This window comes from Coturnix japonica, chromosome 2, assembly GCF_054131305.1.
Source record: "Coturnix japonica strain WE chromosome 2, WE-NBRP24, whole genome shotgun sequence".
NCBI lineage: Eukaryota > Metazoa > Chordata > Aves > Galliformes > Phasianidae > Coturnix > Coturnix japonica.
Window position 1 is genome coordinate 51,968,997 of NC_140664.1, and position 144,179 is coordinate 52,113,175.

Below are 144,179 nucleotides of genomic sequence, written 5' to 3' on the forward strand. Positions count from 1 at the left end.
TTCTCTGACAGATATACATTTCCAGCAATTCTCAAATACATACAATGCTCTCCCACAAGAAAGGTATATATGACAGCTTCACACAACAGATTCTGACAGCCCAAACTGTGCGAGATTGAGCTCCCAAACTGGGAAGATATTTCTGCACAACTTCACGCCCAGCTAAACAAACAAAAGAGATCAGTTTGGTCATGCAAAGATAGATGGATTCTTCAATGATTCAATCCAGACACAGCAATCTATGGATTATTATTATTGTTATTATTATTTATTTTTGGGGGGGCAGAATAGAGCGACCTTTGGCTATGTCACGGTTTAATAATTTTGTAATTTTGCTATCAGTATTCAACATCATAACATCATATAAAGCATGAATAATTTTACTGAATCTACAACTTACAGAAGAAGACTACATCTCCCAGAGAACAACACGGTCAGAGATGGGTCACGGAACCTGGACACTATATTATCTCTCTGGCAGGCAGGACTGACATCTTTCGAGTTCTGGCGTTCAGGGGAGTTTGCCTAGATTCACAGTAGGCCTCTAGGTTTCGGGACTCATTCTCTCTCCTGTTGTGCTTGATTCGTTAGCTTAATTTTAATTATATTATATTATATTGTGTTATCCTGTATTTCGATATAGTATTTAGTAAATAAGTGTGCCTCCTTAGATTGTTGCCGCTGTTTTCTTTTCCTAATTAACTTTTCCTTTTGGCCTAGGCCCCCACAGCCCCCCTGTCACGGACGCAGGTAGATTTTCGTTTAAACCGTGACAGAAACTACCTTTTGAATCATAAGTTCTTTTTTTTGAAAGAGATCATCATCATCACAGTATCACAGTCTCGTGCAGGTTGGAAGGGACCTTAGAGATCATCGAGTCCAACCCCCGGGATTCAAGCCCCCTGAGTAGCAGAGCGGCACATCTATCACTTGCGCCACAGGGGGGATTCGAACCCGGGCTCCGGTGTTGCAAAGTGGCATTCCTACCACTGCGCCACCGGGGCACACACAGAGATAAGCATTTCTGTAACTATACAAAGTGATGCGTAGGCAACTACAGTCCCAAGATAACTTCTTTTGAATTTCACATATGGAACAAATAGAATGAGAGCTGCAAAACTGTAGTTATAAAAGAGAGGCTGAAACAGTTGAAAGAAAATCATACAGCCATAAGAATATAATCTCAGATAAAATCCCCAGTTTTTAGCCCCGATACCTACTATGCGCACATGAAGGGCCCGAGCACTAAGTATTTGATATGAGACACAAAAACAGTCACACCAGTTGACAGCAGCAGAAGTGTGATACCAAAAGATGGGCAAAGCTACCACTTGAGAAGAGTCAGTGGCTCAGAGGAGACACTGCTGCCAGAAGGGAGACTCAAGTACTCATACTGCTTTATCAACAGAGCTGTTTCAGAAGCTATCAAATATTCTTAACATTGCGTACAATTCTGCAATATAAATCACAGCACAGAAATAGCTCCTTGGAGATTTTCTACACATAGTCCCTTTAGGAGGAAAACTCAAGACAGATAATCAAAGCCAGACAAATGATTTTACATAGCTGAACAGTTCAACCATGCACAGTAGTCCATGGAAACTGTTGGCCAGTGTGTGGTCTATCCATACCAGTGTGTATGGTTTATCAAGTTTGCTTTCCTTAAAGAAAGTTGAACTATTTTACTTTTGCCCTGAGCTAAGATGCATATTTACTGTGGGTCAGCTGACCCAAGCAACCTTTTTAACCTCTGATGAATTGTTTATATGCCTCTGCCCCTAGACTAACCCAGCAGAACTTCCTGAGAAAGGAGCACAGTCCGCCTCTAGCCCCCAGCATCTCACTTCACCAACTGCAGAGGCCTGTTGCTAATAATGGAAATGTCAAAGCTACTCAAGAGGAACAGAAACATCTTTCAGAGAAGAAAATGTTAGTCAAGTGAAATATGAGGGTTCCTATGCTGAGGCTTAAAAAAATGGAAGAAGGGTGCAGGAGACTATTACAAGAAGATAGAAACCTATGTGTCCTGGTTGCTGTATTTCACTGCTACCAATTATCAGTTTTCATGAGTCTCACATCATTACTTGGTTTTCTTTCTTTGTTTTATATAATCTTAAAGGTCTTTTCCAACATGAAGAATTCTATAACAAAAGTTCACTGTTCCTAGAACAATATATATGGCTTGAGAACATTCAGAAGAGAAGTATAAAAAATTAAAGAGCAAAACAACAAAACAACTCTCCTCCCAAATGGTTAAAATCAAATATTTTTTTTTCTGTCATTCTTGGAAGGAAAGGCTAATTTGAATTATGAGTTATAAAAGCTATTTTGAGGAGTTTTAGGTTTATGTGTATTTTAATCAGCACATCTTTCACATAAATCAGGCAGTCCCTCTGCTTCATTCTCTAGCTGTAATCAATCATATTTCCTCTCTGAGTGGGGAAAAAAATAAAATATGTGAAACTCAGCTATCTGTGGCAATTGCTACTCAAAACTCTCACATTTGTCTGAATGACTCGCTAATAATGGGAAATATCCCAATATTTTTCTGAGTAAAAAGTAATGACAAAATTTTAAATATTGGGATATGTCAATGAGATATGACTTTAAAAAGAAAACAAACAACATTTGCTTATCTTAAACACAATAATCATACCCAATTTTGCTGTCAAAGAGAGATAAATGCATAAGGCTATGAGGAACAAATGTCTTTCAAATATACATGGTATTTTCTTTGTATTATTTGTATAAAAACATACTAGCCAAATCATGGTAATGACTGGAAATAAAAGGAATTTTTTTTTACTACATAATATTCTACCTGAAAATCTGCTCAGAAAACATTTTAGTGAGCCATTTGTATTTCAGCTAGTACCTTAGGGATCTCAATAACAACAAAAACTAGCATATTATCCTTAAAAAGAAAAAAAAGGAAAAAAAAAATGAAAAAGAAAAAAAATGAAAAAAAAAGTCTTGAGGCACTGAAGGAGTACAACTCACTAGTAAGTTAAAAGTGGAAGCAAAAGCTTTTTTCTTCAATGTTATTTTTAAATAAGGACACCAAGTGGGCAGCAGGAAAGGATCCTGCAATATCATTAAAAGGACAGAGCTACAAAAACTTCATGACTCACAGCTCACCAAATTACAGTATAGAAAAAAAAAGTAACCTTATGATTCAGACCGTAATTAACAGCTTAGAAAATGCAGAAGAGAAAATTAGTCCAATACCATAGCCACTCAGGGCCCTGGAAATAAGGACAAGAACTTCACAATCAATGCACACAATTTACAGAAAGCCTGCAATGAAGACATTTTGAGAAGGAGACATTTATAGAAAAGAAATCAGGCATCAATTAGAGATGATAGATTTCTACATTGCAAAAAAATACAAGCAGAAACTTCAGAAAATAAAGTGATCCTCTTGCTGATCAAGAATTTCAATTTGATTACAGTCAGACAATACAATCAGTTATCAATTTTATATTTTTTTTTCCAGAACATATGAATGCAAATTAGTACCTTTATGATGTGCTGAAAGTACAATGCAAGTGTATCGTATTTTTGAACAAAAACAAGTAACTGTTTAATAAAGGACCATACCTGCCATTACAATTCTGTCTCAGTGTGTTGAGTTAGCCGTGGCTTGGAGCTAGGCGCTCACCCAGTGACTCACTCCCTCTGCCTCTTCAATAGGGCAGATAGGACAACAAATCTCATTGGTTAAATCACTAAATCACAGGACTGTAGGGGCTGGAAAAGACATCTGGAGATTATCTAGTCCAATACCCTGCTAAAGTAGGTTCTCTAAAGTGTGTTGCAGAGGAAAGTATTCAGGTGGGTTTTGAATATCTCCAGAAGAGAGTCTGCAACCTTCCTCTCCAGTGCTCTGTAATCCTCACAGTAAATACGTTTTTCCTCATGTTCTGATGAAACTTCCTGTCTTCCAGTTTCTGCTTGTTTCCCATTATTCTGTTGTGGGGCACCACAGAAAAGAGCCTGGCTCCATCCACTTGATAGCTGCCTTTTAAGATATGTCTAAGTGTTGTTAAGTTCCCCTCTCAGTCTTCTCCAGGAAATAACAGGGAGATCACTCACCAATTATTGTCAAGACCAAAACAGATTCAACTTAGGGAAGAAAAAATTAATTTACCAATTAAATCCATTTTTAGGATATTGAGATCAACAATAAACAACCACAACCAAATAACCTTTCCCATCACCCCTTTATTTGCTGGTTCAACCTCTCTCTTTCATTCTTTACTCATCTATCTCCTCCTCCTCCAAGTGGCACGGGGGAAGGAAAATGGGGCTCACAGTCCCAACCATTGGATACAGTTCTTTATGAACTGCTCCGGCATTTCTTGTTTCCAAAAGCTACATTTCACCAGGAACAGACCTCATGGGACATACAATTCATGACAGAAAACCTACCCCTCTGTGGGTTCTTCATGAACTGCACTTTCCTTAAGGACACAACACCTGCTCCTTCAGGTGCTTCTCCATCCATGAGATGTCAAGGGACATTCTGCTTTACCATGGTCTTCTTCAGAGGAATCAGTTCTCCAGTCCTCTTCCCAGTTCTTGCTTCACTGACCTATTGTCTGCAGGACTCTTTCTATCACATTTTTTCACTCTTCTCTCACAAAGCTACACAGCACATTTTACCTTTTCTTAAACCTGTTCTCACAGAGATACCACTGGCATTGCATATTGCCTCAGCTCTGGCCAGCAGCAGGCCCCTTTTGTAAATAGTTGCAGCTTGCTCTGCCTGATATGGATGCAGCTTATGGTGTCTTTTCATATAGCCCAACCCTAAAGCCAATTTAGTAGTAAAGTCTTTCATCATAGAACCAATACACTCAGCAGTATAATAAGGAATGAACAGGAAAGCAGAGTATTGAATTTTGAAATTCTAGATACCTGACAGCTTAGCTGTCACATTAAGTCCCTTTGAATGCTGGTTTAAAATCCTCAGCTGTGGGAGGAGAGAGGAAACCAGAGCCCAATCTAGATGTCTGCCTCACTTAAGAGTATTTAAACAAATGCTCTCTTATAGTAGGGTAGCAGCTTCCTCAAGGCAGCTTCTTCATTACAGCCTTTTGTGAATTCAAACACAGCCTGTGCAAGAATATCCTTGCAGACAGGAAGAAGTTGCCAGTAAGCAAGCTAATAAAAATGCAAGCTACATCCCATTGATTTCTAGGGCAAATCTGGATCCTTCTATATAACTAATCAAAACAACATACCTTTATTCCTGCAAAACTTTGTCCTGTACTTTATCAGTCCCTGAGGTAGAGCTCTCACAGTTTTACTAGCAAAAAAACAAAGTAGTTGTTTCTAGCAAGAGTGAAAAGTAACAACCTCATCCAGTAAAAGTGTGATGATATTAGATATCACATGCACTTACAAACTTATATGGTGTTTTTCAGGAATATATAAATCTTTATAGGACAGGACAACTAATTCTTACTCAGTTGTGACATTTCTACACTTGTTGATGCGTGTTCTTCTCTGTGTTAAGCATCATCTTTGGTAGTAAAATACGCACATATGCAGTAGGAGACTATAGGGTTGTCTATAGGTTGTCTATAGGGTGTTCATTCTCTGCAACCAAAAAGAACCACTAGTGAAGACAAAAATAAGCAGCCAACACAATGCACCTTCTCCTTTAGTGAATATCTTTCAAAATATTGTCTCATATACCCTCAATTGTTAATAGCTGCCAACACTCTTGTGGTTTACAGTGACAGAATAATGCTTTCCTGAGAGTAGGTATTTCTCCAAAATCTTAAATTTTTGTGAGGTTTTTTTTTTTTTTTGGTTGGTTGAATTTTGTTTTCCCCTGAGCTGACCAGAAGAACTTATCATAGTACCACTATAAGAAAAAAAATTGAAATATAGGAGTTTTTTGTTTTGTTTTGTTTTTTACAATGTTAGACCTAAAAATACTGCATGAAAAGGGTGCTCAAATATACATGAAGTGCTCACATTTTCAGAACGGATTTAGAAAGAGAATATAATACAAGATAAATCTAATTAGCTTCATAGAAATGACAATGAGAGATCAGAGGACAGAGTAGAATGGTTAATCCATACAGACTTCAAAAGCTTTTCAGCAGGGAAACGGGAAAAAACTAATGAAGAAAATTAGCAATTGTAGTATACATAGCAAAATTCAAATTGGATTCAAGAATGGCATTCTTTGATTAATGGTTTTGTTGGTTAATACATACAGGAAACTACTTATTTGTTTTTTAATATGAAAGGCCTAACATTTAGTTAATAGCTGTTGTCATTAGATGATATGTATACCAAGTATTACTTCATGCTCCACTTTAATGGAGAGTGTGAATTCATTTGATTCTGGTTCACGTACATGCTTTTCAGCTGTATTCTAGTAATTGTTGAATCAAAATTAAAGCTTGGCATTCAATAAACTTACAAAATCCTGAGGAACTTGAAGAACTCTGAGTTCTTATAGAAGTATGACAGTAAATCTTCAGATCCACGAGGGATTAATGGTTATGAACCAGAGAGCAGTGGAAAGAAGCTGAAAAATAGTTAATCACTGGAGGAGCCTATAGAAAAGAGCACAAAATAAAGTGAAACTAAAATGATACAGCCACATCTTCTGCAAATAAATAACTAAATAACTAAATAAATTTTATTAAAGTTAATTTCAGACTACTAAAAAACAAATTTATGCAAAAAGAAGATGTCATAACGTGGGCAAAAAAAAAAAAAAATTGATATATTTCTCTACATCCATTACTTTGCAATATGCATCCATTACTGCAGGTCATGCAATAAAACCATGAATCCATGGCAATACACCAAAATATCAATATGATTACTCTCATATCGAAAAGAAAGACTGAATTTTCTTTTATATTTCTAACACAGATGATTTTCATGTCTTGATAATGTAGTTCAAGTAGTATCTAGAGAATATAATTCAGTCACTTCTATCCAAATTTTCCACACAATATCACATAATTTCATTACATTAATTACTATTAATTTTTTAATGGTGTACAAAGAGTATTACGTGCATTCTTCATGTTCTGTGCAAATCACATATAAAACCTTTCAGGAAGCATGTCATATGGAGACAGAGCAAGACAAGTATTAAAAGCACAGTTAGGTGCTAAGAAAATAGAAATAATAAGTAATTTTTTTTTTTATTATTATTTTTTTGTATCAAAAAACAGTTCAAAATATTTAATACACCAAGCTAAAAGGCTGCCTGAAAAAGAACTTATTCAGGATTTTCTTTCACATCAAATTCAGACATAATGAGACTCTCGGAATGGAAATTTCCACTCTTCACCATAGACATAGAGCAGCATACTATAACAGCTTATCCTTAAGAGCATCTCATTTTAGTAGCACAAAACAGAAAGTAGTTCAACAGAGCTACACAGGAGGATGCATATAACACAGTCTAAAGGTTTTGAAATCTCCAAAGAAGAAATATAAAACTGAGCAAAGATTATTTGTTACTGTTCCAGAAGAGTAATGTGGGAACAACAAAACAATTAACACCTTCTTTCAGAGGGAGACTAGTTAATCCTTAATATACATATATATTTTTCCCCTCTGCAAAAATAGTTTTCTATAATAAAGAAAGGAAGAGTCAAAGCTTCAAATGTATTCTCTGTTTTGGTAATACAGTATTAAAAATCAGTTGCAGAGAATATTGATTTGGTGTATGAACCATGAAACCTTCCATAAAACAGTGGCAGAATTGCATGGGATTTCTGTAGAGATGTCAATCAGCTGAATCTTGTGGAAGTTAACAGGAAAAGTTTCTCAGATGTTTATTAGAAGCCTTCAAGCATTAAAAAACTTCTAAGCCCCTCAACCAAAAACCTGCTGTGCTTGAATAATGACAACAAGCACAGTAATATATATGTAGTCTCTGAGGCTGTTTGGCAGAGTACAAGATAGTTCAGTATTATTGTAACTGAATGATAAATCTCACATATTGCACTGTAGGCTAGTTACAGTACACACAAAACTGCAATTTAAGGGTCTGTGTTTTCCACGCAAATTCATTAGCAAAGAACAGATGTGGAAAGAGGTGACAGACTCTCCAGCTGGGGAAACTGTAGTCATCTGGGGAGAAGAAATAGTATTGAACATTAAGATACATACAGCTCTTAATAGAGCCATTTTGCATTTTTAGAACACCTCATACCAAGAATTAGTTAATCTTCACAATAACGTTCTCAAACAGTGTGGAGGATTTTGTCACTACATCATAAGCTCAGATTAGAGATATAATGTAGCAGTGCTGGGAATAGATCTCAAAATTTTCAAGACATCACAGAGGGCCCAGAGATAAATGTCACAGCAAGTCAGTCCCTTTGATAGCTATTTCACTACACTGTGGATTGTCTTGCTCATCGATACTCCATGTCTTTTTGGAACACTCAAACGATTATGATAAAAGCCAATCACTTTACACTTGTGACCGTATAGTATATTTCATTTTCAGATACTACATTATTTATAATGCTGATCTTAATAAATAATGTCTGCCACTAAATGCAATGCAGTTGAACATCTCTATCTTATATCTTATCATTGCTAATGAATTAAGATGTTACTAAAATCTGCCTCCCATGAAAAATAATGACTAACATCTGTTCATAACTAATAAACAGTGGTTGTATACATAACTGAAGAGCGCTACATAAAGGTATAAAGTCAACCTGTATCCTCTCACCACTATGTCAATTGCTCTCCAGACACAGAAGTAAAGCACAGTGGTTTGTACAAGAGAATCCCAAGGAACGTGCGTACAGCATCTGTCTGCACAGTTTTCAGAAGTTGGTTGTGTATTTATACATATGGTATCATGACTAAAGCTACACCGCTGTCCTTTACAGATATTTCCAGTAGCAAGAAACATTAGTGCAACTATTTTCTTTCCCAGACTATCAGTGCACAGTGAGAGTAATGTAAGAAAAAAGTACAGTAAACAAACATAGAATTCAGAAAAGAAGTTTGCATCTCTCCCATCATTAATATAATTTGTTTTATAGAGAAGAAGGAGAACTTTTCCAGCATGAAATTTCCTCGTTGGCAACAAGAGTTTTGTAGTCTGGAATTGTGGATATAGATTAATTACATTTTTCAGAGAAGCCATCTGCAGACGCATAACCTTCCAATAATAAACACCTCATTGTTCAAACAAAATGTCATTAGTCAATTTTATACTTTAAGATCTGAATTTAACTAATTCCAGTTCTTTACTTTTTTTTTTTTTTTTTCGTTTTTCATCTCTGTCAAACCATGGGTTACACCTAATAAGTATCTAATTGGAAATAATCACAGGCTGGATTATGAGTAGGCTGCAAAATATTCCAGTTTCCAGCTAAATTGGATTAAAGTGTTTTCACATCTACAATACAGAACAATAGAACAGAATTGATCAAGGTAAATGATAGCAGATTTATATATATATATACATATACACTATACATATATTTATATACACTAGAGTAACTTATGCTATGGTGATTAGATTCTTATATTTAAAATGTTTCTTTTTATATTAGTATTGAAATAGTTATGTTATATGAAAAAATTTGGATGTTAGGCTATTGTCACAGGGAACTGCTAGAGTAGCCCCAGATATAAAACACTGCTCAAATTAATATATCCATTTTATAAGTCTGACAGAAGAAAAGAAGCTAGTGGCTCATGGTTACTACAGCATTTAATGGGAGTGTAAGAAACTCATCCCATTCCATTACTTCATTCAGATAGTATAGGGATAGGATCTCCTGTGTCCTATAAAGATGTTGAGATTACTTTATTTCACCTCAGTATGATTAATTGAAAGCATTCCTACTTAGCTCTATTTGTAGAACAAAATCCCCCAAGATGTAAATTAATGTTTTAGTGATCTTAATTATTATTCCCAAGCAAACAGTTAGGACTAATTTGGTTCATTAAATATATCAATTTCAGATTAGTTTAAACACAGCATAATAAAGAATTCAATCCACTGGAACAGCTACCACAGAAAACTCTAGCACTGTGATACTATAGACTCCATCCAGCATCTTAGTCTTCCATAGCATACGTTCAAAGTAGTATTACTGAACTTCTATTGTCTTGAATGATTTTCAGGCTACCAACCACAATATTATTGAGTTTCATAGCCACATTAATATTGTATCTAATTCTGTGTTCCTGAGAGAACTGTCATCAGTTAAATATTTCAGCTAATGCACATGAATAAGTTTTTAAAATTTTGAAAAATAACACTCAATAAAGCCATTTCCCTTGGTAAAACATCCTACACAATTATTGCATCTTTAATTTAGAACATGAGATGCCCTCATTTCCACTTACTTCTAGCAACACAACATTACTAACATGTGACAACTAGCAGACAAGAAAAGAGCAATGAGCCCTGAAATACAGTTTGTGGGGTTTTAGTAAGAGTTTCCAAAATGAAGTTTCCAAATGACATTAAAACTCAGGTCTCCTAGGAAGTCTTGCAAATCTAAATCTCATACTTTTCAATAACATTCCAACAGCACTTTCTACAAGATGCCATCATTCCGCAGACCTTTTGTACACAGAAAAGCTAGGGATGCATGCCAGAAATGAACTGTATTTTAGACTGATAAGGAGTTTTATGAGTAAGGAAAATCTGGCATGAAATTTCCTATTATAAATATATTATATAATTACCTCTCTGATAATCACATTTTATTTCTGTTTCTTCACATCTGTGAGATGTTAATAATAGGTAGTTAATAGATAGCTGATTTCAAAAGAATTTTGAGGAAAAGACCAATAGTTACATCAAATGCAGCCTGTAGGAATTTCTACACACATGCAGAACATCCATGCTTTTCTTCTCAGAATGTATTTAATCATGTATTAGGAAAAAATAGTCTAAAATAAACACAGAGGGCATAAAATCAAATTTTGGTTTTACTGCAAAATTTCTGTTTGTGTCATATTCTCACTTTGAATATTAAAAACACATCTATACTGGCATAATTTGCTTTGCTGTTTACTGCTCTTTCCCTCAAAATAATTAAAATCATTTTCACAAAGCATTGTATTTTCTTTCTATTTTACTTCTTTTATTGTTCAAAAACATTATACAGAATTCACATCATCATTTTTCTTGTACTTTTAAAACCATCCATGGATACTTTTATTCATTTTTAAAATAATTCCTTTATGTATTAAAATTTATTCTTTTTAATACACCCACAAGAACCAGGACTGAGCCATTTGCACATAAAATTTCTCATACATTTCAAAGTAGAAAACTTAACGGTTCGTGTTTATCATGGCCTTCCAGCATCTCTCAGAGGAGATCACAGAATTGCACGACAGCTATGAAACGATGCTGTATCGTTAACGAATAACTTACCATAAAAGTCAAAATCACTCAGTCTCTAAAGACTGCTTTAGAAATTATGTTGTACATAATCTTAAAACATAATCTTAAAATGTCAGGGTGATATTCTGCTCTTACTTTTTTCTTTCCTAAACCTTATTTTGGTGGAATATTTCCTACTTAGCAGCAATTTATTATGAAAGAGACTACTGAGCTTTAAAATTGTTAATGCAAATCAAGTTATCTGATAGCTTCAGAGTGAACACACACTATTTTTTTTCTTATTACCTAATCCATTCTCTTGAATAACTTGCAAACATTTAATACGCACTTCTATCGTTTGCATAATATAACCATAATGTTTCCATTCAATTACAATTTATTTGAATGACTAATCACCAGTTTCTCATTTGAAAATAATGAGAACATTTTACAAACTGCAATGTACTATCTGACTATCAATTCATTAGTATAAATAGAAGTTGCAAGACACAGAGCTAATACTTTTAATGGTTAATATTCTTTCAGAAAAATTTCCTGCCCCTTTTGCAACTGAAAGATAGTGCTGGATATATATGAATAGAATTTGCTGGATACATACAAATGAAAGAGAACTGTATCCAAAGAATGATTTATCCAAACTATTTTTTTTTCCTTCCATTATATGCCACTAATAACTTCAGTTACTGGCATTAATCCAGTAAAAATGAGTCATCTTATTTCTTAAGGATATCAACTGTATTTTTATAGGCATGTTAAAGATAAAGTGCTTTACAGTCCTTCAAATAAAGGATTATTTCAAGTAATTATTTCAGATTTTCATTAAACAATTAAAGCAGAACATAGAAAAACATATAGGAGAAATCAAGGAGAAATATTATCAACCTTTCAGTAGTTTTCATTCAATATGTCAGACCACTCTCTCCTCTGATGTATGTATCTGTGCTCAATATTTTTCAATAAAACAGTATTTAGTCACATGCTCCCTATTCTCATGTTTCCACATGCAAGTAAGAAAGCATACAGCGTCACAGCTTGGTACTTTTTTCCCTAAATGACCTTTCTGTCAGCTCCTGCACTCTTCCATACACGCATACTCATATTTCTCCATCTATATTTGTGCTTTTAAAATTATTATTTACTTACCTAATATAATTAAAGCCTACCTGCCACAACGCCATGCTTTCAATCTCAGGAAATGTTTAAAAGCAGTATTAGCATTATTGAATGCATCCAACCACATTAGTCCACTTGGCCAAACCAATGCATCCAAAATGTGATTTGATACCTTAGTCACCTGGCAACACAGCGCAGGCCAGGCTGCCAAACTGCATTCCCACAGTGCACAGTAGCTTGGTGGAAGTGAGTTCATCACCACTTCTGTGATGGAACAGGTATCAAGGAACTGTCAGCAAGTAATACTACTTGTAGCCTTGCTTTAAAAATGAGACTCATAGCAACATTTTATGGTTGTGACTAAGGAAAAATTTACTTACTTATCCAAAGATGGACATCTTCAAGAGGGAATGAGTTAGCATAATATCATAAGGTGGTGACTTAACTCTCAGCAATAGACTCGTGCCCAAACCTAAAATCAGCACTCAAGGTATTTGCTAAAAGTGACTATCCCTGAACAGAATACAAGACATTCTGGTAGTTATTCAAGCAGCTTTTGAAACCTAAAATAAAACAAAAACATGTTTTAAAAATTATTTTTAAGAAAAAAATAAATAAATAAATCTTGGTAACAAAAAATCTCCATGCTTATAAATATGACTTTAATGTTTTTGTGTGTGCCCTGGTGGCGCAGTGGTAGGAATGCTGCCTTGCAACACTGGGGCCCGGGGTTTGAATCCTCCCTGTGGCACAAGTGGTAAAAGTGCCGCTCTGCTACACAGAGGCTCGAATCCCGGGGGTTGGACTCGATGATCTCTAAGGTCCCTTCCAACCCGCACGAGACTATGATACTATGATGATACTATGATAATGTTCACACTTACTTATTCAAGAATAACTTCCCTACTAAAAATGAGCATTAAATTGCTACTGGGTAAAAAGATGGAAAAGTAAAGCAAATTGAATATTTGAAATACTTAGGCTATTAATCACTTTGTTGTTCTATTGTGAATTTGATTGTTCCCAAAACATAACTGTAGCATCACAAAAACTTTTCTTTGTACACTCTTTGCTAATGATCCAGAATATGTCCAAGCTGCAGCCATCAGTACCAGCTCTTGTAATAAATCTGCTTGTTCCATATGGTTTCTGTATCAGAATAACTCTATCTGCTTTAAAAGCATTAAAAAATAAATAAAAATTGACCAGCTTCAGTAAATTACCATAAATTTATTTATTTATTTCTTGTAGTAAGATTTTTCCCAGTTTCTTTTAATCTGGACAAGATGATTCTTCAGGCAATTTCTTTTCTAGTATAACCTTATTTATTGTGCCTACATGACACAAAAGGATAAATGGTTCCTCTATTTTGCTGTTGATCTTTGTTCTGGTTTGTCAGATAATTTGGTACCTTTTTTGCATGCAGATTCATATCTGAAGAAAAGTTGGTCTTTCTCCTTCTCTCTCTTTTTCTTTCTCTCTCCTTCTAAATACAAGTTACTAATGGATCAGTAATATAAAATAATGGAAACTAAATAAACATGTCCTCTAAATGAATTGAATGTAAATACCTGTTAGGATATGATGCCACTTTTTACTCTCAGAGACATAAAATAAGAAAAGAGGAAAAAAGAAAAAAAAAGAAAAAAAAAAAAAGGAAAAAAAAAAAAGCTAAAATGTGGTGATAAATGGACAACAGCTTAGATTTAATGAAAAAATCATGTGATTCTTCCAGGTTCTTCAGGCTATTAGCTTCCTTTTACATAGATTTTGGCAGAGCAAGCTTTCAAATTTTGATCTAATTGCAGCCAACACAACTGTTAGCTTTCTATTTCTTTTTTGTTTTTTAACTAGCCAGACTGAAAACAACAACAACTAAAAAAACACCACTGGATTCATACAATATTTTAGCTGTAACATAAACATTCCATTTTTTACTGAAAGTAAAGCTAAATTCAAAATTGCTTCAGGCTGCTCAAGGCCTTTTTGTGTTAACATTTGAGGCTCTCTAAACATTGTTATCATGCCCTCCCTGAGGAATTTTTTTTTGTGCTTAACCAATCTCGTTGAAAGATAGACCATACACCTAATTGTGGGCATAGTCTCTGAAATCTAATGATAGTGTTCAAAAAGTATCCAGTTCAGCACAGCAATTTTGGTACTAATTATTTTAGTAGGATAAATAAGTCTATAATTAAGTGTGAAGCTTGTAGCAGCTGGAAATAGATTCTGCTGTAGTGAGGAAAATGAAGAGGAAAGAATGCAGAAAAAGAGAGAAAATAGAAGTAAATTGAAAGAAACAGAACAGAAATACCTCTGTTCTGAAAGGATAAACATAAGCTGAACAATATTTTTATTGAGCAATATTGAAATAACTGCTTAAACACAGTTACTACCCAGTAGCAAAATTGTATTTTTTATTATTTTGGAAACTACCAAGAGCTTGATTTTGTATTCAGGATGTTTAAAATATGTTTTCACAGCCTGTTGTAACCCACTGTTTAAGTGTTTCTCTAAACTGTGTGCTCTTACCCAGATCTCTTTTTTCCTTCTGATTTCAGAGACTTCCTCTGATGCATGATGTCTCCTCTGCTACTGATCCAGACACAAAATCCAAACTTGTGACTCATTTTGAATCATATATTTTTATTATTTGATTCTAAAGTTTATCTTCACTCTTCAGGAAGACAGCCTGACACAGATTGCGCTTAAAGCTCTAAGCTTGAAAGTAAATTGCAATTTCTGGCAGTCAAAGTAGCCAAATTCCCCCTCAGTTCCTATCATACCTGTACTAAACAAGTGAGTATCTCTTTTGTCACTTCTGTTAATTCATTGATTTCCACTTTTCTGGTTGATGAGATGGAAAGCCAAATGCTGTTGATCATACTCTGCTGCAGTGCCACCAAATTTAATAGTTTGCATCAATGTTTTTGCCATAGTTGACTTTAAAAGACAATGACTTTATACACACAGAAGCCTGTTACCAACCTGCATTTCCCTTCCATAGAGAACAACTCAAACCATAGACATTAGTAACATAATTTTGAAACACTCTACTTGCAAGGAATGACAAATCTCTTTTCCAGAAGAACTTCCTCCTTTAAGAAAAGCAATCAGGTCCGCTTTTCAGATGAGCATACTGTCTTGTGAGGATTCCTGAAATGACAAAAAAAAAAAAAAAAAAAAGTCTTAAATGAATCTGACAGTGCTTTGCAATAAGTTTTCTGATGACACAAAGCTGAGTGGTGTGATTGAGACAACAGAAGGAAGTGATGCCATCCAGAGATACCTTTAAAAGCTCAAAAAGTGGGCCCTTGTGAACCTAATGAGGTTTAACAATGCAAAGTGCAAGGTTTTGCATTTGTGTTAAGGTAATCCCAGACATGCATACAGACTGGGAGAACTCCTTGAGAGTAACCCTGCTGAGAAAGACTTAGGAGTTCTGGCAGATGAGAAACTTAATGTGAGCCAGCAGTTTGCACTTGCAACCTGAAAGGACAGTGGTATCCTGAGCTCGCTCAGAAGATAGGTGGCCAGTAGGGCAAGGGAGGTGATTGTCCTCTTCTACTCTGTCCTCATGGCACCTAAGTTGGAGTTCTGCCTCTGAGTCTGGGGCTCCCAGCACAGGAAATACACTGAGCTTTAGGAGAGGGTTCATAGGAGGGCCATGAAGATGGTCCAAGTACAGGAGAATCTTCCCTATGAAGAAAGGCTGAAGGAACTGGGCTTGTTTAGCCCGAAAAAGAGAAGGCTGCAGGAAGATTTCATTGCTACCTTCCGATATTCAAAGGGAGTTTAGAAGCAGGAAGGTAATCAACTTTTTATACAGTCGGAGTGATTGGACAAGGGAGAATGGTTTTAAACTAAAGGAAGGAAGATTTAGATTGGATGTCACTTTTTACTGAAGATAGCAGTGACATGCTGGAACAGACTGTCCAAACAGGTTGTGGATGAGCAGTCCCTGCAGGTGTTAAAGGCAGACTGAATGGAGCCCTGGGCAATCTGATCTAGAACTTGATATAGCTGCTGGCAACCCTACCTGTGACAAGAGTGTTAAAATTTCAATGCAAGTCTTTCTACAACTATGTGATTAATTAGCACAGACTTCCAGATTTTAGTCCTTCCAATTTATTGTAGAATTTGTCTTTCAGATAGTCTCTGTGCTCACTGTTTCTCCACTGCTACCTCTGCAACATGTAGTTCTGGATTGAATAAGGAGCAATTTACACACACTTTTTTTCTCCTCCTAACTTAAATTCCAGTCTCAATGACGTATACTAAGATTAGGGCAAAAGTAATGAACATTATGGGTATTTGGACTCAGAAGGAAAGGATTAAACAGATTTGTGAGTAACAATGTTACTTCCATTTTTTCGTTGTTTTTCCTTTCTACCTTTGTTTCCTAGTCATCAATCCTCATTTCTAATTTGCAGTGAGCCCTGATTACAACAAAAATATTTTGCTGGATTTGCTAAACTATTCTGGTTATAAGAGCAAATCACCAGTTTGTTATTGATGGCATTTGAGATGAAATCTCACTTCTAAGAATAGAAAATATCTGCCATAAGCTATTAGATGCAAGCCAAAGTGTAAAGGCTTACATTATATCTGTTCCAATCAAATCACTTAGTTAATTTGGAAAGGAAAATGGGAGGGATGAAGGAAGAAGGAATATAAAGGAGAAAATAAAAGAAGTTGCTACAGCTCTGCTCTCCTAAAAATAACTCAGCATTGCTTCAACATCACGTAATGGAGTCCTAGAATACAGAGAGATAAGTTCTCTAGCCATTACCAAAAGGGTTGTGTTTCTGTTACTTAATTCCATAAAATTAAAATTTTCAAAGAGAGAAAAAGAATGCTCTGAATTCTCAATTTTTGTCAAATTGCATAGGCAGGAGGGAAGAGAAAATTGATCCTAAGATTCATTCAAAGAAACTGTCTGTAAGCTTTATAGCCTAGCAACCTGCCCTTGAAGACAGCAGTAGTTCCTGTGTTCAGCACAGGAACAATGAAAAGCTTGCAGAAGTTGACTCACAAGAAATCCAGCCAAAATAAAAAGAATTTGTTAATGTTCTATGACAATCAACAGACTGTTTTCTTGGAAAAACTGAACATGGTGTGTTGCTCCTTTAAGAAACTTATTTTGTAGCACAGTCTGTGTCACCTAAATGAAGCCTGCTTTCACACACTGCTGTTGCTTTAACAATGTCAAGAACAAACACATAGAGCTCACCTGCTTTTGAAATTACTGCCAAAGCAAAGCAACAGCAGCACTTCCCTCTTACTGCCAATGACCAATTCAAGGGCCCTACTGTAAGATGATTACACTTCATGTGCCTTGATACAGAATGACAGTTCTTGCAGAATTCTATTGCACATTGTGCTAGGTTTCGCAAACTGCTGCATTTTTGCTGGTACTTCAGTTGAAGTAGCATTAGATCAACATGAAGGGCTTTTGAAAATCTCATCAAAAGCACACCTCGATACCTCATAGTTTAACTCACACTCTGCTCTCAGTAATGTTCATATTCCTGCATGATTTTATTGGTTTTCCTTGTCAACCTTCTGTCCCTTCCATGTTTATTCTTCATTTTTGCCAACAGTGCATATCTGCTCTGAAATCAGAGTTATAATTACCTAACTGCTCAAGTTGACTCTTTTCATGTGATTTCAACAAGCATAAGAGGGCAACAAAAAATAAAACTAGTGGGATACTTGACTTGTGTTTTGTGAAACTAATGCAGTAGTGTCTAGTTTGATATAAGTGCAATTCCAGGCAAGTTCTCATGAGATTTTTGATCTAATTTTACCCTTCCTGTACTTCATTCTTGAAAACAGTTGTTCACAAATGTATGCCCTGCCAAAAGAGTGATGACATGAATAAGGCATGACTGCAAAGCAAGGGACATTATTCTTTGGTAAGAAAAGTCTTATAAAAGTCTAGTAGAGACACCATCAAATTTTTCTTTGTGTTGAATATCTGATCGCAACTGTATTTGTAATGTGCCAAGATGTGGACACCATAGATGTTGTGGTCTCTTTCAGCCCACATGTAATAATGTTTTGACATTCCCACACTGTACTCCCTGGGTTTCTTCTGTTACTAGCAGGTGGTACCCTATTAATCTACATTCAGAAATCTTGTAGATCAGTTATTTTTTTGGCAGTTTTATATTTGTTCCCCCTTACATGACCACAAAGCCAGGTTTATATAAGAACATTTTGAAATTATTCCTCGTTTTGACATGTATTAATTCTAATATTTTGAAATGAATATATTGTTTTTTATCTTGTACTTTTCTGGTTTTTCTTTTACCATAAAACATTTAAATTATTATGTTCCTGTCAGGAAATGAAAAATATGTCCTCTGAATACATATAAAATTTGGCATATCTATAACTTCTGAGAAAAACTGAATAAATGCACCTGTAATGTGCATAATTAATTAATAATTAAATAATAAAACTTGTATGTGTCTGCTTAATAACAAAAGACTAATGTCTTCCCAGGCATGCACATACGTAGGTAAGTTGAATATTACTATTGGCAATCACCGCATTTTTCTTGCTAAGTGGCATAAGCACATGTAATGTGTAATACATATGGGTTTTGATTTAACCAAGTGTGCGTTGCAGTCACAAGATGCAGATTTCACGCTGCACTGCACCCTCCCCTCCACAGCACTCTGTTTTTGCCTATGCAGTTCACACTTAAGCTACATGCAATCAACTCATAAGAAATACTGCTAAAATTCACATAATAATGTTAAAAGTTTGTGATCTTGTGGCCTGAAGACCACAAGCTGTCCATGCCTGAGGTAGCAGAACTGAAGCTTTGCAAATAGAGACTATGCTGCATCTTATTTCTCCCACCCTGTGGAATAACTAATCACACAGAATCACAGAGTGGCCTGGGTTGGAAGGGATCTCAAGGATCATGAAGCTCCTACCACAGGCAGGGCCACCACCACCACCAACCTCCACATTAACTACTAGACCAGACTGCCCAGGGCTCCATCCAACCTGGCCTTGAACATTTCCAGGGACAGGGCATCCACAACCACTCCAGGCAGCCTGTTCCAGCACCTCACCACTCTCCTAGCAAAGAACCAACCTGAATATTCCCTCCTTTAACTTAAAACTATTTCCCTTCCTCCTGCTGTTATCTACCCTTTCAAAGAGTTGACTCCCCTCCTGTTTTTAGGCTCCGTTTAAGTACTGAAAGTCTGCAATTAGATCACCATGCAGCCTTCTTCTTTCCAGGCTGAACAAGACCAGGCCCTTCAGCCTGTCTTCATGGAGAAAAGGGAGAGTGCTTCAGCCCTCTGATAATCTTTGTGGCCCTAATGCTCAGTAGGAATGTGTCATCTTCCTCTCTTTCAGGCAACTACAACTGCTGTATGTGAGCCTGCTTTTTTTAGCATGCTGATGATGTTTTGTATTCTGCAAACAACTTAAGAGGAGAAATCCACAGTCTCTGACTTCAATTAGATTCAATTAGGCATAAGCCAGAAGCTTAACTATCCATTGCTAAGATTAGAGTTGTTCTTCAAAAGCTTAAAGAAAGACAACTTGGCATATTGGAAACTACCAGCTTCTAGTTTTAAATGCCAACTGAGAAATCTCTTACTGGAATTTGGTTTTGGACATAGATACCTACAACCCATAATAGTTTTGCTTTAGGCATCTATTTCTTCAAGCACGAGTCTGACCTGCAGTACATGAATACTGCATTATATACAAAGCAATGTGTGTGAGAATATAGCTAGCTAGTGGACATGAAAGAAAATCTCTGGAAGGCAGAATGACATGAAACAGGCCTTCTTAACAGCAAAGAATAAGGTCTTAAAGAATAAGCTTTCATCTTCGGGCTGTAGCTCCAAGACAAAGAAAATTGGACCAAAATTGTAAGTACCACTTTGCTAAATAACATGTTCCTCATTCTAGAGTTTTATAACCATCTACTTCATATGATAAGCAAGAATGCATGTTTTACAACTTTTGCTAAAACTTCATTGAAAAGCCAATTTATTTTAAACATACATGATAGTTCAAGCAGTGTGATTAGAATTACGTATACTCATATTATTATTACCATACGCTTAGCAAATATTTGAGCTAGTCAGCTTTTACATGACCACAGATTTGTGAAAATGTCAACTATTTGTTATCAGAGAATCATAGAATCATTAAGGTTGGAAAAGTCCTCGAGAGAATCTAGTTCAACCATCCACCTGTCACCAATATTTCCCCATTAAACCACAACCCTTAGTACAACATCTAAACATTTATTGAACACCTCCAGGAATGGTGACTCAACCACCACGCTGGGAAGCCTTTTCCAGCACCTGACCACTCTTTTGAGCTTTTTCCTAATATCCAATCTGAACCTCCCCAGGAGCAACTTGAGGCTGTTCCCTCTAATCCTGTTGTTATCTGGGAAAAGAGGCTAACCCCCCTTCACCACAGCCTCCTTTGAGATAACTGTAAGGGGCAATCAGGTCTCCTCTAAGCCTCTTCTTCTCCAGACTAAACAATCCCAGTTCCCTCTGCCACTACCCATAAGAGTTGTGCTCCAGACCCTTCACAATTTTGTTAATATTCTCTGGACACACTCCACAGCCTTGATGTCTTTCTTGTAATAAGTTTAGAAACAATTTTCTGGCTCAGTCATGAATTTATTACGTATGTGTATTGAAAAGCAGAAATATTCATGAGACGATGGCTGCAGATAGTCTTAGCTTTTTTTCATTTCTTCAGTTCTTACAATTCGTTTCCCACTCTCATTAAAGTGATTTAAAATAAATAAATAAACAAGTAACATGAGGAATTTGCATTTCTAGGAATGCAAATAAAAAGTGAAGCGTTAGAATAAAATGTGGAAAATTACCTTTAGAGAATGAAATACATCTCTTTATATATGACAACCTCATTTTCAAGGAACCTGCTTCATTTTCATTAAGGAATGACATGCAAGGGACAGGTTCTTGTTTATGAACTTCTTCATAGGTTTCATAATCTATACCTTTAAAAAAATATTCTCTCAGCATGCTATTTTGTGTATTCATTTTTATCCTGCTTCTGTGAGCACATTTATGCTTGCTTTGCTTCAAGCATGTGAGTAATGGAATTTATTTCTACAGTCCTACTTAAATAGCAAAAATATTGAAGATAAAACACTCTTACAAGCCTGTCATGAGAAAACTAATAAAAACAATGTTGTTGAAAAATACAACTACTTAGTATTAACATGGGCAGACATTCAGCTACAGGATTATTTTTAGTATTTCTTAGTCTTAAAGGAAAATAAATATAATATGGTAGCAGAAAGAAAAAACACATGGAAAAAAAACAAACAGTTACATAAATAACCAACAAAATAAGAATACTGTAGAAAAGCATGTGTGCTAGGTCTAGATTTGATCTCTCATCAAACAACTTATTCACCTCTGCCACAACTGAGGTGGAAGATCCAAGGGAATAACACTTCCATGAATCTCAGCTAGAGCTCAATATGTGTAACATTCTAATTATTTTACAGGAATGTGGTAGCTCTTGTACAGTAACACCTATCACTTCAGCTTTTTTGTGCTGATCAGAATTTTTTGTCTGGTCTAGTTCCCTTCCTTCATTAACCTAAAACCAGTGATTTTGCATAAACAGCAATTCTGGCTGTGCAAGTTTCACTTTGCAGATGAACAGTAAGGCCTCAGTTACCAGCAACAGCATAATTCTGCTCCCAGAGTTCTGCCAGTACATTGGTTTTTATGGATCTGTGTCATGTTGTATCTGCAGTATAAACCTCATTCATAGACATCTCTGGGAACAAGTCTTCTAGAGTCTGAATTCAGAAAACCCAATACACATCTATGTACAAAATTTTTAAAAGCATAGATTTTGTGCATAACAAAGCACAAAGATGATCCTAACAGAGCCCAACCTATAAAACTAAATTAGTGTCTCATCTCAAATACACTAGGTCAGAAGGAAAGCTCATCCCAAGTATAAAATGTTTACAGATGTTCATACAACATACCATCTTTCATTTTTTTTATGTGATTCTGAAGTTATATATATTCTCATTTCTACACGGTATAATACCAGTCAAATCACAAGCTTCATGTTATTATTAATGGATTCCAGAGAATCTCTAGTTTTAAAAGAGTTCAACAATTGCTAGTTTGCAAGAACTATATGTACGAGTCTACACTTCGGCTGTGTTTTCTTCATATTTTACATACATGTTAAAAAAAGAACAGAAGAAGAAAGAAATAAAATCTAGATTTTAGTGCTTTGGTAATTTTACTGTACGATCATATCATAAACTGCAGAAGTCCTAGTAAAAGTAAAATAAATTACTTACATCTGGAGAAATCTGCTTTAAATACAATTTTACTTCATGATCTATCATTCAGAAATTAGAACTCATCACCTAGTAAAGCATTCTTGGGATTATTTTTTCACTACTTAAATATCCTTACTGATACAAACTTAATTTTGCACTAGATGTATAAACCTTGATTGAAAAGTTTGGCAAAGACCTCAAACAATCCAATGGTCTGGACTTTGTGTAACATCACATAAAATATTTGGCAGCTTTGCAATTAATCTTGATTCCTCATGTGGAATGAGATATTTATGAAACATGGCATGTGCATTTTGTGTAAGTACTCTAAAATGTAATCTATCTGCTTTGACTTTTAAGTAATTTCAGTATATGTACAATTAAAAGTTGAGAGGATAATCCAAACATACATTTTAACACTTCAGAACTGAAAAGCCAAAAACCAGTGTCACTGTAATAGAAAATAAAAGGAAAAATTGAAATCTCCAGAAGAGATGTTAGGTACTGTACTGTTTAATACAAGATTTTAAATTTGAAGTGAAAAATTATGTTTTAGATAGAGATTTAGCAGCTTAATTTACATGTATAATTGACAGCACAAATGAAAACAAATCCAATAGAAAGAAAATGCCCAGAGATGACAATATATTAACATTGTGCTTTCTGTATGATATTCTGTTCCAGTTAAACCACTGATGTGTTACGTTAAAAATAAAATTATATATATAGAGAGAGAGAGACAATGGCATGTGCACACAGACAAAAATGTCAAGATTTTGAAAGTAATCCATCATTTGCCATTCATTCGTGTCCACATTATTCAAACACAGGAACAACAGAGCTGCCTGAGAGGCAAAAACCACACTGCTAAATGGAATCTTTTCTCTTACTGATAATCCACTCTTTGTCATCAGCAAAATTCCTACTGTCCTCTAGGACAGAAGATGACAGCAGTAACTCAATAAGTAATCAAAAGACTATAAAAGGGCAAGTCATATTTCTTCTTCCATTGCTTTGTAAAGTCTGTAGTCAGTAAGCAAGCTAGTTCATTAAAGGCAACACAACCACCTTAAATCCCTCTAATGGAAATGGTCCAATGGGTGCCAGTGCTGGCTGACTTACATTTCCTTACTTACACACTTGCATGACTGAGGTGTATATGATTTCCTATGGTGCAAGGCAGTAGAGAAACAGGATTTCTAATAACTGAGTAATCACTCCATTAACTGAACATACAACAGAGTTTGTTTAACTGGCAACCCCACATGCAGATTATATTTTTTCTGGAGCAGAGGGAGGATGGACAAAAAGAGACAATTCTGTGAAGTTACAGAAAAGGAAAAGGCTGCTTGTGAGTACATGCAGGTAGAATAGTGTTTGATTGAGCTGCTAAGCTTGAAGCAATATAAAAGGATTCGCTTTGGGTGCGAGTGATGAATCATGCTGAGTCTGGCCTGGGCTTCCAATCCGCGTGCATTGGACAGTGCATATTCCTCTGTTCTGCAGTGCTTTGCTCTTGCTTCAATAGGGATCCTGACTCAGACATGAAGGAAAGACAGAGTTGTGAACTGTGTCAGATCTGTATCTCCAGATTATGCACATCAGACACCAGGTGGTATCTTAAGGTGGTCAGGGCTTGTTACTACACAGGAGGTGTCAGAAGACAGACAGAGAAGCCAGAATGCTCACTTATCTCATGCCCCTGGCTCAAGGAAGTAAGTATCTCATTTCCTATTCTGTACTTATGTATACATCGCATGTAAGCTCTAACATTTGTTCAGTCTGTATTGGTATATAGTATCAGCTGCTACCAGAATTATTATTCCATACAGTTTCCAGAATATATACAACAAAAAATATAGTTCTTGTCCTAGGAAGCCTACAATTTAAAAGTTGCTAACCTGGCAGGTAGCTTCATAGAGATAAATCTTACGAGCAGTAAAAAAGTCCTTTTAGGTCAAGAATGCTCCTTGAATGTGTGGAGTTGCAGCTATATGGAAACTGCTGTGGGTAAGGGGACAGACTGAAAAGACTTCAGAAGTCAGTGAAACATCACAAAATAGATGATATTTAGACATATGACAAGGAATAACAGAGTAGGATTTGAATGAGAGAGAAAAGCAATTAAAGCATTAGATATAGGCAGCCAACAGAATAGGTAAAAAATGGTTGGATGAGCAAGAAGAAACACAAGAAGATGAAAACCCCAGGGCACATGAGATGATCTTGAGAAAGCGAAAATGCAAACCGTAATGCTGTGATACTACAGTGCAATAATGCTGGAAATAGAAAGAGAAATGTGAGGCTCAAATTGACTGGTAAGGCTGTTAAAGACCTGGAGGGGGTCTAAGACAGCAGCAACCAGTTTAGGCAGCAGTAGGAACTGGTGACAGAGGACTTCTGGGCACTATTTGCACCATGATGCTGCTGTGATAGATCTGAGAAAAGGGAAGCCTGCAGGGAAACCCTACAATGCCACATCAGGTTCTGATGTTGCTTTTAATGTTTCATACATTTCTACAGTAAAGTGGCAGCACCAGAACTGCTGAGGAAAAGCACAAAGGACAATAGCTGTTTTAGAGAGAATAGATCATTTTCATCACTAAAAGAAACAACATGAGGAAAGAAAAGATCCTAGAATCATTCAGTGCCCTCCCCCCTCCCAGCATCATTTCTGTTTTATTTGTTAGACAGCATCACTCAACATAGCATTGGATTTTCTTCCAGTAACTGAAATTTCTTCTTTCCCTATTTTATTTTTATTTTTTTAATTCATAGCTTAATTTTTAAAACAACTGAAAGGTGCAAGACACTGGGAAAGTGCAATTAAAAATCACAACAGTAATCAAAAGGCAGATTTGGAAAAGGGGGGGAAAGTCAAACCCCCACACCTTCTTTAATATTCTTCTTGAATCAGAAATTAATGAGCTGGGCTTTTGTACAAAGCAAACATTTTCAAAATAATATTTACTACTGGGTTGATGGTAAAGAATATTTCAAAACTTTAAGAAAGCTAAGGCACAAAGAGCTTCTAATGTTATGACTTTTTCATTTGAAAAAGGACTAAAACAGAAAAAAGTAAAGCATCTTCTTCCTCAAAAGGGACATTATGATTTTTTTGTTACATAAAAGCATTTCTCTGAGAAAATAATGAGTTTCTCCTGTCAACTCTTAAGCAAATTGAAATAAAGTTCCTCCTATAAATGTGGTTATTCACATTAAGTCAAATCATTAAAAAGATGGGTGAAGAATTTTTTCAGCAATGAAAATCATTCACGGTGCATTCTGCCTGACAACTTACATGTGTGATCTGGGCTCAAAACACAGAACACTTCCACAAGTCACCCTAAGCCAGGGGTATTTGTACTGCTATATGGACACTACCACATATAACTACTAATTTTCATTATGCATATCATGAAATTTTACTTCACTACATACCAGTTTAAAACAGAGTTTGTTCATTTTAAGGTCATGTAATAATTAACAGAGTTATAAACTAATTTTCTTAAATAGCAAGCAGTGTTTGATGTCAGGAGACTACCAGATGATCAGAATTTCTTACAGCAGTTCAGGATGTCACAGCTCTTAGCTTTCTGTCCTCACATCTAGTATTTCTATTACTGCAGCTGCTCTGCCTACTCAGACACTCAAAGGCCAAGGCAGCATCTGAGTGACTAACAATCACACTGGAAATTAAAGGCCAGGAGACAGGTTGGACCAAATTTTTTCTGATGGAACTCACTGTGGTAAGATCAATAGTCAGCAGAGAGGCCTGAAGTGCGTATTTGTCAATTTGAACTGCAGCAGATAGTATTAATGCATTTCATACAAGTTGGAAAGCCACTGTAATACTAAGAGGAGAAAATAAGAAATGACTTATTGAATTCCTCAACAGAAGGTTAATCCCACAAAATCATAAGTATTCTGTAACACACCATTCGGATTATACTCATGCTTAGACAGGAAATCCCAGTATCAGCACATCTGAAATAAGCTGAGGGTAGAGGGCTCTTGGGAGATTAAAGCACTTTAGACAACTGCAACTACAGTCCAAAAACATATAATCAGGAAAAAACAAACAAACAAACAAACAAAACAAACAAACAAAAACAAACAAACAAAAAGAAACAACTTCAGTAGTAACAAAAGGAAACAGGCTGGAAGGAAGAGACCTGGAGAAATGTGTACTGTCACAAAAAGGAGTCCAAGGCTGGTACTGTGTAGCCTTTAGATTTTAAGAGAATATCCTCAATATTTGAGCTTCCACACTTATTTAATGAGAGAATAAACATCCATTTATTTCTACCTACTCTACATAAACAAAGGTTAGATTAGATGCAAATTAGTTACTTCGCCAAGTTTAATGTGTTCTCATTGGTTAGTTCATTTTAGAACAAAGGTCTACTGTGGACTTCTGCTTAATTAGCTCAGGAATCTTTTCCAAGAAAATACTAATTGCCACATCTTCTGAAAGAAAAAAAACATCTCTGGAAATTTTATGTTCCTTTAGTGCTGTCATTCATGCAATAAACAGAAGTTTGTTTTAAAGGTTAGCTGACGAATCACTCTGTCATCTTAATTTCAGTAAGATTTATTAAACCAGATCTCTTCCTGAACAGTTCACCCCTCCATCTGTTAAACACTGTCAGTTCACTCAGATGTCTTATAAAGCTGTACATTAAAATGAGCCTTCCTTTGACTTATTGGTGCATACACTGAACTGTTATACCTCCACCTTCATTACCTCTGTTCAATATATATGTGATCTATCTCCACCCAGCTGTTTCCACCCTTTACCTCTATGACAGTTTTTTTCATGGTTGCCAATGAAAACACTGAGATTACAAGAAGTACACAGTTATTTGATAGGGATGGATAGGGCCAAAAATGCTTTGTATGAGTTCTTCTGCTTGGGAACTCTGGAGTTTTGTTTTTTTTTTTCTTTTTCTATTCTTTACCTGCTTCTGCTACAGATTCTGCTTTCTGTTTTCATGTCTTTGTTCTGTCCTAAATGAGATAGCTCTATGTTTATTATGTACCATGCTATTTCAGTCTCCTTACCAAATGTTCTTTATAGTGAATACGTATTTTTATCAGAAAAGTTCCTGAAAATAACTTACATAGTTTTTTCAGGAAATTTCAATTATTAAAGTGCTTGTGATTCACTTCTCAATTGTAATGTTTCCGTTAGCTTATTCTAGCCATCGATACAATCTGATTAAGTTTTGTTTGGTTTAAGGAATGCTGTTTACACTGAAACTTCTGTTTATTATATTGAGGATTCTTCCTAAAAAGGATCACAGAAGGATATCACAGCAGTAAAACATATTGGACTGCATCTCCCACTAGACATGCTGTTCGTTTTACAATGCAGTTGAGTATGCCATATTTTCTGGCTTTGCCTCCTTAAGGTCACAAGAATTTGTTAGAGAAACTTCAGGGAAGAGATCCCTGCAAAAATGTGCTATTTTTATTTATTCTCTATGAAAACACATCACAGTGCAATGTGGCCACATCCTCACAAATACCGAATTAAAACTACTTCTGCCAAATTTCTAAGTAATCAAATCCAGCTTAAAGCTCTTATTTTCCAACACACCAAGAAAATAATGCATCAGAAATTTGACTATCAGTCTTCATTAAGGCATAAAAGCAGTGTCCATTGACAGAGGGATATGACTCCCTATGATTTCCTATTATTTTCAGGCTAAGAAGCAGGAATACCATAATAGCAATAGGGTGTGTTGCATGACCTCTAATTGTCATCTAAAAGTCAATATTTTTATAAAGTCCTCGAGGTGCTTCCCTGCTCTCTGCCACTCTGTCAGCAGGTGGTCCTCTGTGAGAGCAGAGCACAAGCTGAGCTAAAAAAGGAAGAATCAGGAGTGCTCCTGCTATACAAAGTAAATTGAGTCAAGAAGATATTGGTGAAATTACTAATTTATTTAACACATACATTGAATTCAGAATGGGAATAAAATCTGATCTGTCACCATTCGTCAGCTACACATTGCCGACAGCCACAAGGCTGCTGCTAGCCTGTTTGTCATTCTCCTTGTCTTTGCCCAATTTAATTTTGTTTTGCTGTCTTGTCCTGTGCTTCATTTGTGACTGAACAATTTAAAACATAAATGCTGTGGTTTGTGGCAGTCTACTTGCTGCTACCTCACACCTTTAAAATGACAGGCAGAAAATTTTATACAGTAGAATCAAGTTCACTACTCTTAGCTCTAAAATCTCTCAATACCAAGAAAAATGTAGTTCTGAAAACTGTGACAAAAAAATAAAATCACACTAGCAGTTACTCTTCTTCTGTACCTAGATTACCCTTTAAGAAGGAGAGGAGAGATGCATATGAATATACTGAGATACAACAGAATAGTTACTCCTCATCATAACATTTTGTTTCATCATGTGTGCTTGAAATATATCTGAAGATAACTATACCAAGAAGGGCAAAGCAACACCCTTAATTCCTATATATTTTATATATTTTTTCATACTCGGAGTTCTGCAAAGTAAAGCACTATTTGAATTTGTAAAGTAGTCTTCAGTTATAAGATCTAAGAAACAAGTTAAGTGTTTACCTCAAGGACTATTGTAGCAATACACAAAAGCTGTTTAATATGGGAGTCTTGGAGAATAGCCATTACACAGATGAAGCAGCAAAAAATGCATAGAGGACTGGCATTTTCTGGAGCAGTGAGAGGTGCCAGCTCAGACTCACCCCTTCTCTCAGAATAGATATTACTTTACAATGCACTTTCGCCATCCCAAATGGGATCACACTTCTGAACAGAAGTGTCTGTATTGCCCTAACCCATTGGCACTGCTCTCATAAATCATACTGCAGAAGAAAACAGATACCTATCCAATCAGAACAACACACAGTTTTCAGCTAGACTGAAAAAGGAAATCAAACCACGGAGAAGAAAGGAAATGTATAAAATGATTGATAATAAATAAGTAAATAAAGTGTTAGGAGACAAAACAAAACAAAACAACAACAACAACAACAACAACAAAGGCACAGAGAAATAAATAATAAGTATTTGAATAGGCTCATGATAAAAGCAGCAAAGGCACACAACCATATACCTACACCACTGGAGCTGAGAAGGGAAGACCTGAGCAGCCTGGTCCTTCTCCAATTACATGCATGCTTTCTCAGCCATGAGCTAAAAATGCTCTCTCTAATGTTACTGCTACTAGAAAAGACTTCAGCAAATCAATATCAATGTAGTACTACTATTTGTATGGAAAAAACAAACAAACAAACAAAAAACATCAACCCCCACAAAACAGTGTTTTCTGCATTTTTCTCATCTTCAGCCACTGCAATTTTCAATTTCTCTCAAAACAGACATTTTCTGACCAACTTTCTAATGGTTTCTTTTCCAGTGTTCCTTTTCTGCCTGCTTCCTCTCAACCCTGTTTCAGATTAGTACTAATGAAACTTATCTCGAAACACATACACACTTGTGATGGCAGCAAGGACCAACCAGCTTTCTGTTTGACTCTAGGGAGAACTAACTAAATGCAGCATTAGCTTTAAAAGCAGATCAGACCACAGGCTTACCGCCAATTCACTGAGGAGTTTTCCACTTAAAAGATAGTGAAGATAATGAAATTAACTTTAGCAGAAAGCATGTTGAAAACATAAACCAAATACCTGTGTTCTGATTATTGCTTTTGATTCTAACTTGTGAATTTTTCTGCTCAACCAGGATGACAACGGCTAATAAAATATCTGTATGATTCAGTATTGGAAAAATAGGTTTTTCAATTAGGAGCAAGACATGCAGTCCAGTTATGCATCCAGTTTCACCAGAGTGCTCTATTTTTAGCCCTTAGCCCTGGGTCTAAAATAACACCATTTTTGCAAACCAGTTACTCTATCTGCTGAACCTGCAAAGAAATGGAGATAGAGAACGCATCCCTGTTGTCCCTCATTAACTGTGGAGAGCCTAGTAAATGTTAGGCAGGGAAAATATAGATGTCAACAGTTGGATTACATGTATGTCCACCCTTTCCACCTATTGAATCAGATCACTGAAATGTCTTTTGCCCATCTCCTGGATTTATGCCAGCAGTACTCTGGAATAATAAATGTGTTACTATGAAAGTCTCCAATCATGAAAGCAGATATATGTTTAACCTTACAGCTGAAATAACTGATTAGCAGTAAAACTTCTCCGGACAGGAATGCTCAATGCCTAACATAGAGAATTTCTAACTGTGTTGATTCCTTCAGTGCTTTATTTCTACTAACACAAGCAGTTACCAAAGTTTAACTTGGGCTTTTTGTCACAATATCTGCACACAACCTTGAGCAGCTATTGCAATATTATCATTTTGGCATTCAGCCATTCTAGAATTGTTATATGAATTTATTCACTCGATGATATTTTACTCTTCCCTTTGTGATTTCAGCTAAGAAATTGCGCAGTATCTGAATACAGTAAACGATTAAAATTCAATCCTTCTCCTTCCTCCCAAGATATGAAATGTTATTTTACATTTGACAAGACCTCAGGCTAGTTCAGTGATTGCCTTTGTACCTGCCCACATCAGGGAGAACAGAAGTTTTTCCTGATTGTTTTGTCTCCCAGTGGTTACACCAGTGAGGCAGGACCAGGTCCAGGTTAGCAGTGAGACAGCAGACAAGCATCTGTACAGAGTCCCAGAACAGCTGTGCTGTTGAATGTAAACTGATATAAATAAATAAATATGTAAACCATCAGATTAGTAACTCTTCCACCTGTCAAGGCTTTGATGTATAAGTGGAATGTGTAATGGGATGCACCAGTATAATTAATCATCATTTTAAAAGAACACTGTCTTAGTATCTCCTTTTTGTTTTTAAACCAATTTTTCCTAGTAAATTGACATCTCCAGCTGACTTCTTCACTCCCATTGGTAATAAGCAGGTTATTTAGGCTCTCAAACTTTAAAATCTTAAAGCAAAAGGAATTATTCCCATAACCCCAAAAGTTCTCTTTTCTTCACTAAGAGCATGATAAGTAGGAATTAAAAAAGAGTAAATAAATTGAAACAAACAAACAAACAAACAAATAAATAAAGTATCTTTGCTTTTCACTGCAAGGAATAAAGGAAAAAGCCTAGTAACATATGCAGACAGCTAATTCAACTGGATCTCATGCATACATTCCCCCTAGATAGATTTCCCTCATTAACTTAATAACAGCAGATGTAAATCTTGACATAATCTTCTCCCTGAACTTTACTGTCTGTGAAGCACATGGACTCTTCTTTGCCAGAGAAAATCTGTCATTTTGACTCTCTTGGTGTGGAGCCAGGGGATTATATCAGTCTGGTTAGCGGGGTGAATCAGCAAAATAACAACCTCTCTTTTTTTATTAAAAATTATCAGATTACCAAGTTGTTAGCATCTACAGAAAATGTTCACGAACTAGGCATTACACTTATAATGATAGATACTTATAATGATGAATCTATGATTTTATTACAAGCAAACTCTTAGTCATCATCAGTGCCAAAACTCATATTTGGTTACAAAAGTGAAACCGATGTGATGAACATCATCAAGATCTAATGGTTTCCTTCTTTCCCTTTATACACCTGGATCAAGAGTTTGTAGAAAATGTGACAGAATTTTGCTTTCCATGTGTGCTCTGCAGTTGGTTGCCAAGTGAGAAGGAACTGCATAAGAAAGGCCAGTCTAATTGTAATAATTGAGAAAAGTTGTAACATTTGTTTTAGTAATGAGTTCTTTGCACTGAAGGGAGTTTAGTTACAATTCAAGGAGGAAAAACATGTAGGAAGGGTGGGAAAATGCTAAAAAGGAAAAGAATTCCAGGGGAAAAAAATAAAATAAAATTGTGTGGCTTAGAGATCCTGCTTGATGGAGGTTGGGGAAATACACAAAGCAGTGGAGCTTTGTAATTTTGAACTCCCTGCAGCATAACAAACTTGCCTTAGTAGAACAAAAGAGTGCCAGTCAATAGCCTGACAGTTAAGACACTGCTCAGTGAGATTCACGAAGTAGGTACCCAAACATCCCCCAAAGCTGGAGGAAGATATGAAGTCTGGGTGGTCACTCTCTGGGCAAAAAACCTAACCTTCATTAGGTAAAAGACAGCTGGTATCAACAGTCACAAACAAATAGATGGAGATTCATCTCTTTATATGTTTCAAGCTGGAGAAATCAACAGTGTTTTTTCTTTAAGGATACAGTTTCAAGAGAAGCTATATTATATGAACATTTAAAAATAAAAGACTTAAATAGACGGCATGTGTGTGCATATAAAATGTCAAAAGGATTACATTCAGGGTACAATTTTCAAGATATAATTTTACACTGCTTTATATTTGTCAAATTACTGATCTCTCACTATGCTAAATGTTCTGCTTTCATTTTGAGAATAAAGGGACAAGGAAACAAAAATTTCAAGATGACAATAATTTGAAATTATTTTCTTTCTTACATTTTGTCCATAAAGATGATAAAAGCTTAAGAAGAAAAATAATAATAACAATAAATGTACCATGAGACTAGCTAACCAAAATACTTCTAACCTGTCAAGTAAAATCCAGTCCAACAGCATTGATTGTATGCATTTCAGTAGACAGCCATTTCCCACAACTAGTTTATAGATAAGGCAATGCTCTCTAAAGTGAAACAATTGGACTGAACTTCAAGTCAGGGACACATTAATGCTAAGAACAGTGATGGAAAAAATACAGTTAGGCTCCCGCTGAAAAGGCTTTCAACATTATTTGCCTTGACCATAACTGCCTGTTATTTTGCCATAGAATTTGGAAACAGGAAAAGAATAGTTTCAGTAGAAAACTTTAGCTTTGGTCTAACTATCAACTGATAGGATTTTAGACAAATTCTGCTGACCTGGGCTTAAAAAATGTTCTTTCTTTTCAGAATTCTCAAGGTATTTGACCCTTTGCCCAGATGTACTGACACGCAACTGTCAATACTACATTTGTACATCTAGTATGTCTCAAATTTTGCCTATTCAATTCCTTCATCAAAGCAGCATTTTTTTCAAGTGCCATATGTACATACATATTGTAATTTACATTTTCTCATAAATACTCCCCTTCAAATGACAGGAATTTTTCAACATCACTTTCTCCACATTTACAGATTAAACCCTTCTTACTTTTAGTCAGCCACTGAATTTTTGCAATTATATATAATATATAAAATTATATATAAATATAAATAAAATTGAAAGAAACTATAAATCAAGCTATTAGCTAAATTTCTGTAGAAGGCCAGCATTTGATTTTGTCTTTTAATGCTGCAAAGTTAGCTCGATAAACTTTAAAGTAAGAATTTCTGAATTAAATATTAAAATGCACACTAGTCCAAACTGTATGCAGCAGTTTCAATCATTTTAATTCAGAACCAAAACAATGTTGCTGATTTACTTCATTCTGACCCAAGAATTTCAGCTCACTGCGACACTGAGTTTGGAATAGACTTCATTCCACTTGTAGCACTCTTCTAAGAAGAAAGTGGCAGTACTAGGTGAAATATTGAATTTGTGAAGTAAGAAGGGGATTTATCAGGGATATTGCATTATTGGGTCAGAGAAGGACTGCCTGGATGGATATCTCTGCTGTTGCCTTGGCTATTACCTAAACTTCTGTAGCTGAGACCAATGAAATATTTTCTGTGGCAGTTCTGCTCTGAACTATTCATTGTTGCTTATCTTGATTCTACTATCTGTAGGAGACAGGGTAAATGACCCATAGTAACTCACAGTATTGCCAGGATTTTGAAAAGATCAGACACTTACTTTCTGTCATCAATGAGAGTGATGTTCAGCTGGAAATAGCAACAGTTGTTCACACCACACATAATGGAAGAGCAGTGACACTGTAAGCTACTCCAGACTAATTATTTACCCTTCCCTTTACACTTCTTAAATTTACTGCAAAGTCCTTCACAGGTGGAAAACTTTAGAATCTTAACACAGGAAGATGCAAACTGTTGTGAGCCAGTGTATAGGAGATATGTATTCTTGGGTTGTTACTTACACTAAGTACTCAGCCTCCCCAGGTATCTGAACCTCTGTAATCTCCTCTTTCCTCACTTTATTTTCTTCCTGTTCCCTTCCTTCTTACACTCTGAAACTCTGCAGAAAGGCAATCTCTAAGTCTTCTTGCTCATATTTACATTAGATTGGATGAGGCAGCCTTTGCCTCATCTCTCACCAGATGCATCTTGCAGCACTGCACAGACATGCAATGAAGCAGCCAGCTGCAGACACCTCTGCACCATGCCACACTTTTATTATATACCCCTGGCATGCTACCTGTCTTTTCTCCATTTATATGTTCTTTTATGACTTGTCCCCAAGATCTGCCGTCTTTTATGTCGGTGCCTACGTTCTATTGGAACTTAGCAGTTCTATTTGTCTTTCAGTCTTTTTTAAAAATATTATTATTTTTTACCATCTTCTACCTTATCTATACTTTGGCCTTTCAGAGGGGGAAAGCAAACATCTGAATGCGATCCACAAAAGCAACAGTGATTATCACGATGAAGTCAGCACTTCAGCTTTATAGTGTCACAGAACACTTCAATACAGATTCATTGAAAACCACACATTTCTTATTGTATTTTTATGGAGCTCACTTCCTTGTGCATCTTTCCTAGAAAGTAAGTCCTAAGGGAAGAGTAGTAAAGAGAAAGTCCTAACACCAGTCCTGATGCCTTCCAGCATTTGAAGTATTTCTGAACTGAGAAGACAAAGATTTCTATTCCCTGGTTTGTCACCCTATCTTGCTTTTGCAGGGAGAAAAACAAGGCTGCTGGCAGCTACTTCTCGCCTTTGCACCAGCTCTTGGCAGTTCCCTCCTCCTGCGGGGTGTTAGTTACACGTATCACTCTCCACATGCTCCCTTGTGCTGGAAGAACACAGTCAAAAGCACAGCAAAGAAAGCTGTCTCTTAGGGCCCTGTGAATCTAAAAGCTACAGGATCATCTGTGACTCCTTTTGCAGCTGTTGAAATAAGAAATTCAGAAAACACTGATCTATCCTTGCAATTTCCATTTTACTTTTGCTAAGCTACTAGTATCATGTTTTCACTGCACTGTACATCAGCCACACATGGGAAAAATTTCTTCCAATTCTGCATGGAGATTTGTAATAGAAATGTTAAGGTTGCTATGAATAGAGAGTGCAGGGGTATAGAAGCACCGGAAGGAGCAAGAAGAGAAGGGAGAATGGGCAGAAGGTTTTTGTCAGACTTAGCTGTCATGAAAGTCCCAGCAAATCTACATATGGTTCTTAGTAACATCCTGTAAATAGAAAAACAACAAATCATCTAAAAAAAACTGAAACCACTTAGGGAAGATGGCAGGAAGGTTAAGAACTGATGTGAAGCCCTCAGTCACAAATGTACACAGAGAAAACAGAGCAAGCCATAGCACTACCTAAGGACTTTCAAGGGGGTACAGGAAGAAGGCCAAAGATGGCAACCACCATGAGCTTACAGTGTACACACAGAAATGCACATGGATGCAGCCCAAGAGTTTCTTCTTCTTTTTCCTGTTCACACAAAAGGAGGACAGTCATCCTCTCTAGAGACTGCCTGTCCAAAGTGTTCAACTATCATAACCATGTTGAAAAGGTTCTATGTATTTTAAGGAAAATCATCTATCAAGGCATAAATCTAGAGGCAGAAATTTAAATCTAAAGTCCTTCACATAACTGCCACCTCCCAAAGCTTACTCTCACTGGACCAAACATGAAAAGTAGAATGTCACTATATGAAGAGAACCTAAATGAAACTGTTTATGAACACGTTTGTAGCATTAAATTGAACAGTACAGTAAGAAATAAAGCCCAACTCTGGTTGTAGATAAAAGAAACAATCTGAAATAGGAAAATATAGAGAAGAGTTCTACACAGCATGTACAGTGTTTGTGTAAAAGTCAACATTTGCAGCAGTAATCCATGGTATTAGTAAAAATGAGTATGATTGGCCAGCATTACCTGGAAACATTTACCTTGAAATGAAAACCTTTCTTAAAAGGTTTGCTTGGTAGATAGCATTCCTCTGTGCCAAGATTTTACCATTTTTTTCTGTGTTTCTTTTTTTTTTTTTTTTTTTGGGGGGGGGGGGGGGGGGTGTTGTTGTTGTTGTTTGTTTGTTTGTTTTCCTACAAGCTCCCTTGGCTGATTTTAATAGTATCTATCACACCAAAAGACAGATTCAAAGGAACTTCAGCAAAAGTCTGAATGCAGTGTTTCTAATAGCTTTACAGCAAGTGGTCAAAACTAGTAGCCATCTTGGTTAATAGCAACGACATTCAGTAATTAACTCTGCTGCTTTTCAGATCAGGACAAAAGCAAGATTGCTTTGCAGCAGTCCTCGGTTTTAAGTCAACTTCCCTGGAATGTTATTGCAAATGAAACTCATCTTTCCATGGAGATGTGAGGAGAGAGTTACTTTTTTAAAAAAAATCTACATTTATGCAAATATCCAAGTTGCTACATAATTACCATTACAGTGCAAGCTGTTGACAGGTCTAAAAGAAACTTGTATCACAGAGTACTTTAAGAATGTCTGGGAACCACAATAATCTGAAAAATTACACATATTCCCCAAAAGCCTGGTTATTCTGTAACAGAGTGAAAAACTATTCTCTTATATATGTTGGATGAGACATCAATTGTTTTCGGGGTTGGAATCAATACCCTAAATTAGCATCAGAAGCCCGGAACCAATCAGAAATCGAAGAAATACTAAAATACAAAGATGGTATCTCAGGGAAAGGCAAAGAACAGCAACAAATGAAGAGCTGAGTATTTATCAAACCTCTAGAGATGTGGTGAAGTGAAGGAGAATTTCAGAATACTCAGATACTAGAAATGGTTCTGGAAAACCATAATTCAACATTCTCTAAGACTGAAAAAAATATTAAAAAAAATAAATAAAAATAAGAACGAAGAGATAAAACACACCAGTAGTCAAATACTGCACTTAAATAAAGTAACAGTGCAAGATACACTGCTAACAGAAAGACTGAGAAGGTGGTGCATCTTACCTCTCTCTAGGTTACATTCCTTTTGCTTTTTCTAAAGTTTTCAGAGCCATTTAACCAAAATCAAAAAACAACCCTCTCTATCAAAAACTAAATTTTCAATTTAATTATTTCTGATACAAACAATCCATAAAAAAACAAAACAAAACAAAAACCCCTCCTTTCATAAGTATTCAAATATTTGAGGGCAATAGCTCGCTTACTCTATACACTTTTGAAATCACTTTCACAAACATTTGGGGCATTAAGAATGGAAAGCTGCATATGCAGCACACAAATATTATCTAAATGGAATCCACTCCTTCACACACATTCACTGCTAGTAAGTTTTACATTCCATTATATTCTCTCCTTTTCCTATAATAATGATGACCTTGCCACTTCTTAAGAAAACATTTAAAACACAACTGAAAAATGAATTCCATCAGATATATTACATAGGGTTATGATGTAGTTACTTTATTAAATTGATCACACCAACCTACTTGGTGAACAAGCTACAGCCATGAGCCTGCATTCATCAGTGCTTCAGACCTTTTCTAAACTGAAATACAAATTCTGACTCACTAGGCATACAGTTTAAAAGAAGAAAATGTCCTTAATCTCATTTGCAAAAATTGTTCCCAAAAGGTACATTATCATTGAAATGCCAATTGACTGACAGTCCAAATATTAGGCTTCTAGGATAATTTGGACATAGTAGCGTTTCTGAAGATTGCAAAAGAATGTTTTTGTTTTGTTGTTGTTTTCTTTTTCCTCCTAAAGCTGATGACTTAAAGGGAAGAAGATAAATGAACTGGACTGAGTTCTTATTGATTTATACATCAGAACTTCCCCTAAAATGTGGATATCTCCAGATGGATTTGGCAGCCTCGGGGTGAAGTGGTATGAACTGACTGAATTCATTTGGAGAGAGCATTGTAAAAAATACTACTTAACAAGAAATCACCATCAAAGGGAGTTTTCTTATTCTTTCTCTCTGTGGAGACATAGACATTATTTACAAGTCCAAATAGCAAAGTAATATAATATCCAAATATGCAAGCAGTCACAGACACTAATATGTAAAGATTTTCTTGCAGAATAAATACTTTATACAAATATTGACATTGCATTATCTTCTGTATAAGGCCTTTAGATTGACAGAAAATACAGTTCCTTGACTCATTTCAGGAATTGTAGATATGTGTTTGAAATTTTAACTTATACTTTCAGAACTCCATCAGAACCTGCAAAAAGGCAATTTTGGCAACCAACTTTTCTGACTGATTGGTTGAAGTCAGCAAACTCCAAATCAGTTGGGATATCAGGGAAAAAGAATGTTGAATAGACGTAGTCCAATGCGCTAATGATATATTTCCAGCTGGTTACTGCAATATATTAATATATTCCCAAAACTTTCCTTTTTTTGTTTAGGTCTGCCATAGCAAACATTTAAAACTTAACAAATCATGCACAACATAGTAACAAAACTGTTCGGTAATTCTACACTTTAATCCTTTCTGTACACTATCCAACCCCGAATTCAGGTGGAAATTGTATCAGCAAGATATAAATTTTATGAGATTTTCATGCTACTCCTTTGCATGACAGTGACAACAGAGGGAAATGTTAAATCTAAACCAAATAATTTTTTTTTTCTATTATCTATTCCACTGATAAAATTAAATAGTTAGTCATTAACTTCTTACCAAATCTCCATGGAGTCTTTCATAAGTTACTTTTCTACATAAATGCTGACTGCACTGGCTACATACCTGTAGTCATCCCACACAAGTCATTCTGTGTTCCAAGTTATTGAACATACTGTTCTCATTACAAAAGATCTGACAGTAGTTTTAACTAAGCAGAGCTTATACTGGAAATGAAGAAGCATATTTAGAACTGTGAATAATAAAAATCATAGTATAGTAGGGATAGAAGAGGTCTAGAGATCCACAAGTCTGCATTCTAGCAGGAAAAGAAAGTAGGTCATCTCTAAACAATAACCTAACTGTTGACTCAGTCCAGCATGAACTAAAGGAGGTTTCAAACACCTTCTTAAGCTATTCTAGTACCTCACAATTTAATAACACTTTCCTCATCTGTCAACATCTACAAATTATTTTTATAATCTCTCAGTATTATTGGTACACAATGAAGTTTGTTGTGGTTTTGTTTTTGTTTTTTTTAATTAAAGATCACACTTTCATATTTCTAACTATATCATATTTTCCATCTGTTTTCATAATTTCAAAGACTATTTGAGCTGAGATCTTCACTTATGTCAAAGAATAATAATAAAAAACTCAAACATTTTACAAGCAAAAGTCTTGCTGATTCAGTTCAGCATAAGATCTGTGGTTTTCCTTGTACACTAAGAAGAAAAGTTTAACTTTATTTCTGGTTCTAGCTAGCCATCTGTTACATGCCCTAGGATTCTCTGCTGCAGTAGCATTGATTAGCCAGCTCATCATTTCTCCTTTTCTTAATCATTTCATTTTTTCTTCCTAAATTTGAAAACTGTAGATGATATCTTCATTTCAAAAATAGCTTGTTCTGGTATTTTTTCTGTAATATTTGAAATAATCCTAATATAATGAACTCCAGAGATGTTCTGTCAGCAAAAAATGAACTTGAAAATCTTGAATAGATATGCACAAGTGAAATTTTGTATGTTTTTACTGAGCTCTTCTATTTGTGAAGAAAACACAAGAGTGATTTGGGGTTGCAAGAGACCAGCCTGCTGCACATACCCTATATAGCCATTTCACCAGCTGAGTATTTCACTAGTTTGCTAGCGTTCATCAAAATCCTTACAGAGGGTAAAGTATCCTAGTCTGTTTTCCTTTTCTTTTCTATGAACTAGACGGTGATCCTCCACCGAAGAAAGCAAGCATATTATTTTGGTGCAATTTCTTCTTGTAAGATTCATTGGGCTGCTTTTTTCTTATTTAATTATCTTCTATGTCTTACAAATTGATTCATAATTCATTTAGTTTTCTTCTTCCCCCAGTACTGCCTATGGTGCTCATTTCTTCCTCACTTTGAAACTACTTTTGCTGCACATGGTTTGTTATTCTTTAGTTCCCTAGGAACATTTACACGATGATTATTTTTTATTTTTCTTTTTAAATAATGATTCAAAAAAGTAACTTCCATTTCTTTAAGCTCTTGTGGAAAAAAAAATAAAATAATAATAATAATTGTGAAGAAACTTTAGAGTTTGTCAGTTAAAAAACATCCTAGTTAATGTAAGGCTCTTAAATACATTCCTTATTCTGGTATGTATCTTTATTAAAAATAAATGTCTTATATATCTCTTTACGATGTAGCTGTTCTGAAAGCCAAAATAAAGGCTTTAGTGCTACCATTTGCTCTTCCAGTCCAAAGAATAATATTATATTCTTTTATTTCTCACCATTTTTCGCAACTTCATTATAACTTTTCCATCTCTCTTGTCAGTTACACATTTCAAATGCTAGCTTGCTTTTCTATATTATCTGTTTGCTCATACCCACTGTTTATTGTTGTCTTTTGCCATTCTTCTACCTCTCTTTCAAATACAATTTTGATGTAAAAGAATTACCTGTAAGCACATGAGAACTAACAGAAATACCTTCTCAGACTTTGGAGATTAGATTAGAGAAACAGTGGAGAAAAAGTCAACTCAGAGCAGACAAAATATGTAACTGAGAAAAAAGGACCGTATACTGCTCTGGGGACATGCTAAATAAACCCTCTGTGTATGTTTCATATCCCTTCTTCTGCACTTTTCTACTTTTTTTTTTTTTTTTCAAAAAAAACCAAAAAAAAAACCATAATACATTTTCTCATAACTTATTTATCGAAAGTTTGAAAAGAAAGATTTATTACTTTGATGATTTTTCCTAAGAGATCTGGGCCACCATTTCCCAAAGAGTGATTTCTCCTAAGTTTTTAAATTTTATTCTGCTAATCTATTTCTTTCTGTAGGGTTGTAAGCATTATCATTTCATAAACACTTCCAATGAATTAATAGGCCACTTCAAATTCTCCAAGAATTCTCTCTGTGCAGTAAAATTGTCAACTAAAATAGTCACATTTTTGTAACCTCCTCTATGTTCTCAAAGTAATTTAAACTGTCAGTGTGGCTTTGACTTCTTGTGACCTGTCCTATCGTTTCCACAAAAAATAAAGTCTGTAATTATCAGGATCTTCTGTCTTTAGATATCTATTGAAATTTATCAAAAAAAGGTGTGTTGTAATTTAAATTGTAAAATAGTGAATTTTTACAATGTAAAATGTAAAATAGTGCATTTCTCATCCTTAATCAGTGTTATTGCATATTTGAATAAGTTTGAGAAATAGGGAAAAATATTCATCAGATATTTGAAATATCAAGTGGAGAAATTTGTAGTACCAAAATAGCCAGATTTTTCTGTCTTTACCCAAGTCAATAGTACCTTGTTCCATAAATAACTGCACTGATTTAGTTAGGCAAGGGGGGAAATCAGTGGCATAGCACTTGACTTTATATTTCTCAACAGTTCTCTTTCCAGTTTCTGTTGCATGATTCACAGTAAAAGACAGGAAAAACCTGTTACTGATTTTTTCAAGTCCAATGAGGAATATAAATTGATTTTATTAAACACTTTTAATAATAATACAAACTAGGATGCAAAAATGCAGACAAGGCAAACTCAGTTGGATAACTACTGCTATTTAAATTTATTTATGCTATTAAAATATGCAACAACACTGTTAGTAAATATATGTAACGTAGCATTTAATTAACAAATTTAATTGGGGAACATTAACATATATGAGAGAATTCAAGTATAGGTTTCTATTCAGTGTGATTTGACTCATAAAAATAACAAGTAATAGAACAGAGAATAGATAGGGACAAGAATTAAATACTGTCAGTTATATTGGAGACATTTATGCCCTTCACTACTCAATTTCTATTAGATATTTTATACCAAATAGAAAAGAAATACAACATTCTTAAGAATATTTATCTAAAATATATCATCATTTCAACTGTTAATGAATTATTTCACCTGCAGACATGATTTAAAACAATAACTGATTAAGTAGAAGCCCATGGAATCCTAACATATTAGGAAGTCCCAGAGGGCACATCCAAATCCCAGGATCACAGAATTGAAGAGCTGGAAGGGAAGTCTGGAAATCACCTAGTCTAATCCTCTACTAAAGCAGTCTCCCTCAACCATGTTACACACCTAGGTGTCCATGCAGGTCTTGAATATCTCCAGAGGAGACTCTACAACCTCCCGGGGCAGACTGTTCCAGTGCTCTAACAGTGTCACAGTAAAGAATTTCTTCCTTGTGTTTGTATGGAAGTTCTTATGTCCCAGTTTTTGCCTGTTGCCCTTATCCCCTAAAGAAATAATAAGCTGAGCAGCACATGTCAGTAAAGGTAGCTGACTGAGAAAGAGAAGAGAGGAAAAAATGTTGACCACCTTATGATTCATGCAGAGGACTTTGTATGAAGCTATTTGTACCAATCAAGTCTAAGTAGGACAGTCTGCAGTTTACTGTGTATTTACTCTTCCAAAGACACTGGGCCACCCCTTGGAGTATGAAGATAATTCACCTACACCTTGTGTCTTACATGCTAGCATACATATTAAACCATGACACACCATAATCACCCTAGATCATTTTCAGTATCTCCCATCTAACAGAGGTGTCAAGAATTCTGTTCAGGTAGCTTAACTGTTAGCATGTATCACCAATCTCCCTGCTACAGCACTTACAAAGCCCAAGTTTCTGCCATAGCAAGGCATAAAACTGCATAAAACAGGATAAATCGATCTGTATGCAGAGTAAATTCAGTACATTCTCTACATATACAGTGCCAAATGACCTACGTGTGCCTCTGAAGCTTTTGTTCAGACATCAAACAGTAGGTCTTCTCTGCTGCCAGGACATTTAACAGAATTCAGTAGCTAATTTCCAGTAGTTCTCTTGCCTGAGGACCCAAATGACACGGGGAAAGGATAGGATGTATCCTGTTGAAAAGCAGTAAAAACCCAGACTCATATGGCACTATCAGCAAGGGCTGATAAATACATCAAGAGGAACCACAGGTATCCTGGGAATGTTGGAAGCTACCTTCGAAGCCTGTTCACAAAAAGATCAAGCTGTGTGAAACATTTGGGGCTAGAAACAGCCCATAGACAGACAGCTGGTCATCCCAGTTCTCTAAATGGAGTAACATATTAAAGAAATTTAATGAGCTATCTCTTCCAGGTAATCCCTGACATAATAGCAAACACCCTTTACAAGATGTTAATTGGATTGCAGAGGTTAGTAGGGTCAAACCTATATGAAAAAAAGGATTAAACAGAGATGAAAGTGGGGAGAAATTCTCTATACATGAACAGATCAGAGAACAAAAACCTTGCTATTATATTTCAAACATATTATCTTGGAAATTTTCCTATTTCTAGTTTTATTAGTGTTTTAAGCAAGAACAACACTGGAATGGTTTTATTGCAAATCTAATTAATCAGCAACATCAAGTACATTTTCAACTTTTTTCATCATTTTGCTTATTTGTAGGTATTTTTTTCATTAAGCACTACAACAGAGAACTTAAAAATATATAATAATGACAATAATAAAAACCTTCTCATATGCAGATAAAAGCTTAAGAGAAATTAACCTCAGTTTGATATTTCACCTTCCTGAAATTATAATTACATAACAATTCATAAGGGCACATTTCCAGGAGTCTGTATAAATGGTAACGGAAAGACTGCTATCTGGTCTCTAAGGAGTTCTATTTTTTTCTTTTTTAAATGTTTCGTAACCATAGCTAAGCTATGAGGAATAAAAATTGATGTTTTACTAAAAGAAAAAGCTAAAAGAAAAAGACTGACAACACTGAACACATGATTCTCTGCAGTCATTTAAAAAGTCATCTCATGTCAAGTCGTGTCATATATGCCTCTTTTTTTTTTTTTTTTTCAACCAATGATACCTTTTTCCATCTAACTTGCTAGTTTTATATCTGCACCTTCATTTTCACAGCCTTTAAATTTGTTCTCAAAACTATTTAAAGAAATACATAGATTTCAAAGCCAGCCTACCATGATTTACTGACTGATCAACCAGTAGATACTTTCAATGGATTTTCTACTTTCTTGTCAGTCTGGACACAAAAATTGGTTAATTCAGACAAAAAATGACTGTACCAATAGATTTAGTAGATCATAACCTGAATCTGAGATTCATTATACATACCACATGAACAAAATGAAAAAGCTATGCTTATGTAAGTAACAGAAGTCTAACATGACAGACTTGACACTTCCCAAACTATTGTAAGAAATGAAAGCAGTGACAAAGTCTATGAAGACTAAAGTCAAAATATATGCACAGTGTGCATGAGCAAGGGTGAGGGGAGGAGTTCATTGCAATGTTATATCCTCTGGCCTGTTCCAATACCATATGGCATTACACTCAACAATAAAAGCTGGAGTAAAGAAGGTGAGGAACATTCAGGGTGGTGTCACTTGTCTTTTCAAGAAGCCTATATGGTTGATGAGCCCTGCTTTCCTGGAAGTGGCTGAATGTCTGCCAGCCAATGGGAAATTGTGAATTAAGCCTCGATTTTGCTTTATGTGTGCATGTGCAGCTTTTGTTTTACTATTAAACTGTCTTATCTTAATCCTAGAGTTCTCCCACATTGCACCTGACAAGAGTGAAAAAAATGGCTGAGCTTCCTGCTGGGTTAAGCCGCAGTATATACAAGAAAATACACCAACACCTCAGAGATTCATGTCTGAAGAAAATCGCTCAGGCCAATATAGCACTTGGTATGTGAAAATAAAAAAGCCACAAATGTGAAAGACACAAGAACAGCAAAGATCACCTTTATTTAAAGTTAGGGTTCATGGGATGACAACAACAATAAAACAGAGAGCTCAGTAAGGTCAAACAGGATAATATTCATGATTATATTTACCACTCCCTTAGAGAAATCTTCAGCAGTGTTGAGCAAATCTTGTCTAGGAAACAGTCTATCAGAAGTACTAAAGTTTTTTCTTTATATCAGTACTAGGAAGCAGAACTTAGAGATGACATTCAGAGCATAAACTAGTGAGCTAATTATCATTAAGGGGAATTATGAGGGGCAAATGAGGGGCAAGGGAGCAAAGCAATTGCCTGAGAATTTATAAACATGTTCCATAGGTTAATGAAGCAATTGAAACTTGTTGTATATGTCAAAAACAAAGGCCAAGTTAAATCTTTTTTTTTTTTCTTTTTTCTTCCATTTTTTTAAGGTCCTAGAAGCAAGGAACATTATTATTCAGAGTCACTTGAGGAATGGATCTGTTTAAGTAAATGTTTCCCTTAGATTCATACACACAGACTTTGAGTTGTGAAATGGTTCAAATGACACAATCATAAACTAAGAAAATTACAGAAATCTCTGAATTAACAGAGTCAAGAGCATTGTGTTTTTAAAGATTCAGAGACATTTGTAAGAACTTATATTTAAGCTAAGTATTACTTTAAAAGGCATTTGCATATATGATGCATTAGTTACCTTGTTTTGTACTTCTATTACCTGTTCTGTAGTAAACCTGGAATCAAATCCTCAACATGTGACAACGACAATTTAAACAGGCAGGAGTAAATGATCCATGGAAAATAAGAAAAGTGAACACCTTTTACCTACTACTTTATGCTGAACTCAAAGTATACTTCAAATGCAAATTGCTTTTTGAGCCTTAAATTCCACTTTTTAATAAGTGGAATTTGTATTGTTTCAATAAAACATCACATTTTAGATAAATTTAAATAGCCTAAATTTAGAGTTCTATAAATTCCAGCTACTGACAGATCAGTCAGAGTAAGAAGAGAAAAAATTCAAAACAAGACCACATAATGATAATTAGCAGAGTAGTCTTGCACACACACCTAGCATTCACAAACCACACACTTTCAGTTTTACTAATAAGAAAAGTCTGACATTAATTAACATCTTGACTATTGAAATTCACTCAAGTCTTGAATTCTGAAAACTGCCTGCCATGGCCCTTCTCTCACGAGCTCTTACACTTCTCCGACGCAAATTAATCTAACATGAGTTGGTGGATTTTACATTTTGTCTACCCTCCTCCGTTTCTTCTGCTTCTATGGTTAGAGGTGTGGGCAATTATTGTCTGCTTTATTCTAAAAATAGCAATTTCTAGCTTCTTCCAAGGGCTCCTAGTTGCCAAAGACTAAACGCATAGACCAAAAGCTACTGTTTCCTGTTTTTCTATTCTCCTTTCCCCTATATCTGCAGGAAATTGCCAGCAGGGCAGATCATCCATAAACACAGTTATCCATCCAGTTGGAATTAGGTTTCAGCCATAAAGCTCGGTTAGAATGCAATTAATCAAATTACCATCAAAATAGATTAATGTTAGCAGGAGAATACGTCATAAAAACTGTTGAATTTCAAGTAGTCGACTTGGTTTGTTTTAGTCCCCAAAAGGACTTTGCTAAGGAAAGTCTGTATTTTCCATACAGAAGCAGAACAGAACCTTTTCCTTACTAAATACTGCAATATTTCATGCTCCTAAGAATTCATCCTGGTTATTTGTCTCATTTCACCAGATGCAACACTGAGTTCAGAACTCAGCTTGAATAGCTTGGCTTTCAAACCCACTCACAATAGCACTGTGAATGTGTTTTCATTCTGTCACTTCCTAGTACGACTGAATGGGCACACAAAAGTACTGGCATTGTTACCAGCCACTGCATCATCAACTACTAACGCTACAGTCATAAAGTAGGTGTTAAGCATTTAAGAGGTGAGAGGATGAAGATTACTATACAACTAAGGATGCTACCTACCAAAGATAAATACAGCGAATCGTAAGGAATTACAGAGGAACAGATGCTTGTTTTCCGTTTTTTGTTGTTGCTGTTGTTTTTCAAAAGGAATGCTACCACTTCTACCCTGAATTTTTTGCATGCCTTGCCTAAATACGCCCCTCACCCAAGAGCAATAAGAAAAATATATGAACTATACGCAACCTCCATGCGTAATCAACGTGAATGCTTTTTGTACTACTGTCAATAAAGTCTCTTCAAACTTTTTAAGTCCTTATAGCAAATACAGGGAAGTTGAAATGTACACTTTGGTACTTCAGTCATTTCACTATCTGAATGAACACAAGCTCCACAACTTTTCAGTTGCCTTTAAAATGTTACTTCAATGCAGAAAATTACGGAAGTATAAATGACTTTGGTAATGGCACATTTGGACTCAATTTCCTACCCTTTTTAAGTTTCACACCAGTGTGAATAGAGCTTCCCAGCCCTTGTGGAGAAAGAGTCTACAAAGACTTGGTGATCCTGAATGCCCATATGCAGATTACTACTATTAAATCAGATTTTGAATGGCAGGCTATAAGTCAGTGCAAAAGTATTGTTTATATGTTTTCCTTATTCATCATATATGAAAACATTTGGTGCTTACATGCCATCCGCCAAAGACATTCAGTGGTTTTGTCTTCTGCTACTGGGGACAGAATTTAACAGGTGTTGACACCCACCTGCTAAATGGCTACCTGCCAAACAGTGTCAGAGCCTGGATCAAAACTCCCATTTCTTTAACAAAACAGACCGTTTTCCAAGGCCTTAGATGCCAGGTAAAAGCCTTACACATTAAGAAATCCACAACAAGCTTTGCAATGTAGCAATATAGTTTACTACCTTTCCTCTTCCAAAACACCACTAGGACAAAACACTTAGGAAAACATTTTCGCTATGCCTCGTGTATCAGTGGCATCCTTACCCTGTGCCTTGATAGTACATGTCATAGTGTATTCACTGACCAAGTAAAAGCATCAGTTAGCAGGATAAAGAAAAGGCCTTCATGTCTTTATCAACTGCACTGTCACATTTCAGTACTTCTCTGTAGCAGATCACTTATCTCACATATTTCTCCCATCCAAAAATACTGCTTCCCCATCAATTCCTTTCTCTTCACAAAATTCCAAAATGTTCCATTTTCCTTACCTTCATCTCTCTCTAGGGAATTACTTATGTTGCTCTCATTTCTCTGTGGAACTGAACATGGTTCTCATTGTTACATCAAGCAATACACACATAAACAATTGAAGCACATAATACACATAAACAACTCAAACTTCATTGCTAGCTCAAAATTTAAATCAAATTTATCCACAGTAGCCAAGGTTAATCTCTTTGCACATTTATGGTATTGAGCGTCAGTGCAAAAGGTATGCAAAGACCCAAGATGGAGCTTGTCTGTAAAAGAAACTTCAGTATGTCCTGAACTGTGTGTTTCCCTCAGTTTTCTAGACAAGGTATGTTTCTTAACCACAATAAAATAATTAAAATAATAATAATAACATAGAAATCCTGACTCCTACTTACAGTGAATCATAAATCATTCTACTGTTGCCATTTCAAGTTGTAAGAAGAGAGCACAAGTCAGCGCACATCAAAAACCTTCCTGTCTCTGGTGCTCAATTTTCTCTATTATTGTAAAGTCAGGGGAAAACTTTCTTGAAACAGAACTTTTTACAGAAAATGTGTTACTGGACATATCCTATTCCACTAGTTTCCACAAAGAATTTGATGGTGATTCAGAGCACTCACAAGAAAATGACAGTGTGACTGTTTTAAAAGGGGATTTTCAACCAAGAAAAAAAGAGGACCAGAGAAAAAGAGGAGCTTTTTAGTACAATGCATACCTGAGCAAACTTTTCAGAAGCATCTTATAAGGAGCTGTTGCATCTGCAAGAATGCCTTATTGCATTTAAATTTCAGCCTCTCTTTGCTTTTTGTGAAACTATTTTCTATTAAATTGACTGGTATATTCCTGGGTTTAAGTGAAGGCTTCTTGTTCAACTCATCTAACAGTCTTAATGATAGCAAAATTAAAAAAATAAAAATCCATATAGCTACATAATTCATTTTTTTTTTATTTCTCATTCATTAATATAATAGATATTTTGCAGAATTTTGATACAAAGAGAATATATGGGTCAAAGTTAACTTGGCTATTTTTATGGTAATAGTACACAAAGACAAAACTAACTTCCATTATCTTTAATTAACACTTAAATCCAGTAGTTGTTGTTATTGCCATTTCTAGGGCCTGGTATAGTACTCAGCTTGATCACCACTGGATCCTGAAGTACAAACCTCCTAGGAGACACACTATTCACAGGTAAGTTAATTCTGTGCCATTTTGTACAGGATACTTGTTACAGAAGTGCAGCAAGAGGAAGAGGGGAAAAGGTCATCTGGGAAGACAGGAGAAATAGCATGGTGGAAGGACATGTAGGAAAAAAAAAAAAAGGAACAAAGCTAACTTTTTAAGAACTTGAAAGAAATGAACAGAAAATTCTTCACATGAAAGCTTTGAAATCAGTTCTCTTTTAGTTCCACCCACTCTGCCATAATATTCTGTCTGACATTATAAAATGCCTGTCACACCTCCACACAGGGACTAGTAAGTCTAAAGCAGAGGAGTTTTTTTTTTGTTTTTTTTTTTTTAATCAAAGTAAAAATTTGTCAGAGCTAGGATATCCTTGGGCAGATCCTAATACAACATTTTTAAAGCTCTGAAAATCTAAAACTAGTAAAAATCCTCCCTGCTTTGATCCAAACAAAACTACCAAGAAAAGAAAGTAACTCAGTGAGATCAAGCTCAATTGTACTGATCACTGGCTAGAATAAAAGTGTATTAATCGTAAACATCTATACATGTATCATTACACTCCATTACATTTGGAAACCTGCATTAACGACCCTTTCAGAGTTATCATGTGAAAATTTCAAAATAACTTTTTCACTGAGAAATCATATAAACTCATGGTCTACTTCAGGTATTGATTTAAATGTAAAGAATTGTGACAGTGCTCTCTCTAAAAATTAACCCCTGTACAAACACAGATGAAGATTAAACCTTATTAAGCTAAGCATTCCTGACATTAAAAAAAGGAAAGGATTAAAAAAAAAAAGTTTTTACCAAATGACACAGTATTTCATTACAAGAAACAGATCACATCTTGCAAGTCTGCTCAAAACTATTTGACATTCATGTTCACATTTTCAGTTTGGAACAAGTATGCTTAAAGTGCCTGAGTTGAAATTAGTGTTCTTTAAGCATGCTGCACTGACCACTGTCTGAAAACCAGATTTATGTTTCAGAAAAATAATCTTTAAAGAAGTATTTCTTCCTCAACAGAAATTATGAGCTGAAAGTGACAGGAGTTTATTTCTGACTGTGCCAAGGAACACTACCTCCTTATTTAGTCCAACTATGGAAGGCAGTAGAACTGGGTATTATGCAGTCCCAAATGCAGTCTTTTCACCCTGAACAAATTTAATAGAATGAAATTCCAAACACTTTTCACATAATTTTTTTAAAAAGTATCTATTAATTTTGTGCCAAGATGTACCTGTATCCAAGAGGAAACTGGTGATGTACACCTGTACAAGCTGCTTAAATTCAAGTTACTATCCTTGTAATAAGGCCTTTTTTTTATATGCAGGATGAACAAACTATTCTTTGAGATTACTATTGACACATCATTCAAAAAGGAAGGCTAATAGATCAGACTTCTATAATTATTAAGATGCATGACTTTAATCAATAACAGGCAAATTTTATCTAGACTAATGCTGAAGTTACTATTCAATCATAAGAGCTGTCATCACACTTGAAAGCAACTATGGATTCCTTGATAAATGAAATTTCATGGGGAAGATCCATTAAACTTGACAAATTCAGCAGGAGTGCCAGGAAAACAGCACAAATCAATATTTGATATTTATCAGCTTGACAAAAAGCATTTGATGGCGTTCAGAAGAGGCACATGAACACTCATGTCTTGCTATGTGAAAAAAAAAAAAAAAAAGAACAAAAAACAATATAGTTGTATAATACAACATCTTCCAAATGTTGTGTAGAAAAAGAATCCTATAGAGGCAAATATAAGTGGCATGGCCTCTTCTCAGCAGTGTCAGGTATGTCTTTGCTATCACTTTGTGTTTAATACCTTTTCAGTTTTGGCAAATAGTGAGGAGATTATACCTCAGTGCATCTGTTGTCTATGATTCAGATGGCAGACTCTATGAACTTTACAAAGGGCAAGTCAAAGCCAAACACTACAGCATCTATTAACAATGTGCTGTTGATGACTGTGGAGTACAAATAGCTTATTCGTAGACAAGGCTGTCCTTAATCATTCCTTTGAAAGCGCAAAGCACTTAGCAATTTATGGGCCAAATCATGACTGGATTGCAAGTAGCATAGGGGCACAAAAGCTTCAAAGGCTAAATAAAACAGCTTTGCTTTCAATTTTGCAATCCTGAATATAGTCAGGAACAGTGAGTAATGTTCAAGGAATAAAAGTGAAAATTGATTTGAACCCTAAGATTTTATGCATATAACCTTATTTTGTATACATTCCCCATTTCTCTTCCTATCAGTATCCAGGTTGCAATAAACCCTTGGATAGCACCTTCAGTGAAAGGAGGATATAGAGACCCCTATCTACCTGAACATAAAGCACAAAAAGTTTAGCCCAGTGGACTGACTATGTGTGCCCCGGTGGCGCAGTGGTAGGAATGCTGCCTTGCAACACTGGGGCCCGGGGTTCAAATCCCCCCTGTGGCGCAAGTGGTAGAAGTGTCGCTCTGCGACACATAGGCTTGAATCCTGGGGGTTGGACTCGATGATCTCTATAAGGTCCTTTCCAACCCGCAAGAGACTATGATACTATGATGACAAGTCCAACACTGGCCCTGATAACTACTTAGACACCTCACACTGTGGGATGCTAGAAATTGACACAATGAATGTGCAGTGCATACAGTCAGCTCTCATTACTCAGCTGCATAGTCAGCAGTCCATAGATGCAGAATGACAGAAGTGTGAAGGACAGTCACTGCTGTTGGCATCATTGGTTTTTTACCATCCACGTCAGGATGTAAAATGACTAAAACCATTTCGTAACTGCATCTAAAAATGTGTTGCATTTGATTTCCCAAAGAAGGGCTTAAGAAAAGGTGTGTGTGTATGCAATATACACACATTGTTGTTTTATGAAGTAGATTACTTTGCTGATGAAGTTTCTCATACTCAGGCCAAGAGATATAGTATTTCAGCACTTCAGTTCAGAAGCTTCATTGCCAAATGCAACTCAGTACCACTACAATCACAACACAAGACTTTAGTATTTAGCCTCAAAGAAGACTATGTAACCCAGCCCTTGAGTGCTGTATATTCTCACAATTAATTTGTATGCTTACTACACAAAATATTTTTTATCAGATCACTTACCAATACAACACTGTAGTGTCTACTAAAAATGATTCCCTGTCTATTCAGAACATGATACAGTCATAGTTTACAAGGTATGTTTCCAACAACTAGGAAGTTCTTATTTCTAATGATTATATCAGAGCACTGGCTGAAGGACTTTGATTGTTAAGAGCTTTACCAGGCCAAATTGATCTCTCAATTCACAACAACAACAAAAAATAAAACAATGCTCATTATAAATGCATACGATCAAACTGCAGTAAGAATTCAGTTTTCCTCTTGCTTGATTCTACATGTAATCAGAAACACAGATAAATGAAAAGAACCTCTTACATCACCAGGTGATGTTTATGCAGTTATTTAACTGTTCTCCAGTACCACGAGGGAGGGCCAAAATTAATGTTTTCTTACATTTGTCAAGTATATTGATGCCCAAATGTTCAATCACGGATTTTCAATGTCAGTTGTCACTATTCAAATTTGAAATGTCTTAAATAGATCTGATTTTCTGAAACTTGCTTTTTCAAAGCACGACACATCAGAAGATGTGAAATTGCTATGTGCTTTGAAGAAACTTTGGGTGCTGCACTTGAAAAAGTTAATTTCCCAAAGTATCTGAAGACTATAGAGAAAACCCACAGACGATATCAGATTAACAACCAAAGACAATTTAGGCAGCAATTAGCAGTACTTTTTCTTCAATGTCAGTCCTCCACAAAATAGCTACTTTAATCTTTACAAGACAATGAAAGCCTATTCAGAATTGGTCTTGCAGAATAGAAAGAAAGAAAAAAGTAAAGCTTGCCTACTGGACAAATTAAACATTTTCAGGCATTCCCATTTTTGTAATGGTTTAAAGAGGATAAAATTAAAGTCAAATTCTTGTAAATAACTGGAATTCCATTTGAGAATCAAATTTCAGTTTCAATACCAACAAGAAGTGTTTTTATCCTAGTTCTGGATATAATATTTTTGTCACAAGTCTTGAGTCTCTTTATAAGACATGCAGCAAGGTATATGTTACTGATGAAATGCAAAATCATTTGCCATTTAAATTCATAGGTCTCACAACAGATAATATTGATAAAAACCAGCCTGCTCCTCTTCTATTCCACCAATAGGAACTTTTTTTTCCCTTTCTACTTTTATAGTACACCTTAAATATCCAGTAAGACACCAGGTCCTATTTCACTAGGCCATCTTACAACTTACTCTGTACTCTCATTTTTTGTTCAACAAGGGCTCCAAAGCATGACACTATTTCTGGCAATTGAATGTATGTACATGCTGCTTTGCCAAGCATGAAAGTCTCAAATGGTTCCACACCACAAGTAGAAGTAAAAATAGAAGTCTTGGTCTTGGATATTCACCAAGAAAAAGGTACAGAGCTTCCCTGAGACAAAGCACAAACTGTATCTCAAAATGTTCAGTGTTTCTGAACTAAACATAGACAGCATTAATCTTAGTACACTGCTACTTAAAAACAGTAAAGTAAATGTCCAAGGGAAGAAAAAATTTCTTTCTTATGGCTCACTCCTTTTAAATTCTCCTCTATTTTTAAACTGTAGTCATTTATTCATTCTAATTTGAAGAAAATCTGAAAGAAAAAAAATAATAAAAATAGAACACTATTTATCTAACACTGAATATCTAAGGGTGGGTGTAAGCCCAAGTTAAAGATACTCAATTTAACAGAAAATATATAGCAAATAATTAAATTTAAAATAGCTTGTTTTTACTTAATGTTTTGCCATTTTACATACTGTGTGCATTCACTACACTGTTGGAAGACTGTCTTTTATTGAAGAGAAGAGCAGACATTTTGTTGTCGTAAAAGACAACAGAAGACCACTGTCAGAGTTCAAATAGACCTGGTGACAACACACCAACAAGCTGTACAGTCTTTTCCAAAAATCACATCACTGGCAGCTCTACTGCATTGCCAACGCATTGCCTTCTGTCAAGAACACATAGTTCCTATAGAACAAGATACTTCCATTTGGCTTTCTTGTAATTTAAGACAGGATATTTGCATATTATGACAACAGTCTTCTGCATATTTACTTTGAAGCTTTCATCTGATGAAAGCATAAATAAAGTAGTCCAAGCTTAGGAACACAATAAATGAAACTAACAGTAGATTTATTACTTGGAACTTCATAGAATCTTTTGTGTAGAAAGTTATTGAGATATTCAGATCACAGGTGAGTGGTTGACTTCTACCTCATCAGAATGTTTCTCTTTACAGCTTCTCATGATTTTCTCAGACAGCTGGGCCGGAAGTTTTTTCTTTTACTAAAATGATATATTACATGTAATTCTAAATATCCAAGTAAGAGCTTCTGTTGGAAGAATTTCCAGCAATGTCCACAGTTCTAAATTCTAAAAGTCATTAATTGACTATGACTTCCCAGTTCTTAAAGTTGCCTAGAAAGTGTAATAGCAGCACAACTTGACCATGAACTTGAACTGCATAGCAAGAAAAGAAGGTAGACAGTTATCAACACTTGAGTTTCTTCAGATTATTAATTAGAAGCCAAGTTTCTCATATTTTCTATTTCTTTTCCTATCCTAATATGATATATATATATATATATGTATATATTTATTGCAATATTTAACAATAGTAAATCCATGAAGTAAAACAGAAAAGTATTCACACTTGCAACCATTGGTCTAGTGTCAATAAGAAATTGTTTTACATGGACTTGGCAATTTGCTTTCCTACAGACAGAAATGAAAAAACAGCTCAGATATCAGAAGTCAACTATCAGACAGAATAAGCGTGTTGTGCCCAACACCCTGATGGGAAGAACAATGTCTTGATAAAGATCATTGTCTACAGCCTTGTATTGGCTCATTCTGTTCAAGAAGGGTAGATTTATATTAGAAAAAAAAACACAAACTGATATCAAAAGAAATCAAAACTAGGCAATATATTCTCTAATTTATGTACTACGAAACTCAAATCAGAAGAGTTCTAACGCCTAATGGGCTGACTTTAAAACACATGTTTTGCCCAGTGATGTCTATCTGAAAATTCTGGAGAGTGTGAGAGGTGGCACTTACTATCATTTCTACCAAGTAACAAGCCCTAAAAGCTTAAAAACATTCAAAGAATACATTAAAGTTTCTTAAACCTTGATACTTTATAGGTGAAAATCTGTTCACATCAGATTTTCCTTATAAATATTCCTTTATGGATAATTTTCTGACTGTGCATATAAACTGCACAACTTAATATTGGTGATACAACATTTAGAAGGATTACATTTTCCAAAAAAACAGTCATGTTGTAATGAGATAATTCAGCTTGTTTATCTCCACCACAGTGTTTAATGAAAGAAAGAAAAAAAAATAAAAAAAATAAATAAATAAAGAGAGAGAAAAAGAGGAAAAGAGGGAAAAAAAAAAAAAACAGAGGAAAAGAGGAAAAAAAAGAGAAAAAGAGGGAAAAAAAAGGAAAAAAAGAGGAAAAGAGGAAAAAAAAGAGGAAAAAAGGAAAAAAAAGAGGAAAAAAAGGAAAAAAAGAGGAAAATAGGAAAAAAAGAGGAAAATAGGGAAAAAAAAGGAAAAGAGGGAAAAAAAGAGGAAAAGAGGAAAAAGAGGAAAAAGAGGAAAAAGAGGAAAAAGAGGAAAAAGAGGAAAAAGAGGAAAAAGAGGAAAAAAAAGAGGAAAAAAAAGAGGAAAAAAAAGAGGAAAAAAAAGAGGAAAAAAAAGAGGAAAAAAAAGAGGAAAAAAAAGAGGAAAAAAAAGAGGAAAAAAAAGAGGAAAAAAAAGAGGAAAAAAAAGAGGAAAAAAAAGAGGAAAAAAAAGAGGAAAAAAAGAGGAAAAAAAAGAGGAAAAAAAAGAGGAAAAAAAAGAGGAAAAAGAGAAACAATGAGAAAAAAAGAGGAAAAAAAGAGAAAAAAAAAGAGAAACAAAGAGAAAAAAAAGAGAAACAAAGAGAAAGAGAAAAAAAAAGAGGAAAAAAAAAAAGAGCATTTGAACACAGTCACCACCCAGACCAATAATATGCCTAATTTAGTGTTGATATGCTTTATTTAATAGTGATGTGCTCTCAGTAATAAAATTCCTCATTTTCACGACAAATACCACTGAATTTTCCACACTCAAGTTCTCATTAACCCTCCTGATAAAAACACACCCACAGAACATGCTTACATGTTCTTTCTTACAAAAGAATCGCAAACACAAGCATCTCATCATGAGGCTGTATTTACAGAAATATTGAATGGGATTTAGAGGTCAATTAATGAATGATGTGAAAGCTTTCACAAATAAGGGACTGTGGTGTATATAAATGCTTATTGCTTCTATGATATCTGAAAAGACATGTGCAGCAAATTTGAAAATGATTTACCAGTTGGCAGACTTGCAGCTTTAATTTTTTTAAATCTTTCAAAATTTGATTTAAACTTAACATAATTTAATACTAACTGTTACTAACTTTTAAGCAAAGATCTACTTGGAGGTGAAACAAATAATGGTGTGTGACTAGAAATACATTAAGATTTGGAAGGTACAAACATAGCAAAAATATTTTCAAGCACAGCAAAAATATCCACATGGCTATAGGAGCACTCCCGCAGGACAAAATACAAAAGGATTTAAGGTATAAACTTTACAAGGAACTTTGTTTGGATAACATATGTGACTAACATATCATGCTCTCTGTAACCCATTAAAAACATACTTTCCATATATCCAAATTTATTTTTATTATTATCATTACTATTTTAAGTTATGTAGACCTCTCTTTGGAAATATCAAGACAATTCTCAACACAAGCACACCATTTACTACCACACAGATAACGAGGTAGATAGGAAGGTAGATATAAAACTAAGAACTTTAGATGTGAAGAAAACCATCCCTGGTCACGTTGTATTCACATGCTAATCAACTGTAAAGTCACATCAATATTATCAAACTCTTTCTGAATTGCATACTTTCTCTGTTCCAAAAATAATCCCAATTCTTACCTTTGCTTATTATTTCCAGAGATCATCTTTCTCTGATTTAACTTTATATGTATTGACAGTTATTTAATCCTCATCTATCAAACCAAAGCAGAACATACAATGGCTAGCCTTTTTGGTTGCATTTACTCAATGGCACTGCTACAGTGTCCCTACGAACTAGGAGTGTATCATTCTCGTTATTCCATAATGTAAAGTCCTTGTGGTTGATGAACTGGAAAATTTCTATCTAGTATAAGCTGGATACAGCTTTACGGGAATTTTACCCAGAAGTCTTCAGAAAAGTAAGCTTATAATTATTAGAAAAGTTAATGAAGTAAAATATGTATAGGAATTTCATCCTGCTAGACAGCAGAGACAATATTGTCACTTTGGGATTAAATTCTAATGAAGTATAAATACACAAAGCACATTAGCCAGGTATCTAATTATCACTAGCTTGAGAAAACTGCCTTTTATAGAACGACAAACATTCAAAAGCTAAATAGAATGGATATTAATTCAGACAAAAGACAAAAAGCAAGTCTGAAAGCTGTATGCTATATGCCTGTTGATGTAGCATTTGTTTAATCTAAGAAAGGATATAGAAAAGGCTGAGATTTTCAATGCCATTTTTACACCTATCTTTAATACTCAGACCAGTTATTCGCGAGGTACTCTACCCTCTGACCTGTAAGTCTGGAAAGGGGAGCAGAATAAACTCCCCACAACTCAGGTGGAAAGAGTTGGAGACCTTCTACTCCACCTAGACTGCCATGAGTCCAGATGAGTTCCATACAAGGATGCTGAGGGAGTAGGACTTGATTGCCATGCCACTTTTTACTATCTACCAGTGCTCCTGGTCAATGAGAGAAGTCCCATAGGATTGGAGGCCTGTAAACGTGACTCCCATCGACAAGGAGGGTCCTAATGAGAATCCAGGGAACTACAGGTCTGTCAGCCTCACCTCAACACCGGATAACGTTACAGAATGGAACATTTTGACAGATACCATACGACATGTGCAGAACCATCAGGGGACTGGTCCAGCCAGCATAGGCTAATTGAATGCAGGTCTTGTTTAACTCACCTCATCTCGTTCTATGATCAAATGACCCTCCTAGTAGATGAGGGAAGGGCTGATGATGTAGTCTACCCAGGCTTCAGCAAATCCTCTGACATTGTCTCCCACAGCATTCTCCTAGAGAAGCTGGCAGCGTGTGGCTTGGACAAGTACACTCTTTGCTGGATAAAGAACTAGCTACAAAGTCAGACCTACAGAGTGGTGGTAAAATACATATATAGAGAGTGGTGGAGTCAAATACATCTCAAGTCCAGTCAAAAATGGTGTTCTCCAGGGATTGGTACTGAGGTATGTCCTGTTCAGTACCTTTATTGATGACCTGGTTGAGAGGTCAGTAAGTTTGCAGATAAGATCAAGCTGGCAGGAACTGTCTATCTGCCTGGGGATAGGAAAGTCCTACAGCAGGATCTGAACAGGCTGGATCGCTGGGCTGAAGCCAGTGGGAGGAGGTTCAATGGGACCAAGTGCCAGGTCCTGCACTTTGGCCACAACAACCCCAGGCAATGCTGCAGGCTTGGGGCAGTGTGGCTAGAAGACTGTGTACAGACCAGAGGGAAGTGGTCAACACTCAGCTGAACATAAGCCAGCAGTATGCCTACGTGACCAAAACAGTAGGACTAGATCATCTTAGAGGTCTTCTCCAAGCTTAATGTTTCTTTGGTTGTATGATGCTACGACAAAAAAAAAGAATAGGAAAAGCAAGAGTGACCAGGTGAGAAAAAAAAAATGTATTCGGTAATGGATAGACCATTTTTAGAGAAAGCTGTTGGACAGTGTGCAAGTGTAGCACATTCACAGCTTAATGTTCATTTTACTCACAATAAAAACCAACAAACAAAACAACAACCAAAACAAACACCACCAAGTATAGCAAATTAACTGGCATGGTTTCAAAGCAAAATGATTAGAGGGAACAGAGAGCAGCTCCCGTGTAAATTTAGAAATTTATCTATGGGAAGTGAGCTACAGGAAGAAAGTCAAGAGGACTGGCACAAAGATTTAGAGAGGACATTTTAGCCAGCTATTAGCCAGCATTCAGGTAATGGATTGCTAAGAAAATATCAAAAGTGCCTAACAGCCTCATATTACTGCTTGCAGCCAAAGTCAGTAAGATATGCTAGATCTTTCCCATTATTAGAACTCACGTATTTTATTTGATCACGATTTCATAGGTGGATTCAGCAGGCTGTTAGACTCATCCAGTCACCTATTGACTGAGATTAAATAATACCAATAAAATAAATAATAATAATAATTTTTTTTTTCTGTCTAATTGCACCTGTGTTAAGACTCTACAAAAAAAAACAGCAGAGGATTTTTCAAGTATATGAAATTTTTCTTCCTCTACTTTCCTCCTTTCTTAGTGGAGGATCCTAGGAATCATTCCTAAAAAGAGGGTAATAGATGGTTTTTACTGGTTTACACTGGGTTTTACTAAACAAAAGTCAGTTGTCTATTCCTCAAACTGAAGCAAAGCATAGAGCTCATAGTATTGATTAAATGATCATTATAATCTCTTCTATACTTAAAGTCTTACAAACTTGCAGCATGGCTAAGAAAAGAAAGCTCATAGTGAAACAAAAAAAAAAGTACTACAAAGCCTTGTTTGTCTGCTGTATTTTTAAATGGGTTTTCTTGTGTTAGAAATTGATGTCTTTCAGAACATAGCCAATTCTGCTGACAAATATTTCAAATCACCATGGCTTTGCCTCTAAAAAGTGCTGAGGGTTAAGCAGATTATGCAGTATTCTTGGTGAAACTCAAAGTTGTAAATAGATACGCTAAGGGAAGAGGTGCCAAAACAATGTAGAAACATATTCACAGCAAGTTAATAGCATTTAAATTTGCATCAAAAACTGATGGGTAGGATGTTACATTGTCTAAGAAGGATTCCACTTAACCACTATTATACCCTCAAATATAACCACTATATACCCACACATAGACTTAAAAAAAAACAAAAAACACCAAGAACAGATGTTGCTGTAGTCTCTATTCAGAAGCTGCACAAGAATTATGTAAATATAAACTGGAGCTCGGGAGTCAATATTCAGGATATTTATGTGTTTAATAGAAAAGAAAATTAAAGGAAGAGCAAGAGAAAAATCTTCAGCATGGACACATAGGCTAGAGCAAGTCCTAGATGAAAAGCAGGAAGGTGTTACTGTTTCAGCTGACTGACAGAACAGGGAAGGAAACACAAAAGAGTAATAACAGTTTGATAACTTTAAGACATGAAGAAGCCTGCAGCCAGGTCTATTATTATAGTTTTAAAGTTCTCAACCTTGGATTTCATTCAGAGATCTCTTCTTAATTTGTATATGTTATAATTCTGTAATTTCAACTGAAGTTAATACCCAAATGAATAAAGTACATCCGTGTTCACACTCTTGCATTTAGTGAAAGTCTGCATATATATATAAAAGTCAATTTAGAGAAGGAAGATGATGTTAATTTAAAAATTACTCTGAACATCTGAATTTATCTTTTTCAGATGTTTAATTTTAATAGTACATTTTAAGTAACAGTGGGTCAGATGTTAGAAAGCCATGCCAAGCTGCAAAAGGAAATTAAAAAAAATAAATAAATCTAAAGCAATTTTAGAGGCTTTGGATTTCAAGATTAGAAGTAAGCTCTGACATATATGGAGAAAAAACACATGGATTATTTCTCAATAAAAATTAATTCCTGGAAAACAACAACAAACAAACAAACAAACACAAACAAACAACCTTAAGGTCAGGTTATTTATAGATTCTTTGTTTAATTTTTACATTTTCTTTTGAATACTTAACCCTTTAATATGGGAACAATCAGAAAGACAAAGGAAACTCTTATTCACATAATTAAAAAAGAAAACAAACAAACAAGATAGATATACAAGCATAGCTACATTAAGGCTCAAATCCTTACATTTACATAGATTCCTAAAAAGAAGAGGTGGATAAAAGATTGAAAGATTTACATAGAGGATAGGTTATGCACACAAATTATGACTTGTGAAACTGATTTTTTCTTTTCAGGATTAAGAGTATCTCAGTTCACAAAAAGAAAATAGAAAACCACCAAAAACACCAAAAATAAAAAACAAAAATCATTTTTAACGAAACATAAATATGGGTAATATCGTTTCCTACATGTATGAGTTGTTTTCAGGACAAGCCTTCTTACCCTCTACCCTCTCTCATTTTCTTCTAGGATATGAAAATTACGTGAATGCATATTTCATAGCCCAGGAACACAGGCAACCTATTCAAGGAACTGGGAGTCTGATGGAAGCCCTATACTTCACCACTCTGTGTTGCCACTGCTAGTCACAGAAGACAGTATGAAATAGTGAGGTGAGTTCTGCAAAAGTGTATTTCTTATCACACATTACTATTCACTCTAATACAAAATATAGGAAAACATCCTGATATATCAAATTTTACAAATACCAAAAGGGAGAGAGGATGACACCAATAGGTAGCCAAGAATAGCAGAACTGTTTGGATCATTGCCTTACCCAGCAGAAACACCTCCATTTTCTCTTCTACCAGGTCACTATCATTCTAGATGACCTGACCAACGCCAGCAACATTAGGCTACCGGGCTTCTTACATACGCAGGCAGCAGTAAGATCCATAAAAACATTGATTTTTATAAAAGCAGCTTTCTCTTGCCTACATATTCATCCAACAAATATCTTGTACTGTGTGTACATTAGATTCCTCTCATGAATGTCCCTCTGTCTTTTTGCATTTTCCTTCCTTTACCTAACACATAATTCACAACACATACTATTCAAATAATTAATCACAGAAACTCAAGACTTCTCACTCCTAAAATTTTTAATTAAAATTGGAAATAAAATGGTGAGTGTATGTGCATATTTGATCAACTGTACTGAAAATTACTAATTAATGCCAGTTATTCAAAATCATTAAGTAAGACTAGCATATGTCTAGCCTGAACTTTTCAACCAATGATAAACACACAGAAGGCTAGGAGATCAGTGGTCAGCTTCACAGTAATTCTTAAAGGAATACCTGTCAAAATCTACTTATTTCACCATTCTGGAAATGTCAGTGAGCCTTCACAAGAACAATGTGATAAAAGAGGGACACAAAGTAAGGACATGAAATTTAACTTGCAAACTGATACTTCTGGATATTTTATACATACTTTACTGGCCAGCCAACAAATTAGGGATATGATCCTCCTTCAGGAGAGAGATGACAGTTTCCTCAAAGGCTTTCTGCATTCTTAATAAAAGGATTATTAATGGAAAAAAAAATAAAATTACAGGTGGAGAAGAGGTGAGTGAAAAAATGTTACCTTCACACTATGTATGGCAGGCTTAGTCATATATATCAACAGGTTTCTGCTCACTACTATGTGTCTCATTACTATCAGCTATGGACTTTCATGAATGCAGAGGCTGCTAGCTGTCTTTCAACAGATGGGAAGGTGTCCCAGACAGAAAAAAATATTGGCCCTTTAAGGCTACAATTATTGGTACGTTTTAACACAAAGAATTCTTGTTGCTAAATAATGCCATATGATCTTTCCCTGATCAGAGAATGAAAGATTTCTCAAATGCACTGCAGTTTCATCTACCATTGGAGGCTGTACCACTGTTAGCCATAATATTTCAAATTATTTTATGATATACCCTCTGCTGCTACAGTAAAAATATTTTTTTATTATTTTTTAAGGGAAAAAGCAAATGAAGGAAAGAAATGAAGTTACACTCCCTACTGAAGCATCATTCCAGAACAAGTAAGAAATTCAAAAGGAAATTAATTTTAAACCTAACAGAGGTCAGAGTGCTGCAAATCACAGAATGTCTTGTGTTAAGATGGGCACAAAGATTATCCACAGTTCCAACCACCTGCTGTGGAAAGGGCTGCCACCCACTAGATCAGGCTGTCAAGTGCCTCATCCATCCTCATCCCTGAAGACCTTCTGGGATAGGGCATCTGCAACTTCTCTGGGCCCCATCCAAATTGTTCCAGTGCCTCACTGCTCTCTAAGAATTTATTCCTAACATCTAACCAAAATCTCCCTTCTTTCAGTTTAAAGCTATTCCTCCTTGTCCTATCACTTCCAGACTATGTAAAAAGTTGTTCTTCCTATTGCTTATAAGCCCTCTTTAGTATTCTGATACTCTTCATTTCCCTCCGGACCTGCTCCAACAGCTTCACATCCTTGTGCTGGGGATACAATACTGAGTGCTCTTACTCAAAACATTTAAGTACAAGTACAGAAAAATATTAGACATACAATAGTATTACAGTGTGTCTATGAATTGAATCTGGAAGAACTAGCCAGATTTCAATTTTTTCATTCTTAGATTCCAGAAATAAAACAAAATTGGAATTGTTTTCATGAAAGAAAATCAGGTTTTGATGTGAAAAATCACTGTTTAACTATTTTACTGCTCATTAAAAAAAAAAAAAAAAATCCAAGCAAATAAATAGATAAGGATTCAAAAAGCCATAACAATAGAAGAATCTATGTACATCCTCAGATTTAGAAGAAAAAAGTCATCTAATGAAAAATTAAAAATTAAATCCAGCTGTAAAAATAAGGGCAACTAGTTCATTAATTTAAGATCTGGGGAAAAAAAAAAAAAAAAAAAGCAACGGGTAGACAGACCTAGAATAGAAGTTCAAATGTATTTCATTCTGAAAGTGTGAGTTAATATAAGTTTTTAATAACGCTCTAGCTTTGGCAGCAGTCAAATACTTCTCAGTATTGGACACATTTATGTCATAAGTAAAATATTTTTTATATTGTTTGATCCATTCTTGTCAAAATCCGACTAGCCTTCAATTTTTCTTCATTCAGTGAACATCATTCCTTAAGCTGTCAAGCAAAGGTACAGCTGGATGGAAAGAATGAGGTTGCTAGAGTACAAGGCAGACCACTTGAAAAAACAAACAAAAAAAAAACAACCAAATAAGTAAGATATATCAACTTTAAAAATCACAAAACACTAATGAGAACTTGATAGGAAGAAATAAGCCATCATCAACAAGAAATTTAGGAACTGTGATTAAAGTCTACTAAAGTCAATGATCAGAAGAACGACTTAGAAAAAAAATGAATCAAAACCAATGTTTTTGGTGTGTGTTTTTTCTGTTGTTGCTGTTTTTTGTTTGTTTGTTTGTTTTCTTTCTAGAACTGGATTAAGTGTAATAAACTGTCTTTAATAAATTCTATCTTCAGCTGACCAAAAGAACTATGTTAGTTAAAAATAAATAAATAAAAATAGCTACCAGTACTAAGACTTAAAAGTTGCCAGAAGATAATACTCTGCTAGAGCCGATTCTGAGAAAGTCTAATCCTAGTAGTAGACATAGCTGGAGTCTCCGATAGGCAAACTATCACTAAAAACGTTTACAAGATGTGTTACTACTCAATATATTATACTGTCCTCTGTATGTTAAGACAGACATACAAATTTAAGAGAATGAGAATCAGCTTCCAAGTACCAACTAACTTGAACAAAAACAAACAAAGAAAAAAAAAGCTTTCCTAGACTTCTTTGTTCATTCAATGAAGGCACTGAATGCAAGAAAGGAAAGATCCCTAAAACAGATAAAGGAGTCTACTTTACTTATATTTAGTTTTTATCTAAACAGCCCTAGGACATTTTTAAGTATCAGCATCCCTCAAATTCATGTTATGAATTGCAAACTATGACTTCAAGTCAAGGAGACAAAGATATTAATATTCTGACATTCAAACAAGTGAATCTAATTAAGCTTAGGGCATAGCCTAGTAGTGTTAATGAATAGGGTCTACATAAAGGATACCACGTGAATAGGTTTTTGCAGATGTTATACTAGATTAGCATGGAATCTGTATGAGTGGTTGGAATGCGAGTTCCATTAATTTTATTTTAAAACTACAATTACATGTTGGGGAAAACAAATATTCTAGGCTGGCTGTCCTATTTTCTCCTATAAGTAAGATCTCTCAGTGAAATGTCTATCAACACACATCATAAAGATCCCTCAGGAAGGATTTGGCACAACGAAAACCTGATCCATGTTGTCTCATAGGAGGCAAAGTTCCATTGAAGTAAGGCTCCTTATCAAGGGAAGCCAAAAGAGTAGTTTGTTATAGATATTAAAAATTGGGATAAATCAAATAAAAAGACAAACTCCCAAGGGGCTATTAAATACACTGAAACAGAACTAAAAAACAAACAAAGAAACAAACAAAAAACCCACAAAACAAAACACCCTTCAAGGCTAAAATACATATGCTGGAAAAGCACTTTTAGATAATTGTTTTACAAAACTCCTTTCTATACATCTACTTCTGGTGCCAGTCCCTGGGCCCTGAACTAAGCCAGACCAATTACATTTACATATAAAACTTAACCAAATCAATATTTGAAAGAATAACTCAAATTTTCACCATAACTCAAGGGAAAAAAAAAATAAAATAAAATAAAATAAAATAAAAATCTTGTATTTATAATATTTGAAAATTTATTATTTCAAATGTTCAGAATATATCCTCTATAAAACCTCAATTCACCTAAGAACTTGTGTCTTACTTAAGGTTCCTAACAAACTGAATAAAGTTTGTTCAATAATCATTAATCTGCAAGCAAGATGCTGCCCTGCCTGTTGATCTTAAATCAAAGTCTTGACAAATCTTGTCTTCAAAACAATAAAACTGGAGTACTCCTACAGACCAATTAGAGCTACCTCAGCTTCTAGCAAAGTTATAGAACAAGTCATCATGGAAGCTATTCAAAGATAAATGGAAGACAAGCAGATGACAGGGAACAGCCAGCACCTATTTACAAAAGCTAAGTTACATCTAACCAAACTGAATGCCTTCTATGATAGGATAACTGGGTCTGTACAACAGTGAATAGCAGTGGGTATCACTTATCCTGATGTCAGCTAGGCTTCTAACATGGATGCCATGGCATCCTGGTACCCAAATCAGGAGAAAAAAAAAATAAAATAAAAAAAATACAATACAATACAATAGACCAAGTAGGGATAATTACATACAGACTAAAAAAATAGGTTTCCTCTTCTCATGAAAAGGTGTGAGAAACTGCTGTAGCCTTCAGCTACCTAATGAATTCTTAGAATCATTTTCTTAAAATTTGTCATCAGATGAATAGAGCAATTGGACAAGAAGTGATGAACACACCAAAGAAAATTTCAACTAGATACAAGTCCAATACATTTTCACAACGTGTGATTAAGTAACAAAATAAATTTATAGAAATAAATTGCCTATATAAAACTAATCCTAGACAATTTTCTGAAGGAGTGGTATGGAGAGAATCTTCCCCCCACCCCTCCATCCCCCCCTTCAAAATGAAAGACATACATTTCTTAATTCTTCAAATAAAAGATAGTTCTACAAGTCCTAATGTTTACAATTTTGTCCAAACTGTCATTGAGATCTTATAAAAAAACCTGATCAACAGGTGATCAAGTGGTGCTATAGGCTTGGGGTGGAGTAGCTGGAGGATTGTGCAGAGGAAACGGGCCTGGGGGTACTGATTGATGCTTGGCTGAACATGAGCCAACAGTGTGCCCGGGTGGCCAAGAAGGCCAACGGCATCCTGGCTTGCATCAAAAACAGTGTTACTAGCAGGAACAGGGAGGTAATTGTCCCCCTGTACTCGGCATTGGTGCAGCTGCACTTTGAGTACTGTGTTCAGTTTTGGGCCCCTCACTGCAAGAAAGACATTGAGGCCCTGGAACGTGTTCAGAGGAGGGCTACAAAGCTGGTGAGCGGTCTGGAGCACAGGCCTTATGAGGAGAGGCTGAGGGAGCTGGGATTGTTCAGCCTGGAGAAGAGGAGGCTTAGGGGAGACCTTATTGCTCTCTATAACTTCCTGAAGGGAGGTTGTAGTGAGCTGAGGGTTGGCCTCTTCTCTCGTGTAATCGATGATAGAACTAGAGGGAATGGTTTTAAGCTGCACCAGGGGAGATTCAGGCTGAACATTAGGAAATATTACTTCTCAGAAAGGGTAGTCAGGTATTAGAATGCACTGCCCAGGGAGGTGGTGGAGTCACCGACCATGGGAGTGTTCAAGAAATGTCTGGATGTTGTGTTGATGAATATGATTTAGCCGGGAAGTATTGGTAATGGTTGGACTAGATGATTTTCTAGGTTTTTTCCAACCTTGATAATTCTGTGATTCTGTGAACATCTGCAGTTTGCACTACACTTATGCAAAAAAGGCAAATAGGAAACACAGCAAACAGTTTAAACGCAGCTTTAACATCACTGCTTGGAATTCAAAAGAAACAAAGAATACTAACATTTCAGTATATATATGTTTTTAGAAGTGTATTGATCTCTAAACAACTGCATAACAATTCTAACTCTTAGTCTTTTTTCAGATGTCATGTAAAAATACATTCCTTTACTTTATCCATATTACAACTGTATGATGAAATTCAAAAGTTTTCCTCATTAAAAAGACATGAGCGGCACTCTTTTCCTGTCTCTTTCAATACTGTCACCTTTCAGCTACAATTGTTGATAGTACTATCATCTATTAAAAAGTATGAGTTTGTTATTCATTTATAATTTATGAATTAATATGCCACAATAGGCTAGATATTTTCATCTTAAACCTTATTATTTTCCTGCCCTTGCTTCAAATCTTTCAAGACTCCATTTAATTCTGATTGGTGTTTATTCTTGCATTCTCTGTTCTGTATAACTGATATTTACTTTTATTCCAACTTCCAAGTTTCATGTAAGAAACTGTTACTTAAACATACTTGGAACATTATTTTAAATAACCTTGCCTATTCTTGCAGATTACTATATGGCGGCATGAGTTGGATTCAAGTACTTTTTCCTGGGCTCTGCATTTAATTCTAGATATTAGAATGTGACAGTGCATACCTAACCTGAGATCATCTTCAGGAGCCCGAATAACTGCTCAATAAAATGCCATTTTAGAAGCCATTTGCCTGGAAGACAACTTAGTATTTTAAATTGAATTCCCTTCACTTTCAGTCAGAATAGTTTCTAGAAACCTCATCCCTGGCTGACCAGATGTTCTAAGGCCCCATCCTCTTTTAAGACCCTGTAACTCTGTAAGAAAAATCAAGCCATCTTAAACAGAGACAAAGGAAATAGAGAAACTTAAAAATTCAAAGCTGTATAATTTTATTTCACCCACCAAATTATCATACATCAGTTACCACAGACTACATGCAACAAGATATGAGTACCGGAAATTGCAACACAATGTGTGTTGCAGCAGACAATCCTGTGTCTGAGGCACATAACGCTGGGGAACTAGCAATCTCCCCTCACTAGGACTATAGAGACACTGATACCAATACGGGGATGCAGCAAAAGGCACTTATTGTAGCACAATTAGCATCTTAAATACACTAATTACTTCATCTATGCCCCTTAAGCATGTCTGAGAAGCATGCATTAAATTTACGGGGAAGGGGATGGAGCAGGGGGGGCCCTGCCACGTCACAGTCGGAATCCCCGCTAATGCCTACAACAAATGTGACATGATGGTAAGACTCATTTTTTTTTCCACAGAAGTAATATTTGAGGAGATGCAAATGGTCTACTAGCTGCAAAGGTGTCAAGTTTCTTACCTATTGCTATTTTCCAAACATGATAAACAGCTCGTTGTGCAGAGGATTGAGATGATTCCACTTGCTTTGCAAAATGCAACTATTCTTATGCTTTTAGCACGTATCTGGCCTCCACGCATTGCTGTTTTTAATATCCACTAAATCATAAGAGGGCTGAGCTAAAAGCATGCTTGGTAAACAAATAGACAATTCTTTCTCAAAGGGGCACTCTAGGAAATTATTGCAAAGCATCTTCAGTTCCAGTGACTTGCTATATTCAGTCATTTAATTCTGTCTCACATCTCTTTACTTTAAATACAACATTAAAATCTCTCACTTGAATCAGCTGAAAATCTTCAACAGAGGTGATCTATTAAATCGGAACAGAGCAGAATCAGAGAATATCCAAAGTTGGAAGAGTGGCAAAGATCACCAAATCTAACTCCTGGTCCCACGCAGGACCATATGTCTGAGAGTACTGTTCAAATGCTTCAGCAGGTTTCATTCTGTGACCAGTTCCCTGGGGAGTCTATACAATCACAGAAAAGACATAGAAAAGAAGGACATCTGTTTTAAGGGAAAGAATCTGTTTTGCTTGTCTCTTTAAAGAAAATGAACCATGCTCAACACAAACTGCTAAAAAAGCAGGGTAGAAATGCATAATTATTCATGAAGATCTTCACCACATGAATATGTCTGAAAACTGTTTGGATGTGGTGTTCAGGGACATTATTTGGCAGACGGCTGGTAGAATTATGGTAGCATGGTTAGGTTGCAGTCAGACTTGATCTTTGAGGTTTTTTCCAACCTGAGCAATTCTATGATTCTAAGATCTTCAATAACTTTACAACCTAATATTGAAAACAAAGTATCTAGTTCTGACAGCATAACTTCATAACAAATGGAAGACAAGCACATTAAATTCTTCTAAACATTATCAAAATCTGCAAAGTTGAATTTGAACTAGATGATCTCTGAGGTCCCTTCCAACCCAAGCCATTCTATGATCTAATTAGTTTGATGCAGTATTAGAAGCAGATGAAGAAGGGTTAAATCTACAATTCCTTCTTTGCTCTTTCTTAGCAGGGACTGATCTCCACCTAGAAATCAATACCATTCTGCAAGAACTACACACCCCAATGTTTGCTTTTGCTCCAGAGCCACTGCCATGAGGAATTCACAATCTGCTCAATAGTGCCACAAAATTATTTGTCTACACACATACTAAGAGAGGACTCCACAGCTCTCTTCCCGGCATTACCAACCACATTTATCTGCAAGACAATGTGAACCCTTTTGCCCAAATGCCCAGACATCTAAGGAGTTGCTCAGAGTGCAGGTTCTGTGCCAATCTTAGCTTTGAAAGAAGAATTTAAGTCAGATCCTTAATTTGCAAGATGAAGCCGTAACAATTAGGCACTTTTCCAAAGCGTTTCCTTTCTCACAGATTTGTTTGCATCTATAACAAAAACCTAACATTTTCTGGCATAGTTGAAGTAACTGGGAAGATAACTAATTTGGATCAAAACTAACAAAACCACCACCCTTTTCTCAAAAAAAAATTAAAATAAAATAAAATAAATAAAATTTAAAAAAAAAAAAAAGCCCAATAACTATCCATGTCAGTAAAAAGCAGGAAAATGTCATATAATAAAAAACATCTTCAGCTACATATGTGCACATACATACATGCATATATCAGCACAACATAAATCATAGGATTACTAGCATGGCCAGTGTGGACTATGCATGAACTCTTTTGGTGTCTCATTAAAAACTATCTTCTAAATAAAATAAATTGTTCAGCAACCAACTAGTGTTGTAGTATTAATCCCAACTTCTCTAATGAAGAAAATTAAAAACAACATTGTAAGAACATACTACAGATGAAAGGCTTCAGATGTTGTTTTTCTTCTTTTTAAAGCTAGAGCACAACACTTGCAGTACACAAGTTTGGAATTTGTACAGTATTCAGAAAAGGCGTATACAAGGGATACCCTAAACTGGGTTTTCATTTTACCTATTTGCTAAGGTATCCTTTCTGAGTACATGTAGTTTATGTGTTACGTGTTTTATAAATCAAACTCTGAAATCACGATCATATCCGAGATCATACTTTGAATCCTGGGAGTTTAGGTATAAACATCTTATAGAGAGACATAAAATACTTTTAATCAATAGCAAAGTGAATCATTCCTGCACAAAGGAAATATATATGTCACCCATTAACATCCATTCCCACAGCATTTTCAAGTATTCTCCCTAAAGTTAGTTTGGCAACATTTTCAGTTGCCTAGTTTGCCAGTGCAAAATATGCAGAAAAAAGAAATTATTTTTAAAGTAAAGCACATTAAAACATAGCTGGGAGAAGAGACAGGAGGGGGTCTATTAAACTATGATAATAACTAGGGATTAAGGACTATTTTTTTCAGGAAGAAAAGCTCTGTGGATTTTTCTGACATCCTCTCAGGGAATACAGTGTTGCTACCTTTAGTGGAAATTGATTTTGCTTATTTCAGAGTCTTCAGTTTGAGTTTACACTGTATGGAATATTTGAGAAAGATCCTTCCCTCTTGCAGTCATGCTATTTTTATACTACTACTAAATTTTGCTCTTGCAGGATCCATGCATTTTAATAGGGTCCCCTAAGAAATTATCTAATGGAAATAAGCAGACTGCTTCTATAAAAATACGCCAGGAGATGTGGGAGTAAGAACCCTTTGCAACACAATCAGGTTGTGTGGGAGGACTACCATTTTTCTCTCCATCTTTTCTTGTTCTGTAGAAACCCACATACCTCTGACAGGCCACCACCTCTTCTCCTACGTCTGGCAGACAGGAAGGATGCAAAGAACAAAATGCCACTGTTGGTGTTATTAACATCACTGCTTCATCAGATAGTGAAGCATGTGCTCACATTACCAAGTTTACCAGCTGTAACATACAGTTGCATGTCCTTGAAACATATTTTCACACTGTATAGTGAATTTGTATTTCCCCTTTGTACTACTGTAATTTAAATAACTTCATATTGGACAAATACCTTCTAAGTATTGTATAAGGCCTACTACACTCCCAGTATCATTTCATTAAATTATTCTTACATAGGTTTTGCTTTCATAGGTAAGCACAAGAAATCTTGCACAATAGTTTCCTTTTCTTTATAAATTGAACTGCACTCAATCTCGTCTTTGTTTTGGATGTGTTTTTCTTTTTTGTTTTGTGTTGCCTTGTGCAAGGTAACCTAAAGAACTACGTCCATCACTGAGAATGTGCATCTGACGGCCCCATGACCAAGTTACACGCTGATCACACCAATATGGTGAGCTGTAAAATGGCGTTTAATGAACCGTGTGAGACCCTTATATAGGGCTCCAATTTCAATCTCATACATATACATTACCGAGCAGGGGAAGGCCTATCGCGTTACATCCCGTGAGTTCGTGTCGCCTAATACATCAGTTTTGTTATTGTTTGTTTTTTTTTTCCTTCTTTTTTTTTTTTTAATTGAATTTCCAAATCTTGTTATAAAATGAATGCTGAAACTGAGCACAGTGCTTTTCTCTGTGCTTTTTCTTGGCAGGGCGCAGATTGTCATGAATTCCAAGGATAAGCCAATTGAAAAGGCTGACTAAAAGAAAAAATAACCATGCAAGTTAACCATGAATACTTTTATGCCAGTTTAAATCCCCAAACTGACTTACTGTGGGATCAAACAAGAATCTGAACTGGCATAAGAAGGACAACAGTTATGAGTGGACCACCTCATTCAAAAGTCTCAAGGGGCATATCTGACTCAGCTGTATCACAAAACCACATCCTCCAGACGTGACTAAGGTGTGAACATAGGGTAGGGAAGATGGGATGGAGCACGAGCTATTTTGGCATATTAACAAAAGAGCAGAGAAGATGGGGCTGGTAAGACTTGCCTTGACAAAGTTGTTTCTGCACCTAAGACCTCAAAAGTGTATAACTTAACCACCCTAAAAAGGGATAACAGCAAAACTGCCTCTCCATCTCTCACAGCAAATCCCAGCCTCGCTTTAGAAACTCCAGTCAGCCTGTAGAATTTGGGATTGCTTATTTACACAAAGACTTACCCTACAGCGGAACAAACTGTAGAAATAGCAACATCTGCATTACCATATAGAATTTTCACCTGTAGACAATATCTTTAGAAGTCTATTCAACATATAATACCTTAATAAATTGGTAAATACATATACAGCATAAACAGTGCAAGTGACTTTCTCAGGATTCCTCAGCAAATCTCTCAGTAGCTTAAATAAGCTTCAGGTGAACATTTACAAAGTCTCAGTCCAGAGCTTATCAAGAAAACACACTTGCTTATTTAAAGATGGAAAATTAAGGCTGACATCAAGAAACACATTCTGTAGAAATATATCACAGGAATATTGGAGGAGTCTAGAGGACTATATTTCTTCCAATTTCTTCTTTCTTCAGCATTACTAACTCTCTTTGTGTTTGATTTATTTTGTCCAGATGAACAGGCAATTTTCTGCATTAAACCTTAGAAGAAGCTTCATTACGGCTCCTGCAGACCTATTAGGGCGCAAAGGCATAAGGAAAAACCAAACAAAAACTTACCTTTTATGACACAAGCAGCTAAGATAATGTAAAAGTATATAATTACAACAAGAATACAGTCCTTTCTTGTGGGGCATGGAGTGAGGGGGAACACAAATCTCTAGGAGCTTACTGAGTTGGTTTTGTGAACACTGATAATTACATCTTCGGCCACTGAAATTCTCCAGGTTACTCAACAGAACTTGTATGTTATTTTCCTTCTCATAAAGCACTGCTTTTTTCCACCACCATCACTCAAATGTTAGCACTGAAGTAAATTTTACTGATGGAATAAGATGACCCTCTTCTTTTTTCTTCTATGAACAAAATCAGAAAATAAATGGTACTTAGTTCTGTTACAGTAAGCATACAGTCCCTTCTACTCTAAGTAGAATCTTTTGTCTTTTTTGCTTCCACAAAGATGACATCTCTTCTTCTGCTTTTCAAGAGTCCTTTTAACTACAAAGACTGAAGGAATAAGTAAGTGCTTCTTAAAGCATCTTCAATTCATTTCATTCAACCAGCATCACACAGCTATCAATAATAACTAAGGCAACATTTATTTATCTAAGACTGGGAAAGAAAATTTTAAAGAAAAACAAGATATATTTACAAAAATTCTTAAGAGTAAACAGAAGTTAGTATCCTCATCTCTTCCATTTTTCTTTACTACAAAAACTTTTACTACACATAAACTTTATTGGTACATACTTTCCCATCTGCAATGGAAAAAAATTAGGCAGCATGCAGACAAAAACTTATTACAGAAAAACACTTTGTGTTCACTTTTGCTTTTTTTTTTTTTTTAATTACCAACTTTAATCAAATTATCTATTACAGCTCTTCCCTAAAGTGTCACTCATGAGCAACAGCTTTGATCTCTGAACACAGAATTAACAGTCTATGTACAAGACAGACTTCTTGCTTGATTAGGCCATGCTTCTTACCTGTCTTTCAAAAGGACCTACTGTAAAGCTTTCCCAGTTTAACTGGATTTATTAATTTAGCAAAAAAGAAAAAATAAAATACAATCAAACAAACAAACCACATCACCCAACACATCCTACTCAGCCTGTTTCACCAGCAAATTTAAAGGCAGGTGTAACCTTTCACAAAGACTGATAGGCTAAAAGAGGCAAGTGACAGAGTGCCCTAGAATCAGTAATCAGTGACAGTGCAGTTTTTGCCACTAAAAATTGTATAAATCAAAATATTTTTCTCTGTATTTGACAAATACAGAGACTGTTATATACAATGAGCTACAGATGCACATTCCTAGGGAAAATGTGAAATGTCAAAGCCTTATCACTTCACCAGAGCAGATAATTAAGTAATTAGAACAATTAAATGTTGACAGAGCACAAGTGACCCCCAGGTGAATTACAGTCCTGAATTTTGAAAGCATTAGCAAGGAAACAGTGAAGCCTTTGGCACATATGTAGGACAGAATAAATTGTGGGATTGGTTTTAGAATTTATGCACTTGCACTCCAGATGTGCTCAGCAGTCCACAACTTTTGTTGCCAAACTGCTTATTTAGAAGGCTGGCTCATCCAGGTATATTTTCTCCCTGAAAAGCCACTGAAATAGGCAGCAGGGAGCATATAGTCATCCATCCTCTCACCCTTTTACATTTCAAGAAAGGGACGAAATAGTATAGGAGTGCCTTAAAAGACTTATGTCCATTTAAGCAAAATAAATAAATAAATAAATAAAAATTGAGGCACCAAGGAAAACTGATTTTAAAGAGGCCCTTAGAAAGAAAAATACATATAACATCAACAGATTGGCTATGCCAGAGGCTTTTAACATCCTCATCATCTTATGTCTAGGACTGTCTGCATTTCTGTGCTTTATTTATCAAACAGGATATTTCTGCATAAAGAATATGAGCAGCATACATCAAATAGAGACCAATCTTTTGTTGTTTTTTTTTTTATATCATTAGGGCAGGTTTGTTTGTTTTACTGTGAGTTGTCTGGATGGACTTCAGGGACAGGAGTACTGATGCAGGCTCAGAATTACAGCAGAGATGGGTAACACATGTAATTTCCAGAAATTGTCCACTGAAGTCCTTGACTATAATATTTGATCTAAGCAAGAGCAGGCGAGCATGTTATAGGCTGAGTGGAAAGTTGTTTAAAAATGAAGAGAGAACAGTGAAAACATTATGCAAATAACCTATGAATTCTCACAAAAAAGTCAGTACATAAAAAATATGTACAGGAAATTTCAGACTTGTTTCTTGAAAGCATATCTCATGTTCTGAAATAGATAATAAGACTTCATTTTGTAGCTCTTACAAAATGTTAAGAGAACAGAATATGAAGTAAGTATTGTTTTGACAACTGATTAAACTACATTCATAATAAAAATATAGTATGATAACATTATTTTTAAATATTAAATGTGACATGCTATATAGCTATATAGTTAAATTGGTGATTCAAATCTGTACTTTAAGAATTTTACATTTTTGTTCCAGATCACTGAATATATACATGATTTCACATAAATGGCTTCATTAAAAGAACAAAAAACAAAAACAAAAAAATGAAGTCTTCTAATGAAAACAATAGTTCAAATATGAATCAAATAGTATAGTGTGAGAAATAAAACTTTGGCTATGGTTTCTGTAGATAAAACATGTAGGTGGATAAGTAGCTCTTGCAGTTCAGAGTAGAGAACAGAGAAGCATTTATGTAACTAAGAGAAAAAGCAGGTGGACGGTTCCAGTTCAAATGAGAACACTTCAAATCTCCCACTTTGTCAAGAATGTTGAAAGAGATTCATTCTGTGCTACATCATTTTACACATCATGACCATTCAGTAAGTTTTTTGTCCCACTTATCAAAGCCATGCACGTATTTAGAGGATGCGTAAAGAAAATTTTTATTATGCTCCAGCACCTCCTCTAAATACGTACATGGCTTTGATAAGTGGGACAGAAAGAAAAATAACTACTTTGGAAATTAAGAAAAATAGAAAAACTTTAGCTTGTTAAGACTGCCTTAAAAAAGGTGATACAGAGAGGAAGACAAAAATAAAATATAAAATGTACTATCGAGGGAAGCAGACTTTGGGGGAAATGTAGAAAAAATGCCAAAGGAAATTACACAAAGCAGTACTGCTGGGAACATTTGCCTTCTGCCTTAAGTAATATTTACATTACACAGCTTCATTAATATCCTAGGTGAAAGTTCATCTAAAGGTTTGCACTAGGGAAGAGATATAAATATCCATTCCTTGGGAACAGCTAGAATAGATTAAATAAGGCTACTAGTCTCCCTTACCCTTACACACACAAACAACCTATGCAGCTCCAGCAAAGAGATTTTTCTTCACTATAAAATAGCACTAAATCAATCAATGCCATTACTTCAACTGGTAAAGCAACCTAGAAACAGAAATCTTGAAGTAATCATACTGCTACTTTACAAACAATAAATAACATTAATGATTCCACTCAGATCATTCATTTAGAAGGACATGAAAAATAGATGGAAACCAAAAGCCAGTAATTCACAGCTCTATTAAAGAGACCTTTCCAAACTTGGAAAGACTGCCATTTCTGTCTGAACAGGCCATACTTTGCCTCTTATTAAACCTCTCATTATACTTACTGAAATCAATTTTCACTGAAAAGAAACCCAAATAGACATTTAATTCTCAGCACGTGCTTCACTAAAGGTTACAGAATATAAGTACTAGTACTATGTCATAAAGGAGGCTAAATAGAGTTAAATAGTTTTTTAGATCATTATTTTCCAGTATGCATATCTGACTTAAAAGAGTTTGATTACTACTTTTCTGATCTGCCTTGTAGTATTGAGAATGTTATCTGAAGTTTGTTACACAAGGCTAGTGGTGCTTTCTTTTTGAATAACTGTAACAGCTACTTCTTAGAAAATATTCATGTATATGAATATTTTGTTGGCTTACATACTAAGCAGAAAGAGCAGAATGCACACACCTTTTAATTACTGCCAAGAACTAAAAACATACCTCTTTCTATGACTAGAGATGATGCCTAGAAGTAGTCTGAAATTAAATGGAAATTAGGGATTTAATCCAGCCCGTTCAGCAGACATCGCATAGCGATATGCATTGTCTACAGGCTAGGTGAAGCACACAAACTCTGGTGATTTAATGAGTCACACAAAAAAAAACCTCATAACTTATAGGTAAGCCTTTATACCGTACAGCAATTAAAGAATTGGTATGTTGGTACTTGAATTTGATAGGGGCATGGGCACAAGGGCAGGCAGGCAAAGAAAACAGCATGGTAAGTACAGCATGAAGTTCATTTACAAATACACTGCCAACACTAAAGTTAAAGAGATTCATTTTCCAGTTCAAAATTTACTCAGATACTCTTTCCTGCATTTGCAGCTTTGAGGAACCAAGAGTGGCTAAGTATTAGCAGCAACACTACAGTTCTTTAGCAGAGAGCAAGTACTCTATTCATCACAGCAAGAAAGTTACATCACTACTTCTTAGAACAGTGTTTAGTTATACTGTGTGTTGAGTAATTTACTAAACAAAAATACTAGCAATGCAATAAATGTATGGAAATACATTGTCCCTCTTCATCACAATCCCACTAAACCAAGCAGAAAAAACAACATATGCATCACTTGAATCACCAAATAGACAAAAAAAAGTTTTATCCTCTTTATCCAATATTGTTAATGCATGCGTGTGAGCAACTCCATTGTGCTTTAGAAGTTAAAATGTAGCCTCTCTTTCTGAGCATGTGTATATGTTTGCAGCGTGTCTAATTTTAGCATTTGCATAAAATTAGCATTAGCATAACTCCTCACATCTACAGCAGCCAACTCAATTCAAATAATTGGGCCAAATTTATAGATGGTTCTAAGTATAGGCAGAAATACAAAAATTAATATTTTTAATCCAAATCACACAGTTGCTGCATCATATTTATATGCTACCTTTTCCAACTCTGTCACAGGTCCCATCCCTACAAATATTTTACACAAATCAAATGAACTGATTTAGGTTTAGTTAGTTACTTAACATATAATCATCATAGAATTCTCCCTTATAAGGATTGACTTTCGCAGCCTGAAAGCTTTCTACAAAGGGTCCTGTATTTTTGACTTGCTTTTTTTTTTTTTTTTTTCCAAAACACTGCATTCTACCATTCATGTCTTCTCAGCTTTCTAGAATGTATGTTCTGTACCTAGAATTTTTTATTTCTACCTATTTATTTACTTCTGTAGACAGAAAAAGAAGCCAAGGATTTAAAATACAATCTGATTTCTTTTGTTTTTAAACTATGCACATTCCATCTAATTTGATGCAAAATATACATCCTCCAAGTGAAATGACATTTCCTACTAGGAAGCCAAATCATTTCTGCATAATAGAGCTTCCTTCCACCAAGACAGATTTTAACCTCTGGTACTAAATCTGAAAAGAACGAGAAAAAAAATAAAATAAAAAATCAGCAAACCTCACTATCTTCTAAGCCCAAAGCACTTTCTTTAATGCATCTTCTTTGACAGACACAGCAAGGTACTTGTTTTTCTAAAGGACTTACATCAAAATGAAACCACCTACAACTCTCCTTTGTGAAAATGAGAAGAATGAGCAATATATGACAGATGTGACTTGCATTAGTAATACATTACTTGAAGGCTTTTGCGTATGCTTTAAAGGAATACGCAGGGGTAGATTGGGCTGAGGGCACAGGGTGGCAAAAAACATACACACATGGTGGTTACATGTATGAATTTACACACACAAGACATAAGACATGAATGCCATGCCTAGTTACTCTTTATTCTTTTAGTCAGGGGTAATGATTCTTATCTTGTTAAAATATCAATAGAAAGTTTTGAACTAGCAAACGTGCACATCTGTACATTTTTATACATGCAGTTGAAATATTTTATTTTAGAAGGGCAGCAGAGGACAAGTAAGCATTTTTGTGAAATGAAATGCCAATTGAATAGTCTTGTTCATACCATATGGAAAGAATACAAGTTGTTTCTAATATTAATAGAAACTGAGGGAAAAAAAAAAAGACAGAGGCTCGTTTTTGTTTAGACAGTACATTATAAAGATGCAAGGGAAAATAATAATAATAATAATAATAAAACAATGAAACCTAAATAAAAGAAGATGGATATTATGTCAGATTAGCATACTACTGAAAAAGACACCATTGTCCAGGTTCTCCTTTATCACAGATAACCATTTACAGCATTAAGTTCTCCTCTATAGAAGCAAGTATATCAATAACACAAGATATAAAAAGTAGGCATTTTTAAAAGACTATTAGTAAATACACACCCCAAAGAATATCAGAATATACAAGGAGAATGTAAAATTATTCCATCTGACACAATGATAATCACGTTCAAATTTTTTTGCTCCTTAAAGAAAGACAAAATGAAAAGAAGCAAAAGCACAACACCGAAAAGCTCACAAGTTAAATTCCTTTTGTTTTTCCTTACTCAAGCATTTAATTCATTTCTCTTTCTTCTGCTAAGTCTCTAGGTTAAGGTAGTGGGCAGCTTTTCCCTTGGAAGAACAGGAAACTATCCTCACCAAAACTTGATAAGCCTCGATAAAATCTGAGGCATTATTCCCCCTCATATTAAGCAAAGGTAGCATATATGCTAGCAGGCCTGGAGACACAAAAGACCAGGACAAGGTGTACCTGCAGAGTAGCCCTCAGTAGGAACTTCCCTGACTGTACAGAAGTACACAGAGATCAGTACAAGAAAACTGATCAACCACAAATAGCGGAGGCTTTGGAAAAACTATAAAATAAATAAATCAGTTCTTCTAAAGGAAACAACCAACTTTCCTGCCTCCAATGAGTACTAAATAAATATTTTCATCTTGTTTGCATAATTTTGATAATGAATAATCTACACTGTTCTTACCCTACATGATGTTGTCCTCTTAAAACCTGACCAGTACAACACTTTTTAGTAAAAAGCATGACCAACACCACTGGTTAAAAGGATTCTTCAAGACTACTGAAGATGGATAGACTTAAAATACACACCCTCTTCATTTTTCTGCATCAGCTAGTCAAGCTTTATCTAATAGAGGAAAGTGATTTCTTAGTCATTTCAGGCACACAAGAGGAAACCCTGACAGCATTTCCAAACACTGTGCTGGGAAGCTCACACTAAAAACAGATACAGCAGGAAGAATGTGGGTAGAATCTTCAAGTTTGTGCAAGTGTTGCACCATAGGTTAAAATACATTTGTCTGTTCCATGTTTTCTAAATCTGGCTAGATTCCTCTGGGCTCCTGAGCACCTGAGAAACAGAGGCTGCCAAAAAAAAAATATATATTTACCATTTGTACAAAGATAAAAAGTTCATGTTTTGCATCTGGATACAGCTATCAGCAGCTTTTTTTTTTAAAGCAGTGCAAGCATTTTTACACAAAGCTAAAACTCACAACCACTCAAAAAATAACATATTATTTAAAATATTTTCACTTGCAGCAGATTTTATTCATGTAGGAAATAAATAACCTGACTTTCCCTATATGGAAATTCATTGGATTGCCTAGGATCTTCTCTAAAGAGATTTTCTGTTTGGCTGGCAACTCCCTTAGGAACTATCCTCTTTCACGGTGTTAAACTGAGATGCAATAAACTGAACGCTCAAGATAACATCTACCTACCTCCGAAGAACAGGGACAATAATAAATACACTTTCATTGCAATTGCAAGATATTTTTCTCCAAAGGACCCTCTCTCACTCAGAGCATAAGATAAGTACATAGTAAGTACATTGTGAGAATAAGTAAGGAGCAATAAGTAAGGAGCAGCCTCTGTGTGTAGAGCTTCAGTGCCTTTCCAGAGTTAGAGAGTATAAACGTGAATAAAGAGAACAGGAATAATTAAAGTACAGTTCCGATAGCTTGGTCCCCTCTGAAAGAAAGTACCAAGAACTGGCGCTGTTTAGTCTGGGGAAAAGGAGGCTGAGGGGGGACCATATTGCTCTCTCCCGATATCTGAAAGGTGCTTACAGCAAGAACAGGGTTGGTCTCTTCTCACCATTGACAGGATGAGGGGAAATGACATCAAGTTGTGCCAGGGTATGTTGTTTAGTTTGGATATGTGGAAAAACTTCTTTACAGAAAGCATTGTTAAGCACTGGAATAGGCACCCCAGAGGGTTGAGTCACTGTCCCTGGATGTGTTTAAAAACCATTTGGATGTGGTGCTCAGGGACATGATTTAGCAGAGGGTTGTTAGGGTAGCATGGTTAGGCTGTGGTTGGACTCAGTGATCTTGAAGGTCTTTTCCAACCGGAGCAATTCTATGATTCAATGGAAAAACGCAGTCATCCTAGTATTTACTGAAGAGATTGAGGGTGGTATGAACAAAGTTAATTTCAACTTTCATTGGTGGCAATTCTACTATTCACTACTGGCAATTTATTGTATGCTCTTCACACAAATGCAGTATTCACGTGTGACTTATCTCAAATAAGTCATTCATTATATAGACTGATTTTGTGATCTGACAATGAAAAGCTGGTACATCTGTAAGACAAAAGATCAAGCTACTCCAGCTGCCACTTCCAACAGCACAGCATGGTCCCTTAGGGGGTTCAGAAAACAGTTAACCATGTTAGCATCTCACACAGAAGACAACTGAACTTGTTCTCTCAGCTGGGAACAGAAGCATCCCCCAAATAAATCTTGCTTTCACTTAAGTCTAAACTTCACCTTTTAATCACTAAAGCAGGTGGAGGGGGGAGTTGGGGGGGGGGGGGGGAGTATGAATAAATGCAGAGTATAGAAAGTATAGAAACACTTGAGTCTGTTTTGTGTTTGCCATAGTGCTTTTCCACTGATAAGCATGTTGCGTCTTGACATCACATCAGTACAAACATTGCTTAATAAGTGCCTGTCCTGTATTATAAGCTGCATTTGGGACTTTGCGGTGAGGTAGGTAAAAGTAGATTCCTTAGCTGAGTACTGGGCAACTTTCAAAATGCTGAAAAAAAAATCTTCTTAATCTCAGATATACTCTGAGTTTCCAGTGAAGAGTCCATGTTCTCAGCACATTTACAATGACTTTCTTGGAAAAGAAAAAAAAAAAAAAGAAAAAAAAACTGGAATTCAGAAGTTTAAAATCTGAAAACTTGAAACACAAAGCAGATTGGTACATGATAACCTGCAGGCTACATGAGGATATTTAAAGTACAAAGATGTTTACACAGCACCATATGCTTACAGTGCATTCTTGATTACATAAAAATAGCAAGTTTATGGAAATCACTGCTCAGTGATGATTATAAACATAGCTTCACTGACAATGTGCTTAACCTTGCAATGAAGTCGTAAGAGACAGAAGTAAACAACTCTGACTGCCCATCTTTCTTGACAGGCAGAGCGGCTTCACTCCTACCAGCTCTTCCCTTCCTCAAACCACTCCAATAATTTAAAAAGAGAAAAAGTTTTCAACAAGTTGAATTTAGCCATGAAGAAGTCTAACAAGTAGGAGGGAACAAAAATAAACAAATAAACAAATAAAATCTTAGCTTACTTTCTTGTGAAACTGCCATCTTAGTTTCCTAATATCTATGTTCCTTCTCAATAAAACGGGAATATTCATAACGTTGTATCTCAGAGGAGTTTGTAAAAAATGTGTTCAAGTAAATGCCTCAGAAACACACACACACACAAAAGCATTGTGTTGACTACTGTAATAAGGTCCATGAGGAAATTAATAATTCTGGACTCATTGCACGTTCTTATAATTTGAAATAAAATATTAGGCCAAATACTGAATGAAGAAGATAAAAGTGAGAAATTAAATAACTGGTCATGAATGGTGAACACTATTCATCCTGTATGCAAAACACTACACTGGTCTCATTAAACATAAGAAAACAAACAAACTGAAAAAAAACAACCAGCGAACAGATAACACCATTTAATTAAAACTTATATTAAAGCTAAATTGTATTCAGTGTTATTCAAAAGAAAGTTTGAAAAGGAAACAGTAGATAAATTCTGCAAGTGATGACAAAAATGAAAATGCTAAGAAGGCTACAGTTGGTGGTGCACACACTGTCCAGTCTGGCTACCTTCCAAGACAGAGTCATCAGAACAACGTACATTTTAGAAATCCCAAATTACAAAGCTAGACAAAGAGAAAAATACAACTGTACTGTAACCTGTTTAAGTCTACACTATAAATGTAATACAAAGGAGTGGTAGTGCAATCTCACTGAGCGCAACACAACAGAAACAACAGGAAACAAGTCCCCCACATGATGTTCTAGATAAACGCAAAATCTATCTTTATGGCAAAAACAAGGGGTTTAACACATAGAGGAAGTGATATTGCATAGTATTAACGCATTACTGACCTCACGCTTCTGTCTGTGAAATTCTGCAATGGAGAGTAAATTTCATAGGACCACTTCAACAAGAGATTTTACAAGTTTCTGTGGCTGTGCCCTCTTGCCTTTGTGAAAGAAGCTCACATTTCCAAGTACACAGTTTCCACTTCTCAGCTGTGACTGATATCTAAGAGAGATCTTACATGCAATCATGTTTTTCATTAGTGATGTCTTCTGTGTTTCTGGATGCATATTTCTTAGTATATACTATCTTGGCTTTCTTTCTCTTACTTCCCCCCCCATAAGCTATTTCAATTCATTTTCCTTATTTCATTTGTTTACCAAAGCTTAGGAATAATGTATTTGTGCAAGTATACTGACTTGCATAGAAACAGAGACAACCATTTTCACTTATATTTCAGAGATACAAAAGTAATAGCAATTTCCCAGCTTATAGAAAACTCTACCACAAAGAATTAGAAGCATATTGCATACTTTAGTTTAAAATGTTTCAACCATGACAAATGAATTTGAACTCAGAGGAACCTAAGCTAGATAAATGATTCATTTGAAAATAATAGAAAAGAAATGGAGGGGAAAAAAATGGTCAAATAATTACAAAAAATAACCTCATATCAAACGTAAAAATACTTCACATTGTTCAAGTAGAGAACAGGTTGAGAAGGCATAAAATTTCATTTTTTATTTTTACTATTTATGCAGCTCTTAAGAATGCTGATCTGGAGTGAAATTCTCATTCAGAGACATTGCAGCTATTATCTGCCAGATGAATGAGGGAAAAAAAATGTGCCACATAGGACCCTGTCTTTTAGAAACAGAAGAAACACCTGAGTCTCACTGAACCAACAAAATCAGATTCTGAAACGTATGTTTTCTGGTTGCATGCTGACCTAAACATTGTTTTCCCTTTTTTCAGCTAACTTTCAGACACTTTTATTTGAAGTGTTAAACCTTGATAGAAATTCTAATAGTGATGACTTCACCAGCTTCAAGTCTGGTTCATAGTTTTTGTGGTTTTTTGTGGGTTTTTTTTTTTTCCATAGAAAAACACAACTTAAAAATAAGTTTAATAGATTATTGGAAATCTTGAGGTACTCCGATAAAGTAATATGTTTAACAAAACTAATGTTACGCAAAAAGAATGAGGAGAGATAGTTAACCTAATGTACCTATTGATAAAGCAGTCAGGCTCTAGATACAGAAAAGTATTCCAATAGAATTTACAAGGTAGTCCTAAAAGTCATTCCATCACCAGAAAGTCTTTAGATGCTCTGAAGAAATCAGGCTGAGACAAAGAATACAGGTAAAGCAAATGGTTCATCAAGCTGAAGGAAGACAACGTGCCTGTCAGAACAGTACACAGAGGAATACATTGCACATAGATTGGTACACACTGATGTGGCCAGTACACATCAGCAAACCATAGGTGTATTGTTCTACTTACACTAATATGCTCTCTGGATACAGAGCGAACAGAAGCACACCATTACACTTGTATTTTCACAGCCCAAGTTGGAAACTCTATTGCCATCTCTGTGTAACTGAATGGGCATTACATTATAAATAGGAAATACCTATATATGGAAGTAGTTGTCAACGGTAAAATTAAAACTAACCTTGTAAGTTCCCAGAATGATTCTTGAACACCTTTTTTTTTTATTCTGCTATTCAGGACCCTTTTGAAGGTGGGTAAAATAATTTCAAGGTGCAAATGCAATCATACAAAAAAACATCCAATTTGCAAACAACACAGAGAAACTTGTTTCCTTGAGCATCAAAGGTTCTCAAAAGTAACACTATTTAATAGTTCTAAAGATGTCTTTCAGGCAGCACATCTCCTTGAACTGCCCACAATGGCTCCTTGCTGGTCTGCTGTCTTGTGGGTGGCATTTCTGGCAGTTCCCAGCTCACATAACTACAGACACTCTCAACAGCAGCCACTCAAGCAGTTGGATCCCTGTAGTGTTTGGGGAATCCCATTGGGGAGCAGTGGCAGGGGGCTCCAGTGCAACCTGTGGGGTCTGGAGCTGCAGCAACTGTGAGGCCAGAGTAAGGCTCCTAAGGAGAACCAGCAGGCCTGGCCACAGTGGCCTCGGTGCAGTTAGCAACAGGGTCAGCCTCAGCCCAAGCCAGGATGGCCACTTAATGAGATAAGGCCACTGAAATAAGGTAGGACACAAGGGAAAGCCCCCAGCCAGGTTCCTGATGGTGCATGCTCACACTGAGACACTTGCCTGGCAGAACAACATTCTGAAGAGCTATGTTCAGCATGCCCTGCCTGTATTCCTTCTCTTAGAAGTGAACAGCCAAACTATTGGTTAAGTGATTTAATTTTTCACTTGGAACAGACATTGCATCTAAAATTCTTAAATAGCTGTAAAAGCGGGACTGGAAAACAAGATTCCCCTCCCTTCAAGGTATAGGTCTTAAGTACAGAACCTTTCTTTCTCTCTCCTTTGTTCTTCACTGATTGCAGACTGCTAGGAAAAATGGGTTCCTCAGAGAACTGTTTATTGCCTATGCCATTTTGATAGACAGAAGACATACTCTCTTCTTTCAAAACAAATATCAGTGCGTATCTTTTAATCTCTACACCCTGAAGTTTCTGACATCTTGAGATAAGATTTCAGACACACACTTATACTTTACACTTTCTCTGTCTTTTTACACATTTGTAGCTCTCTACATGCTTTCATGAGCCATTCAAATACCATGCTGTTGTTTGTGAATCTGAGCTCCTCACATTAGTTTCTCTTCTCCCCCAACCATTCAGCAAGAGATATTCAAGTGTGGGCAACATCCAACTTTCTTGCATTTAAATAATTTTTAAAATTCTTTTTCTTAGCAGTGTAAAAATCTTCTGTTGTCAACAAGTCTCTCATTCCTCATTTTGTATTCTCATCAGTTTTAGCAAGGTTTAATACTATCCTCTGTAGATGAAAGTTGTTCACATTTTATGGTGTAATGAAATGTTAGCCTGCCCCCCTGTACAAAGAATTAAAGTGTTCATCAGTAGCAAAATAAAAGTAAAATCAAATAGAACCAGACAACCAAAACACAGCAAATAGTATTCATGATAACTTTTGCACCTTTATGGATTCTGATGTCTTTTTTCAAGTGAGCAAAGTCAAAGATAATTTACTAAAATGTCTGAATAAACTATTTGAAATACATACAGTATTCACCATGCAATATACAGCTAAACAGTTGAAAAACTGTCTCATTGTCTTTAAATCTCAGTCTGTAAACAGCTGATATTACCTGACCAACTCTAACATTGCAAGTATTATCAAGACTATTCTGCCTTATATAGATTTTTCTCCTATCATGTGAAACCAGCTTCCAGTATCAATAAGTTGACCTATAAACTGACCATTGGGAGAATCACATTGATGACTGTTTCCTTAGGATAAGGTAATGTCAAGCACACACTCAGCACGAGAACAGAGAACTACTAATGAGAATTTGCAGCTTTCTCTGATTGCAAAACAGCCATTCATATATTTCTCAGCATTGTCTTCCGCTTTTGCCTTCTCCCTTCTATTTAATTCTAATGCTTTATTTGTAAGATAACTAAAGACATCAAATACATGTTTTTACTTCTATAACAAAACATAACTTCTAGGTGAATAATTAATTTCAATTAGTCTACTGTAGAAATTGAACTACTGTTTTTACAGTTCATTAGACCTTCACCTCTATCCATTCTTTTCTTAAATGTTTATATAATTTGCCAGATTTGCAAATAAATTATAGGTCACATCACACACAGTCCCACCATATTAGCAGAAAGAGAAGCCTTGCCAGCACTGAGGTATACAAACACTGCCAAAAAAAAAAACACGGATTCTACTTTGTGGTGTTACTGTTGCCTGCCTCTGTCATGGGGAGCAATGGTAATGAGTGCTATCTTCTCTGAGGTGCTAAGCATCCCCCAGAATGCATGTGGAACTGAGACAGCTCAGCTGTCTATCTGCAGAAATGCTCCTGAAGGCTTTCACACACCAGGTGTATGGTTATTTTTCAGTCCTCTCTCAGGCCACATAAAAAGCAAACTGACACAGTAAATAGTTCTGACCCATTCTTACAGTATTCTATAAACCCTAGAATTTATCCTAAACCATTACTATTTTTTCAAGTACAAAACTCATAAGATTATAAAAAGAAATAACAGAGGGTTACAAGTCACTTCCTCTTCCTAAAGAGAAATAAAGAAGCAAAAGGTGCTAAGGCAAAAAAAAAAAAAAAGCAAGCATTGATGTTCTTTTCACTTAAAAGAAAAAAAAAAAAAAAAAAAATCAGTTTAACCTAGTTGACATATCAGCCTCAAAAACTGAATGACCACAGTCAAAATACATCAATTTCCAAAATCCATTGAATTTCAAGAAATTTCTTATTTCTGAGCAGAGCTAATTCAATTATCTGACAAGTGCAAAACTACCACCTTAATAGAACACATTTAGTTGGTGCTAAACAGAACACTGATGTAGACAGGAGAATAGAGATATCGATAATAAGGAAACTGGAAAAGCTAGTACTATAGAATGACAGAAATGCAGCAAGGAAAAGGCAAGTTAAATGCCACTTGGAAATGAAAGTCAATGCAAAATTGTTTGCAACGTGAAAGTAGATTAAATATTGGAAAGAACCAGCAATGACAGTAATTTATACAAATTTAGAACTCAACATAATGAGAAAGCTAAAGGAAGGAAATGCAGGTGTAGGTTTATCTGAATGACACTGCAAGTCAGAATCAAAAGGAAGGAAAGCCTTTAAATAGCTAGTGGTAAATAGATGCTGATGGTTTAACAGGCTGGCTTGGCCCGTTTCTGTGGCTAGAAGGTCAAAAGGATCCACAGATCTGCATCTTCAGAAAAGGGAAACAGGGGATCCCAAAATAATTAAAAACAGCAGCAGTAATCTGAGGAGAAACAAAATAATTTATTAAATATGATATTATATCTCCTCTCTGATCGCAAAGTGCCCTGGGGTATGTAGTTATTCTCTTCCAGACAGGTGTCCTAAACTGGAGCATTAACATTTTAACTCCCAGTGCACTACATGATATTATGATGTGGAATACCGATAACAAAAACCATAAAACCATGGCAATACTGCTTAAGAATATGACATAATTAAGCAAGTTTGGAACATGTAATTACTCATAGAGGAAGGTCTCCTCCTACTGTTATTTTATGTTATTTTTGCTTCTTCCCTCGTACAGCAATACCACTGGCACTGTGTTAACTTCCGTACAACACTCCTTAAAACAGAGTTCCAAGGTGGTTGAGATAAAAACTGCTATTTTCATATCTCAATAGGCAGGGAAAACAAGATTGGGCAGTTTTTATTCCAATAGTTAGCATATCCCTTAGATGAGCATTACTGTGAAAAGTGTGAAGGCCATGACCTGCATATAAAACAAACAAACAAAAAAACAACAACAAAAAAAAAAACCAATAAAAAGAATCAAATGAACAGAGAGCATTAACAGAAGTACTGGTTTTTAAGGTGTAATGATCAAGGAGAAAAATCACTGATTACAGGAACTTAAGTTGGAAAACCAAGAAATTTCCTAGATCACAGGTAACTAAAAGTAGCTTGGCTAGAAAAGAAAACGGACACAATATGAGCTTTATATGAGCAGAATATAAATTTCTGAAATATTTATAGTATGTTCCCTGAGTAAACAAAACACTGGAAAATTCAGTCTTGGCCAGATACAACTAAGTCCAAACTGCACTTCTGCATCAACACCATAAGGTTCACAATAATACAAGCACTGTTTAGCAATTTTCTTCTTCTGCTTTTTTTTCAATATATAGGCAGACATTTCTGGTTATCTTTAGAGAGGATAGGAGTACTATGCACAATGAAATAGTCAATGTTCAACTTCTTTAATTAGATCCTTCTCTATTTAATGTGTGGATGAAGAATGGTTCTATGACTTTCTCATTTTGAAGAAAATAAAAGAATCCAATTGCAAAGCTTTTTTTCCTTCTTTTCCTTTTCGGAAAATTATGTTTTGTGTAATTCCTATAGGGATCTTTTTGTGTCACTGACAAAGCTGATACTGACAACAAAGAGGAGAAACACAGGCAGCAGTGTATCTTCCCATCATCTCCTGCTAGTAGTGACAGATTTTGCTGTGATGAAAAATGTAATGGGATATATATGTAATACTGGATTTCTTGTTTTGATTTTACATCCTTTACTTGCTCAGTCAAGTGCACTGAAGCCAAGATGAAACAAAATGACTGACCAAGAGTTCAATTTCCATCTCCCTCCCTCCCCCCAAAAGACTCGATTTCTACCAAATATCTAAGAAGAGTGGAGCAGAAAAGGAAAATAAAACAATATTATTTCTTTGCCATGAGCCAGTCTCTAGATCACAGAAATTATCAAAGAAGGCAATATTTTTATATTTCATATAGGAGTATGATGAGAAAAGCAATTTCTATAAAACCTTCTATGGATTCAAGTTGATTTTTGAAATTCCCACTAATATGAACAGAAGCCATGCCAGTAAACCCCAGTACTGTCCATTGGAAAACAGGACAGAAAAAAAAAATAGAGTTGAACGAGAGTGAAACAAAATTACTGTGAACTCCAGCTCTAGCAAACCAAACTACTGCAGCTTCTGTAACCCAAGGTATACACAAACCACAACCCCTACCAAACCTGCATAGCCAAAGCTCTAAACTACTGTGGAGATTAAAATACAGGGTTGGGTGGTGTTTTTTTTTTCTTGTTGCTTTGTTTTTTAAGAAGGAGGGAGGTAGAAAAGGTGGAGGAGCTTTCCTATCAGTCTGTTAAAACCATTACAGCAAATGAAATGATTTCAACACAAAATACACAAACACACATAGGTTTAAATAGATAAATTTCATTGAAGTAACATCTGTGGATACTAAAAGGCATGCACACGTGGACAAGTAGAGAATGCACTAACTCACTCCGCAGGACAAGTGAGTGGAATCATAAAAGAAAACCACCATAAGAACTACACTGCCATTGCTTCTTTCAAAAGTTGCGCTCCAAATGGCCTATGACAGCTGCAGGAAGGTAATCTAATTGTTCAATGTTAAATAAATTGCTTTTGTTACAGTGAGAAAATCTGCACATGAACTAGTTTTCTGAGCATGACAAATAAAAAGCAGAATAGCCTTGGAAGTTATCAACAGTTATGCACTACCCATCACTATGAGTTAGATGGTCCTGATGGCTTAGACTTTATATCCTACAAGCATTCCTCCTCACACTGCTCTGCTACTGCAGGGTCCAATCAATTTATGGATGAAGAACATCAGCATTGAGTTAGACAAGATGAAAGTTTTGCCAGTACACTGAGAGAAATGGAAGCTAGAATACTTCCAGATCTTGAAGTTTACTGTGGTTGTACCAAACTCCAAATCTAGAAGCACTCCTGGGTTCCTTTCCTAAACTAAGCTAACACATCCCCCAGATGCGCTTTCTGCTATACTTGACTGGATGAAAATTCCATCCCATTCTACTTACCAGTCTTTAAATATGTGAAAACAGGAGTACTTTTCCTGCCTAGTTTTAGAAATTAATCTCTATCACAAGAAGTTGGAGGCTTTCTCCTACAGGACTTAAAAGTTGCATAATGAAAACAGTAAGGAAAGATTTTGCAAGTAAAAGCAGCAAGCCCAGCATGAGACAGCACAGGGAAGGACTGGATTCCATCCTTGAATTTATGACAGAGCAGTCAAGGACATCACTTCTTCCAGATTTTCCCGCATATGGTTAGGAACAGCATATTATTTTGTGTGTACTGCTTACTGCATTAAGAAGCACAAAACTGCTCAACACTCCAAAGTATGAACAGAATATAATCAAGGCAATAAAGCAAATAAGCAACTAAAAAGTCTAACACATCTGACTCAAGCTTCAGGTCCTCCATGCTAAACATAAATGTCATCATGGCAGGTTTGTGTGCATAAGCCTAGAGGAGAGCCTTAGCTTGCCTTCCAGCTCCACTGCTTTAAGAGCTATAAAGCTTGGAAGACAGAGTCTTGATAACATTCAGTTAACAGTCAGAGGAAAGCCATCCCACTGCCCCTATCACTTACATAAAGTGGGATAAGAAAATGTAATTTAGGAAGCTGGTAAATATTGCCAGTGAACTCTTAGTCACTTCTTTTCAGGTCCACTCCTTCCCCATGCTCCACATTTGAATAATAGCAGAATCTGCTTCCAATCATCTATAATGGGTGCCTTTCCACCCCAGACCTCTGTTCCCCAGCACTTCAAAGCTGCACACTGGAATGAAAGATAAGTATCCCAGGATACATAAAATTTTATGTGGCACCAATGCTTTTAAACATTCATAACAGTACTGAAGTCTCATTTCAGCTGCTCATTCCATATTCATGATCATAAAGATGTATCATTGTGGTTTCAGTTGCAACATGTTCATCAAAGATAGAATACTTTTTGTCATAAATCTACTTATGTTATACAGTAGATAATTTACACCATTTATCTTTTTGCAAGGGTAGGTGATACATTACTGTGAAAACAAGCTCACTGAGCAGACTGGTGCACTGGCCTGGTCACAAAGGGTAATTTATATCCTTCCAAAAAGCTTGCAATTTAATGTCAGGAAAAAAAAAAAAACAAAAACAAACATCTGCTGCTGCCATCTTCCAAATAAGCTATTGTTTTGTTGACTTTCAAAGCCATAGTATGTATGATAGGTTAACACAGGCATATCCAACCCTTGGCTTGCAGGCTGCATGTGGCCTTGCATGGCTCCCCTGCCTCACACCATCATGACAGCAGTCAGCATATCCATTGACCAGCAAGAGTCAAACATCAGTGCACTATTAACCCCTAACTGGGCTGAAACCAACACAAGGTGAGCTTTGGAACACAGAGTTACAGTAAGATATTAAAATCAAAAAAGCGTGATCATGTCTCTCTACTGGACTTTCATAAGCCTTATCTTCGCAAAGAGAAATAGCGCTCACTTCACAGTCACACTTTCTTCACATCATTACTTTTTGGTACTATGTACAACTGTTTCCAAGGATGAAGCATGGGAAAAATGAAACTTCATCAAAAATCCAATGAACTCATTAAGAATTGAATCCACAGGCATCAAAACTGACACATTTCACAAAACAAGGTCAAATATTCCACTAGTTTTATGGTTTTGTAGTTCTCCTTTGTTATGTGCTCATAAATATTAAAATGTTTTGTTATTCTCATGTTATTCACAAGGGCAGCTCCAAAAGTAATGCCTATTATGTTGGCCACAACTGCACTGAACAACAGCCAAGCAACAACCATCAATACAAATATTTCAACCTACCTCACATCATCTTGAGAATCTCAAAGAAAAACAGAACCCAAAAATAAAAACCGGGGGTGCAAGAAGAGCATTCAACAAAAAGCTGATGCAATGGCTTCTTTGGTGCCATTTAAAACAAAACAAACAAACAAAAACCAAACACGATTATATCCACTGATTTGCATGAAGCAGTAAAAACTACATTAAAGTGATGTTCCTTAATGCTTGTCAATGTATCTAGTATAGCCACTGATGGCATCCCAGCCACAGTTGGTAAACTAGAGGGACTTATAAAATTAACAGATGATGCAATTGCCACCAGCAACTCATACTTGATGAAATATCACTGCATCATACATCAAGAATATTTATGCATGAAAGCTTTAAAAATAAATTATATTGTTCAAACAGTCAAAGCTTTTAATTGTATAAAGTTAAAGGGATTGAACCATTGCCAACTCTAGGAGTTCCTTAGAAGTATGGATGCTAATTATGGAGACATCATTTACTTTTCTGAAAGAAGGTAAAACAGGGTAAAATGCTAAAAAGATTTTATCGTTTGTGAAATTAAATTGCTTATGGAAAAAGAAAATTTGTGCCAGGACCCTAAGATAAAAAATGACTCATAGATACGGCATTTTTGGTGGATTTGACTGCTAATTTACATGAGTTAAACATGCATCTTCAAGGTGAAAAATCAGCTTATTTGTGCTATGTTTCAAACTCAGAATTCAAAATGAAACTTAAGTTACAACAAGCTTATAGTATGGCAAAGAATTTTATGCATTTTGATAGACTTAAACACATTACTGTGAACAGAGGAAAATATGCAGTCCTGCTTTCCATTTTGATAGAAGAATTTAAGAATAGATTTCAAGATTTCTGCATTTAGCCAGTCATTGTGATGAACAGGACACCCTCCATGTTCCAAATGTTATATTTCTTGCCATTATGGGGGTTGTGTAGCACCTCAGTGCAGGCTACTGAATTGCAGGTGTGGGTGCTCAGATCTGGGTTAGTTATCTTGCAGTTATCTTGCTGTAACCAGAGTTGATGACTTGGCATGACAGCCATTGGCAGTGAGCAGTATGTTCTCACACTTGAGTTCCCAGCACACCAAATTGCAGTCATGCAGACAGTGCATAGCCCCAAAACCTGCACATCGATGTCCCAGGTTTCAGTGACATACAACAGACTGACCAGCTGCTGCATCTGCCACAGCAGGTCAGTGGCTACCACACTTCCATTACAATGTAGATTTTCCTGTTCTCAACTCAATGGTCTCAAAGATGTACACTATATTGGAGGCAATGGATCTCATGCAGGATGGAGAGCTCCCAAAGCAGAAGCTTCTGAAAAAAAAGCTGGGGAGGTCCATCACTGGCACACTACCATGACTACTAATGTAGACCCTGTATTTGGGGAAGGTGGCTACTTTCATCTTGGAGCAGCAGTTCTCCACTAAGACTGGACTCAGCATGAAGCTCTACTTAAAGAGTAGCTTCTTACCTGCACCAGTTTTCAGCATGTCAGGTGATCCACATGGGCTTAATCAACGTGTGCCAGCTGACCTTCACTCTCTCATAACATTCCTGCAGGTGCCTTGTAGGGTTCAAGACTCACCCAGGCATTGTGATGAAGTAGGGTAGTGCCTCAGTGTGATGTCAAGGGGATCCGATGGGTCCCCATTTGTGGTGTTTTAAGCCAGCAGGTAGCTAAGCACCACAAAATCATTTACTCACAACCCTTTTTTTTTTTTTTTTTTTCTTTTTTTTTTGGCATAATGCAGTACCATATAGTATGGAATATAGCTTCAGCCATTTTAGGTCAGCTGTCCTAGTTCTGCCTCCTCTCAGCACCTTGTGCTACCTCAGCCCCTCTCACTGGCAAGATAGCAAGAGAAGCTGAGAAACTGAAGTGTCCTGTTCTCCATACAGCACTGCTCACCAATAACTAAAGCAACCACATGTTATAAACATTGTTTTTCTCTTAAAACAAAAAAACACAGCATCATATCAGATGTTCTGAAGAAAAAATAAAATAAAATAAACTTTGTCCCAGCTGAAACCATGACCACATCTAACCTTACTCCATATAATTTACATCTTAGTCAGATTTTGTACTTTCTTATACATCCACATTAACTACCCTCACATTTCCTTTTTTTATATACATACAGATACCATACCTGTAGCCTATGGACCATTCCTCTAAATTATCCATTTAGTCCAAGCATGTACAGTCCACAGGCTGCACTTAGGCTGGGACAGCTCATACTCCAGCCTGCTCCTTGCCACCATGTCATTACAATGGAAGCCACTCCTCAACAAGCAACCTAGCAAAGCCCAGGGCGTGCACTCATCACTCACTGACAACCAAAACACCAGCATGCTATTAACACTATCTAAGCCAACACTGTCACTTTAGAAAGCAGTAGGGTAAGACCTCAGATTTGACAGGAGAGAATCAAACAAACCGCCTTGACTGGGATTTTAATCATCTGGATATCTGCTAGAAAAACAATATAACAAGCCACAAGCAATCCAGGATTGTGGCAATCCAGAGGTAAAGCACTGCTGGATCTGGTTCTCACCAGACCAGAAGAGATAGTTAAAGACATTAAGATCACAGGCAGCCTGGACTATAGCAACCACGTCCTGGTTGAGTTTGTGATCTCAAGGAACATAGGCCTGGCAAAGAGTGGAATAAGAATCCTGAACTTTGGGAGAATGAATTTCAGGGTGCTTAAGGAATTGCTGAATGATATCTCCTGGAAAGCCGTCCTTAGTGACAATGGATTGGAGCAAAGCTGACTACTCTTTAAAGGTGCCTTACTGAGAGTGCAAGAGTCATCTGTCCCCCAGTACAGGGAAAAAGGCAGAGGAGGCAGGAAACTAGTACGGCTTGGCAAGGACTTGCTGGTCACACTGAAAGAAAAGTAGGGCATGTAAAGGTAGTGGAAACAAGAACGTATCACCTTGGAAGAATACAGGGATGCTGCCCAGACATGTAGAAATTGGATTAGAAAAGCAAAGTCACAATAAACCTAGTGAAGGTTCTTAAAAATAAGAAGAGGTTCTATAGCTACACTGGTTGGAAGAGGCAGCCCAAAGAAAGCATACTTCCTCTATCAATGCAAAAGGAGAACTAACTGGAACACTTATGGAGAGTGCTGTGGTACTCAGCCTTCTTTGTCTCAGTCTTCACCAGCAACCAGGATTCTCATATTTCTCACATTCCTGAATCTCCGGGTGGAAACTTGGAGAGGGGTGGGGGGGAAGCAGAACAAGTCTGAGACAGCTTTGTGAGACTCAATATGTACAAGTCAGTGGGGCCGGATGGTAAGCTACCAGGATCTTAAGGGAGCTGGCTGACATGATTGTTGAGCCACACTCCATCGTATTTGAAAAGTTGTGGCTGTCAAGCAAAGGTCCCAGGGACTGGAAAAAGGAAAACACCACTCCCATTTATAAGTGAGGAAGGAGGGTCTGGGGAAGTACAAGGCAGTGAGTCTCACCTCTGTGCCTGGGGAAATCACAGAAAAGATCTTCCTGGAACACATGTCAAGGCACATAAGGGATAAGCAGATTATTTGAGACAGACAGTACAGTTTCACCAAGAGAAAATCATATCTGAGCAATCTAGCAGCCTTCCGTGGTGGAGTAATGGCATCAGTGGACAAAGGGAAGGCAACTGATGTCATCTACCTAGACCTGTGCAAAGCTTTTAATATGCTCCCCTACCACATATACTTATCTCTAAAATGGAGAGATAGCGATTTGAAGGTTGGACAAGCAATTGGATGGAAAGCAGCAGCCAAAGGGTCATGGTTCATGGATCCAGGCAGAGGTCAGTGAAGAGCAGTGTCCCTCAGGGATCTGTCTTGGAATCAGTACTCTTTAACAACCTTATTAATAACATGGATGTTGGATCAAGTGCACCCTTGGCAAGTTTGCTAATGACACAAAACTGAGTGGTGCAATTGATACAAAAGAAGGAAGGGATGATGTCCAGAGAGAACTTGACAGGCTTTATGTATACTCAAACAAGAATCTAATTAGGTCCCTTCCAGATCAAGCCACTCTGTGGTTCTCTGAAAGGGAGACCATGGCACAGTGCAGTGAACTCAAGAACTCAATGTTTTAAAGATTACCAATTTTTTTTTGTGACTCCATTTCCATTTAACAAATACATTACTTGCTACTTTTCAAATGGAACTTCATAGAGTTGCAATCATATGCTCAAATCTATAATTTAGTCACGTCACCTTACTAGAATTATGTAAGAACTATCTTACCAGAGAAAAGTCTCATTTTACAGTCATGCCTTATCCAGAGAAGTTTCACTTTTTGGCAGTTCGTACATTTCTGAACAACTGTTTTCATGGATGAAGTGCAGCAAGAGTAAAGTTAAACTGAAAATCACTGATGAGCACCATGAAGACTCACTAACAATTACAACCCTTTCAATCAAAACAGATGCAGTAATTTCACAGAAACAAGGTCAAATATCCCACTAATTTCATCTTTCTGTCTCTTATATATGTCATTTAAACAAAAATATAAAAACTAAAATGTTATGTATCTATATTCAAGTCCATCCCTTGATCCTGAGCCCACTTACATGTTGTATCTTTTCCTTGACAGCCTGAGATATCATAGGCCCACAAAGATAGAAAGAATTCACCCTTATATGGCCAGTCCAGATCTGCTTGAGCCATTTTGATCCTAGTAGCCCAATCCATCTGCCAGTTGTTTTGATGTTCTTTAATGACATCTCTAAAGTACATGGGTAAAAACACAAAATACTTTTACAGCTATATTCTCTATCCAGGCAGCAATATCTTTCCACAGTGCAGCAGCCCACATGGGTACATCTCTGTGCTGCCAGTTGTTCTGCTTCTATTCTACAATAGGATTAGTCAGGGTGCGTTAAGTATTTCCAGATACAGAGACATCAGACTCCTCACTAAGATAAGAAAGTCCTGTGATTACAGCACGATTGAGAAATTTGCTTCAACAGGAAACAACATTATAGATTTTCAGTCAGTTACAGCCTAAACTCTTCAAAGATAAAGTCAGAAAGCTGCTTTTTAAGGTACGTTTCTTAGCACATTCCTGCATGAGGCTTCATATCAGTTCTTCTCATCTGTAAAATGGAAGCAATGGAAACAATTCCCTCACAGAGAGTTAGAACACTGGATTTTTAGTACCCTTTCACATTTATACCACTGTTTCATGTTTCTTTTTCAAAGTTTAGTGCATATAAATTATTCCTGTTTGTTTGTGTTTTTTTTAAGGTTGCTGCACACCACATGTATAGAGAAAGTAATTTCTGTGTAGATTAACTGGGTTCTAAAAGATATAATCTTGTGATATCTTCATAAAACAAGGTAAACTGTCTCCACATCGAAGTGTGTATGAACCTTCAAATTACTAGTTGACATTTGAAAAGCTGCAAGTGGGTGCTCTTTTAAGTCTCACCTGGTTCTTTCTATAAGTCCTACTCACAAAGAAGCAAAGTTGCTTCAGAGAGCTTCACGACAATACCAGATAAAGCATTCACAAACAAGCCAATAGTCATACACTAAAAGAAGAGTCAGACTCACCCAACTGGCAAAGGGACTCTCCAGCTACACAGCACTCCTTCTCAAGAAACAGCCTTATCCCAACAGGTACTATCCCTTTAGTGGCTGGTCCTTATATGAAGCCAGCATGGCTCCATGCTAAGACCACCCCACGTGCAGAGCACAGGTGTAAACAATTTGTACTCCATGGTCCAGCCACTCCCTTCTACCAGGGGCTCAATCACCAGTTCAGGCCATGACCTCACAGTTCCCCTACACCATCCTACCTCAGGATGTCTATGTAGTTCTTAAAATTCTATCTAATGTAATTTAGTATTAGATCTTGCATAATTTTAGCACTCTGATGTTTGGACATGACATGTTCTTAACATTTATAAGGAAGGAGAGATACAAAATGCATCATAGAATTAGCTCATATCTGACAACTCAACAGGTATTATGACTTATATTAAAAGAATGGTTTATCATTGAAAAAGATATGTCACCATACAACAGAAAAATGATGAAATGCTTAAATTAAAGAAGCAAGGGAATGTAGGTTTTGGTATGTTCTAGATAACACAGCTGCTTCACCTCTGTTCTTTACTTCAGCTTTTATATTTCACATTACAAAAGAAACCAAAATTACTTAGTCATTCCATAACACAAATATTGTGCTTTAGATCAAGCAAAGCATACAATTACTATAAGGAAAACTGGATTATATCATGACATATTATGAGGGAAGCACGAAGTGACATGTCAAAAGTGATAAAGGAGAAACATCATAAATATGATGTATAGAAAGGATTATTCTCCTTTGCAGATACAGCGTTCCTGAACCTCCGATCAGTGATGAGGGATTAAAGTATACTATTTTCAAAAAATGCCAGCTTAGGTAATGCTCCCACCATGCTGTAAAGAAAAAATATTGCCTGAAACAGTAATGGTTTCTCAGTTTAACTGATTTTCTCCATAAAACTTCAATTAAAATTGAAGTATTAATTAAACTACTGGAATGTTAGGTAAACTGTACCAGTCCAAACAAAATTTATTATTGAAATGCATATGTACTAATAAGCGAAGAACATCATGTTCATCTCAAGTTTTTGCAGAATTCATCTCTACCAAACAAAGAATATGCTATTGTTTATATATCTATATATATTTATCATCCCATATCACAAATAAGAACTGAAGACCATTCTACCATCTATAGGCTTTAGGAAGGATGGAGTGGTTAGATCTTGCTTATCATCAAAGAAATACATATGAATTTGTTTCAATATCACTTTAAAAAAAAAACAAAAAAACAATGGCCCAGCATCCCTGAGATATTTTCTCAGGCTAAAAAGCTAAATTGCCTACACCAATGGCATTTATTGAGTCCTACAACATTGATTTTTATTTATTTATTTATTTTTACTGCAGGCCACGTAAATATTCCTCATATCTTTCTATAAAAACTAGTTAGGCAAAGAAAAACAAAATTTGTCTCAAAAGTTAAACCTTACCTTCTCTTGTATTCTAAGACTTCAGGTAAAACTGTTGATTTGAAAATTTAGTTTCCATAGGCATACAAAGAAGCACCAAACCCTGTTACCATCTTTACCTAATATTTCTATTACAAGAATGTTTTCCATTACACTGGTGTAAAATTTTTCCAGTTCTGCAAAAGAAATATACATATATATATATATATATATATATATTTCATGTATTTGATTAGAGCTATCTGTTCATTGTGAACATAAATAAAGCAGGAATATAGAGTGTCAAATAAATCTGTCAAATCCTGCTTCCCTAAATCCTGTGAACAGTATATTCCAGTATTAACAGGTTTCCTTCTGTGATCAACTAAATTTGATCAGCTGGAGTTGCCCCTATAAATTTATCTTTGAACTGCTAATTTAGAGAAGTCAGTTTGAACAAACTGAAATATTTATAAAGGATGAGCATATTCCAAAGCATGTGAATGAGAGACCCTTTACATTCACTATACACTCAGTGCCTTTTCTTATCTCCTCAACTCTTCTACTATTTTTCTTCTTTATTCAGATTCTTCACACGTTTTCAGTAACCATTAGAGTATTAAAACATTGCCAGGTCATAAGCAACTTTGTAAGCAGAGCTACTCACTTCTAGGACAAACTCTAGAGATGAAAATGAGCTAGAAATATCCCTTGAAGTCATATGAGAGTCTTCAGCTGACAAAAGAAGAAGCATTATTTATTAACATGTGTCTTCCTGCAAGCCCCTTTTCTGGATCAGTCAGAAAAGATACACAAAGAAAGCCCCAGATGATGGATGCCCTGCAGGGACTCAGGGAATAGTTTTCAGCACAGTGTTCTCAAATTACTTTTCAATACTAAACTGAACTGAATTTCACTATCACAACACTGACCTTCCAATGTGAAAGGATGTGCATTTGTATCAGGTATTTTTAGGTAAGAACATGGCCAGTAGACATTATTCATCCCCTTTTACAACAGCAGAGTCCAGATTTCTGTTCTCACAAATGGAGAGCTAAAGCTTTATAAACAGTTCTCACATTTTGATGCACAGAGTAGAAAGGAAAAATGTTTAAGGATAAAAGAACATTTTTCCTCAGTTTGAATAACCAGAAAGTACAATACTAGAATGCAGTCAGAGTGAAAAAGTGTGAAGGAGAGTCTGGCAGAAAACTGAGATGTATTCTTTTTCTTTTTAGGGAGAAGATTAAAAAATATACCAAGCAAACAAAACAAAATCCTAACAAATTAAACTCCATTTATTCACATGGGAACTCTACAGCAGCAACATTTCTGCTACTCTTTCTTCATCAAGAGTTGGATTTGACCCTCAGTTCTGAAAGCTCTGCACACTCAGAACGTGCATGGGTATCAAAAGTTAGTTTGAAGAGACATGCAAAGTTTGAAAAATAAGGCTTAAGAATGCCTTGCTGGTAACACAACACACCTTGGAAAAGGCTCCATATAGATAAAGTCAAATTCCTTGGTTGACTTTGCTTTTCATAGACAGGATGTTGCTCAGGTACTGCTAAGTGGTAATGCTGCAATTCATCAGTTATAAGAAGCTGGTGCTGTCAACCTGAATGTTATTTTGAGAAGCATGAGCAACCACTCTGTTCAAGTTGATTACAGAAGCCGAAGTTTTTGCTGCCATATTGACTCTCCAATTCCAGCATTTTGGCCTTAAGTGAATACTGAGTCATTTCTCAGGAACTGCAAGAAACAGCTAGGCAGATGTGCTCAGTCAGCCTTGTCAGCTTTTCCCTCATGCAAGTCCAAACGTATCCAAGTTTGATTAGCACTGTAGAGGAAAAAAGACCATCTGTTAACAAATTAAATGCATACCCCATTAAAAAAAAAAAAAAAAAAAAAAAAAAAGGAGCAAGAATCTATTAGATACTTGCACTATAAGGGTAAAGCAGGGAGCAATTGTAGTTTCTTAAATAAATGTACAACTTAAATAATATGGAAAGCTGCAAAAACAAGATATCAAAGGTGTAATCACACAGTAAGAACACTTTTTCTTACAGCCCATTTTTGCCACATGTGAAAATACAGAAAGTGTTGCTGTTGCATCAAGTTTTCAAATCAGATTAAGGAAATCCGTTATTCACTGAATAAAATGATCATGATTATTTTTTGTAGTTAATCCTGAACAATTTAGATTAAACTCCTAAGCCTGTGTATCCTTAAATTCCTGTGGAAAGACTTTTGGAACACACTGAAGCCATCTGCTTAAGTGGATGATATAAGGTCAAATTCAGTAGAATTCTTCAATGAAAGCTAAAAGAAAACCTTTTTCTTATAGGCTTTGAAGCTACTGAAATGTTGGCTTGGAGTGGGCAGAAAAAAAAAAAATTAAAAAAACAATAGGGCCTCACATATATCTTATTTCTGTTTATCCAATAACAGTCTTCCAAAAAGACTGTTAGCAGAACATAGAAGTTCAAGTGATATTTCATTCATGTCTACAATATCCATTACTTCACGAAATAAATGACCCTGAGAAATGTCAGTTTATACATTTTAAAATAAGTTTTAATTTAGGCCTGTTGTCACAGTACAGAGCAATATCATAATTAATGATGTGAAACTGGTAGCTGAGATGTCATTACACACAGGGATGTCACAGTGAATCAAGTTAAACTAGCTACTAAAGAAATTCAGCACTGGAATATTAGTTTTTATATGCATAGTATATCAAATAAATCTTTGACAGGCTGCAAAAAAAAAAAGTATGGATTAAATACGATATGGGACGAGCAGATCTGGTATAAAGCTGGCCTAGAATCTCAAAATGCCAGCAAATCAAGGCCTGTGGGTAAGCCAGGCTATTTATTTGCTGGCCTGACCTACATCTGGCATACTTATCATTCTTCAGATTGCCATTCACAAGAGTCTCTCTGTCAAAGCAAAAGACACTGTTAATTCGTCAGAGTTCTGATGTCATTTCTGACAAGGCTGCATAACTCCTGAAGATGCTTTTACAAGCATTTTTAGGAAATGCTCTGAGATGCTTTATCCTGTTATTACCTGACTTTTTTCTAGATAGCATTTATATCTTAGTACAGACATTAAAAAATACTTGCAGTTGTTATTTTTCATTACAGAAATATGTTAGAAGCATTTCTCACCTAAATATTCACAAACAATACTACATTTTAAGAAAGCACAACAGTGTAACAGACTGGAGTTATATTTTCTGCTATACACAGAAAGAGCCACGTTCCTCTGGCAGCCTGTGGTCTGGTAATAGCACTGGGGATGGAGCTGGAATTTAGACTTGAAATCTGCTACTTCTGTAAAAATAATTTTCTGTTTGCCATTATTCCACCACATTCAGTTTTATCTTCGCTCAAACAATGCACATTATTCATTGGAAAAGTACTAAGCCCTTTAAAAACAAACTACTAAACCTTCAAGATTTCCTTATTGTACATGCATTAACTTCTGGCACATTCTGATGCATAGCCCTTTTCTCTTCCAGGAATGAGGACATGTTTGAGCTATTACAGCTCCTTCACACTTTTTTTTTCTTTCAATTTTGTAGATTTTTTTTTCTTTTAGTAAACCTCCATTACTAGTCTTCTCTTGCTTCTCTGATTTTTACATCTGAGTCTGATTTGTGCCCCTTAATGGATGACCATACTCCTGTGGACAGTTCAGTAGTCAGTTTCAGTAGTCACTGACCGCAGTCTCAGGTAGGTATATCCAAGTTAATTTTTGAACCACTTTGTTCAGGCAATAACCTGAGTGAAGATTCAGCACCAAGAGCTTCATCCTGCATCCCCACCTCAAGTATCCAAATATTCCCATAGATCCTATTTGGAGTCCCACATTGCTGCCACTGCAAGCCTTTCACCCTATCAACATGAAAAGAATGTATGGGTTGCCAACCTGTAGACAGAACTGTCACTTCCCCAGTATGTACACCTCCATTTTTAGGCAGTGTAACTACTTGAACAAGATGTTTTGGGAGCCCCCGTATGAACTGTGCTTTCTCTGACTCTTCACTAGTCTTTATTTCAAGTAATCTGGCTATTTACATCTTACCCTCATATCTCTAATGAGCTCTTCTGTACAAGCACACAGGCCTGCAAGGATCATGTTTACTACTCATTCACTGAGGAATCCTGGCTCAGTCAATACTTGAGAGCACCTAGTGTCTCTATATCCCCTTTCCTTTCCGCCTCTCACACAGAGTTCAGCTCCCCAGTTATGTGCTGGGGAATTTGTGTGAAATAGCTTTACCAAAAGTCAAGCTAATGAGAAGTACAACATTAGTGAGTACAAAAATAGATGATGTTTTCTCTTAAAGAATCTGCATTTTCAATATTACCTGTATTCAGTTGTACACACTGGATCCATTTTGTTATTGTCATAAGGTCTTCAACATGGGCATCCATGCAGTCCTGTAGACATCTGAAGAGAAAGAATTGAGGGCTTCCTACTGTTCTTCTACTCATCTTTTAATGTTTTCCTAGCATACAAGTATAAGGTGAAAAAAAAAAAAAAAGGTTGTGTGCATACGTAAGAAAGCAGTTTCTGCTACATTATAACTACACTTTGACTAAAGTCACAAGTTATCTGCCTTGAACCTACTCACACTCCCTGGGTGTCCTTCTCTTGTTCTTTCTCTCTACAAGAACCAGCAGTCAAAATCACCTTGGCTCTTATTTTAGAACACAAGCACCAACAAGAGAAGTAAATGAGGTCTAGAGAAAAAGATACAGCAACAGGTTACCACTAATCCCATCTGCAGGGCAAACTTCACTGGACTATTTTTGCTCTTACCTCAAGGAATGTAGGAAATGTACATTGATACAAAAAGTGCACGCTGGAATGTGTTCACAGACAGGATGCCAACCTCAACTGATGTTCCTATTGATACTCCACAGTCCTTACTAGGGGTACTAGGCAAGTAACAGACAAGCAAGTTTCTAGGCTACTTGTTAATTCTGAACCTAAACTCTCTGAGTACGAGGTAGGAAAATACAGTATAGTCCCCCTTTACTAAAGTCAGAAAACTAAAAATTTCACTACTCATAGACATAAAGACAGAAAAGAGAGGCTCAGAGCCTCATGAATTCAGCGAAGTTTCTAGGGCACATCAGGGATAAAATCTTAAAAGTATACCATGTATTATGCACTGCGTCTTTTTCTCAGGTACTTAACAAATGCTGGATCTAACAGAGGGTAAACTAAGGGTTTTTTGGTCCAATTGGATCAATGCTGAAAGTGAGGCAAGTCACCTTGACTATCTCAAGGCATTTATGCAGTGACCATACAGTTTTGAAGGTGAAAAAGGAAAAGGAAGTGAACAAATAGACTTTGAAATTCAATGAATTCATATACCCAAGAGAACACGGTTAGTCTTACAGAGGTCAGCTTTCTGCAAACTGCAAATGGCTTAAAGATTAAATCCTTATCTTTGTATGCTGCGATGTAGGAAATATGAGGAAATATTCAATAATTACTAAAAAAAGAAAAATTAAGCTTAAATAAAATCTCATCAAAATATCAACTATTTCAATGTGCTGGACAATGAAAGCAGGTTTGAACCACACCTAAGAAATGTAGCAAATTGTGGCAGGAGGTAAAGTGAGCACTTACTGAAGCATGTGACAGGTATATTATTGCTGTTCATAAATAGTTCTGTAGCCTCAGCACTACAGTAGGCAGTTTACTGACAGACTAAATAACAAGATCTGTGCTGTGAAGTGGCTCCACTCTAAGACGACATTTATAAAAAGGCAATGAAATGGAATAACAAGAAAGTGAGAGGATATACATTTGCATGTAGCACCACTTCAAGAAACAGGAGAAGCCCATGTAAGAGTTCACTGTTGCTGAAAGGAAAGTCCTTCTCCAATGCTTTCTCATCGCTATACCTTTGCCCGCCATCCTTGAGCCCAAGCACACCTCTTGCATAAAATGCCCCTGTCCCTTGGAACATGGCTGAGTTTGGAAGGCATCTCTGGATTCAGCCCAGGTCCAACTTAATCCATAAGTAAATTTGACTTACTAAAGCATCTCAAAACTACCTAAAAAGACCCTAATTCACTTGATGCTGTCTTAACAAGGTAGATCAAGTTCTAAATGGGACCAGTGGCGATCAGCTTCAGTATAAGGGCATCACACCCTGTTAGGAAGGAGAAATCAGGAGCAAGATTTCTTTCAGAGGGCAGCCATTGCTTTAGTTTGTGGAATATCGTCTTATAGAATATTACTACATTTATTTTAGATATTCTTTTTTCCCAGTAAGCTAACTGAGTGGGTACAAGGAGTTAGTGCATTCCATGCTTGGTTTTTGTTTGTTTGTTTGTTGTTCGTGGGTTTTCTTTTTTTTGTTGGTTTTGTTTGTTTGTTTGTTTGTTGTTTTGTTTTTGTTTTTTGGTTGGTTGGTTGGTTTTGTTTTTTAAAGTGTGCTTTCAGGGGTATTTTTATTCTGCTTTGTCATAGGAACATTAGTCTGGTAGGGGAAACATCTCAGCTGTGTTCACTGCCAAGTGGACTGCAAACGAGATATTGAAGATACATGGAATTTATACCCCTAAATCTCCTAGGTATTTTTGGAAACACTGTTGTAGGATTCTTGGTTATTTTACTTGAGTACACATTTTTACATTCAACCTTAATTTGAGTGACCACAGCAGAGTCACTTCAAGGAATTTAGCCTGGCGTTCAGTTTCTGATGTAAGCCAGACTATAAAGAATTTCACTGGGAAGCAAGCCAAAGTAGGTGCTATGACATTTGATACTGCATGATTTCACAGTCTCCTGAAGAGTTTCTTTCCGATTCATTATTTTGCTTCTGTAGGTGTGCAAGTGTTTAGTGGTTTGGTTTGTATGGTTTTGTTGTTGCTTTTGTTTTTTGTTTTAACTAATTCCCACTACACTCTTCACTTTTTCATAAACAAAACATATTGTAAAGAAAGAGGAATTTCAGGCAAATAAATTTTATTCTGTCTTACTTCTGCTTTAGTATTTATTTTACTCCTTCTTTGAAGTGCAGCCTAATCTCAGACAAGTAACAGTTTTTACCCTTTTGCAAACAGGTGGCCAGCAGAGAGATTTTGCAGCATTAATGCTCAACTCATTTAGACTTATGCCAAGATGGAGTGATCTCTGGGAGGGGATTCAACCTCCATGACCTCCCACTGCACTGTACTCTGGTGCTAATCACTCTTCCGTCGTCCCCTGAAAAGCAATTTTATATAATCTTCACCAGGCAAAAGGAATTAAGAGTGTTCTGTCTATTACTCTGATGCTTTCATCTACTGCTCTCTGCATCTGCCTTTATATACATATGTATTTGCACATGCATGTGAACTGAAAAAACTCTAGGTAACAATGGTGCTAGCTACAGAAGCATAAGCAAAGAATATTAAAATAAGCTAAGACATCCAATAAAGTGTAACAGGAATGCAAAATTTCAGCTGACTACATTCACATTTTATTCAGCATTTCACATATATTAAACCATAAAATCATAACAGCACGAGATAAAAATGAGAGCAGTCATTTAGACTCCTATTTTAGTAGGTCCTAATTATAAATCAAGCATGGTAGTTTCTGGAGGATCTGCTTGTATTTGTTAATGATGTCTGGGCTCCTTCTCTCAAAATTATCACCAGTCTTTTGCACAATATACAAGAATACATCAGTGTCTTAGTTGCATCCAGCACCTTTAGCTCTTTTCAACCTGCATTAGCGGTCATTGCAACAACTGAAGTATCTAAATTACAGCAGCTTGACGCATATTATCTCAGCTACATTTGTCAGAGAGGCAGTACTTCTTATCTGAGTTTGTCTCAAAATACCACAGCAAGACTTCTCCAGCACCATAAAACTGACCACAGCTTTTGGTGGCATGACTTTCTAGTGGATGACTGCTGATGGCCATGTCTGCCAACTACACATCTTCAATTAAAAAGAACAGTGAATCCCCATGGAAGATTTCAATGGTAAAGTACATGACAAACAGCTGTATTTGAGGACACATTCCTTTTGAAATCTAACACAGGGAATGCTTCTTCACCAGCAGAGCTGAAGGGTTTTACAAAACCATCCCTTTCTCAAACGGTTAAACGTTTCTTGTGCCTATTGCCCTTAAGCAGAGCTGAGCAGTCCTACACACCCATTGGGCTGAAGCTGGGGCTGCCTGAGACATGAGAAAAAGGAACTGAGGGAGCAGTGGATGTTAGGTGTAGCTTCTAAAGGAAAAGCAATTGACCAAGGAAGAAGTGAGAAATCGTCAATATGAATAAGCACACATCAGCAAGGAAGAACAACAAGCTCTCAGCGATGTTGTATGTTTTTGGTGTTTATTGTTTGTTTGCTTTGTTGGTTTTTTTAATTGTGAATACTCTAGCTTCACTGCAATAAATCATGAATGGCAAGCAAGAATGGCTCCCTCTCAGTTGCTGGCATCTGGTTAAGCTCAGGAATCCAACACAATGTTATGGTGAAGAAAGCAAGATCGCCCTCGGGCTAAGCATAGTATTCATATTCCAACCATCTCCTTTCACAAGGAAAACAGGTGTCTGACTTGAGTTCAAGAATCTGACCATCAACAATTAAATGCTTACAAGGAAAGCATTGTGCAGTTCAAGCTGTGAAGGAAATAGGCGAATTATCACACAGCTAGGACGGACAACGGTGGTGAGTGCAGGTAAACTTCCACTTTAGTGTTTCATAAACCAAAAAGAAAAAGTTGAGCAAAAGAGAGCCTCTCACCTTTCTGAAAAAAAATGCAGCTAAAAAGGAGAACAACCTCTCAGGAGAAAGTAATAAAAACCGTTTGTAATATATGGTGGTAATTGAAGAGCCACTGCCCAATCCTGTTCACAAGTTTAACAGCTTCTACGGGAATTTAAATAAGTTAGAGAGGTTTAACATTCCTTTGAGAGATGAGTCCATGTATAACGTTGTATTTCATAATTAAAAATCTCTTTGATCTGTAAAATCCAGAAAACTGATTATGGCAAATTACAATCTGAACTAGCCATTCAATACTACAAGTAATGCAGGAGGATTTCAAGACCAGCTTTAGTACGTCTGGGATATCTACAAAGGATGTGGAGCAATGCTGGTCTTAGGTGCACAAAAGAGTAGCATGTACCCTTTAACAAGAGGAATAACACCTTCCCCTCACTCCTCATTAGCACTATTCACAAAAAAAAAAAAAATAAAATAAAATAAAAATAAAATAAAATAAAATAAAATAAAATAAAATAAAATAAAATAAAATGTGCCTATCTTAGCAATAACATGAATGATGAAATAACAATAGTAAAAGAACACTTTACCCCTGACCTAGGCTGAATGTCAGTAATAATAATAAAGCCAGAAAATTCCGACACAAAGTTCACAAAATCAGTTAGAGAAAAAGTAGATTAAATAAATAAGATAAACAAACTTCTATGAGGCTAAGAAACATAAACTGGGTCAAAGGAAGGGCATTTCAAATAAAATAACAGTTTGACCTAAAACAAATTGACCCAAGATATTTTGACTTCCATAACAAATTGCATAAATTTATTTAGATTAAATATTGGACATATCAATTCACTAACTACCTAGACTAAAAAAAATACAAAAAATAAACAACAGCAAATGAATACAAATCAAATGTCTAATAATATTTAAAAAGTAAAAACCAAAACCATTCCCCTGCCTTAAATCTCCACCTCATCAACCCTCTTCCAAAAATCAATCCCTTTAGCCAGAAAACAAAATTAGCAATCACGAAGTTTTCCATTACGATCATAAAATAAAAGGCCAGTAAAGGTAAATAAAGCTGGAGAATACAGAAAGGGGCATTTAAATGGCAACAGCAATGTGATATCATTTTAAAGCAAGAATATTTCAGAGGAAAGCATTAATTCCTACACCTCTGACCATTCCGAACTCTACCAAGACAGTAGTTGTTCTTTCCATTCAAGCTATAATCCCACAGACAGAACCATATTCTCAGTCATTTCCCCATAACTGAGACATACCAAAACAAATTGTTATGCCAACATTTTTTTTACATATGAGAAAATGTTCAAAGAAAATCTGATTTCAGACTTTTCATCACCAATTTTCCTATGGAGATGGTTTGGATATGTATGCTATAAATGTTCATAGTTAATCTTGACCGGATGAGAAAGTAAAGTATATCAATACACGAATGTCACACCTTTATTAATTTTAATCTTTTTTTTTTTTTTTTTCTTTTTTTTTTTCTTATATCCTAGACCTAGATTCTAAATAGAAAACTTGATAAAACACTTTGTAGATGACAAGAGAATACAGATTGCTGGAATATATCTTACATTTTGACAGCAGTTGAACATTGATTTTCAATTGTAATAGATTACAACTGAAAAGATAAGTTACTTCCACAGAAATTCAACAGAAATTGCTCAGAATCATGGGATATCATGACTTAGATTGAGTCTGATAAAGTTTATCCTATATTCAATAATTAGAAGAATCTTCTGTATATTTGCCAAGAATTTTCCATGAAGGGGTAAAAAACATCAAGGTCAAAATTTTACCATAGCCCTACATTTTCTTTTAAGTATCGGTTGAAGCCATTTGATTGCTGCATACACAATGTGCAGCCTCATAAATAAGAAGAGCATTAAGCAAAAGCCAGATAAAAGGTGATTGCTGAGAGCTGTGAGCTAATGATAATGCTTTTTTCTGTTTCTCAGTGATGTACTCAGCAGTGTAACTGCAATAACTAAAGTAGCAGATAATCCCCATATCTTCTTGAAGAATCCCAATGATACCAATTATTGTCAGAGGACTACATTTTTAGTCTTACGAACAGCATCCACTGGCTTCAGTTTCTCCCTGTTAAGAATGCTGAATATAGCAGCAGCTCTTTTACACTTTTGTTGACATTGCAAATCTATGTCTGCCCATACGATACCTATGTGATAGCTCTTCTAATTGGATCTATTTGTAGGAGGAGGATGGATCAGTAATAAAGAGACAGATAGAGAGGTGTATTTTCAGATATGAGCTAGGAAAAATACTGAAGCAGAATTTCCATCAGTATGACAAGAGTTCTGCATTTTATTTCCATTAATTTGAAAACTAGAAAACTTTTCCTTTCAAACCAGTTTTTAAGATAGAATAGCACTTAACTAAAACAGATACTGCATTTTTTCTTTCTTTAGGAAGTCTCAAAATATTTATTCAGAACACTTAAGCAAACCTCTAAAAATGTACACATGACCTATAGAGAATAACAAAGATTCTGAGAAACGACCCTTGATGGGCATCAGACAGTGATGCAGGTGATCAGAGACTGAACACTTTATAGCTTACAGATAATTATATTGAGCTAACAATGGAATAACAGTGGAAATGTGATAACTTTGCCATAAATAAAGCTTCTGTGTTTCCTTATTACATCAGATGCTATACAAAGTCAGCATAAGGCAAGTATTTAACTCACCCAATTTTAATAGACTAATGCCATTGCCTTTTCTACACATGGATCCACAAGAACAGAAGATTGGAAAGAAACAGGAAAAAGTTTGTGTGTGTTGGGTGGGGTTGGAGAGAGAAATAAAGAATGGGGCAGGACAGTGAGTGTCAAAATTCAGCTTGATATGGCTTTTTACTTTATCTCAGATATATCAAAAGGTTCAGACAATGGGAAAACAAACAAACAAACAAAACAACATAAAAGCCTTTTAGGATTCTTTTGCTAAAGCAAGTAACACTTAATAGCTCAGCAATTATAGGTCCACACCAGGATATGAAACATCAAGATCCTATTTACTGCTCGGCCTGAGAGAGAGGATTCAAAGCTCATACATTTTACTGTCCAAGAGGTGTCTTGACCATTGGCTAAGGGGAATGAGCTCCACCTCTTGCTGTGAAAGCTAATCTGTTTTGTAAAAGCTATGAGTGGCAGCAGGAACAGTGCCCAAGTGCCCCAGCTTCCATACAAGGGTCTTAATAGGATATTTTTTTTACTATTTTAAACACCTGAAATATTACATAGCACAAATTTTTACTATAAAACCCCACCATTTTTTATCTACTCTTTGAAAACTGCCAGGCTTTACATCTTGTAGTATACCAGAGAACAAACTGATTCAAGTCAAAATCTCCCATCTCCCCACTTTTCCCACTAAACTGCATAAATTAAAAAATTTTAAGTGTGTATAGATGAGGTTGTTTTCAATTTACTGTATAGTATTTTCAAACTATATTTTTCAGCACATCTGCAGAGGCTGGGAGCCAGGGCACCACTACCTAGAAAGGTTAGTCACGAGTTATTAACAAGTGGCTATTTTTGATTCAGGTGTTTCCAGGACAGGTTTTGTAAGGTCAGCATTAGCACAGAGCTATTGTTCAGTTGATAATAGCATTTCCATGAGAGTGTCATTCAGTTCTCCTGAGTGACTTATCACAGATCCAGAGGGATATGATAAAATTCTTGCCTCACTGCCTTTAGTTCTGCTTCATGCTAAATTGATCCCGCTCTGTGGCATTCTTGCCAGCAGCACTTTTTCTTACAGCAAACATCCCTCAACTTAAGACATAAAGTCTCTGATTACTGCTGCAGTGCTCCCTGAATTTCTACCTCAGATAAGGAACTTCTAAATTAGAAAGACATTTGGTATGTAACTACTGGTGTCAAATTTCAGGGAAATATCTGTATTCCCATTCACAGAGTTATTTTTTGTTGCTTTAATTTTTGCAGCTTGTACTTCAAGATAAGGGTTGCCTCACATTTAAATCATCTCAAGAAATTCCTGAGAATTTTATTTTTTCACTGTAAGAACTTTTATTTTTTAATTTGTTTTTATATTTTTTTATTCATTTTTTAATGTCAACTGGTATAGCTGTCAGCTTCCTCTTGTCCCTCTAATCCCACCCCAGTGAAATCGTGCATATCAGTTTTCTTCAAGACAGGCAGACACCTACATTTTGTATCTAACATAGACTGTCAAATCTCTATGATGTTTACAAGAGGGCACGTTTTGAGAATGACCCTGTCTGCCCTGAAGCGAAGCAGTACTGTTCTTGCTAGGAGTAGCAAGAAATTGCACTGTGTCTTTGGCTGAGTATGGAGGCTTGTCACAGAGTGACAAGGAGAGCAGTGGTGTGGCACTTCTTCCCAAAGTTGCTTTCCAAGCTACCTCCTGTAGAACTCCAGAAATGGTCCAGAGGATGTTCAGAAAACAGTACAGCCTATAGAGCTTTTTATAAGGTTTAATGGTAAGGATGACATATGCTTAAGAAATAGTAGGACTTACCTTCATTAATTTTGACACCAGTCTCTCTTATTTAAATGTGCCAGGGGACAGCTCCAGCAGGACAGCTACCGGGGATCTGCATTCTCACCACCAGTGTGATGGAGAAATAAGCTGATATGAGGAACAGGTTCCCAGAGATATGGGAGGTGCAGGAGTATTTATCCTTATGGAACTGATCTATCTTTGTTATATTGGAGTTAATTAGAGAAAAACACATTTAGCAAATGAAGATACCCTTTTCTTTTGATTTTGTCTGAGAGAATCAAAATAGCATTATAGCAGAAAAGCTGCTCCATTCTTAATTGTTCCATCAGAATGAGCTTGCAGCAAACACTCCATAATTGAATTACTTGAATGAATAAATATATCAGTATAAACCCAGATAATTTCCCTTATTAAAGAATTCTGATTATCTTTATTTTCTTTAATGTGACTTCTGAACAGAAAAAAAAAATAGAATATGCAAATTAATTACATTTTCCCCTTTTAGAGATCAGCTATTAATAATATAAATATTTCAAAATGCAATTATTACATATACTGTGTTAGAATAATAATTACAGTAAAATTCAAACTATACAGAAATGATTAGAAAGCCTTCCTTTAGCTTCATTTTATTCAAATATCATTAAAAAAATGAAAAAGCTCCTTTCTTTTTCTCATGCAACATTGCCTTTTAGAAATTAGTTTCATTAGTAAGACAAATATGTGTGACAGCACCACAGAAAATACATACTTGAAAGAAAAGAGCAAAAATCTGTTTAAAAGGAAGGCTTATGTAGGGCTAAACACAGTTGGTCTTTATACAGACTTGCAGTAAAGGCAAAATAAATGTTTGATTTTACTATTTTTGTGATAGAAAAGCAAACCTTGGGAGTAGAGGGCAAAGTACCATACAAATAACTGTGAAAATTCTGCTTGAAATGCTTCACCTGTATACTTTCTGTATGGATGTTCTCACCTTATGTGTAAAATGGAAACACTTAGTGCATTATGTCATGTAACCTACCAGGGGTGCTGCATATTTATTCTTCACATCAAAAATCACTTACAACTTGTGTTTTCTGAAGGAGTTCACGACATGAGAAAACAGTGACATGTTTATAGCTTCAATTATTTCAAGTCACATTGCTTTCATATACATGATATCTTGTTTCTTCCCAAGCAATAATCACAGTGTTAATCTGCTATTTAAAGATACAGTTTAAGAAAATTTCTTTTGCAACTAAATGGAACCTGCCAAATTAACATACAACAGGTATTTTAATCAAAGACCATTTACAAACTTAGGAATTCCTTTAAGCAGATGTTTTTATATTTATGGAATATGAATTTTTTTTACATGAAGTATTATACAGATTGATAACAGTATTTAATACTACACACAACAGTACTCAAGAGAACAGAATACATATTGCTTGCCATATTCAACATTTTATATATCTCATCTTGAATTATGAAGTGGTATGGCTATGATTATAAAGGTATATTTGATGGCATTAGTGAGCTGGACGCCTACACATCTTCAAGAAAGAATATATGGTGAAATTAATTGTAACTCATTTAGGTTTGCCTACGTCTAAATTTAAAATGCCTTAAATACTATTAAACAGATTAGGCAAATAGAGGTCTTTCTAGAAAAGCCAAAGTTGCACGTTCTGAAAACTGCCATAGGATGGTTCAGTCCAATTATATGTTTACATGTCTCACTGATTATATAGAGTTGTATGGCTATAATGCTAGATGACAGAGCTGATGGTAAGCTCCCTCATACCCAGTTACAAGGTGAAAACAGGTAGTGGTAAATTCCCTTCCAATATTTATATGTTGGACTAGATAATCTCCAGAGCTCTGTTCCAACCTCTGTAATTCTGTAATGAGAAAAACCAACTGAAACTAAAAGGATTTTCATTCTATCTCCACCATCACCTCACAGAACATTGCCTTACCAATCATTCTTATTCTGTTCCTGGCTATTCTATGTATTCGTCAAAGCTCTGGCTGGCACCTAGCTAAAGTACTGGTAACTAAAAATCCTACTTAAAATACTATAGAATCCACTGATCCTATTGTAAAAAAATACTGAAGGTATCTTTCTATTGATTAATAGTATATCTTACTGCCCTGTTCTTTACAACTTAGGGTAAGAATAGGCAGCAGAAGTGAATAGCAGCTATTGTCACACCATTTTTTAAGTTACTTCCCTTTGTGTATATTATAGAGAGATAAAAACGAAAGAGATCTCCCACCATTCCCATTGCAAAAGGACAAATATAAAGCTTTAGAAAGAAGATACTGAGTTTTGAAACACAAAAGGAGGTTCATGGTTTCGTTTAAATAAGCCTATAGAAAAATTCAGCGCTCCTTGAGAGTTTCAGACACTGTCATAAAACTGATCTCTACACTTCTATTCTGATTATTGATGGAAACTGTATTGGCTAACAATGGTATAAGAATGTCATTTTTTTTTCTTTGTTTTTTTTCATTGCAAATCTCAGACTTTCTTCTGACCACAGCTTTCTACAGAACTAGCTCCTTCAGAGTTCAGCAGTAAGCTGAAAAATGAAGGGCCAGTTTACTTTAATTATATGCTGATTGAGTTTCTTTAGTGGGCAAGAGAAGTGAAGAGATGAGTAGTTTACTTTATCAAGTGAATTACACTCCTACGCCAATATTATCAGTTACTTCCCTTCTGACCAAGGCAACGCCATTGTTGGCGTCACTGAAATAATTTTAAGTAGGTCTTGAAAGTGTTTCTAAACTAAATTTAGGACTCATGCTTGAAGTCCAGATTTTATTCCAGCAAAGTTTGTAAGCCACTTCTATATAACTCAAAATGCATCTTTGACTGCCTTTTTCTTCAGCTGCATCACATGGGCATCAGAATCTCCTTTTAAAATAAACTTCAAAAAGAAATGTTGCATATGAAGGAACTGAGGTCTATACAACCTCATGTGGAAACTCCTGCTTCCCTCTACCAGAAATAGTCACCAACAGTGACCTTCTGGCAGATCTGGGATAAACCATGATAACCCTGTGGATTTTCTTGCTATAACCATCATATCTGCCTAACAAAATCCTAACAAAATCAGTTCTTGAAGGACTGATGATTTTCCTTTTGCACTGTCCACAGGTGTTTTGAAGACTTCAGGTAACAAGCAAGGATGTAGGATCACCTGCTGATGAGCTGTATATCTAGGCCCTCTGCTCTTCTGATGATCTGCTATGAACTTAGCAGAAAAACAAACATTTTGGCATGCTTTGGTATTACTGCTGTCCTGACAAACAATATTTGTGAGAAGTGGAGAATATAAAATAATAAAAATAAAATAGAATAAAAATAAAATAGAATTTTCATGGAGAACCCAGTACAGGAAAAGTAGAAATATTTCTGAGATCCAAGAGATTAAAAAGAGTAGAGCAGGCCTGGGCTAAGAGTAGTAATTATGGCAAGAAAAGTTTAAATTTAAGCTTATACTGAAAAAAGCACTTTTGACCTTAGCGTCTGGATAGGGAGCTAGGAGATATGGTTTAGGGGTTTTTCTGTAAAGTATGGTAAAGGGAAGACGGTTGGAATAGATAATCTTATAGGTCCTTTCCAACTTTGTGATTCGATGATTCTATGACAAACTTTTGAGAGAGGCAGACCAACAGATTAGTATGCAGAAATGGAATTTTAAAGTCATTCTAGATTGATCTTGTCACATAAATATGTCTTAATCTGATCTAGTAAAAAACTCCCTCTCCATCTTAACATAATTCAGCCTACCAAATATTTTTCTACTACTTTTCATTAATAGATTTCAAATTGAGTATTTATCTTATTTCCTATTTCTCAGAATCACATCCCAGCTATTTTTGTCTTTTCTGTTTTTCAAAAAACATAATTTTAAGATTACTTCTAAGATTGGCTCTGCCTTCAGTTCAAAATCTGAAGAGGTGCTACACTTTTATACAAATAATTGTTATAATTAGTTATTAGATGTTGTTATTAATCAGGGTGACAGGCATCAAATTATAACATTGAGGCAAACCTCAACTGCAGTAACCTCTGATCAACATTATAGTTGACTTGTACTACTTAAAAAATGAAATGCCAGTTTTTCCCCAAACTGCTAATGTCTGGGAAGTAAAAAGTGTTGGCTGGGTGCATCTAGAGACATAAAAGTTGCTGAGTTAAAAATATCTGTCTTCATTTGAGCTCTACAACCTCAGCAGTTCTAAAACAAGTGAGGGCTCTTTTATGTCTCTTGTATAGCTTTCAACTACCATCAGTGTTAGGCCAAGTTTCTTAAAATCTCCCAGAGAAACAGAACTAAAATTAAAAGACAAGATTTACAGCCAAGAGTTTCAAATGTGTGTATTGTATTGCATACTGTACCACTAAATAAGTAGCATAATTTTTCTTTTTTTTACTGCAATTTGATCTTTTTAAAGTTATTATTACTAAGGTATTTATCAAAGCATCCTTTTCCTTCAGGAGTCAGGTTTCAAATGCTAATGCTTTAAAAATCATTTTGATACCACTATCCAAATATAATTTAGTATATTACCTGATGTCCTACATGGTCTGCAATGATGCAAACTGAAAACTATACTTAATCTTAACACCTTAGCATCCTTTTCCCACAGATACTATTTTTCTAAATAGAATACTCTATGTTTTCCCAGTAAAAATAACACCAAATGACTGCATTTATAGTATAATTCCCCACACCCCAGTACACAATATTTAAATCTCTCCCATCAGGATTTAAATTTCCCATCCTCAGTTCTCCTGTCTAAAATATAATATGGCAAATGCAGTAGGCTTAGCTGGCTTTTAGCCTTCATCATTCAGACAGTACAAAGGATTACAAATACTCTTGTATGAAAAAATAAAAAATTTGAAGAGAACACTATGAATCCTATTCCTGTGATCTGTTCCAGCCTCTGAAAGGAAAATATCCTTTTATCACTGTGGGTAGCAAAGAAAATAGGTTTTATGTATTTTTCCTTATCACCGGCTTCTGTAATTGTGATTTAGTATTTGGTTAGTCTTCTGACTCATAAGATGAGAAAACAACTTCCTCTTTCTTCTAAATAAATAATAATATTTCTATTTGATCCAAAAACTATAACACAATATAAAGATCATAAAATCATACAGTCATCTAAGTTGGAAAAACCCTTCAGTGCCATCAAGGTACAAACAACAACCTGACCTACTAAGTCCCATCACCAAACCATGTCCCCTAGTACCACAACCACATCTCAGATACCTCTGGGATGGGGACTACACCATTTCCCTGAGTGGTCCATTCCAGTGTCTTACCACCCTCTCCATGAAGAAATTCTTCCTAATGTACACCTTAAACCTCCTGTGGTGCAAATTGAAATCACTTACTCTATCCCTTGTCACCTGAGAAAAGAGATCAACACTCTCCCTGCTGAAGCTTTCTCTCAGGTAGTTGTGGAGAATTTAAGCCTTCTGAAGTGAAAAGTTCTCAGGAAGGAAAGCCACATGCCAACGATTAATAGAAGTGAACCACAGCCTTTGAAATATTTTTTACTATATAGCGTAATGACTATTCCTTTGCTCTGCCAAGTTGCTTATATAATAAATAATTGTGATTGTCTGATAGTGTTTGGGCTTCTTGCTGCACACAAAAATGCATACTGCATCCATATTTAAATATCTTTCCATACAGGATCACTATTTGATTCTCTATACCAATAATGGATTTTTTTCCCTATGACTGCTTACTTGTACTATAAATGAAGTTAAATTCTAGTAATAAAAGGATTGAAAATGCCTAGTAATTTCCACCAGTCATAATTTCGACGTAACCCTTTTTATCTGCTTGTGATTTCAATCTTTTTGGTTTGGAATCCTACTTAATTCTTTAAATTTGTTGGGCCAAAAAGCAGACTTCTATCAGGTAGATGACTTTTTATTTATTTATTTATTTATTTGTTTATTTATTTATTTATTTATTTTTTATTCCTTTAACTTTGAAGATTTAAAGGCTTCAAGAGAATTTAAAACACACAAATTTCCTTGCGTAGGAAAAATCTCAAGTTGACTAAAAAGAGATGTGGTTTGCTGCTCTCCAATGAAAGGACGTCAGAGTCTACAGGGAGATAAAACAAACACACAATAAAAAAGCCCAGTTAAGTTTTATCCCAGGCTTATATGTACTATAAATCCCACATCACAAATCATTCACAGATAATCAGTCATATTTTGTTTTCTCTGATGCATACCTCAAAAATATATATTATTTTTCATACATGCTGAACAGTTCTTAACAATAACAAGCACTAATACTCTTTGAAGCAGCAAAAAACACTTTGGTTCCCTGCAGGAATTTTGTCTCACTCTGTCTTTCATCAGAACCCTGAAATGGAATAATGGGACTAAGGTACCAATGCTGCATGAAACTTGAACAATCACTTGCATCAGCTGTCTCTTTCACTTGGGCTAAGAAGCAGATTAAGAGAGAACACTCTGAGCACCAGTGAGAGACTAATTTATAACTATCAACATTTTGTTCTTGATGCACAATTTGTTGGTATTTGTTGAAATGAAACTATTAAAATATTACAGTATGTCTATGCTTTAAATTCACAGCTCCCAAAGAGCATGCCATTATGTACAGACATAAGAAATCATTAACACACTAACAAGACAGCAAGAACACAAAAGTGAAAATAAGATTTGTCTTAGTTATTGGCCTCATAAAGCATGCAAAAGAGTGCAGAAAAAATGGCTGTTCTTGTCAGCACACTTATGTGGCATCATTTGTTATTCTTTTCAAATTCTTTCACATTACATTTCTTATTAAGTCATTACCTTAAATTAGAAAAGAAAGTACATCCTGAATTTACAAATTTACATTTTTGATGATATAAGAATGATGCTGTATCCATTCTGCGTAGAGCTGAATTTCTTCATGGCTGACCACATGGTGCTGTGATTAGTGCTTGTGGCAACAGCTGTGCTGCCATGTACCGATGTTTTGGCAATTGCTAAACAGCTGGCACAGACTTGAGACACTCCCCTCCACCAAAAACAAGCAGACTGGACATAGACAAAAGACTGGAAGGAGACAGCCAGGAAATCTGACCTAAAGTGACCAAAAGGACATTCTCACGCTGTAGAATTTCTTGGGTTGGAAGAGACATTAAAGATCATACAGCTTCATGCTCAGTAAACTGTAAAAGCTCAGGAAAAGGAAAATGAAGGGGGAATGCTCATAATAATAGATCTTTTAAGTAACTATTTTCCCAAATAACTGCTAAACATACCAGGGCCCTGCTCCCCTAAAAGTATCTTACATTCACTACATGTAATGGACAGGCATAGAAAACCTTATTTTGTTCTGTTAGCACTTGCAACTCTTTTTTCCTTATTAAACTCTTTATTTCAAAACACAGATCTCACCTGGTTTCTGTTTTCTTCCCAAGCCATGGGAGAAAGAAGTGAGTGAGAGGCAGGGTGGGTGTTTTGTCACTGGCTGAGGTAAAATGACCACTGTGGTACTCAACATGGGGTTTGAGAAAATCAAGATAATTACAGTAACTGTGAGAGAAGACAAACTGGACCTTGACAAGGTGTAGAATACCTGCAGGAAATCTTTTGTTGTTGTAATGCAGTAAGTGGACGAGGTCTAGTGTATATGTATACTGCTCATAGTTGGTATCATGATAATATTACTTTGATTTTGATGCAAATGAAGGAGGAGAAAAGCGTGTGACACATACTTTTTAATGACAGTTCATAAATATGGGCAGTGGAACATGTTCTGATTTGCATTTGGCAAAGCTCTATTTTAATTGCCAGTATATCTTATTTTCCCAAGTCTAATTTGCCCATGACAGTAACTGGAAAGTGATCTCTGTCTTTATCTTAACCCATGAGCTTTTCCATTATATTTTCTCCCACTGTCCTGTTGAGGAGGCAGAGAGAGAGCGGCTGTGTTGGGGTTTGGAAGGAAGCCATGGTCTACTAACAACAACCATTTTAGACAGAAACTTCTTAATTGCAAATTTTTTCTGTGACTTCCATTTGTACCTCATAGGCATAAGTACAGCTATGATAAAATCTAATTAAAAAAAAAGGAAAATAAATAAAAATCACTGCCATTCCACACTTAGTTCCCATTCACAGCTTTAACAATCACTTCATTCTGATATGAGCATAAAATCATATAACCACCAAGGTTAAAAAAGACCTCTAAGGGCATCTTAGTCCAACCATCCTCCTACCACCAATATTTCCCCACTAAACCATGGTCCTCAGTACAACATCTAAACGTTTCTTGCACATTTCTACATATGATGATTCCAGCACTTCCCTGGAAAGCCTGTTCCAGCATCTGACCACTCTTTCAGAGAATAAAGTTTTCCTAACATCCAACCTGGACCTCCCCAGGAGCAACTTGAGGCCATTATCTCTCATACTACCTCTAGTTACATGGGAGAAGAGGCCAAGCTCCACTTTGCTACAACCACCTTTCAGGTAGTTGACGAGAGTGGCAAGGTCTCCACTTAACTTCCTTTTCTCCAGACTGAAAAATCTCAAATCCCTCAGTTGCCCCTCAGAAGACCTGAACTCCACAGCTTCATCGCCCTTCTCTGGACATGTTCCAGGGTCTCAGTGTCTATCTTGTAGTGAAGGGCCCAAAACTGAACATAGTACTCGAGGCATGGCTGTACCAGAGCTGAGTATAGAGGGACCATCACCTCCTGCTCTTTCTGCTAACACTATTTCTGATCCAAGCCAGGATGCCATTGGCCTTCTTGGACACCTGTGCATACTGCTGCCTTATGTTCAGTCAAGAGTCAACCAACAGCCCCAGGTCCATTTCTTCCACACAGCCTTCCAGCCACTCAGCCCAAAGCCTGTAGGATTGCCAGGGGTTTTTGTGGCCAAAGTGCTGGAACTTGGTCTTGTTGAACCTCATCCCACTGGCCTCAGCCCAGTGATCCAGCCTGTCTAGATCCCTCTGAAACATACTTTTAAAGGTCTACATTTCATCAGTAAAGCTCATTCCCTGCAAATACCGATACTGAATTTCAATGTCTTTGACCATATCTATCAATAGAAAGCAATACTTTTTCAGTAATCCAAGTAATTATAATGGACAAATCCATGCTCTTAATGTCTGTCATTCAGGCATCATAATTGTAAAATCAATTTTCACCAGCATCACCAATACAGTGTAATGAATATTGTTGCAGAAAGACAGCATGAGACAAAAGAGTAAATTAGGGCATAATTAGGTGAGGAAAAAGTTGAGATTCTCAGCTTCAGACATCTAAAACTACCTGCCAAAGGTAGGGCCACTAACCTCCTTATCTAATACTAGATATTATAATACATCTAACATTTATTATAAATAATAGCTTATAATATAAACAAAGAAGTAAGGAAGTGGTATCATTGCATGCATGATATAAGATAGATTGATGTAAGATGTAAGATAAACTTAATCTACAAGATTTGTTTTGCACTTGAACTAAAGTTCCAGGAAAATGTAACAAGTTGACACAGATAAAATATGAAGAATATGCAAAACTTCACAGTGTGTTTTGAGTTGTTTTATGTGAAGAAAACGTCACTGAAAAAATGTCACACAAATGCATTTCTCAGATCATACCATTATATATATTTAACTTCTATTCAAATATACTGGTACTGAGGCAAAATTAGGGTAAGACTAAGTTGTTTTAAAACATAACCCATCCCTTACATTGGAAAGAGTCTAGAAAGGATGAGGAATATACATTGCATATTAACTAAGTGATTTTAGAAGGTGAAAAAAAAATATGATAGTACTATACCAAATTTCCTTTAGTGAGCAAATAAAACTTGCAAATACATATTAGCATAAATGAATTAACTAAAAGATAGAATGGAATTTTGCATACCAATATTCTTGCCCTAGAGATAATCCTAAATCTGGTAAGTGCTTAAAGTATTGTTTGGTTTTAATTGTAAGCAGCATCTTTTACTCCCCTTCATAGCTGACAGCTCAAAAAACACTCTTATCTCCGAAAATATGTAAACATCTATGGAATATGGAAGTTCCTTTTATATATCTCCCAGGTTAATATTCTATTAGATAATATTCTTGACGCCAGTCAAATCAGAAAAGAAAAAAAAAGTCCATGTTTCTATATTTAAAAACATTACACTGTAGCCTCCAGAAAAATCAGTACCTAGCTTCTTCACATTAATTTCAATTATTGTGAAAGATAATTTTCACAAAGCTCAAGACAAAATCAGATATTTAGATGAATACTGGGGGTTGTATTTCAAAAGCTTATAATAATTCAGATCAGCAACATATACACTGTTCATAAATACAACCTAACAATAAAATACAGCTGCCTTTATACTGCCTGGACAGCACTGCCTAGAAAATCACAGAATAGAAAACACCTTCTATACTAAAGCGAGCTCTGGAAGTTTATGAATATGCTATGCTGAGGCTCTTCCTTTTAAGAGGACTTCTAAGATCTTTACCTCTTTAAAAAACAAGAACTGTTTTGTAGCCTCCTTCTTTGGAATATATTTATGTTTCGTATTTATTATTCACCAGTGAGAAATGATTCCACACAGATATTGGTATAACTGCTAGTAATTTTGTTTTCAAAAAAGTACATTTCAAAGTAAAGCAGAAATCTATGCATTATTATTAACTGTAAATTCATTTTCAGATATCTTTAGTAATTTTTACTAAATTTGTTGAACAGGCTGCCCAAGGAGGTTGTGGATGCCCCGTCCTTGGAGGTGTTCAAGACCAAGTTGGACAGGGCCCTGGGCAACCTGATCTAGTAAAGGTGTATGTTTGGTGGCCCTGCCAGGCAGGGGGGTTGGAACTACGTGATCCTTGAGGTCCCTTCCAACCCGGGTCATTCTGTGATTCTGTGTTCCTGGCACATATACATTATTGCCCCTTCTCCAAGACTCAAAACATTGCAAGAGATAAAAAATATTGGATCAATTTCAAAGTGAAACTAATATTTTGGGTTTTTTTTAATACCAGCAGCTTCCATCTCAGTTCCAGATGCAGAGTTCCTCGTGGCCCAAGAAAAAAAACTTGGTAGATAAGGACTGAATCAAAGATAAAGATCTTATGATTCTCCTTCAAGTTCTATAACATGTTACATAATGTTAATTCAAAGCACTTAAGACATAATTAACAGAAAAAAAGCTTTTTGTACTAATATACATTTTTTTTTTTCCTCTGACTGCTTCTCTCTGAAACCTAGACTACATCTGGGTCAGGTTTCTCTCACAAGGAAAGGCCACAACTCATTTTAAATCACAGGAGCTAAGGTTGAGGCTGAGAGTGCTGACTCACTCTCTCCTCAAGGTGAAGTTAAGTTAAAGAATTAAAAAAAAAAACAAAAAAACTGCACTTTATCATCCCTGTCTTTAATGAACCTTCTTAGTTTCTGAATCAGAACATCCAGGTACTTGGGAGCACCAACAGGCATGACTCCTTGTGCCCGCACACCTGGTTGTAGTGTATTAAAAACAAAAAAAGCATATATATTTAAAACACATGCTTGACTTCCTACATAAAAGTAAATAAGCTCTAATATCAGACTTCAAATTTTTTTACACCTGTAAGTCCTCATCTCTAGAAATGATAGCAGAAAAAACTGTGTTCTCTTTCACACTGATAATCAAATAAGAAACCTCAGATTAAGACTGTACATTATAAATTCTGTTGCTGCTTTATATCTTTTACCCAGGCATGACAGCTGAGACTTCAGAGACTGAGAGTGTAGAAGCACCAGAATTCTAAATGAAAACTTGAGGCAGCCTGCTTGAAATCTGACTGTGCAGATTTATTGAGTAGCTAAAATGTATTGGAATTGAAGCTTACACAAAAATTCCAAAAAAGGAGAATATGTAAGGAAAATATTTTCTTTCCCTAACAGTTGATAATATAGCATCGCATTAAAAGGAGAAGTTGTCTCTTGGTGGGTTTTTTTTTTTCAGTCAATGAAATTCTGTTAATGGTTTGTTGACAGCTGCTGTGAATCAGGATACTACAACATGCTATAGCCATATGAGGTCTTAAGCTTGATCCAGAGGGTTACTTTAAATGCTCGCTGGACCTGGAAAACTAGTTTTTCCACTGTTTTTAACATAATTTTGTTCCGGTTACTGAGTATTTTTATTCTTCTTACAGTAATGAAAATGCCCCATCATGTTGTTAGCATTAATGATCATAAAAATCTTTTCATCTTCAAGCCCAGAACCAAACAAAAAAGACTAATATATAGTAAGTTTAGACTGCTTCTACCACTAGTATATGTATTAGAATACAAAACAGCCATTTCTGCCACAAACTCTAGCCATCACACTGGAAATATCTGCATCAAGTTCATTGTGATGAACTAGGAAATATACTTTCCCCCTTCCCTGCTATAGTAGTAGGGTGAAAGCTATATTGCTACTTATTTTTTCCTATCAACCTAGTATAAAGTTCTGCAAAAATAAAATGTAACTACATATTCAAAGGAATAAAAAGCCAAGGACAGATTTGTTTTCTATCACTTAATACACAATGTGCATAACTGAGTCTTTTTTTCTTCTCTCCGATTTCTATGCATAGATTCTATCATTCAGAATGAAAACACTACCCCCACTCAAACTGTTTACAATTGAGACACTATAAAACCAAAATCACACGCCTGAAAGTCTATTTTGAAATTAGCAAGCTTCTGAAGAGTATGTATTAATTATGCAACTTAGCTTGACAAGACTAAAAGTTCTAAGTTTCTCCATTAAGAATGGCTAACATTTTTCTTTTAGTCTAAAATTTGCTTCAATTTTTTCATTAATAAGCAATGATATGTAACACTGAGCACCAGAACTGTGTCACAAAATGTTACTGAAGAGAAATGAAAAAAACTGTAACATCTTATTCTAGTTGCTATAAAATACGAGCAAATCTGAATGCTTCAGAAATGAGCAATTATTAACTTACGAATAAATGATTTAGAAAGTTTCTTATAGATCCTTTTGATAAAGTGTATTTACACCTTGCTAATCAGAATACTATTGCTTTAAGCTGTCTCAGGATGCAGATTATCATCAGCACATGAATACTAAAGAGGCAGGAAGTTTTGCTCTTAGCTGGAGATTTGTATATCAGTTAGGAAATGCTTTCTAATAAAGCAGTCCTTTAGGATGCAGAATGGCTCCCAATGCTATCAAAAGTGATGGCTTTACCTCCATTACATCAGGAAACTACAACAAATACAGAATATTACAGTCTGATATCTTAATGCAACCATAGCCCCAGGGCACAAAGTCTCCTGTTGCTGGCACTAAATGACTTGCTAGGCTGGCACAGCACTGGCCAACTCATCCAGGGCACTCCCCACAGAGCGAAGCAAGGAGGATGAAGCTGCCATCACCTCTCATACCTCAGGCAGTGGCACAGCAGCAATTTGGCAACCAGGAGCAAACCACCTGCCTATGCCAGATAGAATAGGCAGTGATGATCACAGGCAGTGGCAAAGTTGAAAAGAGAAGGGAGCAGTAGCAAAGTGGCTCTAACTTCCCTGTAGAGAGTTTCAATACAAGCCAGTAAAATCAAGTATGCTGCGTGGAGGAAGTCCAGTCCATATTTTTCCTCAGATTCAAGAAAAACAGTAGTGGAAAGCAAACTTTTAGAAGCCTGCACATGAAGATTCATTAACCATGAAATTTGTTCGTTATATCTCATTTCTGAGAATTCATACTTTTGCAGTATAAAGGAAGGAAATGATCTTTTTTTTTTCATCAGTTTGTGAAAGAGACTGTTGGATTTACTCATCATTCTACATGTAAATTAATGTTATTAATCCTACATCATCCCCATTTCTAGCCCATCAACTAATGCAGTGCAGGAGCAGAACATAACCACTACAATGTACTGAACAATTTCACTTGAATGGAAAAAGAAGTCTAAGAATGGGAGCAAATCCTGTCAGTCTCTTACCTATCACCATTTTGCATGTCCTGGCATGTCAAACTGTACTAAATCTGAATTATTCTCCTTAGATAACATAACCTTTGTCTGCAAAGACTATGCATTTTCCACTGGCCATTGACTAATACCTTAGATTTATTTCAGTCACAGTATGGACTTAATAATATATGATAAAGAGAGCAGACACTAAAATTGCTACACATAGACATATAGATGAGTCTTTAAAATAAGTGAAAATAACAGCATAAGCTCCTTTCAAATGCACATATAAGTTTATGTCCAAATACAGGACAACATCCCTTAATGTACTGTACATTTTTCTTGTGATAACTGTGGGTTTTTGCAAAGTGTCAACCCATATGATTTCCAAGTTACATGATAAGAAGACTCACTACTGAAATACCTGCATCCTTGATAACACAGCCCTCACAAGGTTGAGTTCAATTTAATAACCAGTTTCATTCCTATGAACTCTCTGTGCAGAGGCTGTACCCTGCAGCCACAACACTATGTCATCCTATGGCACCATTAAGGTAAAAATGCATTCTGAAAAAGACCATTCCCTGCTGTAATGCCTTTGAAGACATTGCAGTTTCACCAAGGATAAAATCAGATCACATTCTTTTAAACTGGACCCCTCAGTATTTATTAAGGAAATCTTAAAGAATATGGTTTAAAAAATAAAAAATAAAAAAAAATAAATCTGATGGATCTTTTTCAAATCCCCCCATGTTTTATTTCTTGATAGGATTATTTTGTATATAATATTAGTTTAATCTACAATGGATAGTAGCTTCTGAACTTTCCAAAACACAATTTCCTTTCAAGTACCTCTAGTGATAAGGTCATAGCAAAGATATTCCGAGTGGATTTAACAAACTGAGAACAAGTTTAAGTCTCAGTTTAAATAAGGCTTGTCTTTGGCTGCAAGTATCCATAGTATTCACACAGAAAAATTTACAAAACTTAATTAGTTGTTAAACCAATTATCCTTACTTTTAACTGAAGTCTAACATTTTTTCCCCATTTCCTTTCATTTTGCCTTGCGTTCCTCAACTTTTTTGGCCTCCAAACAACGATGTCAGGCATTCTTCCTATTGCATTGTAGTTCTTTATGGCCTAGAAGGTCATCATCTGTGTTTTAATCAAAAAATGCTAGGAGGTTGTATTAGTTTCAGGGACACTGAAATTGCTAAACTTTTTGTATGTTTCACATCAAATTTAACAATAGCAGAAGGGAAATGTTTTATGTGATTTCACTCAAAATAACTGTCCCAGTATGTTGGAATTAGGAGAAAGCAGGTAATTTCATCAAATCAAAATAACCCACAATATACTTAGTATTTTGAGGCAAGAGGTGCACAAACTGGAACATGTTCACAGATCTCAGATTATCTTTTCCACCTCAAGTGTTTTAAAATTACAGAACAATAATTTTTAAAAAGGTCAAAGATGATACTATAAAAAGGATGCATTTGGTTGGGTTGCTGGGTGTTGTTTGTTTGTTTGTTTTGTTTTGTTTTTTGTTTTTCTTTTTTTTTCTTAATATCTAAATGCTTTATTTTGAAATCTTAAAAATGACTAAAAGTCATGGAATATGACTCATAATGATCTACATGAAAAAAGAGTTTTACTGTTGGTTAGCTGAGTAAAACTTCACTCATTACTGTGAAGGTAAAACAATGCATCTCCATTCTCACCTATTAAAATATCGGGAGCTGAACACCATCTTTTCTCCATGATCATTTCTGCCAAAGATGCCAGCACACCATGTCTGCCAAACCTCTCTCCCCTTCTTGTACTTTTCTCAAAGCAGCGCTTTCCAGAAGATGGAGATGAGCTTCAGGTTAGCAGCAGCTGTTCAGCAGAGGAGTAGAAGCCTAAGAGGTAAATTTACCTTTGCTGTCTCACCTAAATCAAAACGTCTCAGATGTGTAAAGAATGTGAAAAGAGCTGAAAATAAAAGTTCCCTACTGGTTTCCTCTGCTCGGGTACACACCATTTAAAATCTGTATGTGTACAAGCTACAACTATACTGCACAAGAGTTATACTTGGCCAGAACAAGTTTCCCCACCCATTCAAGTTTTCTAGTCTGCAATAATAACAATGGTGAACTCTTAAATATAAAAACTAAGCAAATATATAGCAATTTTTTTTTCCTGATTATTCTCCCATCCTTTGATTTTAGAAGGTATACGTGTGAATTCATATTCTGTCCAGTGAGACAGTATATTCTCATATCCATCTGAATATATATATATTTATATATATATATAAGAAAGTGAATAGTAAGAATTAATTGTTCCCAAAATTATAAAATATGTTGTTGGTGTAACAAACTGTAAATAAGGATCCAACAGAACTATGCATCTATTGTAATAACACATTGTATTATTTATTATTTCTTTGATTCAATTGATAAAATGTACTTCTCAGATAACCAAATAAAAAGTGTATCAAAATATATTTTATCCTTATTTTCCCACTAGAGTCCACCATTAGTAAGAAACATCACCATTAGAAATAAATTTAGTTTCCAGTTCAATTGATCTTCAGCACCTCTTCTTTGCATTCTTCTCACAGTACCTAAGTGCTATCCACTGTGACACAAAATAAGCTCACTCCTCCAGAAACAGAAAAGAAAGGAAGGAATTAATCCACTGCTGTGTTATAAAATAGTTAAATCTCCTATGCATACAGAACATTTGCATAAAACTATCAAATCAGGCTTTGGAAATGCAAACAACCCGATGGTGTCACTGCTTTGTAATCATTCTACCATATACTTTTACATTTCTTACTCTGATACCCCATCTACTATGAGTTAAGTGACTATATGAAAACATCAAGCCCCATTAATTTCTACAGTCTGCCTTCACAGCTGAATAAATACTTCAAATTACTACAGGAATACAGCTTAAGGGGTGAAAGTCAGAAATAAATGACCATAAAGTGTAACCTGAGATTTTTAGAATGGCCTTGAGACTTGAGAATTTACCTTTTTCAAATGCACAAATGTTGAAATGTGGTAACATAAAGCCTGCCTTCCTTTTGCTTCTGAGATACCACCTTAACTTCCCTCTCTTGCAGCTCTCAGAGCTCCAATTATTTCTCCTTAAACACATCAGAATTCCAGGTACTGCTGCTTGCATCAAATTATATCCCCAGCTTCTTGCATATGAAGACATATGGCCGCTACTACTTCTCAGTGAGCAGGAGAAATAGTTTGCAAAGGCAGGAAGGCTGAAATCCTTTCACAGACAGCAATCAGAAAGATTTCAGGGATCCTCACAAGACTGCCTTCAATACATTCATAAAGAATTCAGGATTACCATAGGATTTTCCACATATTCATTTTCACAGATCAAAAAGAGTGGAAGAGGAGAGAAGGAAGAGGAAAAAAAAGATGAGGGAAATGGGAGGAAGAAAAAAAAGAAACAAACAAAAAGTAGGAGGAAAGGAAAGAAAAAGGAGAAAAGGGAGAGGAAAGCAGAGGAAAATGGAGTGTTATGTTTACTTCTGTCACAGAATTATCTAAACCAATCTGTGTTCATGACAGGGGAACAGCAGGCTCACAGGATGGTGAGTGTGGATGTTTTATGGGCTGGTTTGGCCCAGTTCTGTGACTAATGGGGCAGGGGACCCATGGACCCATGCCGCAGGAAAGGGGGAAGGGGAAAAGAAAGAGATCGGAGATGGTTATAACAACAGAACAGCAGCAATGATCTGAGGAGGAAAGTTAATTTACTAATTATGATATTAGACTGCAAGATAACACAATATAATTCCATTGGAACTGAAGCTAATAAATCAATTAAAATGAGAGAGAGAGTGTCTGAAACCAAGTGCCTTACTCTGAATCGAAAGCGAAACAGCTGGGGAGCACAAACACTCACTGCCAGGCAGCCGTCCCACAACTTGTCAGCTTTATCTTTCACTCTGAATGCAAAGTCCTTTGGGGTATGTAGTTCTTCTCTTCTTAGAGCCAGGTATTAGCAAAATTGTCAGTCCATGGAACTGGAGTATTAACTCTTTACATCCCCATGCTTTACATGATGTTATGATGTGGAACACTGATAACAAATATCATAAAATAATGACAATTTCTCAATTAAATGCAGTACACAAATGCATCAAAAATGCTCCAACAGGAATAGTTGCTTCTGATCAACAGGAGATACAAAAGTTACTGCTTCTGAAAATAAGAACTCCGTTTTGAAACTTCATTACTAGAAATACTGTATGGGAGGAAATAGTTCATTTTAATTGTGGATGACCCCAATCACTTCATTACATTAGCTGAAAAAGCAGGTGGTAATACCCCTCAAGAGATAATTGTGCTCTTGTTGAAAAAGAGTTAAAATAGCAGAAAAGAGATTAACATTAAGAAATTGTATGTACCAAAACTGAACTTCTGGTGGTATACGATTACTATTCTTTGCTAGACTTAGGAAATTTTCATTGTCAAATGTTTTTAATGCCAACCATTATCACTTCCAGAACTGATAATTAGTTAGTTAACACTAAAGAGGAACATAAACTGAACATATAATGTGTTCTTTTCTAAGCAAAATAAGAGTAATTCTTCTCCATTACTTCAACATCTTAATGTCAATGAGAGAATAGGCTCTGAAAGACAAGAAAACAGTGTTAACAGAAGACACTCATCAGAAGTAATATTTTCATTTTAAATTCTAACTTCCAGGAAAGGTTGAATTTTTTTCTGAGACTTTCAGTTCTACCCACACTCTCCACCTGAACTCTGTTCTGAACAGGTTCAACAGATCACTTTTTTAATAAGAAAAAAATCCCTGGAGATTACCTCAAGACCAACTTTTAAAAATTTAAACATCAAGAGTTTAGTCTTATTGTGTTTTGCCATAACAAGTTTTTCACTGGATCGCACTGTTTTTATACATATTGCATCTGCCCACTAAATGCAGCTTAGTTCTCACAGAATCACAGAATCACAGAATTACCCGGGTTGGAAGGGACCTCAAGGATCATGTAGTTCCAACCCCCCTGCCTAGCAGGGCCACCAAACATACACATTTACTAGATCAGGTTGCCCAGGGCCCTGTCCAACCTGGTCTTGAACACCTCCAAGGACGGGGCATCCACAACCTCACTGGGCAGCCTGTTCCAGGACCTAACCACCCTTCTAGTAAAGAACTTTCCCCTAACATCCAACCTAAATCTTCCCTCCTTCAACTTAAAACCATTTCCCCTAGTCCTGCTATTATCAGCCCTTTCGAAGAGTTTACTCCCCTCCTGGGAGTAAGTTCCCTTCAGGTACTGAAAGGCTGCAATGAGGTCACCTCGCAACCTTCTCTTCTCCAGGCTGAACAAACCCAACTCCCTCAGCCTGTCCTCATAGGGGAGGTGCTCCAGCCCCCTGATCATCTTTGTGGCCCTCCTCTGGACCCTTTCCAAAATCTCCATATCTTTTTTGTACTGAGGGCTCCATACCTGGACACAGTACTCCAGATGGGGCCTCACAAGAGCAGAGTAGAGAGGGACGATCACCTCCCTATCCCTGCTGACCACCCCTCTCCTGATGGAGCCCAGGATCCCATTTGCTTTCCGGGCTGCCAGAGCGCACTGCTGGCTCATGTTAAGTTTCTCATCTGTCAGGACCCCTAGGTCTTTTTCAGCCGAGCTGCTCTCAAGGACAACTCCTCCCAGCCTGTACAGGTGCCTGGGGTTCTTCCGGCCCAAGTGCAAAACCTTGCACTTTGCCGTGTTGAACCTCATTAGGTTCACCCGAGCCCAGCTTTCCAGCCTGTCAAGGTCCCTCTGAATGGCATCTGTTCCCTCCACCGTATCGACTGGACCACTCAGCTTGGTGTCATCAGCAAACTTGCTGAGGGTGCACTCCATTCCCTCATCGATGTCATTAATAAAGATGTTAAAGAGCACCGGTCCCAAGACAGACCCTTGAGGGACGCCGCTCGTTACCGGCCTCCACCTGGACATAGAGCCATTGACCACCACCCTCTGTCTGCGGCCTTTCAACCAATTGCTTATCCATCTAGTTGTCCACCCATCAAATCCACCTCCCTCCAATTTGGAGATGAGGATGTGATGGGGGACCATGTCAAAGGCCTTGCTCAGGTCCAGGTAAATGACATTGGTCGCCTTCCCTTCATCCACCAACGCCGTCACTCCATCATAGAAGGCCACAAGATTAGTTAAGCATGACCTTCCCCTGGTGAAGCCATGCTGGCTGTCTCGGATCACATGCTCGTTCTTTATGCGATCAAGCATGTTGTCCAGGAGGATCTGTTCCATAATCTTCCCAGGCACAGAGGTGAGACTCACCGGCCTGTAGTTACCCGGGTCGTCCCTGCTCCCCTTCTTGTAAATGGGAGTGACGTGACCCTTCCTCCAATCATCCGGGACCTCACCTGACAGCCACGACTTCTCAAATATAATGGAGAGCGGCTCAGCAACCACCTCAGCCAGTTCCTTAAGGACCCTGGGATGCACGCCATCTGGCCCCATAGACTTATACTCATTCAGTCTAAGGAGGCACTCTCGGACTTGCTCTACCCTTACAGTGGGGAGGGATTTACCTCCTTGGTCCCCACATGGAGGTATGGGGGTGCAAGACTTAGGGATGTGAAAAATTCAGCACCTCAGCTGAATGAGTTCTTCACCTCGGTCTTCACTGGTGGCCAGGATTCTAGTCTTGTTCTCCATGCTCTAAACTGTCTACTTAGCCTGTTTCTGGAGTAATGATTTGCTAGACCTGTGGTGAAGAAGGCACTAAATTTAAATCACAGTATCACAGTCTCGTGCATGCTGGAAGAGACCTTAGAGATCATCAAGTCCAACCCCTGGGATTCGAGCCTCCTGTGTAGCAGAGCGGCACTTCTACCACTTGCGCCACAGGGGGGATTTGAACCCCCCTGTGATGATTACATCATCTTGTGAATAAAGGCTTCAAGACTTTTCTTATGCATCAACTGCTAAAATCTTTTATTTTCCTGTTTTGGGAACAAAATGGCCTTTTTGTTGTTGTTGTTGTTGCTGTTTTAGAGTGATAAACAAACTGACTTAGAGATACGTGTCCATAATATATTTGAGAGTAGAAGGTGGATAGGGAAATAGGAATGCAGCTAAATAAGATGGCACTGAATGGGATTGCCTTCTCAGACTTCTTGTGGTGCCTCACTTTGCCAAGGACTTAGCACTGTGAATTTTTCTCAGAATACTTCAGCAAAATATTCTTAGCATCAAATATGTCCCTAAGTATGCCTGCTGAATGGACAGGTTTAATATTGCACTAACCTCTGAACCAGTGGAATCAGCAGGAGCTAACTCATATTGTTGCACATAGCTTCAGCATAGAAAAGCACCAGACTAAGTTTATGACACCTGCCCTAATATTCAGGAATACACACTGCAGAACATGTTACCTTGAAAGCTCCTGCTTTACACTACAAGCAAGAGGTTACATTACTTGTAAGGAAAACTAGTTGAAAGAAAACAAAATAAAGACTTTCAATTGTGCAAACCAAGTTTTCTCCTTGTCTAGATCTTTAAAGTATTATGCCACAAGGACACTTATATTGCATTGTAAATAATTTCATAGTCATGTTAACTACCCCCGTGTACTCCAATATCACTAGGCATTAAAATCGAGCTAACTGCTACAATATTCATTCATTCAAAAAAAACTGTAAGCACCAAAACAGATGCCCATAATGCTGACAAAATAATGACAATATACAATAAATACAAACTTCAAAACAAAAAGAAAACAAACAAACAAAGAAAAACTTGTTTTCTGTGTGAATGGCTATATAAGGCTACTCTGTTAGTTCACAGAATCACAGTTGCATACAACTTGGTATTTAATTGTACCAAAGGATAACATTTTTCCTTCCAAAAAATCAAGAACTTTGCTATCTATTGATGATATTTTGTTTGTCACTGTGTAAAAGAATCCTGTTAATTAGAGCATATACATTCTCTTGCAAACGTAGAAATAGAAGATTAATTCATTATATTTAAGAGTTTTGGACAGAGCCATACTAGAAAGTGAGGCGCTTGTAATGAGGGAATTTAGGACTACTTGGAGAATGGACAGAACTGGAAAACTATTTCTCTTTCGTCCATTCACCTTTCTCTTATAACCAAAGAATTTATTAATTCTCTATTCTTAACCACGTGCTACACTGACTAATGTATTAAGTAGTCAAACTGAACACAGGAAGAATCCATGTCACAAAATAAATCACCTTTCCCAAGGAGGATATAATCAAGAAGCTCCAGCATGATAACAGGTAACAGCATCCTAGTGTAGGTTCACTCTTAGAAAGTGTGCCAGTTCTTCCACTGTCTTTACCTTTTGTTGAAAGCTGAATGATTTCTTCACAGAAAACATAAAGAGGAATCATATCTCTGATGGTTTTTGCACTCACCCTTCCTATTTATTTTTTTTTCTGTAAAATAAAAGACTTTTGAGATCACAGATCAATTGGACAGATTTTTTCTTAGCTGATGAGAAAATTCCAGACATGAAGCCACTGTTGGGAAATCTAAAGCATAGTGCCTTAGACTAAATGTGGCAAAATTGCTGAGTATTAGTCATATTACAAGATTCACATACTGTGAGTACCCAACATGTGGTGACAGACATTCTCTATTACTGTATCATGAATACAATTCTTCAAAATTATTTCCTTCTTCTGTACCTGGTAGTCTTGAGAAACAGCAAAGAAAAGAAGCAGTTTATAATCTTTTGTAGTTTACATTACCCTTTTTTATCATAAACTCGGTTTAAAGATCTACTTCCAAATGAGATTAAATATATCTCCATAGCAAGAACTGTTTAAATGTGATTGAATTTCTCAGTATTACATTTGCTTCCATAATGAGAAATGTATTTTAACTCCACTGATTTTGCAGCAGAGATGTCTGACTATGCTCACAGCACCTCCATGCTTCAATTCAGATGTGGAATTCCATTTAATTTGCACATATATTATCTTGCAATTTGTTTGAGAGATAAGCTGTGTTGCACTAAACCAGTAAAGCCTGTCTAGAGGCCTTAAGTCAAAATGGTTACAAGAGACCTCAGTGCTCCACAAAATCAGCAATGCCAAATTGTCTCTGTCAAAGCTAGTGAAGGAATACCTATATGAGTTCCAGCCACACCTTGGAACATGAGCAGCGATGGATTATTTTGGGAATAAATCAGGAGCATTTCCTTCTTCTGTCTTGTAAGAGTAACTTCAACACACTGTAGCTTCAGCTAGGGAGTATTTTGAAATAAGAACATAAAGTAACTTTTGAACATCAGCTCTCTGAAGGACGGACTGCATCACGTACTTCAGAGGCATTTTCTTTGAAGAAATATTCTATTTCAAGTTTAAGAAAGACCTAGCAAGACAATGACAGTATATCTCAAATAATGCAAAGCTGGGGACATACAGTATATAAAAATTTTCCTTTTCTCATTTTACACTTAAGAAACATGTTAGAGTTTAGAAGGTTTGTCTGTCCAATTTACATTTTTTTAAAAATGCAAGATTACAGAGAGGGCAGGCCTCTTGGGAAATCTCCTACTCTGGTGCATTAGTGGTGAATATAGTTAACCCTAGTTATTAACTTTAGTTAGCAACCAGTTGGAAAAAAGGTGACATACTCCGCTTTAAGTAGAACCGAGGAACTAATAGGACCAAAATATCACTTTTCTTGAAGAAAAATCATAGGTTATATTTGCAGTATCCTTTTGAATCACCAATCAAACTCATCTTAATGAAAAGGTGAGTTTTAGACCCTGATTGATTTCTGGGTGCTATGCTAAACAGAGAGTACAGAAGCACAGTCCACCCACAATGCACTTAAAGTAATTCAGAGCTGACAGGCAGTAAAAGAAATATTATTCCTCTTCTCATTTAGAAGAACGAGAATAGCTGTATGCAATTGTATTTCTGAATTTGATAAGTGAAAAATGACTCATTTTATTAGACAAAAACCATTTAAAATGTTTTAAAAAAGGCCTGCTACTGTAATTTACATATTTTAAAATGAAATTGGTTCATCACAGAATGTTTAAATATAGTATTATGAGATATGTGAATGCCTGTTATAAAAAAAAATAATGGTTTATATCATATTAATTTTCAGCATTGTATTATTTAATGGTCATAAAAAGCACACAATAAAAATATTATGTAGCTCTTCAGACATTATTTGATGTGTTGAACTATCAAAGTAGGCAGGACTGGAAGCTAAATCAAGTTGCTCTCAGAGACAAAAGATATAAAATGCTTGCCTGAGATGCAACAATAAGGTAAAAAGGAATGGCCTACAACAAAGATTCTGTTTTAAATTGGATACCTCTTCTCTGCACAAACCAATGAAAGCATTGGTAAATGGCAAGCAAATTGGTAAATTGGCAGCAAAACTGCAGCTATAAATCAGATTACCAAGTGTATAAACAAATGATTTTGTACTTCTGTTGCATTGCTAGTCCTGCAACTCAAATCAGGTATGTTGAGAATTCATTTACAAGTACATTTGTTATTAACTCTCTCTCTTACACACAAACTCAATTAACATTCATTGGTATAGACTGTCCTCCTTCCATCCTTTTCATGTGTGCTATTAAAGTAGAGGAAGTAGTGTGAAGGTAAGATACAGTAAAGCACCCAAGAAAATTATTCATTCAGGTTGCTTGGGTAGATGTAGAATAAAACATCAGGACACCATTAGAAACTAGAAATGAGATTACAACTTTGCTGTACATAGCCAAAATATATGTTGCCAGTTGCTTAATTTGAGAAGAAAACTGGAAAAACCGCTAAGACTGTAGGAGTCAGAAAAGATGATTTAGTACTTAAGTCACTTGGTTAAGTACTTAAGTTGGAATTCAGGACACAAAATCCAACAAAGTTCACTACTGACGTTTTGTGAAATTTTAAAACCATCTAATTGAATCTCTCCATAAATCTCTTTTCAGACTATAAACTCTCTGGAGAAAGGAGCTGGTTTTTAATGCATTATAACATAGCACCTAGCTCACAGAACCTTGCAACGGCCACTTTCACCTGGAAAATGAGTAATGAGGTTGGAAGACCTTTGTACTACCCCCATCACTCATGCCAGAGAGGAGCCCTCAGTGAACATCAGCAGAGCAAATTGATTAACCTCCTAAACCCTTCTTCCCTTCAGATGTCTACAAGTAAATTCAACAGCAGCTAGAACTGGTGCACTTAGAAACTATTACTAGACCAACTGGCATCATTTCATGCATTGCTTTACTCTCCCCATTTTGCCTGCGCTCTGTGGAGTGGATATAATCCCACAGCTGTGCTTTTACATTATCTACAACAGAGAGAATCCTGATCCATACTTTAGGTTTTTGGTGCTCCTACATTCATAAAAACACCCTAGTTACTGTGAGTACACTGCCCTGGCAGCCTACAGGGAGCATCTACTGCTCACAGTCTGCATGGAACCTCTGGAACAAGCAATGGCCTGATAGTAATTACAGTGCATCACCTTTTCTTGCTGAAACTCCTGAAAAGGAGAAGTTTCAGTGGCTGATCCTCATAGCTGACAAAAATTGCATAGCTCAGGATAGTGACTATGTTGAAAAAACACTGTTTTGTAGTTGAAAATTTGTTGTATCAAATAACATTATTTCACTCTTTGTATCTGTTGAAATTTCCATAGAAAGGAATAGGAGGCATTGCTTTTCGGGTGATTGGTACATAATTAAAAAAAATAATAATCCAGTGATTAAAGTATAGCTATCTCCACTTCTTGCCAGGTGGTAGAATAAAGAGGGGGAAGTGATATCAGAAGTGTTCTAGCAGTTTTGTGTTTCTTTTAAGTTTACGTTTCTTTTTAAGCAAAAGTAATAAAAAAGCAAAACAAAACAAAAAACAACAACAACAAAAAACCCACACATTTCATTCCTATTTAATGTAGCTGAAAAGAAGTTAAAATCAGTGCAAAGTCAGGAATAGAGAAAGCAATTACATCCAGAAATGAAGAGCTGAACGTGGAAGAAAAACTTATGAAAAGATCTAGAAATAAATTGATTCATATTTCAAAGAAATCTCACTTCCCATTTTCATATTTTGAAATATTACCAAGTAATGAATCATTTTCATGTAATATTAATATCTCACATGGCTTTTTTTACTTGTTAGGTGATGCAGCATTACAAACTTTTAATTGTGGAAAAAGGAAATTAGTGTTAATAACTAACCTAGTAATATGAAATCATTTAATAAAGAAGGAACTTGACAGAACTGTTAATAAGGTTTTCTGGATTTTGAGGGGAAAAGTTGTATGTATTATATCAGACAAATGGTAAAGTAACCATAATAGTTAAAAGGGAAGAGAAGAACTTTCACACCCTGAAAACCAGTCCAGCGTTTCCTGATAGAATCTTGCTAATATCAGTAGATCTGGATACCTACCTGGCCTATACAAGAAGTTGGAGAAAGAAAGTGAATCAGAGCGAGATCCAATTTTCATACATGACCAGTATATAGTTTCACATGAGATCACTTACAACCACTTTGTGGCATACAAAATGTAAAAATTACTAAGCTGACAAATAGGATGAGGTCAGTGTCTGTATTTAGCACATGCACAATAGTCAGCACATTAAGGCTTCTGTACAGAATAAATATCTCCTCCTGATCTTTGCAAGAAGCAAAGCTGATTCAAAAACACATCCAACTCTGAGAGCAAATATTTAATGGTTTAGGTCTGAGCTTTCTCTGCCTGTCCAACTTCTATTTTAAAGGCTGGAAATGTAGAGAGCTTGGGATGGGCACCAATTATTTAAGTATTGTAGCAAGTAATTTTGATTTCTAATTCAGTTCATTAGATGGTAACAAGTTGAACCAACATGTAAGAATTGCATGTGATCAGCAGGTATTACAGAAGCCAAGTGTAAAACATTCCAGTTCTAAGGAAGAGATCATTACCTTGAGCAGTGGAGTAGTCCTTCACTTCCTATGATAGCCCAGAAGACCGCCTTGTAATTTGGAAGATGTTTTTCAACCTCTAAGTTCCATGGAAACTTCTTTGTGAAATGATATCTAATTTTGGATTAAACACCTTTATTAAATCAAGTCCCGTTAAGCACAGTTTGTTCACTATTGACCCAATTATCTAACTTCTGTGTGTACTTACCTGCCCACATGCACTTCTGCAAATGCTATAATTACCTCAATGAATCACAAACAGAATTATCATCTTACCTTGCAAATGCAGGAAAGCGGTGGCTTGAGCATGACTTGATTTTATAAAAGCTACCTTATTTCCTGGAATGACGACAGAGCTAGTAAAAAGAGTTGTTTAAATATAGCTCTAAATGAGCCACTCTGTTCAGTAGATAGATGGAAAACAAAAATCAGAAATACACACTGAGAGAAAATAAGAAAGACCTGAAGAAAAAAACATTAAAAATAAAATAAAATAAAATACTAGTCTGATGTAACATCTGGAAGGAAAAAAAAAAAAAAAAAAAAGAGAGAGAGAGAGAGAAAGAAAAAAAGAAAACCAACCCCACAGCCCACCAATACCTCGAAATTAAAAACACTCTTGGGAAAAACTTTAAAGTGGGAAGACAGAAAACATACTATATAAAGTAATGCTCAAAAAGCAGGAAGCATGCAACTGTGATTGCTCTCCTGCAGTTCTTATGCTTAATGTATTAAAAGCCACTCATTTCCATGCAGATTGTATACATATGAATCAGCTGAAGAGCCCAACTCAGCAGATTACCTCCAGACTTTTCCTTGTAAACAAATACCTCTTCATAAAGATACTTCCTGGGATCAGAGGATTAAAAACATTTTTTTTTCCTAAGAGATATGAAATACTATGGATAAGTCCAGCCATATTCTCCCTTCAGACAGCTATTAAACTCACTGAAAACTAAAAGTGAGAAGGAAGTGGCAAAGCCATGGAAAGAGCTAGACAGGAGTGGCCTTGAGTTCTGCATAGTAGGACTCAACAGTTAACATCAGCTTTGTGGGTTTTTTTGCTAAAAAGATAACCTGTCCTCTTTCTAGTAATTAGGTCTGTCTTCCTCCTTCTTGTGTTTCTCATGCCCTGAACTAATCTAGGAATGATTACAAGTATTTTAAATAAAGAGGCAATAATCTTCACCCATAGTGAAACAGTTTTGACTTGGCACAAGAGTTATATCTTCCAAGCAAACCTGTGGACTACATACTGATGTACAGTGCAAAACAGCCACACCTAAAGAATTTGGATATGAACAGAACAACTAGACTCTTAGCATCAATTAATCTATCAATTAAAACAAAAACAAACAAACAAAAAAAAAAACAACAGACAAGTTTGTTTTTTTTATAACTCCCTAAATTTCCAGTCCCTAAAATTTCCATTGCAGGCCTACAGCAGCTGGAATTCAGTAGTAGTACTGAAAATCCACTGATGTGGAGGTGTGTAGAAGCCATTCTGTGATCATGCAAAACTCAAAGATTCATAGGGACCTCTGGAGATAATCTAGTTCAAAATCCCGCTAAAGCAGGTTCCCTGAAGTAGGATGAACAGGAAAGCTTCCATGTAGTATTTGAATATCTCCAGAGAAAACAGCTTTACTGCCTCTCTAGGTAGCCTGTTCCAGGGCTCTGTCACTCATTCATTATTTTCCTTATGTTTGGATGGAACTTCTTTCATGTTCCAATTTGCGCCTATTGTCTCTTATTATGTCACTTGGCACCACTGAAAAGAGACTCGCCCCATCTACTTGACTCCTGCTCTTTAGATATTTATAAGCATTTCTAAGATCCCACCTCAGTTTTCTCCAGGCTGAACAGCCTTTCCTCATACAGGAGAGGCTCAAGGCCTCTAATCGTTTTTGTGACTATTCTCTGGACAGTCTCTAGAAGTTCCTTGTCTTTCTTGATCTGAGGAGGCCAGAACTGGACACATTGCTCCAGATGAAGCCTCACCAGAGCAGAATAGAGGGGAAGGATCACCTCACTCATTGTGTTGGCTACACACTTCTTAATGGATACTATTGGCCTTCTTGTCTACAAGGGCACACTACTGGCTCCTGGTCAAATCTGGAAGAGAAGGATTTGTGTAACCTTGTAGTGCTCCATCTAAAGCCACTGACAGCTGTAATCTCATACCTCTTTCTTTGACCACCTTCCCCACATCTCCGCTGCTTACACATCTTCTGCAATAATTGATGGTGTGAGAAGACTATACCTTTTTTCATTATAAAGTTCAGAACCCTATTTAAGACTATTCATACAGCAGTGTTAACTTAGTACTGGTCTTTGCCTAACACCAACTGAGGTATAAATATGTTTTGTTTTGCCGACTCTGCAGTGGTTGGAATTATTTCAAGCTGAAACGCAATCAGTAAGGACCCTGAAGTCTCAAACAGCTGCAGCTGTTTGTTGAGGAAATGCAAGCAAAACCATAAATGATTTTCCAGGCTATGCCTATCCTAGTAATTTAAAACTGCTAGGATCATGCCAGCCTTGAAGACAACTGACAAGGATCAGTCTTTGTTGATGCTGATAGTCTTTTAGCCTCTGGACCCAAACTCCGTACATTCCTAAAACCACTGGGAATGGGCCCTGAAAAAGTTTCAATTCCATTCACACACAGGTAGTGTTTCAAGAGTGATGCGCTCCAGTACCCAGCAACCTCCCTAGAGAATTCTTAAATCAAAAGAACAGATTCAGTACCATTCCTGTATTGTAAATATTCAG

General features: G+C 36.1%; 2 long non-coding RNA genes across 2 annotated transcripts; both read right to left on the reverse strand.

The window, feature by feature from the left end:
* Positions 1-15,531: 15,531 nt before the first annotated feature.
* Positions 15,532-95,794, reverse strand: LOC107309912 (uncharacterized). Its single transcript, XR_001553391.3, has 2 exons — positions 95,615-95,794; positions 15,532-15,649 (listed from the first exon to the last, which is right to left on the reverse strand). It is a non-coding gene; the product is annotated as an uncharacterized LOC107309912 (long non-coding RNA).
* A 6,626-nt stretch (positions 95,795-102,420) lies between these two features.
* On the reverse strand, positions 102,421-105,639 carry LOC107309910 (uncharacterized). The gene is made up of 2 exons (XR_014943706.1): positions 105,522-105,639; positions 102,421-102,983 (listed from the first exon to the last, which is right to left on the reverse strand). It is a non-coding gene; the product is annotated as an uncharacterized LOC107309910 (long non-coding RNA).
* Between the last annotated feature and the right edge of the window lie 38,540 nt (positions 105,640-144,179).